This window comes from Enhydra lutris, unplaced genomic scaffold (assembly GCF_002288905.1).
Source record: "Enhydra lutris kenyoni isolate GAN:26980312 unplaced genomic scaffold, ASM228890v2 scaffoldscaffold45, whole genome shotgun sequence".
Classification (NCBI taxonomy): Eukaryota; Metazoa; Chordata; class Mammalia; order Carnivora; family Mustelidae; genus Enhydra; species Enhydra lutris.
In genome coordinates, this window is record NW_019154129.1 from 6,369,916 (window position 1) to 6,504,242 (window position 134,327).

Here is a 134,327-nt window from a genome sequence, read left to right on the forward strand (position 1 = left end):
CCTCCCCTCCTCCGGGGGCCGCGACCCGCCCCCACCTCCGCCGCCCCCGGCCCGGCCCGCGCCCCCGCCCCTCCCCCGCCCGGCTCGCGCCCGCCGCCGCCTCGTGCTCGCGCGCGGCCGTTAACGGACGCCGGGCGGGGGAGGGGCGGCGGCGCCCAGGGGCCGGGGCGGCGGAGGTGGGGGCGGGTCGCGGCCCCCGGAGGAGGGGAGGTCGGAGCGCGCGCCGCCGCCCGGGCCGGCAGCTCCCGGCGGACGCCGGCGGGCGGGGTCCCTGGGATTCCCCTCCTCGCCCCTTCTTCCCTTCCCCTCCTTTCCCCTCCCCTGCCCTCCGGCGGCGGGGCGCCCCCCGGGGCGAGTCTGCGGGAAGCCGGGCGCCCAGGGCCGCCGCTCTCCGCCATCCACGCCTGCACGCGCTCTCGCTGGCCCCGCACCTCCTCTCTGCTTACTTAACCCCCTTCCCCCCAACCCTCCACCAGTTTATTTTTTCCGTCGTTTGTGTCTGTTCGGTCACCGCGGGTCCCCTAATCCAGTGTCTTGGGTCTGGGGGCGGGAGGGACGCGCGCCGAGTGCGTGGCTCGTTTATTTCGGGGGAACCAGCCCTCCGCCCCCCCCCCCCACCGTTGCTTTTGCGCCGGGCGCCCAGCTAGGACGCGCGGCGGAGGGTTTCCTGTCTTTCATGGGGATATGGGGACTGCCGGGTTTTAAAGGTTTTCTTTCCCCACCGGTGAGGAATGGAGACCTGTCAGTTCTCATTAGCGCGAAGGCACGCCTGGGGACGGTCATCGCAGGGGTGTGGTCAAGCCGGGAAGCGCCGGCGGGGCCCGAGAGTTTGCGCCTGCGCCCGGGCTGGGGAATTCATCAGCGCTCGGGTATTTCTCCCGTCGTCCCCCCCGCCCCCCCGCCCCAAGTGCTTAGAGATTAAAGAAGGCACCTGTGCTAGGTACGGAGAGAGCGGGCATCTGCTTACATGAGACCCGAGCTGCCCGGGAAGGTGGCCGCCCGCCGGCCACACGGGCGTGCTGAGCGCTTAGTTACATGGCTGGACCCAGCTGAGATGTGCCCCGGCTGAAAAAGACATATTTGATTTTAAACACAAGGTATGGAAAGGGAAAAACCAACCAACCAACCAAACAGTAAAAGATCTCATAATTTTAAGTTAAGATGTTAGGATGATAATACTTTGAACCTAATCGGGTCAACCAGAATGAATCGTTGACATTATTTACACGGGTATCTTTTTACTTTTGTTGAACGTGGCAACTTGGAAGTTTGAAATTACATATGTGGTTCGCCTTATACTGCTATTGGCCAGTGCTCTAAACGAGCATCTGAGTGGGGGCAGGGCGGCTGGGAGCCTGTACCATCTGCTTATCTTTTCCTGCTTCCCTGATGGCATTTGGCCTCCTGTCCCCTAGGCTCTCGAGGAGCCCCCGCCTGGTCCTTCTCACTCTGAGCTGAACTGAAGTGTTGAGCTGATTGCAAATGAGGCTCTTGTCCTAATTTGCAGAATAATACAAGTTTCAAAATTTTCTTTGTTGAGAGAGTTTCTCTCTCTGCTATGTATTGGAGTCTGGAAACAGGTTGGGTTAGAATCAGAATGAGATCGTGCGTTATGGAGGATGAGTATTTCCAGTATTCATGGGTGGGTTCTGTAAAGAGCATGTTAATTTCCAGGTCCTCTGCCACCAGAATGAACTGGAGAGTCCAGGCCTTCCTCTGAGTTATTGTGACTTTTGCTTGGGGGCTCACGTCTGTCTCATAACAAAGTGTCCAGTAGAAGAGTCATTGTTTCAAGAAAGTGTTGGAACATCTGGGATGTTTCACTGCCTGGGTTTGTAGTCTCAGAGTTACAATGGAGCCCAACACTTCTGTAAGTGTTACAGAGTGAGCTAACTGTTGCAAGACAGGGTTGAGGGTTACTTTAACTACTTTTCGTTTTGTTTGTTTATGCTTTTCTGTGGAAAGGCTTGAGTCTGAGGATACAATTTAATCCGGACTGGTAACTATAATTTTTCACTTGAAATTTAGGAATATGTTTTTTTTTTTTTTTAAAGATTTTATTTATTTACTTATTTGACAGAGAGAGATCACAAGTAGGCAGAGAGGCAGGCAGAGAGAGAGGGGGAAGCAGGCTCCCCACCGAGCAGAGAGCCCGATGCGGGGCTCGATCCCAGGACCCTGAGATCATGACCTGAGCCAAAGGCAGAGGCTTAACCCACTGAGCCACCCAGGCGCCCCTAGGAATACCTTTTTAGGAGAAAGTACAAACACTGTGCGTATACCCTGCTCACTTTCTCTTTTGCTGTGTATGTCTTGTACGACTGTTTGGTATTCAGTTCTTGTGTTTAAACGCATTATGTTATGGGTGAAGCATATTTCCAGATGCATATTTTCCCTGGACTGTTATCCTACCTCCTTGAGTCTGCTGCATCCCCATGGAAACCCTCTGCTCTAAGTTTCTTAAATGGTGTTCCTTGAGCGTGTCACTGTGTGTGTGTGAGTACGCAGAGGTGTGTTTATTCTGTCCCCCTGGAGTGTCCTTAAAATGCCCACCTGTGGGGCGCCTGGGTGGCTCAGTGGCTTAAGCCTCTGCCTTCGGCCCAGGTCATGATCTCAGGGTCCTGGGATCGAGCCCCGCATCGGGCTCTCTGCTCAGCGGGGAGCCTGCTTCCCCCTCTCTCTCTGCCTGCCTCCCTGCCTACTTGTGATCTCTCTCTCTCTCTCTCAAATAAATAAATTAAAAAAAAAATGCCCACCTGTCTGCCAGAGCTGTATTTGTCTTTCAGAGCCCAGCCCGGCGCTGACTTAGACACTCGCCCTCCTCCTGGCATCACTGCCACTTACAGTGCAGAATAGCCTGGTGGATAAGAATTTGGGCTTGGAGCCAGCCTGTCTGGCTCTGAAACCCAGCTCTGCCACTTCCCTAGCTGTGATCCTGGACTGCTTGTGTCACTTCACTATGCAAAATTTCCTCATGGTACCTATCTCTTGAGACTATTATGAGGATTAAATGATTTAATACATGCACAGCACATAGAACAATGCTTGGCATCCAGTAAGGGCGCTAAGTGTTAGCTATTGTTCTGTCTCTACACTATGTTGCAATCACGTATTCAGTTACCGTGGTGTCTTTTCTTTTTTTTTTTTTAAAGATTTTATTTATTTATTTGTCAGAGAGAGAGAGAGGGAGAGAGAGCGAGCACAGGCAGACAGAATGGCAGGCAGAGGCAGAGGGAGAAGCAGGTTCCCTGACGAGCAAGGAGCTCGATGTGGGACTCGATCCCAGGACGCTGGGATCATGACCTGAGCCGAAGGCAGCTGCTTAACCAACTGAGCCACCCAGGCGTCCCCGCCATGTCTTTTCTTAATGGGAGCTAGTTTCTAAAGTTGTCTAGTGAAACCAAAATGCCACGTATGAGTACAGTGTCCAGCTTCTAGCGTTGTGTTTTGTACCAGACTTTAGTATGATCAGTTTCACTGTATAGGCACTGAGTAAATAAGGAATTGTAATGAAGACCGAGGGCACCTTTCTGCCTTACCTAAAACTTCGGAATGAGTGACAGGTTTAAAATCAGCTGATGGAAGAAAGATGAGATGATGAGGATATTCCAGCTTGTAAAATTTCAGATAATCCAATGAGATTTATATCTAGTTGAGTTTCTTGCTTTAAAGTGCACTATCCCATTCTGGTTCCCTTATATTTAGGGAGAAGTGTGTCTGCCGTGCTTCTCCGCTGTTGGCAGTGAAGGAAACACATCACTGTGCTCCTTCATGGGTCGCTTGTGGTCTTTCTCTCTATCGGTGTCTCTGGTTGATCCCCGTTGTGTTGATTTCCTCCCCACCTTGTTCCCCTAACAGGTAGGAGGCAGAGTCCATCACAGCCAGCTCTGTCTGCCTGGTCATTTCCTCCCTGGGACCCTCCATTGTCACGCCTGCCCTTTCATGTTGGGTGTTAACTCTCGGGCCTCTTGTAAGAAGCATTTTCCTTTTTTTTTTTTTTAAGATTTTATTATTTGACAGAGAGAAATCACAAGTAGGCAGAGAGGCAGGCAGAGAGAGAGAGGGGGAAGCAGGCTCCCTGCTGAGGAGAGAGCCTGATGTGGGGCTCAATCCCAGGACCCCCTGGGATCATGACCTGAGCCGAAGGCAGAGGCTTAACCCACTGAGCCACCCAAGAAGCATTCCCTTTATGCTTGGCCCCGTCCTTCGTTCTTCCATTCAAATATATATTGACCTGAATCCAGATGTTGGTAGATAATCAGTACTAAGAAAGACAAGGGACCTCTAGAAGCAAACAGCACAGTGAACATGGGATAAGGCAACAATTGAGGGGATAAGGGAAGGCCTTTAAAGGTGATATTTAAGCCAGGACTCCAGGGGAAAAGGAACCAGCTCTGTGAGGTTTTGGGAAGTGTGTTTTGGGTGGAGGGATGAGCAAGCACAATGCCCCAGAGACATGGAGCCCTTGACTCATCTGTGAACCCGCAGAAGCCCAGTGTGATGGGAGCTGAATGTGTGAGTGCATGAAGGTGGGTGAAAAGAGGTCATGAGGATCCTCCGGACTATGACAGGTCCCAGTAAGGACTCTGGATTTTTTTATCTAAGTGCCCAGGGAAGCCCCTGAAGGGAGTTAAAGCAGAGCGGTAACAACTGATTTGTGTGTTTAAAAGAACATTCCTTTTAGTTTAGTGTGGGAAGTGGAGGGGGGAGGGGACAGTTGAGAAGACTGGGAGCTCCTAGCCGAGGCAAGGAAAGGAAGATATTGCGACATCCACGTGAGTGAGTGGTACGACCTGTGAAATCTGTGATCCAGCTCGGGGTGGCGGAGGAAGCCTGCGCCGTGGCCAGATTTGGGGGGCCCTGCACATACTCCGCAGTGTCACCTGTGGGCTTTGTCAAGGGGCTGATGGAAGTGTGCTGGGAAAGAAAGAGGAGGGTGGTGCCAGGGGTCTGATTTGAGCAAGGGGCGAGAAGGTGGGTTTCATTACTGAAAAGTTAAGATTGAGCAAAGGGTTTGGATTGGCAGGAGAGCCTAGAATTGGGACCGTTCAAGTCAGAAGTGCTGAGTAAAAATCATAGACGGCTCAGAAATTCATATATGTCACAGCCTTACGCGTATCAGCATAGACGTAGATGGTGGTCTTATAAGTGCTGCTTGGAGACCAGGTAGCTCTTTGGAAGGGAATTAGACATATCCCTGCATCACTTCTTACAGTCCACTGGTGGGTTGCATTAAAAAAAATTTTTTTTTTTTTTGTGAAACAATAAGAGTATTCAGAGAAAACATGCAGAGTTATAATCTCAAACTGGCAAAGGTGTATGTGAGTGTGTCTGAATGCAGGTGCCATGAAAGAAAATATTGATAACATTCAGCCACTTAGAGATAAAAGCTTCTGTCAGAAAGCATAGGAAACCAGGAAGGAATGACATCGAATGGGGAAGAACAATAACAACACCACAAAAGTCTGCTTTCCTCCCTCTGTAAAGAGCTTTCCTGAATGAGCAAAGCGCAGTCTGGAAGGAAAATGGGCAAAAGATCCAAGCAGACAGTTCACGGAGAAGGAAGTACAAGTGACATGACTCTTAGAGCAGCCTCCCTAGTGACAGAAGGGCTGAGACAAAAAGCTCGTCACATCGTCACCCCACTGTCACACGTTTCTTACCGGGGGTTTGGCAGGAGTGAAACACTAGAGGAGTGGTCCGTGAAGTGGTAAAATCGGGGCCCCTGTGCGATGTGGGGCAGGGTCGTGTTCTACCTTGGCAGTGGCTGGTGAAACAAACAAACGCATGCCGCCTTTAGCCCATGGCATTTCTTTGAAGATACGCGTGTATGTGTATCTACACACACACGGACACACACACACACACACACACACACACACACACACACACACACACACACACACACACGGACACATACATGAAAAGTCCCGGGTGCCTGGTGAAATGTAGAGACTGGAAACGACCCAAATGCGCATCATCAGAAGTGATGGTACAACCGGATCCCGGCGGTTAAAGCAGCTTCTCGTGTGCCCTGGTAGGGAGTGACCTTTGAGGTTAGGTGCGGAGAGACAGAAGCAAGTGCAGAACACATTGGGAGCCCCAGATGGTATAGAAAATGACAGACGCACAGGGTGGGTTGAACTCTTTAGTTTGAAATAATTACAAGCTCACAGGAAATTGCGAAAGTGGTGTCTAGAGGCCCACGAACCCTTCATCCATTTCCCCCAGCGGTGCCATCTCATGTCACTGTAGTGGAGGATCAAAGCCAGGAAACTGAGATTAGAGAATACTGTTAACCAGAGGACAGGCTCTTGCTCTGGCCAGGTTGTCCGTGCACTTCGGGGTGTGTCTGTCTATGCAACTTTATCCCCTGTGTGGATTCACGGAGCCACCACTGCAGTCAAGATGCTCTCTTGCTTCACAAAATTTCTTTGTCAGGACGTGGAAGAGACCGTATCAGTGGGTGGTTGCTCTGAGGAAGGGCGCATGGGTGGCCTAGTGACAGGTGAGGAGACATTCCTTTTCACCGTCCTAGTATTAGGGGCAGGGTGGGGCTGGAGGAGGTCCAGGGGTGGGGGGGTGCTGCTGGGGAAGAGGAGGGGCTCCAGGAAAGCCCCAGGGCTCTCCTGTTTGGAGGCCCGCGGGAGATGAAGCCCCAGTCTCAAGGAGGGAGTGGATGCCTGTCCTGCTCTGCGGAGTTTGAGTAAGAAAAGTAGCTATTGGATTAACTTTATCAGATCCTTCCTCACTTTAAAATCGAGGCCAGGGGCGCCTGGGTGGCTCAGTGGGTTAAAGCCTCTGCCTTCGGCTCAGGTCATGATCCCAGGGTCCTGGGATCGAGCCCCTCATCGGGCTCTCTGCTCGGCAGGGAGCCTGCTTCCTCCTCTCTCTCTCTGCCTGCCTCTCTGCCTACTTGTGATCTCTGTCAAATAAATAAATAACATCTTTAAAATAAAATAAAATCGAGGCCAGATTTTAACTGGATCCCAAAATAAGATGATGTATAAAACATTTTTTTTTTTTTATTAAAATTTTTTTTCAAATTTATTTGTTAGAGAGAGTGCGTGCACAAGCAGGGGGAGCAGTAGGCTGGGGGAGATGTGGGATTCAGTCCCAGGACCCTGAGATCATGATCTGAGCCAAAGGCAGCCATGTAACCCACTGAGCCACCCAGGCACCCTCTTTTCTTTCTTTCAAAAACGGGAAAGGAGTGGGTGTATTTCTCAGGTGAAACTCAGCTGGAATGGAAGAAAATCAGGACAGAGATTGCCAGGGGTAGGGGTGTGGCAGGGATTGGCTGGGGAAGGGGCCTGAGGGAACTTCCTAGAGTGACTATAAGGGTGTTATATCAAGGTGGGGGGGGGGGCTGGGGCTGGATGACAGGAGTGTTCCCTTTGTTCAGAACTTGCCTTGAAATTTATGTTTTACAAGGAAAAAAAGTTTCTGCATTTTACCTTAAAAGCACTGTAAACAAGCATTGAAATCTAGGGTAATAATGTGCGCGCTGACATGCGCACCGATGAATGACAATTGACGTCTGCCGCTTTGCAGTTTATCAAAGTAGTAAGGTGGATGGATGGATGGACAGAGGGACGGGCGGGTGGACAAAGATGGGCAGATGGGATAAATGGCAAAATATTCACTGTGGAACATAGGTATGTGGTGTTCATTGAGAAAGATTTGTAACCCAGCTCTGTGTACAGCTTGTCGTAGTGCAGTTTCGGGGGAGAGAACTAGAAGAACATGAGATCCCCTATCCTCCTGTCTTTGACTGTCACCTGATAGCTATGTTCCCAAATGTTTAACCATGTAAAGGAAGCATGTGTTTCCCGCTATTAAAAGAGCCTGCCGTCTTACTTTTTCTTAATCGTCTGCTTGAGTTGTCAGCTCTTTGCCACCGGCCCTTTGTCCTTAAGAGGTCGAGGTTCAAGCTTTTCTGGCACTTTTCTGGGGAAATAGCTCTAAGACTATTAACTCCGAGGATTATCCTGATCCCAGAGTCCCGTCTAGGCCAACAGGGACCTCAGGCTAATTCCCCACCTTCCCTGTAGGTTGGGAGGAAGGGGTCCTGTTCATTGAAGATAGGGAACAGTTCTTGCTTTGGGTAGACTTTTCTTTTGTTAATGACTTTCAGGCCCGACTGCTGTGATCCGCCCCCCCCCTCCCGCCAAGTGTTATTCTGGGTGCCTTTGAGCGGTAAGCTCTTACCCTAAATTGGTCCCACTTTATTATTTTATTTTTATTTTTTGAAGATTTAATTTATTTATTTGATAGAGAAAGAGAGCACAGAGGCAGAGGGAGAGGGACAAGCAGACTCCTCGCTGAGCATGGAGCTCTTTATGGGGGTCCATTCTAGGACCCTGAGGTCGTCACCTGAGCAGAAGGCAGACACTTAACTGAATGAGCCACCAAGTCTTCCCAAAATTGGCCTCACTTTAAATAAAAGAGAAAAAAGGCTTGGTGGTCCCTTACGTCATCTTTTCAAAGAACGGTTCAGAGGCTACAAAGGCTTTTAAAAAATACCAAATTTTTTTTCTCAGCCGTAATTCACTTACAGGGTTCAGGAAGAAAGTTTTAAAGGTACGCAATGACAAGGGCCTGTCCCCAGTTTTCTACCGTTCCGTCTGGAGCTGTTTCGTGGATATACGAGCAAATGTGACTATATAGTCTCCCCCTACCCTTTTTTAAAAAATCACAACTGGTTTGTATTGTGGACACTTTGATCTTACCTGTCTTTTTTTTTTCTGGCACAATCCACTTATCAAGTACATTTTTTAACTTTTTCTTTTACATGTCGTGCCTCCTTAAATAACTTGGTACATGCAAGTAGAAATTTAAACTTTTTTTGTTCAGGAAATGGTCAGATACGTACAGGTGGAAGTGGAGAAGTCCCCCCACCGTATACTCCCATCGCCAGTTGGGACAGGTGTCCCTATTTTTGGCAGTCTTGTTTCATTTCCACCCACTCATGCCCCTTTAAGCTAGATTACCTGAAGAACAACTCCAGAAGTAATGCCATTTGCTTTCCATGTCATGGGTTTTGGAAACGTTTTATTTTGGAAATACTTCAAATATTGACGAAGTAGAAAGAATCCCTGTTTGTCACCCATAGGCCGCATTCTGCTATTTCGTCCCCACCCCTCTCCTTTTTTTTTTTTCCTGGTTGCTGGAATATTTGGTCTGATTTGATTTTTTTTAAAGATTTTATTTATTTATTTGACAGAGATCACAAGTAGGCAGAGAGGCAGGCAGAGAGAGAGGAGGGGGCGGGCTCCCCACTGAGCAGAGAGCCTGACCCGGGGGGCTCCATTCCAGGACTCTGGAATCATGACCTGAGCCGAAGGCAGAGGCTTTAACCCACTGATTTGATTTGTTTTTAAGGTAGGCTGCACACCCAGCATGGGGCTTTAACTTGATCAGGACCTGAGCTGAGGGGCGCCTGGGTGGCTCAGTCATGCAGCGTCTGCCTTCACCTCAGGTCATGATCCTAGGGTCCTGGGATCGAGCCCCACATCGGGCTTCCTGCTCAGCGGGAAAACTGCTTCTTCCTCTCCCACTCCCCCTGCTTGTGTTCCCTCTCTCGCTGTGTCTCTCGCTGTCAAATAAATAAATAAAATCTTTAAAAAAAAATGGACCTGAGCTGAGCTGGAGAGCCAGATGCTCACCTGATTAGGCTGTCCAGGTGCCCTGCTGGACTTTTTTTTTTTTAGGAAGTTAGGTTTTATTTATTTATTTCACAGAGAGAAAGCACAAGCAGGCAGAGCGGCAGGCTGAGGCAGACGGGGAAGCAGGCTTAGTGGGGAGCCTGCTGAGTAGGGAGCCCACTGAGTAGGGAGCCCGACTCCATCCCAGAACCCTGGGATCATGACCCGGGTGGAAGGCAGATGCTTAACTGACTGAGCCACCCAGGCGCCCCCTTGCTGAAATATTTTAAAGCCAACCCCAGATAGATCATTTCACATATAAAGACTTCAGTAAAGTAACAGCTTGGGCAGAAGACCAAAATATTTAGAACTGACAGTATTTAAAAGATGAAAAAAGTGATCACCAGTTACCTACCTTTGGGGCATTCCAGAGCTCATCCCTATCCCCTACATTTTGAAATAGGTAGATTTAAAAATAAAACTATGAATGTCAAGCAATAGCGAAACTAAAACATTTCTGCTACGAAGCCTGGGTACAAGTTCCTCATCCGCCACATGCGTTCTCGTGCACAGTTTGTGTGAGCAGATGTCCTCTGAGGCTTACGTCCCAGCACTCATGCAGGAAACCTGTGCGCCCTCCTCACCCCTGCCAGGGGGCATTTAACAAACCCTGGAGGTACTTCTGGTGGTCATGCTGGGGGAGTGGTGCTCCTGGCATCAGTGGGGGCTGGCTAGGGGTGCTGCTAACATCCTACTGTGCACAGGGCAGTCCCCAAAATAAAGGACTGTTTGGCCCGAACCGCTGAGCTGGAGAAACCCTGGTTTAGGATGCTGGGAGATGGTGTTTTATCACCGATCTCTTCCCTGTGGTTCTCCCTTAACTTGCCGGGAATTGCTTAATGAACAGTGATGGTCGGGGGGGTGGGGGGGCAGACACAAATAGCTTTGACTGGTGTTGACGTTTGCCAGTAAACCCTTACTTTCTAGAAAATTCCAAATGAATGACTTCATTCAGATTTTTTATTCTATCAGTTGTATCCACAAGGATTATTTCAGAAGTTTGTACAACAAAATATATATAGGTTTCCGCTCTGCTTACTAGGAAGTCAGACTCCCTCCCAGGCAAGCGGATGTGAAACCTTTCCACTTCTGGAGAGCTTCCAGAAGCCAAACAAGGCCAGGACTGTTTTAGCGGCAGCTTCTGCGTGCGTGCGTATAGAAAGGGAAGGAACAAAACTTGGAGCTGAAGGGGGGGAGGTGAAGGGGGTGGAGGAAAATCACTTTTTCATGGTGATTGTCCAGGAGGAGCATGTCGAATCAGTGTGGCTGTTGAACCTTGAAAGAGAGTGAGGACCCGATGCTTCTGTGCGCTGGGCGGCCCAGACCATCCGGATAAGCCAGGGTTCTCAGCGTCGGGGACCCCAGAGTCAAGGCATCAGAGAGGGACGTGGCCACAAGTAATTGCATGGCGGGACCGCCACTTATGGGTGTCATCATTGGGGTCCAGGAGCCTGATGTAACCCTGTGTCTTGTTTCTTTTCAGATCGATCATTTAGAACGTGGATGTGTGGGGTAACATGTCCAGTGTGTCCGAGGAGAGAAGAAAAAGGCAGCAGAACATTAAGGAAGGACTGCAGTTTATACAGTAAGGGCTTGACTCGTGCCTGCGTGTGTGGCACATGGTGCAGCTGACCCTCGAACAACGTGGGGCAAGGGGGTGCAGACCGCCCCCCCTGCCAATTTAAAGTCCACGTATAACCTTTGACTCCCAAAAATGTAACTACTGATAGCCTACTGGTGACAGGAAGCCTGACCGGTAACATAAAACAGTCAATGAACACATTGACTGTTAATGTACATTCGTACGTTATATGTATTATTTCTGTTTTAAGGTAAAGCAAACTGGAGAAAGAAAGTGGTAAGAAAGTCATAAGGAAGAGAAAATAACATTTACAGTACTGTATTGTATTTGTTGAAAAAGAGAAAGTTATAAGTGGACCCACGCAGTTGAAGCCTGTGTTGTTCAAGAGGTCAACTGTACTTTTTATATTGGATTAAGAAGTCTTTTTTTTTTAAAGATTTTATTTATTTATTTGACAGAGATCACAAGTAGGCAGAGAGGCAGGCAGAAGAGGGGGGAAGCAGGCTCCCCGCTGAGCAGGGAGCCCGATGTGGCACTCGATCCCAGGACACTGGGATCATGACCTGAGCTGAAGGCAGAGGCTTTAACCCACTGAGCCACCCAGGCGCCCTAGATTAAGAAATCTTAAATCTGGTTTATAAGTGCCCTTAATTCAGGTCTGAAATGAGGTATTTTTATGCAGCAATAGTTTTTGCTCTTGTACTTTTGATTTCTTGTTCTGAAGTGTATCTTTTTTTTTTTTTTTTTTATGACCTGAGCTGAAGGCAGAGGCTTAACCCACTGAGCCACCCAGGTGCCCCTGAAGTGTATCTTACTGTCCCTGATTTTTAGAACTAAACTCCTTCAGTGTCTCTGAAAATGTTAAACCGCGAGGAATTGGAACCTAATCCCATCAGAACACTTCCGAAGACTGGAAAGTGACTGAGAATGAACTTGTATGCAGGGCTTTTATAATCAAACATTTCTGTTAAGAAGCTTGGGCTTTAACTAGCCTTCTCGAGGGTGGCAGAGCGTGGCCGGGATGGTACAGCCCGGCGCCTGGGCGGACTTGTCCCGGCGGAGGGGCCTCCATGTTCTTCCCAGGAAGGAGACCACCTTCTCTGTATACAGCGACTCAGTCACAACTCTTAGTGGTTCGATGCTATTTCACACATTTTTTTGGTATTTGAGGAATTAAGCCTTCTTTTAGTAGAGGTAGGTTGGAGAAGAAAAGTGTTACACTTGCTAAAGAGAACATAAAGGAAGAGTTACAGATTCTTCTTTCCCCATACCTACCTTATATGTGAGTCGTGGTGTTAAAAGAGAGGTAGGTCTTTCAGATGTGCTTTGAACCTGCGGCAAGCTAATAGAACCTGTTTTACAATGACTTCTGGATCAAGAAATCCTGATAAGAGCCCGATAATTACAGTTACTTGGTTTCTTCTTCCTAGGTCGCCACTGTCATACCCAGGAACACAGGAACAGTATGCGGTAATGATGGGGAACGTCTGCCTAAAAGCTCTGCAAGTAGCCTGGGAACTATCACGTTTAGTGGGGGTTGGCCGACGACGGCTTTGTGGGCCGAATGTGGCCCGTTGTCTGTTGCTATGAATAAAGTTTTATTGGAGCCCAGCCACACCTATTTGTTAATATGTTATCTGTGGCTGTTTGCATGACATATGGTAGCCGAGACAGAGACCATCTGGCCCACAAAGCCTGAAACATTTACTCTCCAGGCGCTTAGAGAGTTTGCCAGTCTTATACACATACGAGCCAACGGTATTTGTTGGTACGGGTGGACATTTGTCCTGTATTGTCTTTCCTCCATGAGAGTAGTTTACACTAATTTTTCTTCTGAGACCTTTGAAAAATACCATGAGCCTACCTCTTAGCTCATTGAAAATAAGGGGGACAGATTATGTTGCAAAGGAAAGTACACACACGCTCTTAATTTAGGAGAAGAGAGGATCTAACAGGAGTAAAGGGTGCCTGGATCCTCAGAGGGGAGAGCTAGAGATGAACCTAGTTAGAAACACAGTGGAAGCCCGGTTCCCTGGGTCTTGGACTAAAGACCCTGGTATGGACTGTTTGTTCACGTGTGGCTTCTTGTCTCTGTGGGTTTTGATCCTTCTAAATGCTCCTTCTTTCTCTCTGCCTCTCTCCCCCTCTTCTCTGTTCCCTTCTCTGCCTTTTTCCTTCTCCCTTCCCTCCCTCTCTCCAAACAGATGTAGAATCAGTATTTTGGCTCGGAAATACCCAGAACAATCCGTTCATTTTACAGTTCGTTTTCTAGTCCTGACATTTGGGACTGGGTTCCCGAGAGATGAAGTGGCAGGTCACAAGTCACCTCCCTTGTTAAAGGTTGATCTGTCCAGTGTTCTTTACTACCTTTGTCAGCTTAGACAGGAATTTTGCAAAACGAGACTGAAGACTTGAATATTTGTCTGTTCTTGTATTATTTATCTGGTCTTGACTTTTTTTTTTTTAAAGATTTTATTTATTTATTTGACAGAGAGAAATCACAAGTAGGCAGAGAGGCAGGCAGAGAGAGAGGAGGAAACAGGCTCCTTGCCGAGCAGAAAGCCCGATGTGGGGCTTGAATCCAGGACCTGGGATCATGACCTGAGCCGAAGGCAGCGGCTTAACCCACTGAGCCACCCAGGCGCCCCTGGTCTTGACTTTTAAAAACATTAAAGCACTGATAGAAATCACGAAGGAACTTCTATATGTACTGAAACTTCAGAACTTTTATACATGCTGAAAGGATGTGCATACTACATTTCCTTGGTGAGGAAAAGGTTTACCACCCCACTCCCCAATCTGTAATTGACTTGAGTGAACATTGACAGAAGGGGAAATACAATGGTCCGTAAAAATGTGGGACATTATTTGCAACTGATGAATCATAAAATTCTACCTCTGAAACAAAAAAAGATACAGAAACAACAACAACAACAAAAAAATGTGGAAAATCGTTGGTAATCAGACATGCAAATAAGAAAGGGGACAGTTTTTCCACCTAGAAATCGGTAGGGGTTTTATGTGTACACATACACAGATGCACACATCCTACCCCGTTTTGGGAGGGGGGGTGCCATGAAGGAAACTGCTAGATGTGTTCAGTGTTCCTGCCCCTTTGGAAGGCAGTTCAGAAATACTGGTCAGAAGCTTACGATGCTCATTCTTTGTGACCTAGAGTTTCCCCTTGTAGGACTTTCTCATAGGCACAGAGTTGGGGATGTGAACAAATAGTTTGCTGCATTTCTCTCCATGAGAAATGGAATTTCCTCTTTAAAAAGTGAGCAAGATGAAGCCCTCGCTGAGATGGCGGCAGGTTCTGGGTTCCTAGTTTCTTACAGCTGTGTTTCTTGTTCTGTTTCATCAAAGGCTCAGGAAGTTTTTGGTACAAAAACGAAAATTTCCTTAAACCTGGACTTGTTCCGTAAAGGGCTTCAAGTGGTCCCTTTCTTTTTTTAAGGTATATTTACGTGCTCTTGTGAGAAATCTTTTTAATGAAGGCAATGACATTTATCGGGAACGTGATTGGAACAACTCAATAAGCCAGTACACAGAAGCTTTGAATATCGCTGGTTATGCAAAGTCTGAAGAAATTGTCATCCCTAAAGAAATAATTGAAAAGCTGCATATAAATCGTATTGCTTGCTATTCTAACATGGTGAGTTGTGATTTCTTTTAAAACAGCGTTTCTAGAGAGAAAAAAAGTTCTCAGTGACATAGTACATTAAAAGTCAATTTTCTAATTTCTGTTTTGAAGAAAGACATACTGACGCTTTTAGAGTGGCTTGAGGCTTTGAAAAATCAGCTTTGGCTAAATGTTTAGGGATTTTAGAAATACTCTGTTTCTTGGACTGGTCGTTGGAGTTACCATGTGAGTCTGGCTTCTGGGCTGTGTCTGCTGTAATAGAAATTGACGATGGAAGACACAGGTGTTCACAGATTTGTTTTCTGTAGTGGATTCTTCATCGGCTAGCTGTTTGGGAGTTACATTTCCAGGTGACATGTTTGGGTTTTTTTTTTAAGATTTATTTGTTGGGGGGGGGCATGTGCGTGCCCATGGCAGAGGGAGAACCTCCAGCAGACTCCCCGCTGAGCTTGGAGCCTGATGTGGGGCTCGATCTCATGACTCTGAGATCAGGACCCGAGCCCAGACCAAGAGCCAGATGCCTAACCAGGGTAGCCACCCAGGTGCCCCCTCCAGCTGACATTATTTTTTTTTTAAGATTTTTATTTATTTGACAAAGGTCATAAGTAGGCAGAGAGGCAGGCAGGGGTGGGGGGAGAAGGAGGCTCCCTGCTGAGCAGAGAGCCCGATGTGGGGCTCGATCCCAGGACCCTGAGATCATGACCTGAGCCGAAGGCAGAGGCTTTAACCCACTGAGCCACCCAGGTGCCCCCTCCAGCTGACATTTTCAAGAGCTCCGCCAAAGGGTAACTAGTGGAGAGAGTAGGACAGGAGACTGACACCTGGGGCATCAGCCGTGTCTGAGAAGTTTTATTTCCTGAAGATCTGGGGCTTTTCTGGCCAGATGTTCATGTTTATCTGATCCGGAGGTTGGGTACATGGGGAGTGATCTTCTTTGTACTTTTGCATATTTGAAATTTCGTAATGAAGATAATTTTCAGAAAGAAAAGTGATACAGCAGACTCCAGAGTTTAAAAGGGTTGGGGGTAGTAATCTGGGTCTCCATGGGTTTGCATTTGCAGGAAGCCACCAGTGTAAGAAATGAGCTGTGGCTAACTTTTCTCTGGTCTCACACCCCAGGGTTTCCACGATAGAGTTTTAGAGGAGTGTGACGCCGTCCTCAGTTTAAATGCCGGTAACTGCAAAGCTCTCTATCGGAAATCAAAGGCTCTCAGCGACTTGGGAAGGTACAGAGAGGCTTACGACTCTGTAGCGAAGTGCTCCTTGGCGGTACCTCAGGTACGGATCTTGTGCTTCAGTTCGTTGTTACATCGTAACCGTCTCCTTGCTTCTGTGCGGACAAGTGGCATTGAAAGAGTTAACGTTTCCAGCCCGCTGTCCGCATGCTCAGTTGGAGCACTCAGAAAGTGCTCAGAAAGCAAGTGTCTGGACAAAATAGGTTTATTGCTTTCCTGCCTGTCCGTCTTCATAGTCAGTACATAGAAGCCTCCGTTAATCTTATTTTCGTTGTTCTCCCCACCCCCCCAGGATGAACATGTAATAAAACTAACTCAAGAACTAGCTCAGAAATTGGGATTTAAGATAAGAAAAGCGTACGTCAGGGCTGAGGTAAGCCAGAGTTCTCTCCAGGAGGGATTTTCATTTCGTTTTGTAACTTAGAGCCAGTTCTATTTTTAACTTGATTTTCTTTTCTTTCTTTCTTTCTTTCTTTTTTTTTTTTTTTAATTCATGTCTTTATTTTCTTTCAGCTTTCATTAAAATCAGTTCCTGGGAATGGGGCTGCCAAGGTAAAGTGATTCCTTCTGTAAGACTCATAGCTTTTTATTAAAAACAAAACAAAACAAAACAAACAGAAGCATTGGCAGTTTTGCTTTTAATATTTTTGGTTTGCGTCTATTTTTGAGGGCTTTTTGTTTCTCAGACACATAATTGGCCAGAGCTTCCTGTCCTATAAAAAGAAACAAACAGCTCAAGTAGTATCTTTTAACCAGCATTTCCTGAAGGCCAGTGGAGTGTTTTCCAGGATGTTCATAGATGTTAGGTTTTCTTAGAAAAAGTGGCTCAGGGCCACTTAACTAATTTGGGGAGTCACTGGGTTTAACACAATGAACAAGTTGTTTTTTTAAAGGTAAGTCGTCTTGGAGCAGTTAGGATGCCATCGTGAGTTGGGGAGTGAGCGGTGGCGGGACTAGTCCCTCTGGAACGGGCGTGGTCCTGAGGATCCGTTGAGAAATAGTGTCCACAAGCAGCAGGCAGTGGTGCCCCTAGACCAGCCCTGCTTAGCCCCGTGGCCCCGAACGTCCCATTTGTTTCTTGGATCTCAACTGGAAGGAAGTGCACTTTCTGCGGGAACTTGCGCTACTTTCTTAGAGGGACGTGGACAAGACGGCTTGTAGCCTAGAACCCTGCCGATACTATGATCCGCTCTTTGGTTTAATTTCTAGGCTTTGAACTGTTCTGTGGAAGATATCGAGCCAGGTACGTTTTCACCTATCCTCTTTATCTAGAAAGTGCCAGCTTTAGACACTGTGTACCTCGTAGTGTCGTCAGATAAGATTCCCATGTAGTTGTTAGTATTAAAGCAAGAATCATTTCCAAAACGAACTTTGGCTGCTGGCTGTGCGGGTAAGGGATGGATTTTATTGGAAGTCGGTAGGCGGCCCCTGAGCACCTCTTGCGGCCCCCCCAGCATCTCACAGCCCTGGCCAGAAGGGGCCCGGGCACCGTGAGAAACATGCATACGTTTTCACAACGGGATATGTCTATTCCTGGGTAAAGCAAATAACTTTTAGAATTCTTTTTACCCTTTGATTTGAATTGCTTTTCCTCTGTCTCTCCATTTATTTTTATAATCGCTTTCCTAGTGTCACCTACCTCTGCACTTTGTCTCTTACTGCCTCTTGACGCTCGTCTTCTGTGGGTCCACTGAGGGCGAGCGCGTGCGTTTCTGTCCGTGTTACAGATTTATTAACTCCGAGGCAGGAAGCCGTTCCCGTTGTCTCTGTGCCTGCATCCAGCTTCTCTCACCAAGTTGGAAGTGAGCTGGCCTCCGTTCCCATTATGCCCTTAACTTCTGTTTTGCCACTGCAAGTGGAAGAGAGCTCTCTGCCATCGACAGTGTTGGCAAACGGAGGGAAGACCCCCTTCGCTATGCCGGAAGCATTCTTGGATGATGGAGATATGGTCCTTGGAGATGAAATAGATGACCTTCTTGATTCAGCCCCTGAAGCCAATGAAACTGTTCTGGTAAATGTCAACGTTACTCTTCTCTTTTGAAGCCAGGCCTCATTTTTATTTGTTACTTTTATTCTTTTCTTTTTTTAATATTTTTTATTTTATTTATTTGACAGAGAGAGAGAGAGATCACAAGTAGGCAGAGAGGCAGGTGGGGTGGGGGAGGGGGCAGGAAGCAGGCTCCCCGCTGAGCAGAGAGCCCGATGAGGGGCTCGATCCCGGGACCCTGAGATTATGACCTGAGCCGAAGGCAGAGGCTTAACCCATTGAGCCACCCAGGCGCCCCATGTTACTATTATTTTTTAGAGAGAGCGTGAGCGGGTTGGGTGGGGGAAGGGAGAGGGAACAGGAGAGACAGTCTTAGGCGGCTCCATGTTCAGCTCCTCTGCAGGGCTCGATCCCGCGACCCTGAGATCATCATGAGCTGAGCCGAAATCAGGAATTGGATGCTTAACCAACTGAGCCACCCAGTCGCCCCAGGCTTAATTAAAAAAAAAAAAAAAAATTGCCGTATAACTGTATTTTCAGTATTATCTGTAGGCTAAACTTTGGGTCTCTTACCTTAAAAATGACTTTTGTCCTTCTCTGGTGGTACCAGGCTCATGTGGTTATTTTTTCAGTAAAATAGGAACGCTAATCTAGTGATGACCCAGTTTTCCTCAACACCTGTTGGAATCACATAGCATGGAAAGGGTGTGTTTAAAATTCTGAAAAAGAGTGGTGACTGGGTGGCTTAGTTGGTTAAGCCTCTCTCTTCAGCTTGGGTCATGATCCCAGGGTCCTGGGATGGAGCCCTAGTCGCTTGTGCACATGCACTCTCTCTCTCTCTCTCTCTTTTTTTTTAAAGATTTATTTATTGGGGCGCCTGGGAGGCTCAGTGGGTTAAGCCGCTGCCTTCGGCTCAGGTCATGGTCTCAGGGTCCTGGGATCGAGTCCCGCATCTGGCTCTCTGCTCAGCAGGGAGCCTGCTTCCCTCTCTCTCTCTCTCTGCCTGCCTCTCCATCTACTTGTGATCTCTCTCTGTCAAATAAATAAATAAAATCTTAAAAAAAAAAAAGATTTATTTATTTATTTGACAGAGATCACAAGTAGGCAGAGAGGCAGGCAGAGAGGTGGGGGGAGGCAGGCTTCCCACAGAGCAGAGAGCCCGATGCGGGGCTCGATCCCAGGACCCTGGGATCACGACCCAAGCTGAAGACAGAGGCTTTAACCCACTGAGCTGCTACCCAGGAGCCCCTCTCTCTCTTTTAAATAAATAAATAAATCCTTTAAAAAAGAAGTAAAATCCTGAAAAAGAATAGGCATTTGATATTTAAAGAAAAATATGTCTTTTGGATTAAGGGCTTAAGGGATAATGCCTCAGGACAATTGTAGAGCCAAGGCCAGATCTGGACCCAGGCTGCTGCTTGTCTGGCCTACAACCTAAGAATGGGGGGCTGGGTGTGTGCTTCCAATTTTAAATGTTTGGAAGGAAAAAAAAGGAGAACAGTATCTGGTGACACATGAAAATGATATGAACTTCGTATTTCAGGGACATCAGTAAAGTTTTATTGGAACCCAGCCACGACCGTCCACTGAAGTAGTGTCTGTGGCTGCCTTTGCATTGCAGCCACACAGTGGAATAGTTGAAACAGACACCGTGGTGGGCACAGGCTCAGATACTTAACATTGAGCCCTTGGCAGAAAAAGTTGACTGATCTCTGCCATAAAGTTTATTGAAATAGCGGCAGCGGCAGCAACAGTCAGAGGAGGGGGAAGAGGCGGAGAAATTCAGGGCCGGTTTCCGGGTGGCCGAAGTAGAGGAAAAACAGGGTAGAGGGCAGGCACCCCGGGCTTTGCATCTTCCCACTCTGGTCTTCAGCAACTTTCTTCACCTCTGGTTTCCTGGTCTCTACCATGGCCATCAGGTAGGGTGTATCTAGGAAACTCTAACGGTTAACATAGATAGTATGTAACTTTCCTCTCAGTAACCTGTCGCAGTGAGCGGGGAGGAGAGGCAGCCTTCCATTTGTCCTGGTGAGATGGTACCTTCACATCCCCAGGAAGGACCGTCCAGGGTTTCTGGCTTCTGCAGCTCCCTTCGCTTGAGAGCCTTCCTTCTCCCCAGCCCCCACACTACTCCTCCGGAATAAGGCCTCTTCTTAGGAGTCTCACAGTGGGGTGAAGGAAGGAAATCAGAGTGAAAGGAAATGGGAATGAAACATCTGGCTTGAAACCGCACCGGACATCACATCTTGATCTTTTTTGAAAAGTGGTCTTGGGGTGGCTCAGTGGGTTAAGCCTCTGCCTTCAGCTCAGGTCATGATCTCAGGGTCCTGGGATTGAGCCCCGCATCCGGCTCTCTGCTCAGCAGGGAGTCTGCTTCCCCCTCTCTCTCTGCCTGACTCTCTGCCTACTTGTGATTCTTTCTGCCAAATAAATAAATAAATAAATAAAATCTTAAAAAAATTATATATATATATATAAAGAAAAGAAAAGTGGTCTTGCAAAGAACTAAGCTCTATATCCTAGATTCTTCTACGGAATCTTGATTTTGATTTCAACTTTGTTACGTAATTGCCCAGTGTAAGACTTTGTGTCTGTGTGCTGACGTTCAGAGCAGTTCAGCCTACTTGTAACTGAGTTTCCTGGATTTTAACAGACTCTTTTTTTCTTCTCTAGCCATCAGCATTAGTCAGAGGAGCCCTCCCAGCAGCCAGCGTCCCCCCCAGCATACCCTTCTCGGCATCTCTCTTGGGCACCTTGCCCATCGGTGCGAGGTATGCTCCTCCGCCCTCCTTCTCAGAGCTGTACCCGCCTTTGACTTCATCCTTGGAAGATTTCTGCTCTTCTTTAAATTCATTTTCAATGAGTGATGCCAAGCGAGGTAAGAATCGAGCCATTCATGTAAATAATCACAGTTAATTTTTTAAAAAAAGACAACGTGTGTTTGGCCGTGATTTGACTCTAGGTAGTTGGTACTTGGATTATTTTCAGGGTGGCTGAAAACTCAGTCTTCAGTTTTAACTGGCCTGGCCTGGCCTGAACCGTGTGCCATTCAGGAGCTCGAGAAGCATAGGAATACATAGGGTTGTACGTGGCACTCGTTTTTGTTTGCTTTCTTAAACAAGACAGCGTGTTAAGTGGGGTGACTATTGTTTGGGGGAACAGGACGCAGAATGACTTTTACTGTTTCCCGCAAGGAAGGAGGACCCCATCTGAGAGAGCCTTAAAGACAGGCTATCCCTTTTAAATTCTGAACGAGGCACATAGTTAACAGTAATTTCCAGTGAAGACTTTTCAGAATTAGACTTCTAGAATTCGAGTTTCCTGTTTCAGACTCCATTCTTAGAGGTCAGTGGACGGCCTGGTATCTTAGTTTTTACAAGGGGTTGCTGAGTGTTTGGTCTGACTCCTGTTTCTGTAATTCCGGGTTTGATATATACTTTAAACAGTGATGATAACAATCTTCATATTTTTTCCAAGGCGCTGTTACGTGGTTAAAGGGAGAAAAATCATAATGATTAATTTCAAGAGATTGATATCTGAAAAACTTAAATTTGTGTGAAACAGAAGGGCAGAGAGCGAATAATTGAGTGGTAGACTGAGACAAAGAAAGTCATCGCGTCCTTACTAATTTCCTTAATGTGAAGAGTTCTGGCTTTGTACTTTGAAAAGGAGAGGCTCTTTTCCCTTTTGGAGTATGAATAGTCTTTTTAACTGGTCCTGCTCTGTAGGCCCTGCTTTAGCTCATGGCTCTGAAAACAGCTCTTTATTTAAGTTTGTCTAAGGGTTGTGTGTGCCCTTGGTTTCCAGAGGGAGGTCCCCTGCCCAGTCTGGGTGTCGAGAGTGAGCAGGAAAGTTTGGAACGGGGATGGGGAAGTAACGCGGGGAAGTCGGGGAAGTCGTAGTCAGCCCCTGAGCCCTGATGTTCTTATCACATGATTAGAATGAGAAGGTCTGTTGAAGTGTTTTTATTATTTTAGATCTGTCCACCTCAACTTCTAGAGAGGGAACAGCGCTTAGCGGCAGTAATTCCTCCCTTTTACTTGTAAGTGTCACTTCCTCTTTTGTAAATACGTCGTTGCTTAAACTTGAACGTAGGCCTTTTGCTTAAGTAACTGACTTATTTGAATGGACGTGCTGGGGGAAATAATGCTAAAATAAGACTCTCCTGGGACACCCGGTCGTAAATGCTCTGTGTTTAAGCTGGGTCTGTTGCAGACCCTGTAAGAGGCTGTAGCGCAGCAGAATCAAAAACAGGGGAGCTGAGATCAGGGCGGATAAAAATTGCACGCTGTGGTGCTGTCGAAGCAGAACTGTTACCTGTTACTTTTAAAAACTCGCAAGGAGGATCAAAGGCAATGGGGGAGGGGCCTAGAGACCCAAGGAGAGGAAACCGAAAGAAACCGTTTTCTTATGTAGAAGCGCAGCAAGGACAGACTAGCACTGATTTCAGCGGAGGAAGAATTTTTTTTTAATTTTTTCACAAATTTGTTTCCTTCTTTAGTGATAGTGCAATATTTGTTGGCTGTTTTTTTTTTTTCCCCTGTTTTTTGTTTTTTTTTCTTGTTCTTCTTGCAGATGAATGGACCAGGCAACTTGTTTGCTTCTGAGAGTTTCCTGGGAATTTCAAGTCACCCCAGAAATGACTTTGGAAACTTTTTTGGAAGTGCAGTTACTAAACCACCTTCATCAGTGACCCCCCGACATCCCCTTGAAGGAACCCATGAACTGAGACAAGCGTGTCAGATCTGTTTTGTTAAATCAGGTCAGGACCAAACAAAGGCGATGATGGTATTAATAAGCTAGTCCATAGTCTGTGAGTTCTTAGGAATTAGTAAATATGCGTGGAAAACACCAGCTACTGTGATTCTTTCATCTCTATTTGAGGTTTTTGTGTTTGTTTGTTTTTTTTAAAGATTTTATTTATTTGACAGAAAGAGACAGGGAGAGAGGGAACACAAGCAGTGGGAGTGGGAGAGGGAGAGGGAGAGGCAGGCTTCCCGCAGAGCAGGGAGCCTGATGCGGGGCTCCATCCAGGGACCCCAGGGTCATGACCTGAGCCAAAGGCAGACACTTAAAGACTGAGCCACCCAGGCGCCCCTGTCCCTGTTTGAGTTTTTTCTTAGCAAACAGCAATTACTGATTTGGGCCCATTGGAGTTGAATAGGATAAGTCTGCTGTTATTTGATATGATTTCTTTTTTTTTTTTTTTTTTTTTTTTTTTAATTTTATTTTTCATAAACATATAATATCTTTTTATCCCCAGGGGTACAGGTCTGTGAATCGCCAGGTTTACACACTTCACAGCACTCATCATAGCACATACCCTCCCCAATGTCCATAATCCCACCCCCCCCAACCCCCCTCCCCCCATTAACCCTCAGTTTGTTTTGTGAGATTAAGAGTCACTTATGGTTTGTCTTGATATGATTTCTTTTATAGAATTATATGGAATGCAATGTCTATCTGATTTTGAAAATCTCGAAATTTTTATGAGATTCTTTATGTTCCCCGTATATGTTTAAGAGTGTGATCATTGGGGTGCCTGGGTGGCTCAGTGGGTTAAAGCCTCTGCCTTCAGCTCGGGTCGTGGTCTCAGGGTCCTGGGATTGAGCCCCGCATCGGGCTCTCTGCTCAGCAGGGAGCCTGCCTCCCTCTCTCTCTGCCTGCCTCTCTGCCTACTTGTGATCTCTCTCTCTCTCTGTTAAATAAATAAATAAAATCTTTAAAAAAAAAAAAGAGTGTGATCATTTTCTTTTTTCTTTTTTTAAAGATTGATTTGAGAGACAGCAGGAATGGGGGTGGGGAGAGGCAGAGGGAGAAACATGTTCCCTGCTGAGCAGGGAGCACAATGATGTGGGGCTCCATCCTAGGACCCTGAGATCACAACCTGAGCTGAAGGCAGATGGTTAACCTAACTGAGCCACCCAGGCGCCCCAAGAATGTGATCCTTTTCAAATAAAGCAAGAACTAGAGGAAAAGCATTTGAACACCAGTATTTGATGTAATGTTTATAAAATTAAAGTCTTCGTTGATTTGTTTCATATCTTTACCCGTAAGTCAGGTGCTAGAAACACAGAGTATCCTAAACTGGACCCAAATTCATTTCCTTTCTTAGTTGTGTATTTAACGGTGTTCTTTAGCATAAGAAGCCATCAGAATTCCTGCCCTCATAGTTAAATAACGGTCTGCTTTGGGGCCACTGGTGTCGAATAAAACTTTGTATTCTCTGATAGCAGTTAAGAGGCACAAATTACTTCAGTAGCTTATTTACATTTGGGAGTTATAAAAATGGGATTTTTGTGGGAATGTAATAATCAATATCCATCTGTTCACATCTGCTTGTAAATGTGCCTGTGAAATGAAACGTTACTTTTTGTGCCTTTGCGCAATCCTTCTTCACGTCTTTTCCAGGCCCGAAGTTAATGGATTTCACTTACCATGCTAATGTGGATCATAAATGTAAGAAGGATATTTTAATTGGTAGAATAAAGAATGTTGAAGATAAATCATGGAAAAAAATACGTCCAAGACCAACAAAAACAAATTATGAAGGCCCATATTATATATGTAAAGGTAATGTACTATAATTACTTAATTGGCATGCATGACATAAGTGATAAATTATTTGCTACATTTATTCTAATGGTTCCCATATTCCTGTTACCAGAAGTGTGTAGGTCGAGTGAACAGCAAGTTCCTTGGGTTGAGACATTTGTATTCTTTTCTATTCTTTTTACCTTTGTTTTTAACTTCTTTTTTAAATATTTATTTATTGTAGAGAGAGAGTAAGCAGGTGTGAGTGGGGAGTGGGGCAGGTGGGGGGGGAGAGAGAGAGACAGAGAGGGAATCTTAAGTAGACTCTCGCTGAGTATAAAACCCAGTACAGGGCTCGATCCCATGACCCTGAGATCATGACCCAAGCCAAAATCAGTAGTCAGCTGCTTAACCTGCTAAGCCATCAGGCGCCGAGTTTTCTCGATGTTGATGGACACAGGCTTTGACCATATTCCCCACAGAAAGCCATCTCACACTTGAAGTTCCCTGACTTAATGTAAACAGAATCAGAACGCTGAACTAAGGCTTTGAGAAGGTTACTCTTCTAGGTTGCTTTTGAGAGAAGTTTGTGGATTCATTTTTGTTAGATCACTTCCTCTGAATGGGCTTCGGATGTCCTTAAGTGATTTTTTAAACTTTGGTGGAGCACATGCGGGAATCAGAGCCTTTTCCCCCATCAGAGATTAAACAGTAATTCAGGCTCATGGGCTGTTGTTGTAGGGTTAAAACCTGCCCCCCACCCAACAGTGAGATGCATGTCCTTGCTTAAAGCTGTCCGTGAGTTGTTCCAAGAAACTCACAGGGTACCCTAAACGTGTCTGATGGTCACTGGTTTTGAAAAACCAGTGGCCACGTTTTCTCCGTCTTTCATTTGTCTGTCTTTCTAGATGTGGCCGCTGAGGAGGAATGTAGGTACTCTGGCCACTGCACGTTTGCCTACTGCCAAGAAGAGATCGACATCTGGACGCTGGAGCGGAAAGGGGCGTTCAGCAGGGAGGCTTTCTTTGGTGGCAATGGGACGATCAACCTCACCGTATTCAAACTTCTCCAAGAGCATCTTGGGGAATTTATATTCCTTTGTGAGGTACTGTCTCCAAACCTTATTTTCTACTGTAGAATCGGTGAGAGTTTCTGACTCACAAGCCCAGAAGTAGAAAATGCTGAGCGCTGGTCTGGCCATATGGGGACCATTCACTCAGCCACCGGCCGTTACGACTAGGATCCAAAAGGATACCAAAAAAACCTCATTTTTAATATCTATCAGTAGAAGTGTGTAATATATAACTATGTGCAAAAGTATGGTACAAAAGTTCTGTTTTGCATTACGCTGTTGTGGTAACTCTTCTTCTCTGTCTGTTCCAGAAATGTTTTGATCATAAGCCTAGAATGATAAGTAAAAGAAATAAAGATAATTCTACTTCTTGTTCTCACCCGGTTACAAAGCATGAGTTTGAAGACAATAAGTATGTTGGTAGTTTCTAATTTTTTATAGTGACGCAATAGATTCTGTTTTTAGATCCAAATAAAACCAGAGTAGTATCTCCATAGGCATTTTAGGCCTGTGCTTTTGTTGTTGCTGTTTTGAAAGACGATGACTGTTTAAAGATGTCTCTTAGTATATTTGCTGGGAATTTTTAAAGGGATTATTAAATTGATGTTTAATACAGAAAAGCATTATTGATTTGTAGCCCCTTATGACAAGGATTTAAGTATCTTATGGCTTAATGTGTAGTTATCGTCCCCTCTCCATTAATCCAACAGTTGTGTAAAGTGATTTATTTTTTTCGAGAAAGATTTAAGATGTATTTTCAGTCTAGAACTTGACCTGATGTACATATATATATTTTTGTTTGTTTTCTTTTGGAGAAACCGTGGCAGAACAATAAAATATCACTCCATTTGTACCTCAGGTGCCTTGTCCACATTTTACGAGAGACAACGGTAAAATACTCCAAAATACGCGCTTTTCACGGCCAGTGTCAGCTTGATTTATGTCGACATGAGGTTCGATATGGCTGTTTAAGGGAAGATGAGTGCTTTTATGCACATAGTCTTGTAGAACTGAAAGTCTGGATATTACAGAATGAAACAGGTAGGTTTGTGCGTGGAGAGACGTCGCCTCGCAAGCCAAGAAACAGACTGCTCACTCCAGAGACCACACTGGTGGTCCCCAGGGGGCGGGTGGGGGGACGGATGGAAAAGGGGAGGGGGATGAAGGAGCGTGCTTTTGGTGAGCGCAGGGGGATGGAATGAGGTGCTGAATCACTGGATGCTGTGCCAGGAAATAACAGAACCCTGTAAACAAATCTGGAATTGGGAAAAAAAAACAAAAAACAAAAAAAAACTTAAACCCAAAGGTCTCTTCAAAAGCAGGCAGGCTTTGGCAGAGCCCTGTCGCAGATTTTCCTCTGTCTTCGTGATGTGGCGACATCACTGCCGATTTTATCCTTCGCTGTAAACTGCCACCGTTCATTTCTGGAGTGGCTTATTTTGAGTACAGCCCTGTGTGGTGACTTGCTGGGACCAGTTCACTCACGTAGCCTGCTTTTGTGAGGAACAGCGATTCCTCTGACGGCATCAGGAACTGCGTTTGAAATTACTCCGTGGTGGAAAAGAGCGACGTGACATGCATCCGTCGCTGGTGGGGGCTTGTTCTACGTGGGGGACAAGGAGGGAATCGAGTCTGTGGTCGGACTGGTGGACTGTCCATGCACAGAGGGGGAGCCTAAAGGAAGGCTTGTACATTTCCAGGTATCTCACATGATGCTATCGCCCAAGAATCTAAACGGTATTGGCAGAATTTGGAAGTGAATGTACCTGGAGCTCAGGTATTTTCTTTTTCTTTTTTTTTTTCTTAAAGATTTTATGTATTTATTTGACAGAGAGAGATCACAAGCAGGCAGAGAGGCAGGCAAAGAGAGGAGGGAAGCAGGCTCCCCAACAAGCAGAGAGCCCGATGGGGGCTCGATCCCAGGACCCTGAGATCATGACCTGAGCCGAAGGCAGAGGCTTTAACCCACTGAGCCACCCAGGCGCCCTCACTGACTTATTCTTAACGTGAAAAAAATCCCAAATTTTAGTTGATCATCATTAAAAAAAGCAGGTATCCTGTAATACCTGCCAAGCCTATAGGAGTCAATTCTCTTATTCAGTTTAATTGGCATAACAGTTGGTTCTTGGGCTGTGGGGAACCTGGGAGTGAGGGACATGGACCGTGTCTGTGGCTGTTTCCCATCTGGCAACACTGCTCTGTCCACTGCCTCCCCAGGTCCACCCCCCCCCAACAAAATCCGAATTATCACCCTCCAGAGCTGGCTTTCCTACAGTGAGCTTTGGCATCTGTAATCTCTTACCATTCTCTTGCATTGGGGGGAGAGTTGGAGATTTAGTTATGTACTCAGTGTCTCTGGTTGTGTACGTAACGGCCAACTCATCACACCAGAGAGTATCAGAAATCGCGTGCTGTCACGAGAAAAGAGATGCAGGGCAATTCAGTATTTTGTTCTCCGAAAACTGGCACTCTCTTAAAAGTAAAATTTGGGTTTTAATTGTTCCAGGTGCTTGGCAATCAGATAATGCCAGGATCTCTTAACATGAAGATAAAATTTGTGTGTGCTCAGTGTCTGAGAAATGGCCAAGTCATCGAACCAGACAAAAACAGGAAATATTGTAGTGCAAAAGCAAGGCACTCGTAAGTAGTGTGTGAGTGTATCTGTGTGTGTGTGAGAGTGTGTGTAAACAATGCCAGTTTCATAATTCTCTGTTACATGGGTATAAAACCAAACGTAGAAGAAAAAACGATTGACTTTGAAGAGAACAGAGCAAAAGTGGATAACGTAGGAATAATTGCAAAGTGAAAGGGATTTTTACCATTTCGTAGAGAAGAATTCAACAAAATTTGGTAGTGTCTTTTCTGAATTGGATCAGTTCTTTGTTCAGGATTCCTAGGGAATGTCTGGTAACAAATATGAACAGGAAATGAAATGACAGAATCGGAAGGCATTTCTTTTAGAAGGGTCGAGAAAAAAAAAAATCTCTGGTCCTTCAGGTACGAACGTTGTACCTGTCCCTTTATATTATGCCTTGTGCCAGTGTGTCTTTGTTTTTTCTGAACTCCATGTTTCTTAGGTGGACCAGAGATCGGCGTGCGATGAGAGTGATGTCCATCGAACGTAAGAAGTGGATGAACATCCGTCCTCTCCCCACAAAGAAACAAATGCCTTTACAGTTTGATGTACATACGTAATTTTTAAGCCACTTTTTTTTTATTAGGCATTTCAAATCATTAGAAAGTAGTAATGATTCAGATTGAAACTTGGAGCCCTTTCAATGCTCGTCGTAATACCAAAATTTTTAAATGGTCCTCTTGTTTTCCTTCCCCTTTTGTATGTGTGGTTCTGTGACAGTTTTCAGATTGACTGGGATTGTATGAGTTACTCGGAAAAAAGGAACTAGTCAGCGAGCTCCAGAAGTAGTCACGGCCATTACCAACCTTATTTTTCAGATGAATTACTTTGGGAGTGAGTGGGAAAGGATTTCATTTAAACTTCATTCCTAGACTTTGCCATCCAACTCAAGGCCTTCTGTTACTACAAATGCTATTGAGAAGTTTCTTTGACTCAAGCAGTGGATACTAGCTGAAAGATACTCCACTTGTTAAGATTTTCTAAAAGTCACACAAAGGAAAAATGGGCACTGTTCGAGGCACATTGTTCTTCAGAAACCTTTGGAAAGGAAGTACCAGACCTGCTGAAAGTTAGGGTACTTTTTCGTTCACGAGGTGGCATGTTTCTGCTCCATACCCTCTGCTGCCTTCCATGGTCTTGAAGGTCTGAGCAGACCCTCTGAGCCGGCCTTGGACTTGACTCTCCACGAGAGAGGGTCTGGAGGGAAGTCATTGTGTGAGCTAACAGAGACACTTGGAGCATGGACAGGCAGTAAACTTTTTTGCCCCGATGGCGGACAGGAGGAGAGAACCGTTTGCCTAGAGAAGCTGTGCAGGTGGCTTGCAGAGTCCCCTTGGAAACGATGCCCCCTCTGACTTGCCCGAGAGAGCTGAGGAAGAAGCAGGTTAATACCCCGTCAGCCAGGGTACCTTGCATTTTGTGAACGTACCCAGGTTACAAGGTCAGTCTCTGAAGGAGGCAGTGTGCGTGTTTCATCCACGGTGGTTTTACACTGGGGATCGGAGTGGTTTAATTGGTGGGCCTCGTAGGCGGGGAAGAAGGTTTGTTGGAGCCACGGACATCTTAGGCTTTAAAAGAGGAGAGGATGGGTATACTCCTCATTCTTTTTTTAAAGATTTTATTTATTTATTTCAAAGAGATCACAAGCAGGCAGAGAGGCAGGCAGAGAGAGAGAGAGAGAGGAGGAAGCAGGCTCCCTGCTGAGCAGAGAACCTGATGTGGGGCTCGATCCCAGGACCCTGAGACCATGATCTGAGCTGAAGGAAGAGGCTTTAACCCACTGAGCCACCCAGGCGCCCCATCCTCATTCTTTGTTCAAACAAAGGCAGCTGAGAGCGATTCTAGTTCAGCTGCTGGGACGACTGATTATTCTTTAATCTCAGGCGTGCTGCATTGCCATGCACTGTGCTCTAGCTTATATCCTCTTTTTTTCTACCATACTAGGTATTGCTAAGGGATACTTTTTCTAAAAGAAGAAATAATACTGTGTGTGTGTGTGTGTGTGTGTGTGTGTGTGTGTGTGTGTGTAGACAGTATGGTGAGGTGGATGGAAGGAGACCGGGCTTCAGAATCTGCCAGAAGGGCCCTGGTCACATTACTCAGCCTCAGTTTGCTCACCTGTAAATGGGAATAATTATGTCCTAGGGAAGATTACGTGAGATGGTGTTACGTAAAAACCCAGCACAGTGGCCGGCCTTTTCCTTTATCTTCTCTTCTCCCTGCTCCTTATCATTGAACTTTGAGAGACTGTGGTAAATGTTTCCCTAGTAATACCTGCCTAAGAACTTAATGGGGTTTCACTTTTTTCAGAGGATTGGAAGTGGTGGGGAGGGTGGCATTGACATTGGGCCAAGGGAGGAAACCTGTAGTATTCAGGGTGGCCGCACCGCTTTTAGATTTATAGCAGAAACTGACGCTAAGCCTCTGACATTCCATAAACTGATATACAGGGCCAGCCTCTGTTGAAACACAAGGTGAGCTAACAGTGAATAGTACTAGAATGCTCTATAAAGACAAGCATATTGCTATTTGAGAATGAGCTTGGTAATGGAGGTTTCCTTCATTCCTGCTCGTTGTGGTTCTCAGGGCCGTGTACATTCGGCTGATGGCGATCACCTTATTTTCCTCCCCGTTTCACCGCATTTGCTTAGTAAAAACACAAGGCAAATAAGCAGAAGAGATGTTATTTGAACGCTGTGTAACGAGATGGCCTGGCTCGTGTCATCCTTGTCTCCAGACAATGCATATCAAGTGCACGACGGCTGCGATTAGCGGCCGGTATGGGTTATGTGAGGAAGCTGAATTCTGAGATTTTTCCTGACACCGTTTAGGACCCTTGGAGCAGTCTGCAGTTTCCTCACTACCTCCCAGGAGCTGACAGGGAGGTCTCGTGGGCATTAGTCAGGGAGAGCAGGAGCTGTCAGACTGAGAGGGGGCCAGAGATCTGCCCTGTGGAGATCCACTGCCCTGCTGGGTAAAAGCAGATACTCCAAATAAGGGCATTTGTAGACATTTTCTTGTCAGAAAATATTCCACATCCTAGTTCCATCCTTTTTTTCTTTCCTTTTTTTTTTTTTTTTTCCCCCTTTTGGAGATTTTACTTTGAAGGATTTTGAGAGAGAAAGCTTAATATCATCTCATGTCTATGGGGCTTAGAGCCAGTTTGAATTCATTCAAAGTCATCCTGTGTAATAATTGTGTCACTCAGTGTTAGCACAGATAATGACGCTCATTTTGCTTAAGTGTAAAAAGTAGGCAGTTTTACTAACTGTACCCTTGTCTTAAAGCCTATTCATGTATTTTTTTTTACACAGCTGTGCAATCATATTGCTTCCGGGAAGAAATGTCAGTATGTCGGGAACTGTTCCTTTGCTCATAGTCCTGAGGAGCGGGAAGTGTGGACTTACATGAAGGAGAATGGGAGTAAGTTGCCGTCTTAACTGTGGCTTGAGGTCTGTGCCGTCGAGCTTGCTGCGAAGTTGCCTTTCTCTCTGTATGTAAATGTGCCAGCTCACCTCGAACCCAGAAAGCAGTTTGCTTGGAAACAGGTGTGCCATTGTCTGTAGGGGGGCCCGACATCTGATCCGTATTTGCGTAGGTCAGAGCTGGATACAAATCCATGGGTGTATGTGTATGACACAGACACGTTCCCGAAAGGTGGCCCGGGAAGTGAAATCTTTCTCCTGTTGTGAGTAGACACCTCCGAAAAATCAGGTCGGACTTGAAGTTCCTCAAGGAGGTTTTACTGGTAGGACAGCCGCAGATGTAGAGGCCCGAGGAGAGAACGTCTGTCTTGCTCAAACGGCAAGTTTACCGTGGGAGTCTTGGAGAGGAGCCTGAGACAGTCTTTCACTTTTGACCAGAGAGGTTTTCCTGCAAGGACGGGGATTGTTGTTGTTGAATCTCTAGTACAGTGATGGGAATTTACCAGCTGTTGAAGATCTGCGGTCTCTGAATTACAAGAACCAGTCCGACTGAAGCATGTCACCTGCCGGGTCTGACCAGTGTCCACGGTCGGTGACGTGTGTAGACGGGACTCTTTGCTGTCTTGCTTGGAGGAGGGGCATACTGGTGGGCCTTCCCGAAGATGTCCTTGCAGAGCAGGGCTGTAGCAATGGTTCCTGCTCCCACTGGTCTGAATGGAGAAGGATTTCTAGGTGATCTCTCTTCTTAGTCTGATGACATGTTGTTAGAAACACTTGGGTAGGCAACAAAGCTGGTTTTTGACCTTAACCTCACTACCAGATTTTTTTAGCACAGTGGTTCTCAAACGGGGATGAATTTTGCCAACACACACCTGCCTCCCTTGGGGACACTGGGCAGTGTTCGGAGACGTTTTTGTTGTCGTGACTTGGGCAGGGTGTCCTACTGGCATCCAGTGTGGAGAGTCCAGGAATGCTGTTAAACATCCCCAATGCATGGGGTAGCCCCCCAGAGCAGAGAATTAGCTGGCCCAGATTGTCAGCAGGGGTGGGGTTCAGAAACCTGGTTTCTTCGCACTTGATGGTCATGCTGAACATGGTCTTACTGTAGGAAGCAGCTTGTAGCCACTGCCCCGGACCTGTTCCCAGCTGTGCTGTTACAAATTGCACCCCAGCATGTGGGTCCTCGGGGACAGGGGCTCGACTGATGGGTTCCCGTCAGGGTCAGAATCTCGGTCGCAGGGGTAGTGAGTTTCTCGACTTTTTCCGTAGACAGGAGCGTATCTGCCGCAGGACCCTGAGCTGTGTTAAGTAGCCAATGTGGTTGTGGGGGTGATAGTGAGGGTCTTCCTGGGGGCAGCATGAAGCAGTGGGAGGTGCTTTTTTTTTCTTTTTAGAGCAATACCCTTTTAATGGTTTCTGACTTTTTAATACCCCTAAAGGGTCTTGCCAATGCGGGGAGTTAATAGGTTCAGGGCCATGAGAGTTCACCTCCTGCTGGGACACGGCCCCTCTCCTCACCTAATGCAGTCCGTCTCCGTTCTGCCCTCTCGCTTTCCTCTCAAAAAATATATGCCGGCTGATAGAAAAGTTGTGCATGATCTTGTGTGTGTCAGTAGTGTAGTTAAATCTCCGCCGCTGAAAGTGATTCGTTTTTCTTTAGTACAAGATATGGAGCAGTTTTATGAACTCTGGCTAAAGAGTCAAAAAAATGAAAAAAGTGATGACGTAACCAGTCAATCAAACAAGGAAAATGGAAAACAAATTCACATGCCGACAGATTACGCTGAAGTTACCGTGAGTCCTGGTGGTCACCCCACCCCCCCTTCCTCCCCTTTCTTCCTCCACTGATGGAGCCCTTCTTTCCTTTCTGTCTCTTTCCTCCCAGCGTGGCTCCCTGGCTGCCTGCCTCCCCTCCTCCTGTCTCTCCACCTCTGTCTGGTGGCCCTGGGCTGTTAGCTTAAGTCCCCCGATGCTAGCAAATCCTTCCCTCGATCCTTTTGCTGACTTTGAAGCCAGAGAATTTGGAACCTAAATGATGGGGCCTCTCCTTACCAGCCCGTGGCCCTGGGCAGGTCATTGAGCGTCCCCGAGAGGGGTTGTGATGGGTAAGTGAAGGAGGGTGGGTCCCGGACACTTAGGCCAATGCTGGGTCTCAGAAGCTCCGGAAATGTGGGTGCTAACCACCCCGCATTCCCTCCTTACATGCCGGTGTCTGACCTCTGCCTCAGGGTCCGGTGAAGATACTAAGTCACCTGTGGTTTTTTACTGTTTGGGTTTTCTTTTAAAAATTTTTACAAGAGTAAAGAGGATAATATAATGAGTATCTTGAGCCCACCATGTTAACAGTTCATTGTGTTCTTTTGAAATAAATAGAATGTTTACAGATAGGGCTGAAACCCCGTTTGTCCCCCATCCCTGAGGGACAAGATCTGTCGGGAGTTTTCCAGGCTACGTTTACCTATCTTTGACACATTTCTTCCTGAGCTATGGTTCTGGCTGGCTTGTGTGTTTAAAGAGGACCTAGGCGCGTGCGTTACCCTGCTCCTTGTTTCTTTTGTTTTTTGGTACTTCCCCGTAATTGATTCCGCTGGATCTGGGTCACGTCTCTGGCCTGGCCTTGCCCCCATGTGTGTCCCAGGAATGTGCCCTTTGAACTCCATCTCCTCTGCCAAGGCACAGCGCTGGTTCCCTTGCCACCTCTCAAGTGTTCCTGTGTTCCCAAAGCAGGGTCCCGCTGGATTGTGAGATTTACCTGGGCTGTTTAATCAGGTAGATTTTCTTCTGTCCCCTAGATGTAGCGAGTCACAGTCTCATGGCAAGTCTCCAGGAATCTGTTCTTACTCACTTGCAAATGATTGTTACCCAGGGCATTTGGGGAACCCTGCCCAGACACCTGTAGCTTGCGTCTGTGGTGGTCCTTCCACTGACCAGAACGCAGTTCCTTCTGTGTAGGTCTGTGCCCTGGGGACAGTGTCTTTGCAACATCTGGACTTCTCTGGTCCCTGGTGTGAGTCCTGGACCCATAGCAGGAGCTCATCTCATGTGCCCTGAAAGGCACGGCTGCTTGTCCTCTGCAGCTGGAGAGCTCTGGGCTTTCCTGTCCGTTCTGCGCGTCCTCACAGCGTTCATCCTTCCCAGGGTCCTCGTGTGAACCAGGCCCCTTCTCCTCCCCACAGACATGCTTATTTGTGCACCAGCCCCCGTCACCTCCCTGCCAGAGACTTGCTGGACCCTGGCCAAATCCATCACCACTGCCCTCTGCTGCTTGTGCTCTGGCTCCCCTCCCGGGGCTGGGATCCTTTTCTTGGTCCTGTTTCTGACTTTGACTTTGAGCTTTACCTTTACCTCCCCCCACCAGACGGGCTCCCCGAGAATAGAGTCTGGGTCTGAGGTCAAGTGGTTTCTAGCTCTGCTGCCCTCCCTGAACTGGGTTTGGCCCGTCAAGGGACGCAGATGACCCCCACTGATGGGACGCGCGTCTTTGGTGCGTTTTAGGCGGACTTCCACTGCTGGATGTGTGGCAAGAACTGTAACAGTGAGAAGCAGTGGCAAGGCCACATCTCTTCAGAGAAGCACAAGGAGAAGGTTTTTCACACCGAGGACGACCAGTACTGCTGGCAGCACCGCTTTCCAACAGGGCATTTTAGTATTTGTGATAGGTACGTAGCTGTCGAGACCTCCCGCTCGAGAACGGCCACGGTCACGTGACTCACAGTCATTCTGTCGTGGGCAGCGGTTATGGGGGTGATGAGGTCTGGGAGTGGATGCCGGGATTTGCGCTCCAAGCGTTAGTTGTTCCTTGGATGTTTCTTCATGAAAACATGTGGTTACATGAAAAGATTGACTAGTCCGTCCGTATGGGTGTGAGACGTCTCAAGATCACCGAGGAGATAGGAATGTTTGTTCCAATTGGCCCAGACTGTCTTTGAGCTGTCAAGGGTGAGTGGCTAACCACAGCGCACCCTGCCGTTCTGAAATTGCCTTCTGAATATGGGCTGTTCCAGTGCATATATGGAACCGGCTCAGGCCGAAGGAGAATGTTACTATCGCTCCTTTTTTTAAGTTGCCTTAGAAAGTGTTTTAGCAAAAAACCAGAGTTTTGAATTGCTCCTCATTTTGTCAAGATCACGGTCTATATGTAATTTCCCGATTTAGATCCAGGTGATACCCAATACTACCCAAGACATCTTTTACAGAGCGCAACTTCTGATTTTTTTCCCCTCCATCAGGAAGGACTGTGGTCTTCCCCTCCCGCCACCTCCCCCAGTCAACCAGTATTTTTCATGACATATATTTAAAAGTGCTGATTGATTTCCCATTGCAGATGTCAAGGCTATGCAGTATTCATTTTCCTAGGCTTAAGATTTTGAACTAAAAGTTTTATGCCAATCACCAAGCCAGTGAAGCGTGCACTTTTTGGATTTGTATAAATAACTCGCGGACGCTCACCAAGCTGACTTGCCCCACAGGTATATGAACGGCACCTGCACGGAAGGGAACGGCTGTAAGTTCGCACACGGGAACGCCGAACTGCATGAGTGGGAAGAGAGAAGGGATGCCCTAAAGATGAAACTCAACAAAGCAAGAAAAGATCACTTAATCGCCCCAAATGATAATGACTTTGGAAAATATAGTTTTTTGTTTAAAGATTTAAACTAATATGCTGGCTTTTATGTATGTTACCTAATCAAAGCATTGACCAGAAAAATTGAAAGTGTTCCAAGGCACATAGCAGAGGAGCCGCAGACTTTCTGCTTGTATCGGCGTCTATCGTACCTCCTGAGCAGCAGCCCGCAGTAGGTAGGAAAACGGGCTGTTGAACAGGTCTGGCCATATGCTCTCGTGGCACCAATGGCATCAGATGGCGAAGTGACCGCTACCCAATTGCCATCTGTTGAACAGACTTTTGGATGAAGTGTGTTGGGGAAGAGGCTAAGGTTATGTCTAAGACGACTCCTTGAGTTGGTCCTTCAGATAAGAACCATCATGGGGAGAGAGTATAGACACTTGCGCTAGGGGTCAGAAGACATGATGGATGAAATTCTTCACGTTTTAAATGGAACAAAATTGTTTAATATAATAAAGTTTGCTACTTATCTGTATGTAGGTTGCTAAAAAGGATTTTCTTAACTCAGATTTTAAGCCAAATAACCATTTAACACTAGTACATGTTAAATGGGGTATTTTTCTGTATTTGTATGTTTCACTATAATAAGGGAACTAAGGATAATGTGCATTGAGACTATTTTGAAAAATAATCAGTTGACTCAAATTTTATTTCTTGGTCTTTTGCTGTTTAAATGATGATTTTGAGAGATCACACTTGTACTGTTGGTGTTGTGTAGTGTATGGTATGGACCAATATCGCCTGTAATAAACACTTTCTATATAGATGTCTTTCATTTTTTGGTGTGGTCCTTTCCCCCCAGAGAATTGTTGAAACTGGGCCCTAAACATCACAAGGTTTTTTTTTGTTTGTTTTTAAACACCTTTACTTAAGCAATTAGCGACAGTATGCAAATTAGACACGAAAGTGACTTTTCACTCTGTCCCGCTCTCTCCCAGATTTGGGTTGATCAGCAGCTTCTCTTGTTCAGTGACATGGTAACTCTCCTGGGGCTCTTCTGTGTTTCATTCAGATGTATGACTAGCAGGGAGATAGACAGCCAACTAGGACGTGGGCCATGGGACGTGGGTTTCTACAGAGGACTGGCACGACACTCTTCAGTAGGGCCGTTTTGGTTGTTCAGAGACCACAGATGGCATGGTCAGGATGGCTGGCAGAAACAGAGACAGAGCTAAGATGTCCCCTGGGACCCTGACCTGCTTCAGAGGCTGGGATGCAGTGAGCTAGGGGGAAGAGTTGTCAGCAGGGTGCGGGGTGGGGGTGGGGGTCTGTTACATCCAGAGGATGTTACCAGGGCCGTGCCCTTGTTGGGGATGGGGGTCGGGGGGAGTGCTGGATGGATTTGGAAGGCAGGGATCTGCTGGGCTGTGATGTGCCAAGCCTCCACACCCTCACGCAAAGTCACTTCCTCGTGACAACCTTGAATGGGTGGGTTTGGGGGGTAACAAAAAAGGGTCTTTGTTCCCGTATATGAGTCCAACAACCGTGGAGAGGAGGCCGTAGCTGTCGGTAGTGAGATGAGACAAGGAGAACATTTAGAAGAACCAGAGGCTGCCTGTGACTCCTTGAAGATGAGAGACTGGTTTCTCTCCACGTGTGGGAAGGCAGTCGGGACCAGTCATACTTGGTGGATGCATTAGGAGTGCGTCTTGTTTGCCAAATAGATAATCTGTTATGGGTGACATTTTCTGTAGAATAGACTGGTAATGTTATTTTTCTACTAGGTCTGTCTAGTCTAGAAAGATGGCCTTCATTACATTTTTTCTTCTTTGGACTTTCTTCCAAACTCCTTTCTCCAGGGAGAAAAGCAGATGTTAAAAAGTGGTCTTGGGGCGCCTGGGTGGCTCAGTCGCTAAGCGTCTGCCTTTGGCTCAGGTCCTGATCCCAGGGTCCTGGGATTGAGCCCTGCATCGGGCTCTCTGCTCCGTGGGAAGCCTGCTTTTCTCTCTCCCTCTCCCCCTGCTTGTGTTCCCTTTCTCGCTGTGTCTCTATCAAATAAATAAATGATATCTTAAAAAAAAAAAAAAAAGCGGTCTCTGGTGCTCTGTCTCAGTTAACAGATGAAAAAGTCGGGCGCCTGGGTGGCTCAGTGGGTTGAGCCTCTGCCTTCAGCTCAGGTCATGATCTCAGGGTCCTGGGATCGAGTCCCGCGTCGGGCTCTCTGCTCGGCAGGGAACCTGCCTCCCCCTCTCTCTCTGCCTACTTGTGATCTGTCTGTCAAATAAATAAATAAATCTTAAAAAAAAAAAGAAAAAAAAGTCGCTTGTCTTAACTTTTGGAATACCTGCTAGAAACTTAGTTTGAGATTCTGTGAGTGGTCGAGGATCACTTTAGTTGGCCTGGAGAGATCAGAATATAGATTTCTCATTATTTGTTGCAGGGGAAGAATACCAATTTCTAGAAGGCCAATTCTGGGTTCCTGATACAAGGTTTCCAAGAAGCAGAGCCACCATTGTCCAGACAGCCCAGGCTCAGGGCGTAGGCTTCCCTCCTGCAGAACCTGCCAACCTGTACCTTCTCGGGCACATCCTGTTTGCTAAGTAAATGCTTAGAAGCTTTAAAAGTTAATGAGCATTATTTCTCTGTGGTTCTAAGAAAGGATTTACAGGAGTAACATATGCTCTCCCCGCCCCCTTCTCAAACTCCAGCAACTTGATCATGGCATAAAAAGTGACCATGAAAGCTCAGATATGGGTCAATGTGGACAAGTTATGGCTGACTTGGCCTTGAAGGGCAGTACAGCCTGACCCTGACTGCCTGGTGTATTCAGAAATGAACTTATCAGTTTCAGAAGCACGTTCTGGTGTCAGAGCAACAGCCAGATGTCTAGATAGAGAAGAGGAAATGAATTGCCTTTTTAAAATCCAGGGCGATTTCCTGGCCTATGAGGTGTCACCTTGCATTGCCACAAGGTATTCTGGGTCTGAAGAGAGAACCCCCAGGCAGCACAAGTTCTTTGGACCTTATCAAGGCCTGTGCCAGTAACAGGCGTCTTATAGAAGTGTAGGGTGAATTCTGTCCTAGCAACCCACAGTGAACGGACACTGGTGACTTTTGGCTGTATTTGTTTTCCTTAGTAATACACCGGTGAACTCAGATGTACAAGGACGAATCCAGAAGGACTAGAAATGGTAAATAGGGTGAATATTAAAAAACCTAGAAATACAATTTTTCTCAGTGTCTATAAAAACAAGATTATGTAAAACAGTACGAAAACACTGTATCACCGAGTTTGTAATATAATAGATGAAAAAGTGAAAGAGCACAGGGACGGGAAGAGGAAACAGAGCTACATTGGAGAAGCTTCTGTCTCTTACTGCACTTAAGGTAGTACAGTCTGGGGCGCCTGGGTGGCTCAGTGGGTTGGGCCTCTGCCTTCGGCTTGGGTCGTGATCTCGGGGTCCTCGGATCGAGCCCCGCGTCAGGCTCTCTCCTCGGCGGGGAGCCTGCTTCCCCCTCTCTCTGTGCCTGCCTCTCTGCTTGCTTGTGATCTGTCTCTCTCTCTCTGTCAAATAAATAAAATAAAATCTTAAAAAAAAGTAGTATAATTTGAAGTAGAAAGTCTGGGAAGAAATTTATATAGTGATCCCCAGAGCAACTGCTAAGGATATAACCAAAGAAAGGTTTAAAACCATTAATTAATGGGATACTAGCAAATACCAACTTAATACAAATGAACAAAGTAAAGAAGGAACAAAAAGGACATGACAGCTATAAAACAATGAGCAAAACTGGTAGGTGTCAATAAACTGCCAGCGTACTGGGCCTCAGCCGTTGACACATGGAATGTCCTAGCTCCCTAACAAGGTAGGCAAGGATAGCCACACCTTCCATTCCTGGAAGCCAGGCACCAGGCTCAGGCAGCTGCCCTGGGGCACAGGTGAGGTCTTATCTGAGCTTCTGTTTTTTTTTTTTTTTTTTTAATTTTATTTATTTATTTGACAAGAGAGAGAGATCACAAGTAGGCAGAGAGGCAGGCAGAGGAGGGGAGAGCAGGCTCCCTGCTGAACAGAGAGCCCGATGCGGGGCTTGATCCCAGGACCCTGAGATCATGACCTGAGCCGAAGGCAGAGGCTTAACCCACTGAGCCACCCAGGTGCCCCCCCCCCCCCGTGCTTTTTGTTTTTTGCCGGCACTCACCCTGCCCTGGTCCTCTCCGAGTTTCATTTGCCTCCTTTCACAGTCATCTGTGGCCCCAGCAGCTGTGTAATCATGGACCTCACTTCGCCCCAGATACACATGGCCCTCTCTCTTATGGAAGCAATTCCTTTCTGTCACTCTCAAACCGCATTTCATCCCTTACTGGCTTGTCCTTTATAATCACAAAACTTCAGGAAGGACCTCACATTTAGAACCAGAGACGTCGGAGAGTCAGCAGTGAGTCACCGGCGCCCGGGGCAGCCTGCCTTTGAGCCTGAATTCCCCACCTGCTGGCTTTGCAGCCTCAGTCAGGTGACTTTTCCAAGCGTCGGTTTTCTTGCCATCTGTGGGGTGAGTACAGGCAGCACAGACAGTCCCCCAAGGGCCGTGGTGGTGGGAGATGAGGCTCTGGGGCACACGCCGCTTAAATGAAGCAGATCGTGGACGCTGGGAGACTACAGTAACAGACTTAGCGAGACCTCACTGTGGGCCCCGTACTTTGCATAAATCACCTCGTTCATCCTCAAAACAACTGTGTGTGAGAGGTACTGGTATAACCTCCCATTTCACGGACGTGCAAACCGAGGCCGAGGGACCGCTCCCGCCCGCCTCACTCCTGGGACCCCGATCACCTCTCGTCCCTGCACGTATTCTCCTTAGGTTAAGCGGGGATAATACACGGCACCTATGTCCCCCCGGGCCTGTGCGGACTCGAGGGCACTATTGCCATCATCATCATCACAGCATTTAAAACTCAGCAGGGAAAGAGACGTCTGCCAGGTGCCCGAGCTTCCCTACAGCCGCGCTGGGAGGATGCCGCTGTGGCCCGGCCGGATGCTCAACCTGCGCCTGCGCAGATTCCGCGGACGGAGGGCGGGGCCTGTGGGACAGCGGCTGGCGGCCGCAGGTGGCGCATGCGGGGAGGCAGTGCGCGCCGGATCCGTGAGCGAGGGTCGTGGCCCTCTGGGGGCGGGGCTGTCAGGCGGTTCGGCTTCCACGCAGACTCCGTGAACGAGAGGCGGGATCGCCGGGGAGGTGGGGCCGCCGGGAGGGGCCAGCGTCCGCGCAGAATCCGTGGATGGGGGCGGAGTCGCCTGCGTGGGGGCGGGCACCGCGGCGGCCGTGGGGCTGACGTGGAGGGTCCGGGTTAGCGGGCGCGCGGGGCTGCGGGATTGGGGAGCGGCGGGCCGGGCCGGGCCCTCGGGCCCGAAGCGGCGGCGGCGGCGGTATAAAGCCGGCGACAGGGAGCATGTAATGTCGGAATGCGGAGGCCGCGGCGGCGGCAACAGCAGCAGCAGCAGCGACGACGCCGAGGACGAGGGTGGCGGCGGCGGCGGCCCCGCGGGCTCCGGCTCCCTCAGCCCGGCCCCGGCCGGAGGGTCCTCGGCGGGCCGGCTCCGCCGCGGGCTGCGCGGCGCTTCCCTCATGGCGCGCCGGCGGCCCGAGCTGCTCTGCGGGGCCGTGGCCCTCGGCTGCGCGCTGCTCGTCGCCCTCAAGTTTACCTGCAGGTGAGGCGGCCCGCAGCCCCGGGGCCCCGACCGGCGGCACAGGACCGGCTCGGGGCCCACAGGGTCCGGGGCTGGAGAGGCCTTCGCGGGGGAAGTGGGGCCTGGCTTCTCCTGGAGCCACCGACCGGACCCTGCTCTGCCTGCGGCCGTGCCCGCCACTTTCTCCCGGGCAGCCAGCCAGCCAGCGGCCAGGCGAGGTTTTCGGGTGCCGCTCGGGACCCTTCCTTCGTCCCATTTTAGCATCGAAGTTAGTGGGCCAGGTTCTGAGCACCTGTTGGGGCTTAATGGGGGGCGCACCTGTCAATTGTGCCCAGGCTGCGGGACCCTCATTTTAACACCCATCTTGTTTCCCTTACGCCTCGAGTGTGATGATTCACGACTGTTAAAGTCCCAGACCCCTTCGAGAATCCGAGAATCGATCTAACGATTATTTATCCACACGTGCTATGGTGGGTAACACTCCTCCGGGTGAGCGTTGAAGATAAAAATCCCACCCCCCTTTCCAGTGGGTGAGACAGGCTTAAGTAAACAATTTACTATAATTTTAAAGGACTTCTGTAAATGTTGCCGGGATAGAAGGGATGAGGGTGGGGCAGAAAGGCCTTGGTGACCAAGAGACAGAGGAAGCTTATGCCAGAAGGAGGAAGGGCCCAGCGCCGGGAAGATTGGGGGTAGAGTGTCCAAGGTAGAGGGAGCCAGAAGTGCAAAGGCTGGACGAGGTGGGTGTTTTCCTGCAGCTGCAAAGAAGACCTGGGTAGGCTGGACCTTAGTGAACAGGAAAAAAATTAAAGTTACTGTACCTCTTTGGGGTAAGGTACCCATATACAACATGTTCTTTAAACTTCAGGAGTACTTTTGGTCCCTCAAGTCCTCCGTGTATCTTCTGGGACTCCCCAATTTATAAGTCTCTGTTGCAGCGGACTGGCGTATTAGCCAAGAGGAAGATTGCAACTTGGAATGTCTTAACCGGGCGTAGTGTGTGGCTTCTGTTGTCAGAGAGGTGTCAGAGGTTTGGGAATTTTAGTGGAAAGAGAAAAGAATTATGATAACTGGCATTGATCACTTGCCAGGAACCAGGAAGTTGCTCATCCTTGGCACTCCGGCAGAGGGGCCGTCCTGCCCGTGGTGGAGTGTTGAGCTATACCACGTACCTACTAAATCCCATAGCACACAGCCCTAGATACGACAACCAAAAATGTCTGCGGACATTGCCAGGTGCTGCCTGGGGAACGAAGCTGCTTCCTTGAGCACTGTAGCTTCCATCAGTGCATTTATTCCTTTAATACATAAACTGAGAGCCTGGCATGGACTTTTTAAATCTCAATCCCCAGTAGTGTCTGGGTGTACTCTAGTCCTTCCAGGTTATAGATGAAGGAGTTGAGCTTTGGTCATGTTACAAAACTTGGCCCAAATCACACCCACCTGTTAAGTGGCTGAGCTGGAGTTTGAATCCTTTATTGTCAGGTACAACAAGGCTCTTAACCTTTCTGTTTATCGTTTGCTGTGCAAAGGAAATATATAGAGAGGATTTTACAGCATACAATTGCCAGCTGTCTTTGGGTTCAAATTAGGAAGAGAGGTTCCCCCCACCCCACTCCAGGGCTTACTGACATCTCTTTGTTCACCTATAGAAATAATGCTTCGTGTTTGTTCTGAAAGAATATGGCTTTAAAAAGCTAAGAAATTCCCTTAAAATTTAGGAAGGAGGAGGAGTGTAAATCCAATTGTTGAAACAGGCAGAGCAGGATCCCTGCCTGCTTCGGAATAGGAGTGACCCAGTGAACGGCTGCCTGCCTGTCCCTCTTCTCTCTGTGCCCCGGGCAAATCTGGACAGTCTTTCAATAGACTGAGATTGATTTTTTACTCTTACTTGATTGAATGATGTCATGATACTGTTACAGACTTGAACCTTTCTGGCCCCCATTTTCTGTTTTACCTTTTTTTTTTTTAAAGATTTTATTTATTTATATGACAGAGATCACAGCAGGCAGAGAGGCAGGCAGAGAGAGAGAGGAGGAAGCAGGCTCCCTGCTGAGCAGAGAGCCCAATGCTGGGCTCGATCCCGGGACCCTGGGATCATGACCTGAGCCGAAGGCAGAGGCTTAACCCACTGAGCCAACCAGGCGCCCCTCTGTTTTACTTTTTAAGATTGTTGCGTTAATGAGGACAATAGGATTTTTTCCAAAATGTTATTTTTATTAATAGCTCCGGGCCTAAAGTAAGGGACAGCTGTCTTCTATGTTGGTTGCTTAGCTGAGTTCAAACCAGATAATATAAAAGAGGTTGATTTGGAGTAGAGACGCAGTAATTGTGCCGTTTGGGACCTTTAATCTTTATTTTACCTGCCTTTCTAGGCATTGAATCTCCTTGATGGCATCCTACTCCCTTTGCTTTCACCCTGATTTTGGAGGGAAAAAGTTGTGTGTATCTATATATGTATGGTGCATATATTCATTTTGCTTTATTGCGTTTTGTGAAATCAGAGCTGCTTCAGATCCGTTTCAGAAGGAGGTGTAGGGTATGCATTTCACAGAAAAATTGGGAGTTGCAACCAGCTCTTGAGTTTCTCAAACCTCAGACTGAGCGTTCAAAGCTGCATGAAATCTTTGGTCTAGGTAGAGTTTCTCAAAAACTTGTGGCAAGTTTAAGAGTTAAACGGGAACTTGTGAATGTTTCTGGTGGGGCAGAGGCAGGTGTTTCTTTTCCTTGGTTAATATTTGCTTTTCCATGGGCCACGTATTTTATCTGGCCAGTGTACTTGAGGAACAGCTCTGAACACGCGGGGCAGTAATACTAAGTGGATTGTTACCCTTCGGCTGTCACAGATCTCCATTTTCCCTCAGATTGTGTTATTTCACACTCAACACGCAGTTTGACTGGGAGAAGAATCATCTCGAAAGGGGGAGTTTTGGAGCTTTTAATAACGTGTCACGCACGACCTTCCTCATCTCTCTGCATGGCTGCCTGTCATTCAGGTTTCTGCTTTAAAAGATCCCCTGTCACATCACCCTGTTAAATTCTCCACTTAGGGGTGCCTGGGTGGCTCAGTGGGTTAAAGCCTCTGCCTTCGGTTCGGGTTATGATCTCGGGGTCCTGGGATCGAGCCCCGCATCGGGCTCTCTGCTCAGCGGGGAGCCTGCTTCCTCCTCTCTCTGCCTGCCTCTCTGCCTACTTGTGATCTCTCTCTGTCAAATAAATAAATAAAATCTTTAAAAAAAAAAAAAATTCTCCACTTAGCGGTGATCCTTTTGTGGGCTTTGGTTTGTTGTGTGTGTGTTCGGTTGTTTGCCTGTTGTCTTCCTTGAGAAAGTAACCCCCTGAGAACATTATGGTGCTGCTGCTGTCACCTGGGTGCCCGCAGGGCGGTTGCTGAAGCATACTCCCATTTGCTCAGTGAACGTTTTTCGAATTACTGCATAAGTGACTCAGTTTTTCAGGTTCTGGAGATCTTTTGCATAGACAGAGCTCTCTGATTGCAGTGTTAAAATGGTAGTTTGAGCGGATAAGTAGGAGATTGGCTCTTTCGCTACTGCTACTTTATGATATTAATAGTTTTGGGTTAAAATAGGGAAGCAACGTATTTAAGTCTGTCTTAATTCAGGACGCTAACACCTTCTAGATGCAGAGGAGGGCATGGGATTCTTTCCTTTATGTTAAATGACCCACGCCTCTTAGAGGAGGTTGGGTCTTGGGGTGTTTACATTTTCCTTTTGGGTTCTAAGTACCTGTCTGTCTACTGGGTGTCTCAGAGCTGGCAGCGCTTTCCTTCTTGTTCTTCCTTCCTGCTACCTTGCTGTATTCTGAGAAGCCAGAATGTCAGGTTTGTTTGAACACATATGTGAGCATAGAACATAATGATGTGGCCTTTAGGGTCATCCCTAGTAAAGCAAATGGGCCTCTGACACGTTGATTCTGAGTGTTCTTAATTATGTCTCTCTGTGTGGGTTTATATTAAATCTGCCTTTGCATATGTTCAGGTGAGATAGGAGGGTCGGTTTGTTGGTTTCACAAATTATTGAACTTCAGAGGACCAGGAACCATAAACAATGAGGATCTAACAGTGAAAAAGAGAGGGTTCTTGCCCTCGGAGTTAATGCTGTGGTAAAGTAAATAGATCATAGGTAAAATAAGTAAGTTGCTAATTGTGGGGGGGGGTATAAAAGCAACCAACAGGATGCTGAGAGAAAAAAATGAGGTCTCATCCTTTGGGTAGAGTTGTCAGAGGAGGAGACACACCAGCCAAGATGTTTTCTCATCAGCTTCATGGTGGTATATTTTACATTCAGTTAAATTACACATTTTATGTGTACAGGTTGATGATTTTTGATAAATTTAACCACCCACATCTTTTCAGTGAAGATAGAGAATGTTTTCTTCTCCCCAGAAAGTTTCCTCAGTACCCCTCTGCAGCCAGTCTCCTTGCCCCAGTCCGCACTCTAGACAGCCACTGATGTGATTATTTTGTTATAGATTAGTTTTGTCTGTTTTGGAATTTTACATAGATACATTCATGTTATATGTATTCTTTATTGTCTGGCTTCTTCAGTGTAGTTATTTTGAAACTCATCCAGTTATAGTATGTATCAGTTCTTTATTGTTGAGTAACATTTAATTATAAGAATATATAGCAGTTTATTCTTTCACTTAATGAGTCACACCAGCTTCCTTATGCATACTATTTAGATAATTTACCTTTTCCCATCCTTATGCTTTCATCCTTCTATGTCTTTATGTGTAAATTGGGTCTCTTTTAGACAGCATTTGGTAAGTCTTGCTTCACTATCCAGTCTGGTATTCTCTTTCTCTTAACTGGGTGGTTTAGTCCTTTTATATTTAATGTAATGATTGATATTGTTGGGTGTAATCCTGCCTTCTGGCTGTTTGTTTTATTTTTACCTTCTGGTTTTTGTTCCTTCCTTGGTTCTTTTCTGCCTTTTGGATTAATTGAATATGTTCTAGGGTCTCTGTTTTTATTCTATTGGTTTCTTGGCTAAACTACTGTAGCAGTTTTATGCCATGTTAGCGCAGATGTGTGAACAGCTCAAGATGTTCATTAAGCTCATTTCACCTGGTGGGATGCAGCCTCAGCGAAGATGTTTTTGTCTTGATGGGAGAAATAGTGGCCACTTTGTGACTTCAGACCACTTATTCATTCTTTTCTGTCTTCTCTTGATCTCTCCCTTTTGGGAACTTCAGGTACTCAGGAAGACTGTTTTCCAGGTAAAATGGGCTGTTACTTTGTTAGTCATCTTAATAACCTCTGGATCATGACATTGTTAATCTTAAAAATTAAACAGTTAATTATTTTACCAGAAAAATGGGTTTATTCAGGAACAGCAGAGAATTGCAATCCAGGACATGCAGGCTGTGGCAAACCATAGGCAAGTCCCACAGAAAAATGAGAACAACATTCTTTTACAGAGGAGGAAGATGGGAGGGGGTGGTTGTGAGTGAAAGTCCATTGGAGAGATGCAGGAGTTTGGGGGGATGACAGTTTTTCAGTGGCTGATTGTTGAAGTCATCAGTATTTTTGTAGGAGTTGTTACATCTTTTTCCAGTTGGGGCTTATAGTCCTTCTCCTGTTGAAGATTCTCCCTTAGAGTCTGTAATTGATCATTTTTTCATGTAATTGACATGGAGAAGTGTTGGCTCCCCCTTCTGGCCTCCCAACTCCATTTTAGTGGCTTCCCAATATATATCTGGAGAAATCTACCTTATTATTCATTACTTTTGCCTGAATGCCCTGTGTAAGTACAGGCCAACTCCAGCTCATAAGCATAATGTTTTTGCAAAGTTGAGTAGATGGTAAGAATTTCCCATAGAAATGTTAGTGGTAGCCGTGAGGGTTCCCTCCCCTTAGTTCTGAGCAAGCTCACTGGTTGTTTCAAAGCCCTGGAGACCAGCAGCTCCTGTGGAGAGCCGGGCTGCTGAGAGATGAGGGTGGGGTGTTTTGGGTGTAGGAGGCAAGAACATGGATTCTTCAAAGAATCCTTCTCCTCTGCTGTCTGCTGCCTTCCCGCCCCAACCTGGGGAGACAGTATTAGAGAGTCGTTTTCAGCACAGTATGCACGTATTGCATTTTCTCAGCTAAATACTGCCTTAACACAGCCTAGTTTTTACTCCAGGGTGATATTTTGGGAACTCCATTTTCTTATTCAAGAGTTGTTTCTTTTAAGCTGCATCCCCCCTCCATGTAGAGCTGTCGTTAGAAGAAGATAAACTTAGCAGACTTGTTTGTGTTTGCTCTTTTTTAGTCGAGCAAAAGACGTGATAATACCAGCAAAGCCACCTGTCAGCTTTTTCTCCTCGAGGTCGCCGGTTCTTGACCTCTTCCAGGGGCAGCTGGACTATGCAGAGTATGTTCGCCGGGACTCGGAGGTGGCGCTGCTGTTCTTCTACGCCCCGTGGTGTGGTCAGTCCATCGCTGCCAGGCCAGAGATTGAGCAGACAGCGAGCCAGCTTTCCGACCAGGTAATGCTGACCCTCCGCCTGCCCCGGGTGACTGTCAGCCCTGTGTGCGGGGCTGGTTGCCCCCACAGAGACCCCTCACCCGGCTGGCTGATTGAGCCAGGCTGAAGGCCAGGAGCCTCACTTTTTAAATGGTAAAGCCTTTTGTAAAGAAAAAAGATTTCTGATGGTGAGGGTCATAGCTGGTTAAAGACCGGAGAGGGAGCAGATTCTGTGTTTCCTTCGGATGCAGACCAATTCATCTCAGGGTGCCATGCTCTTTGGCTTCAGTGCTGAAAAGCGTAGTTGAATTTCTGTTTGATATTTGTTGATGATTTCTTTTCTTTTTCTTTTTTTCTAATGTTCATATCATTTATTTGAGAGAGAGTGCGCGTCTGCGTGCATGAACATGGGGTTGGGGTAGGGGTAGGGAGGGGCAGAGAGAGAATCCTAAGCAGGCTCCATGCCCAGCATGGAGCCTGATGCGAGGCTGGCTCTCACTACCCTGAGATCATAGCCTGAGCCGAAACCAAGAGTCAGACTAAGCCAGCCAGGTACTCTGCTGTAAGACACATTTATGTGTCATGAATACAGTGGAACATGTTGCCCTATTAAAAATACATGGAGCAGAGTTATATGCATTGAGTACTTAATGAAGCTATACCTTTGTGCTAGGCCAGAGGGATGGGCGATGGGTCATCTGTATGGCAGTGGTTTTCAACCCAGTGGATCCTAGTTGCCTTTTTACATTATGAGGTGCCTTTTGCTGTCCTGAAAAGTAATTCATAGATATAAAACTTCCGTACACATATAATTGCTAAAGAGTCAGTCCACTAATTATAAAAGTGGGGGGAAACAAAAATAACATATAATCAGGTCATGTGTGTTTCAGGATGTAAATGCTTAGGCAGAATAGGTCCTGATCACTTTATGGAGAACTGCTGGGGGCAGACTGGTAAAGGTGTGTTGTGGTAGAGACTCAGGTACTGTGGGGACACTGCTTTCACTGATTTGAGTTTCCTGAATGGTGGACAGCTCTTGGTGAAGACTGGAACCAAATAAAGTATTTTCTGACTTAGGTTTACATAAGAGTTGCCTTCCCACGAAATTTGGTGAATACCAAAAACAAGCTTTTGATTCACATTTAAAATGGAATTAGGTCCTGGGTTAGCTTAATAACAGACAAGTTTTCCCCAGCCTCATTGTTGGGCAGGACATTTCAGACCCCTCTGCCGGTGCTGTGCATAACTCTTCCCTGTGCAGAGCAGTTTCGAGCATTGCGGGCTGTCTCCCACAGTGCCTGCCCACCCCGTGCCCGTAGCTTCCCAGTCACTGCAGCAACCAGAAGAGCATCCCCCAGATTTCTGAAATGCTGCTGCTGCAAACCCCTCATCTGAGGTAACTGATGCAGGCAGCTGAGTTCCAGAAGTTTCTTTGGAACTCTGGGTAGGTTTTTCTTAGAAACAATGTTATAAATGCTGGTGAGGCTTTCTGCCCAACCTAGCAAAGCCTTTTGAACCATTATAGATCCCTGAATGCGGTGCAAAGTACTGTTTAAATCTGGCTCTTCATTAGAACTCTTCATTGCCTAGGACATTGGTTCTGAGGGGGTTGATATTTTGTGTTCTAACTTTGGACCCATGGGATCGATCAGTTCCCTGTGCTCCCTTTACTCCCCCTTTAAAAATGGCTCGCAATAGGGGCGCCAGGCTGGTTCAGTTTGGGAAAGCCTGTGACCCTCGACCTTGGGGTTGTGGGTTCAAGCCTCACATTGGGCAGTAGAGCTAACTTGAAAAGAAAAAAAAGGGCTAATAATAACCAAACTGGCAGACACTTCGAGGGAGGAAGCAGGAACTCCAGTGGAGCACTGGGAGGCAAGCAATAGGTTAGCATAAAAGATGTCACCACTTCATTCCTCAGGCATTCCCTAGGTCTTCTGAATTAAGAGAACATGGGGGAGCAAGGAGGGAATCTACTGTGTTTAGGGCGGGAGTCAGTCACTTGTTGCCTTGTTGTCAGCTGAAGCGGCTGTATCCTCCCAAGTGATTACAAGAGTGGCGCTCTGGTGTGCCGGGGCGTGTGCTGTTTCTCATGGCAGCTCTGCACGCTGGTTCTGGCATCCCTGTTCTTGGAAGCAGGACCTCAGACCTAGATGGTGGAGCGGTTGGCCAAGGATGACAGGATAAGTGGTGAAGGTTATAGTGCCATCCACAGCTAACGGGCACTGCTTTTTTCAAATTTTTTTTTTCCAGCTCCTTCCAAATTGAGTGCTTATTATTCTGTGTTCTCACTAGGGAAAAGGAGAGGGTTTATTTTTGGAAACAGGCAAAAATCTTTTGAGCCACATGGCTTTCGTAAAATTAGCAAACATGGTTGATTGTGCCCTATTTTTGAGTAAAAAAATGAGATGTCACCTTAAGTAAAGATATTGTTGTTTTCTTTTCTCATAAATGGACTCTAAAAGGAGCTCTGAAGAGCTTCCACTAAGTTTTAAGCAATATTGCTGTTTCCAGCGTGGAAGGAAGGCCTCTGAAGGTGACTTTTCATTTGTAGTCTTCATATTTTTTCAGTAGTATTCTGAAAATGTTTTCACATAGCAAAGGTAAAGGAATTTTGTATATACCTGCAAATCAAATGTTACTGACTTTTTTTTTAAAGATTTTATTTATTTATTAGAGATCACAAGTAGGCAGAGAGGCAGGCAGAGAGAGAGGGGGAAGCAGGCTCCCTGCTGAGCAGAGAGCCCGATGCAGGGGAGATGCAGGGGATCGATGCAGGGGCTCGATCCCGGGACCCTGGGAACATGACCTGAGCCGAAGGCAGAGGCTTAACCCACTGAGCCACCCAGGTGCCCCTGTTACTGACATTTTATTGTCATTTATTCCTTTTACTATTCCTCTAGTCAGTGGTTCTCACCTAGAGGAAGTTTTCTCCCCCCAGGGGACCTTTGGCAGTGTTTGGAGCTGTTCTCAGGGATCACTACTTGAGGCGGGGGAGCTGCTAGCCTGCAGGGGGTACAGTCCGGGAATACTGCTAAAGCCTCCATCCAGTGTGTAGGACGGCCCCTCACAACCAAAACAAACCTACGGAAAGCCCTGTAACAGTGGAAGGCTGAGGTGGCAGTAGTGCCGAAGTGGAAGAGCGCTCCTCTAAGCTATGACCCATCTGGTTTCGGGTACATTTCAGAGTCGATTGGAGACCTAGGGACACTTCTCCTTAAATACTTTAGCATCTACCTGTAAATAGGTGTTTAGTTTGTATTTTTGCTGCTTAATACTACATTTTAGAGCATAGCTTTAATTATCTTATTCTTACTGGTTTTTAGTGTGGTCATTAAAAATGGTCCTTTGATAATTGTGATGTTTTATTTGCAGCTGACATTTTTTCCCTTCTCCTGTGCTCAGTTGGTGACTATCAAAAGATAGCTTTCCGTTGAGTCTTAGTGTAATCATGCTTAGAAAAAGCTCACTCGTGCTCATTCACTTTAGAGTTCAAAGCAAATCATTTCCCTCTTGGACTAGACTGTAAAATACTGGAATCCTAGCTAGACACCATAGATGAGAGTCTGTCTTGTTTATTGTGGTGGTAGATGATGACCTTCTTTGAATACTGGCGATAATTTTTTTTTCTCGCTTTCTGTTTCGGAGAAGAACAGTTCCATTCCTGTGATTTTATCTTTAAAATCTTGGTGGTTTTTCAGTTGTTATTCATAGTCACTTGAAACCTTTTTTGGCTTTGCAGGTGTTGTTTGTGGCAATTAACTGTTGGTGGAACCAGGGGAAATGCAGAAAACAGAAGCACTTCTTTTATTTCCCTGTGATATATCTGTATCATCGGAGGTAAGAACTTTGAATTAGTTTTCTAATTCCAGTAAATTTCCAAAGTGAATTTTTTTTCTGTTTTAAAGTATTAAATATTCACTGTAGGAAATGGAGAAAATACAGATAAGCAAAAATAAAAGGATCTGGGTATTTTATCAGCAGTACACAATCATTATGTGTTTTGCGATATATCCTCTTCTGACTATACAGATCCACCCTCTTTTTTAAATAAAAAAAATGGGATTGTGTAGTAATGGTATTTCCTAAACTGCTTTTTCTTGCTTGTGTGAACATCTCTTCATACCATTACAATGTATGGCATTGTTTTTGATAGTGCCCCCTGCCCCTTTGTGTGGCTACACATTTCAGACGTTCTGAAGTATTTTACTGTATGAAAATGCACAAAGGTCCTTATCCTGTTACCTGGCAACATACCTAAGTCAGGAGGGAATTTTAGCACCTTTTCAGCTGGGAAGAAAATTTAACTACGAGTCCACGGTCCTATGCCCATAATCCTGAAATCCAAAGAGGTTTGAAAACCTAAAAGGTTTTCATAAATGTTGTTCCCATGTGCACTCACCTAGTCTGAAGTGACAAGAGGCTGCCTTTAGTCTTTATCCCACTTAAGGAGCCAGTTTATTACGCTGCAGAAATACTGGTGTTTGATTTTGGAATCCGGCCCAGACCTTGCTGTGAGTGTTAAGTAATGTCTGAAATCGGACTTGGAGAATTTTGAAGACAGATGAGACTTTGGACTTTGTTCAATGTAATTGGCTTGCAGTTTGTTAATGAAGGTAAATGGGTAAAGAATGTTTCATTAGTAAGAGCTTTACTCTTTATGCTTAATTTTTTCCCTCCCTCTGAACTTCCTAGGCCTTAATCAATGAGGGTTTATAAGAAACATCAACCTCTCATTTGTGGGTTATCTGTCACGTTCCATCACGCCTCATGTTTCTAACATAAAATGTTGTGTGGCATATGTAGTATTGTTTCTCAAGAGCTGTTAAATAATATTTGAGCAGAAATGCACTTTGTCACTCCATCTCCACTTTCAACGTCCTTTCGGGATACAAGAGTACTTCTCAGAGTGTGAACTGTTGCATTTGCAGATGCTGAATCTCTGTGCTCTGTAATGGCATAAATAAGCTTGCCCTACGAAGGTCCCTGCAGTTTTCTTCTTGGAAATAGACAGTATTTGGAGATAGGAAATAGGGCATGAGTGCCTAGTATAGGCCTTGCCACTGTAGATAACCGAGCCACTGCCCAGAGGTGGGCCTGATTCGATGTGATATTAAAATCAGGAAAGTTCCCTTGAATCAAGTACAAAATACCTTTTTGGGTTATATGGCTCTGCAGTATATTGTCTTATACTGTTTGTTTTTTTAGATTTATGGAAAGATTGAAAGGATGTGCAAGGAACCTTAGAAACATCTAGTCCATCCTTCTCATTTCACAGATGAGAAGTTTGAGGTTGATAGTCTCCTCGAAGTGCTCGCCCCTCATCTTTGCCCATTAGGTTTTACTTTTTCAGTTCGTTCAGACTCAGTATCCCCCATTCTCAGTGTACCAAAAACAAGCAAGTGTTAAGGCACAGAGATACCTGAGAGGTAGCTTTTTCATATCCTATTTAAGAATCTCTGTTTTATCCATAACACATATGAATGAATGCGTTTCTTTAACTAAACTCTTTTGTGACCATTCAGTGGTGTTGAGGTTCTCTTGATTGATCGTGCTTACCGATGTGGCCCCTCAGCCTCATCACGGGGCAGACAGACCAATCCTGTCTTTGTGGTTTTGTTTTTTTTTTTTTTAAAGCTTTTTTTTTTAAAGATTTTATTTATTTATTCGACAGACAGCAACAAGTAGGCAGAGAGGCAGGCAGAGAGAGAGGGGGAAGCAGGCTCCCTGTTGAGCAGAGAGCCTGATGCGGGGCTTGATCCCGGGACCCTGGGATCATGACCTGAGCTGAAGGCAGATGCTTAACCCACTGAGCCACCCAGAACCCCCATCTGTGTGTTTTTGTTGTTGTTGCTGTGTTTGTAATGGCGTACTTACTACTCGCTGCTTAGAGAAATTAATAGACTTTCTGTATTGCTTTTAAGTAGATACCATTTTTTTTTTTTTTTGCTCGTATTGATAACCACTCACTCAGAAAGTTTATAAAAGGTTCTGAGGCAGGGAGTGGTTTCTTCTAACACTCTGTTACAAGGCTCAGCAGCCCTGGATCAGCTTGTCCTGTGGTCGTGACTGTGGTGTGTTGGTGAAATGTGTTCTAGACCTACATTCTACATATCTTCTCAACTTCTACCAGTCGCTGGGATCCTTCTAATGACACTCCAGGAGTCTGCTTGCCTGAGTAGATGACATTTCCAGATTTGTTGCCTCCTTTTTGCTGAACAAAATATGTTATCAGATGATTTTTTGATTTCTTCCTTTAATTTTTTTTAAGATTTTATTTATTTATTTGACACACAGAGAGAGATCACAAGTAGGCAGAGACGCAGGCTCCCCACCGAGCAGGGAGCCCGATGTGGGGCTCGATCCCAGAACCCAGGGATCATGACCTGACCAAAGGTAGACCTTTGGCTTAAGACCAAAGGCTTAACCCATTGAGCCACCCAGGTGCTCCTTGATTTCTTCCTTTAAATTAAAAATTGTTGGTGGCTGATGGGGTTGGTGGTGGTGGTAATTTTTAAACTTACGTAAGTCTTGAATTGATAGAGTTGTTAACTCTGTCTTCCAGCTGTGCATGTAGAGCGCTATTTTTACTTTTTTCATGCTAACATTCTTTTGTTTGGCATCATATTTTCAGTGCACCCAGAAGAATTGTGTATATCTCATCCCATTATATGTGTGTGTGTGTGTGTGTGTGTGTGTGCATTTATGTTAGCATATAGTATTGGGATAACAGCATTTATGTAATTTTTTACTGTGCTCTGTTTATTGTTGCTATTAACAGGAAGCTTAATGTCAGTTTCTGTTTAGACAAAAGGATGGTTATGGAGTTACTAAATTTTACCTTACTCCCCCACCCTGCCACATTCCATTCAGTTGTATTTGAGTAGTGTCTACATTGTGCAGGACTGAAGAAAGCCATGTGAGGATTCTGATTTAGCTTACTAGGAGGGTCACTGAAAGTCGGTCTTATTTCTTAGCAATGTAAATCATATTCCTGTGTATCCTTAAGCACACCTGGAAGGGAAATAAGATCATTTTTTCAGGTCCCTAACTTTGTCCCTTCCCATAATCTTTTTTTGTTAAAGTCAAGTTTTGAATAGGTTTCAGGTTATTTAGTGATCCTTTGTGTAAGTGCCTGTGGGAATATTAATAGGTACATGTTAGTTGACCAGGGGCCAATTGCTCAGCTTGTTTTTTCTTTCAGAATGATGTGCAAAAGAAAGTCTGCCACCCCCTCCCCCCCACCATCCATTATGTAGTTAAGATCCTGGAATCCGTTAGCGTTTGGTCAGTTGCCAGGATCGCCTTTCTGTTTGGTTTTTTTGTTTTTTTTTTTTTTTTTAAAAATTTTATTTATTTATTTGACAGACAGAGATCACGAGTAGGCAGAGAGGCAGGCAGAGAGAGAGGTGGAGGCAGGCTCCCCGCGGAGCAGAGAGCCCGATGCGGGGCTCGATCCCAGGACCCTGGGATCATGACCTGAGCTGAAGGCAGAGGCCCAACCCACTGAGCCACCCAGGCGCCCCTGTTTGGTTTTGTTTTTTAAAGAAATATTATTATGAGAATTTTTCTTTTCCCCCCAGAGGCTAGGATGAATGTTCTTTGAAGTTCAGTTTGCAGTTGAATTAAGCTCACAGGAGAGTCGAGGCTGCTTGTGCCACCTGGCACACGAGATGCCTATTCTCAGGCCCTCCGTTCACCTCCCGGGACACAGAAGGCTACTCACCTGTGAAGCAGTCAGGATCGTCTTGTGGTTGATGATTTCAGTTATACGTTACAGGTTTAATGCATGGTGTATTATTTTTATTTTTTTATTTTTATTTTTTTGGTACTAGTTTTGGACCAATCGAATACAAAGGCCCCATGAGTGCTGTTTACATTGAGAAGTTTGTCCGCCGGGTGATGAAACCACTTCTCTACATCCCATCTCAATCAGAGTTACTAGATTTTCTCTCAAACTACGAGGTACTTGTCTTTCATATCTCCTCCCATCCCCAAGGTTTCACTGGGTTGTGTTGGATTGTGTATATTGGAAGGGTTTTTTATACCTCCTGATTTACAGCGATGAAAAGATCACATTAGAGATAAGCCCCAATTAAATGCTTTTTGAGATACTTGATCATAGGGTTGGTTTGGCCAAGTGAGTTTGAAGAGAATAGAACACTTGTAAAACCTTGTGAATTTTTTGTTTGGGAATTTCCAAGACTTTCAGTCTTTCTTATGATGAGCTTAGAGCATGTAAGAGTTAACTTACAGGTTATATGCATCTGCAGATTCCTAAAAATTTTATTTGATGCTTTATGGCATGTTACTATGGAATAGTTGGTTTTACTTGTCCATTGTAGTTTAGCTTTTAAAAAAAAACTGGGAATATGTTCCCTTCTGTTTTATAAAGTGCATAACCCTTTCCAGGTCTTATTAATGGAAAGATTCCTAACATGGCTTCTCTGCTGCTTTCCCATCACCAGCTTCATCTCCTGATAAGTTATTTTTATAGGAGCTTCAGTGTGTGTTCAGGACCACTTATTAATGAGAGGCCAGTGTAAAGCTTAAAATAATCTAAATAAATTATAAGTACAGTTCCACAGAAAAACTCAATGGAGCAAGTGTAAGTCATACTTGGGTACAGCATGTAAAAATGATACTTAGACACAGGATTGTAGGTACCTGAGACATAAATCCTATGATCTCGGACCTCACTGATTTTACCTTTTGCACTAGGGAGAGTTTATGCAGATCGGACATGAATTTCTTTCACTGGGATGTCATTTACAGCTTTTCAGCCATGTTAGAAACACTGTGTGTTAACTGTACGTGGGTTCTCTAAGCAGCAGCGTCACTGTCTAGTTATCCTGCTTGTAAGTTCTCAAGTGTACATTAGAGTGAATGTGTCCTTCCTCTTACGTGGATACAGGATGGATTTCTGTGCCCTTCACAGGCTTGTCTCTTGTTCTGCCGGGACAAGCTGGCAGCTGGGAACCACCCTGGGGGCCTGGGCCCGGTCCCTTTGGCAACACTAACTCCTTCTGTGGCATGGGCCAGATCACTCACTTGCATGGCGTCAGGGGACTGGAACAGGGTATTTAACTCTTAGCTGCAGTAGTTGTGTGGTAAGTGGGTGTTCATGTAGGTTTGCGTAGACGACGGGGTCACAGAGGCGGTGCGGCAGAATGGTGAAGAATCAGGACTTGGACACTGAACTCTGTCACTTGTTAGCTGTGTGGCCTATGGGCTGCTTAATCCTTTAAGACTCCGTGCCTTTATCTATAGACAGGGATTGAATAAGACATGAAAATGCCTACAGGATGTAGTCCCAATACAGGAAAACTTATCCACAGAAATGGCATGACAGGAAAATCCTGGATTTTTAGCACTATTGAGAGAACTCGACATGGACACAGTGCTTGCTGGAACTCCCTACTTCTATAAGAAATCTTTTGTTTTATAACTAAGATGATAAAAAATGACCTGCAGGGACGAAGAGGTCTTCCTTCAGGTGTGCTCTGTAGGGAGTTCTGTGGGACACTGTGCTTAGTTTTCCTTGAAACCCTCTATTTTTTTTCATTACATTTTCACTCAGTTTTTCCTAAAAAATAAAGGGAGAAATGGCAGGGGAGCAATGGCACATCAATAAACACTGTATATTATGTGTTTACCCTTTCAAAGAAACGTATGGCAAAAAATTGAGATCATTTAGCCTTATAATAAGAGCACTGAAAGGCAACTTCAGTATTCTTTTCAGCCCTGTTGGAGATTTGTATCCAGAGTTCTGAGCCAGGTCTTAGCAGGGGACACGCGATAAGGGGTAAGACTCGACTAGGACTTCGGGGGCCTGGATATTAGCCCTGACGTGGGCAAGTCTCTGACTTCTGAATTTTGCACAGATTCCTCATCTCTGAATGTAGGGAATTGGCTTATGTAATCCCTCCTGACTGTTTTGGCTTCCATGAGGTTTAGAGGGGGAAAGAGGCAGGAAGAAGAAGGTTTGTCAGTTATTGGTTGGGGAAGTTTTGTTTGTTTTTTTTTTTTTGAGACAATGCACGATAACATCCGTATCAGAGCTCTTTCTGATCTTATTTTGTTTATGGCCTCCGTAGTGTCTCTGTGGTTGGGCCTGCAGGGGAGAGGCAAGTTCCCTTTCATGACTGAGCAGCAAGGCTGGTTTTCTACCTTTAGCCTCTGCATTTTCTGAATCTGCTTGTCAGCGGTGCTTTCAGAAATGATGCTCCGAGTTTGACACTGAGTTCCCATCAGACTCACTGACGTGCTGGTCACATTACTGAAGGGTGTGTTTCGGTGGCCCGCTGAGTTAGAGTGATGCGCAGCAAGGTTTAGACTGCCTTGAAAATAGGACCAAGAGGGTACGGCCAAGATGGGACCCTGTATGGCCTGTCAGCCTTTAGAAGGCTTCCTCCTGAAGTGGTAGATAGCTTTTATCATGTTAGTATTATCTTTCACGGGGCTGCTTCTCACTGAGATGAAATTGTCTGGTTGATAAGAGACAATATTTGATTAATGGTGAAAGAACTCGGGAGGCAAGGCCAGTGTGGCACTTGTGAAACCCTTCATCTTGTGAAACATACTGACACTGCCTAGATGGTCTCGGTTTCGTGCACACTCTCTGTAAGATAACATAATGGCGAAATTCTGGATCCAGAAATGAAACCACCACCACGGCTTAGAGAGTCGAATAAAGAGGAGAGGTAAAGGAATTTTTGGAGGCCCCACTCTAGAGCACAGTATGCTTCTGGACATTCCTCTGAATTAAGGTTTCCCAACCTCGGCATTACGGACGTTGGGAGTCAGGTAGTTTTTTGGAGGTGGGGGCTCTCCCACACTTTGCAGAATGTTCAGTAGCATTCTTGGCCACCACCTACTAGATAGCAGTAGCACCCACCCCCCCTTAGCTGTGACAACCAAAAATAGCCAGGCATTGCCAGATATCCCCTTGGAGGACAAAATAGCCTCATTTGAGAACTTCTGTTGTAAATTACTGTTTTCCCAAATGAGGCCTTAGGAAGATGCTTCACAGGCGTTAGTACAAACACATCTTTTTTGCAGCACACAGAATGCTACAACCTCATTGTTGCAAGCTTTTCTGCTCATCACAGTGGCAGAGACAATATGAAAATCAGGCAGTGCCTTGACTGGAAAATCCTGGAGTGTTATCTCTGGGGGACTAGAGACAGGAATGAGTTGGTTGGTCATCAGTAGAGCTGTCCGTGATGTTCAGCCTTATAATCAAATTGTTACTGCCCCTCCCTGCAAAACATGCTTCCTAAATATGTTGAGGATGTGCTAATTTAAAGAAATCTTACTATAGAAGGTACATCTTTTGATCAAGAGCCTTATCTCCTAATTTATATGTTTTTTAAATAGGGATTTCAGTATCAAGTGTATTTAAATTTAAGTTTACCAGAATTGGGCTAAAGTAACGATTTCATGTTTTTGTGGCACTTCTGAGGTTTGTTAGAGTGGCACTGCTTTTTGCTTATGTCTCTAGGTGTGTTTGTGACACCTTGAGGAAATGCATTTGGTAATTGTCCCCTCATTAAAAAAACTATACTGATCAATTGTAAATTAATTTGTCTCTAATCCACTTATTCGTGAGCAGTTTGGACCATCATAAAATTGTGCCATTAGTGTTAATTACTTGGGAAGTGATGATATCTGAAAGTAATAACTTTTAACATAAATTTTTATTTTACTATGTGTATCCTGACCATATATATACATATGCTTATGTTGCTGTTTTAAAGAAAAATGCTCTAATTTTATCTTGGTTTGAATTTTTTTTAAGTCCTACAGATGAATCCTTCCAAAAACTTCTTTCAGATGATTTGTTATTGAATTACCTAAAGCAGTAAAATGTGTAAACCAGTGTAAAACATTGTATTTGACTTGCTCTCTCAAACCTGCCCAAACTCATTTGCTCATCATTAACTCTAGTTTTCTATATGTAGAAGATGACACTGAGCCTGGATGCAATTTTTAGGAAAATGATTTTGCCTTTGATTTATGGAATATCACAGAAATACATTGCAGGGCGAATATTATAAATATTTGTTTCTGTAAATTCCAGCATAAATTACTCGTTATTAGCCAACAAAGAATGTGTAAACCGCATTGCAAAAGTGCCCTCCAGTGTTGACGTGCTTTTGCTTCTGATCTTCCTACTAGCCGTGCAAGATAGAAATGATGGGTCCTTCTGAACAGAGTAAGCAGGTGGGGGACACAAGGGGTGTAATTTAACCCTCAGTGCAGACTGGCCAGTAGCCCAGGGCTTCTGGCTCCCCAAATTCTCACTTGTATCTGAAGAAATGTTTAAGGTCTTGGAGTTGAAACGTCACTGTAGATCTAGAAGTTAAAACTTTGGGCATTTAGCTATTTTATGTCATTTTTCAGTCTTTTCTCTTTCAGGATGGAAAAATTTTGAAGGTGTTTGCTTCTTAATTGGACTGTAACTTTCCCCCCTTCATTTTTAGGAACGGTTTTTAAGAATAAATAGTAATTGAGGATAGGGCCATGGCTGTTGACCTGCTGTTAAAGCAGCAGGGTTTCACCATTTCCTGTTATTGATTGGGTGTTCTATGTGTGATAATCACAGTATCAAGGCAGGGTAAGGTCTAGATTTTTCTTCTCAGAGATGCACTGAAATCATATCTGCTTTGGGGCACCTGGCTGGCTCAGTCAGTAGAGCATACGCCTCTTGATCTCAGGGGTTGTAAATTTGAGCACCATGGTGGGTGTAGAGATTCTTTAAAAATAAGTTAGTAAGTAAAATCCTACCTGCCTCATAGTGAATGCAGCTAAAAACTAAAGTAAACTTGCCAGTGGACACTGCAGAGGGAGAAGAAGAGCTTGAAGTCCTCTTGTTGGAAACCATGTTAGGAAATTCTTCTTTCTTCATTCATGCCAATCATAGAATCCCTCTTCCTCGAGGATTCTTCCTGCCTATTTAAGATACGGACAGGAAAGTGTCGTTTATTTCTTGTGGACCGCACAGACAGTCATGCCAGGGTCATTGTCATTTTGGTGACTGTTGAGTCGAGTGGGCAGGAAATGGCATTCAGTGATGAGAAGGTCACTCGCAAAGTCACGAGTTCTATGACTGTTCTCATTTTAGTATTTTTTTAGTTATTTGACTTAGATATCAGTAGCTCCTATATCAATAATGTTTTCTTTTTTATTTTTTAAAGCACTTGACAGAATCATCTGATTTGTGCCTTGTAACCTACCCACCAAATGCCAACAGTATTATTTAGAACATTTATCTTGTATTTGTAGCTAAAATAGTTTCTAATTCTTATCACAAATTTTCTGTAATTTATCCACGTAAGATCAGTGATTCTGCATACATCCATTAATCCTTATTCTTATTCTTAGTGGTTTTGGAAAACCACATTGTTTTAAATTAAAGTGGGATGGGGAAGAATCTTGGGAATCTTTTGGAGGGGAAAGCAGGGGCTTAGGAAAATTGCCAAGAGATAGAAAACCTGAGCCTTTTGGAGAAAAACCTAGTAAAATGCCTGGCACCTGTTGTTATCCTTTTGTTTGTTAGTGAAAGTCTGCTCTGCCTCTCCCAACTCATAGTTTTAGAGCACTGTGAATTAGATAGTTTTGAATTTTCTAGGTGTTTATTAACATCAGTACAGAAACACTTCAAGTGCCGTTGAGTAGAAACACCCCGAGCTCACTGTTCTTCTGGCCACTAGAGGGTGTATATACCATCTGCTAAAATTCAAGCTGCGCTGCGAATGGTGTTCACTTAGCAGAGAAATATTTTATGCTGACGAGGATTTGCTGGCCTCCTATAAATAGCCCGTTTCCAGCCCCCTCATTAGAGCAGGTGCTGAATATACTGTCCCCCACAGAATGGAATTAAAAGCACGCAAACTGGGTCACGTTGTAAGTAGGTACTCCTCATGTTTTATTCTTGTTAAATTGTAGGAGGAGCTTTGTGTCATTTATTTTTTTGTCTCCATTCTGTCACTCGTTAACAAATGTTTGTTTTGTGCCTGCTCAGTGCCAGGTACTGTCTGAAGCGGCTATGTAGTGAGAAACTAGAGAGACCCTCTGCTTCCTGGAGGTAAACACCGAGATGAACACCAGACCGGAGCACAGACAAGGTGCAGGGAGTTGAGTCGTGTCCTCCCAAAATTCCTAGCTGCCAGGAACCTCAGAATTGGCCTTATTGGGAAATAGGGTCCTTACAGGTGTCGTTAGTTAAGGATCTCGAGATGAAAGCATCCTGGACTTAGAGTGGGTCCTAAACCCAATAACTAGTTCTGTAGACGAAGAGGAGAGGACACAGAGACACAGGCCGGAAGGCCGTGTGACACCGCGGGCAGGCATGGGAGGGATGCAGCCACAAGCTCGGGACTGTCTGGAGCCACCAAAAACTGGGGAGGAGGCAAGGAAGGGTTCTTCCTCAGAGCCTCCTCAGAGAGCACGGCCCTGCTGCCCTCCTGATTTCGGACTGCTAGCCTCTAGAACTGTGAGAACAGATTTGTTGATCGAGGCCAAGTTCGAGGTAATTTGTTAGGGCAGTTCTAGGAAACTAATGTACAAGGTCATTTCAGATCAATGCCCAAAGGGAAATCAAGGAGGGTGATGTGGTAGGCACAAGGGCAGGGAGGGATGGTATAACTGTTTTAGAAGAGAGGGAAGCCCTCTCTGAGGAAAGGACGTTGCAGCAGAAACTTCGAGTGAGGCCTGTGTGTGACCCAGCCCTGAGGAAATTTCCAGGAGGCAGGAACAGTAAGTTAGAGGTCCTAGGGAAGGACTCAGACTGGTGGAGCCGGAGCAGACGGCAGAGTGGTAGGAGAGGAGGTCACACAGGCGTCCTCCTGTCGTGGGTCCCGAGTACGCGCAGGCAGTGGAACTCCTGTGAGCTTTCCCCCTGGGGGCCAGTTAAGCATCCAGGAGTGGACCAGTAGGCCACTAGGGGAAGAAGACCGTCACATGTTGGTGAGCATCAGAGTGAGGAGGCACAGCCCGTGTACGGGCTTCGTACCTGGCAGGCAGGGCTTCGGCCTGCGTGCCCTGCCGGCTCACTTGAGAGGGCCTCGCAGGTGTTCGAGGCCAGGACAGTGTCGTCTGCCTGGCAGTGGGCCCTGGGTTTATTTGCTGCTGAGCAAACTGTGGGCCCGGACCTAGAAAGGTCCTTGTGCATGAATATGCACTTTCTTGTCTGAAATATTTTAAGTTTCGTTCTCAAACCTGCCAGTTTTCAAAATTAAATACAGACCGTTAATGGTATTATCAATATTTGAAAAATAACTCTTGAAATAGACTTTGCGTGCTCCTTGTGTTGTGAATGGCTCGTTTTTTACAGTTTCTGTTGCTTTGTACCATCCGCTGAAGTTGTTGATTCTTACGGTCTTCATTTCTGTGGCAGAGAGAAGTGAACATAACCTTGCAAATGAGATTGTTTGCTTTGTATTTTTTATGGGATTGCTTTGGCCACAGTGCTCGAAAATTGCAATGCCTGTTCTCTTGAAGATGTGGCTCCTTCATCCCAGTCACGAAGGCACTTGAAAAACCGCAGCTGTGAAGCTGTCAACAAGAGTAAACCCTTACTCTGGGGAGGTGTGCACAGAGGACCCCTGCAGTCGGTCCGCCCGATACTCGTTTTGAAACGTTGAATTTGGGTTTTCCTTGAAGACTCAGAATTCCCATTTCCCTTCCTTCCATTACTGTGTGTACACGTGTGCATATGTATACATGAGACGTGCAGCTGTACCACGCGTGTAGACAGGTGCACGCTCCTGGGCCCTGTGCCCCTTCCTGTTAACGTAAGTGGGAAGAGGGCTGACATTGACCTCCTTTAATTTTTAGCCACGGAACATTTCTTAATATGTAGGGTGAATTTATTCTACTTGATTTTGGTTTGGAAGATTGGTCAGAATTTAAAGAAACCGGAATGAGTCTGTTATCTTTCTGTTGTGTTCATTTCTGTTATCTTTTATGCCCAATATTAACTGATTGACTAGAATGTCTAAAGATTTCATTTTTTAGATGTTAGGATTAACCATTCTGATTCTGTCAGTTTCTAAAAACCAGTTGATTTATTTAGAATTGAATCTTAAAATAAGCAAGTGCTTTAGATTTGAAAGAGTGTGTGTTCCACTACAGATCAGAACTTTCCTTTTTTTTTTTTTTTTTTTTTTTTTTTAGCAATATACTGATGTAAAATTTTACCCAGAGATTAAACTTCTGCTTTACCTTTGGGATCTGATTTTGTCCCAGCGATCAAATCAGTTCAGTTACTTACTAAGAGCGTGTTTTAGGGCCAAAAAGGAGTCTTTACATTTGCCTAGTGCCTTATCAAGCTCATTCTTCTCAATAACCCTGTGATGAAATGTCCCCATTTGCCAGAGAAGGAGACTGAGGCTTCCCACTGAAGGGTCCACCCAAGCCCATTCAGCATCAGACTCCAGGCCCAGCACTTTCCCCAGGGATCTCACGGTTTGGCTTTTCGGACAGATGCTATTATCACAGACAGAATTTGTGCCACAGGGCCTTCAGAGAAGGAAGCAATTATCCTGACCTGGGAGCCAGAATATGTCTGGTAGGGGACAATTAATTGGTTTGGCAGATCGCAGGAGTGTTCTGTGCTAAAGCTTAGAGAAATGGTATGGGCAGGTGGAAAGAAGCTTGTGGGACTAGAGGAGCAAGAGGGTAAGAGATGGACCCTCTGCAGACTGACCTGACCAGACAGGACGGTTGCCATTGTACAGGCTGGGGGCGGGGGTCTGGATGTGGGGGGAAAATGCCCCTGGAAGGATGACCATGAACACCAGTGGAGCCAATCTCATTTAACCTGATTTCCGTAAGTGTGAAGGCATGTTTGGTGTGAATGGGAGGAAGCGATTGAGGAAGAAATCTGAGAAAGGTTACGAAGAAACCTTTCGTAAAACCGGAATCACTGATTTCGTTTACCTGGAGACACTTGGATAAAAGGCGTGAGTACTTGAACTTGACGGTGAGGTTTCTAGTCAGGGACCTAGGAGAACTGTGCTCTGAGGGTGGAGAGACCCACTTAGGGAGAAGGAAGGAAGTTTCAGCTCTCAGTGCCTCTCTAAATGCTCTGTGTCTCCCTGCCTTACCCTGCAGGTTGTCTAGATGGAGGGAAAGCTCAGTCCTGTCCCGCAATTTTGTTCATGTGGTTAGGCTTCTTAAAAAATGAAACACAACGAATTGCAGTTGCCAAATAATAATAATGGCATGTCCCGATTTAAAATATTCCTGTGACACAGTGGCCGCCGGTCCCTCAGTCACCTCATTCTGCTCTTGTTCCCGCAGCCCGGAGTCCTCGGCTACTTTGAGTTCAGTGGCTCGCCCCAGCCTCCTGGTTACCTGACCTTCTTCACGTCAGCGCTGCACTCGCTAAAGAAAGGTAAGAGTGGTTCCTATCCAGACATCAGTACTTGCGGCAGATGTGTATATATCGTTACCTTCTTTTATGTGTGTTACCCTTATGATTACATATTTTAATTGTCCCGATTCTTTTTCTCTGTATGTATATAAAATACACTGTTTTGTGTTGTATTGGCAAACAAAACACTATGCCATCTCAAATACAGTTTTCTAAGATGTTTAGCTTTTTAAACTGTAGCTTGATCGTTCTGTGTCTGCAAATATATATTTTATACTGAAAATTTAATATGCCATGATCTCTTTTTTGAGTCTATAGATACAAGTTGTGGTCAGAGCTTTTAGTGGTTATGTTACCAGTTGGGTATACCATAATTTAGGAATACATTTCCTTTGGGAAGTAGTTTTACAAGTATAAGAGTCATGTTACATTACAGCATATATATGTGTATATATATATATAAAATTTTGTTTTATTTATTTATACTTAACTGAATCATGTATTATTTGAGGTCCCTACTTTTTAAATGAAACATTGTGTCCTGCCCATCTTTTCATGTTGTTTCTTGTTCTTCTCTGTGCCAGTCATGACCTCCTGTCAGTTTTCTGTTGGATACACTTTCATCTGCTCACTTGTCTGTGTCTTCTGTTACTGTGCTGCTCCAGGTCCCTTCCCTCGCCCCTGGACTAGACCAGTGGACCCTCAGCTGGTGTCACCTCTTGCCCCTTCTTCCTCACATTAGGGTCTGTTCTCCCCATCCTCTAGCGTCCAGCTCTCCACCTGTCAGACCCTGATTCATCCTACAGGGTCCGGTCAGATACCACTTCTACAGTTTGCCCTGATCTCAGTTGGGTATCTTATCAGTTCTCATTCATAGCACTTAACGTACTTTGTATTTATGTATGAAGTTATGAGATTTGTTTTAATATCTGTCTTCTTCCTTAGACTGAGATTTCTGAGCGCAGGGCCTGTGTGTCTTCCGTAAATGCTCTTCCCCCAGCATCTGGCGCATAGCAGGGTTCAGTCACTCTTTGCCAAGTGAGCGATCAGATTGATGGCTGTGTCATCTTTTCCCCAGTAGATCAACCAAAAATACATAACTGTCCTTCTATTACTGGGTATTAGATTGCTTCCATTATTTTGCGGGGAGGAGGATTAGATAGTATACTAGTACAATCAAACAATCATATGACTGGCCGTTTTGAGATAAACCCTGGCTTAGGGTTGTACGGATAGAGGATCTACTGCATTTGTGTTTTTCACCTTGGGGACATCGTGAGAGGAAATCAAGCTGTCACATAAGTATGTGTCTGTCCACTGGAAAGACTCTGAGCTGCCCAGATTCAGGTGACTAAGAAGACTTAAAGTTTGAATTTTGAAAGCAGCATACTGCCAGCATAAAAGAGCTTAAGAAGCCGATACTCAGAAATGTTCTTAGAAATGAAAGCCCCCCCAGAGATCTCAAGTGAAAACTGTGCGTGAAAGGCCAGTCTGCAGTCACTCACTCATTGACCTGATGGTAGCGTTCAAGTTCTTGAGTTGCAGAGGACACTTCGGAATGGTGGAAGGATGTTTTATTATCTGGTTAGCTTGTATTGTGTGCTAGTGATTCTTCACAAATTACTTTTTCATTCAGAAGCTTCCAAAATAGGGGCGCCTGGGTGGCTCAGTGGGTTAAGCCGCTGCCTTCGGCTCGGGTCATGATCTCAGGGTCCTGGGATCGAGCCCCATATCGGACTCTCTGCTCAGCAGGGAGCCTGCTTCCTCCTCTCTCTCTGCCTGCCTTTCTGCCTGCTTGTGATCTCTCTCTGTCAAATAAATAAATAAAATCTTAAAAAAAAAAAAAAAAAGAAGAAGAAGAAGCTTCCAAAATATTACTTCTTTTTTGGAAGAACTTTTCCAAGTATAAGATAGTAATCTTTTCTCCCCTGTTTTTTCTTTTCTTTTTTTAAGCAAGGAAAGGTGATAAATGGGTAAAAACTATTTGAAAGAACAAAGTGAACCTCTTTGGTCAAATCCCTAATACTGACAAATGATCCCAGGCAGTTTCTTGTCAGAATAAATCTAGTCTCTGATTACCTTAGCTACACTTCTTCCCTAGCTTGTGACTCTAGTGGGGTCTGGTAAAATCCTTCTGGATATGAACTTTGCAAGAGCTGAGATTCATTCTGATTCATCATTTTTCACTTCATTTTTGTGGGTAAATTCTCACTTAAGTTTAATGAAGCACTTTTAGAGGAAAAAGACAAGTGTAGAATGATGACTTTCCATACATAATATGTGCACTAAAATCTTGCTTTGAGCATCTGGTTTCCCCCCACCCCAACTTTCCTTTCTCATACCCAGAAGTCAGACAGTATTTTACTTGTGAATAGTAGATGTTTAGTAAGAGAAATGTGTGCACACTTTTTTTTTAATGTTATAGTTTGGAATGCAAATTATAGGTCAGGGTTGTGTTTAGATTGTGTGCAACAAATTGAGGCCTAAGACACATTTGCCTCACTTAACAATTGCTTATGGAGAGCTTACCTGGAGAAGTACTTGGTCTGTTGTAGAAAGCAGATGGCCTGGTTCAGCACCACACAGGTGTTTCCAAAATGCACCTCTTTCCTTTGCTTTAATTTTTTTTAATTGTCTTAGAAATATCCAGGACAGTCTCTGACATTTTTCTTGAAGCTAGCTGGCCTCAGTGGACAAGTCTTCTGAGAATGTACTGACGTGAAGCCTCATGTCTGGGTGTGGGGAGTGTGCTAAGAGAGTCCATGCCTGCCTCAGAAATGCGTGAGTTCAGTTCTAAGATCTGGTTCCGTGGTACTTTGTCCCTCTCAAGACCATCTCTATAACATTTGATAACTTTTACACATTATCGTATGGAAAATTGGCTTTCTGCCTGAGGACTTAATACTGACTGCTTTCTCTTTTTGTGGTTTTAATTCTTGCCTTTCATCTCAGTTATCTGGGTCCTTTGCCCCCTGATCGCAGTCTTGGTGCTGATCTGTCCGTTGACGGGGGCCTGCCTGTTAGGTGATATGGGCGGTGCTGCTTTGTCGTGTTTCTGTCCACTGTTTTCCTAGCTGTGTTACTGTCACTGTTTGTTATATAGCACTTCTGTATTTTCATGTAGTTTAATCTGTGGTTCTTTTTCTTGATTTCTTTTTTTCCCCCCTAAAAATCTGGTCACTAATTAGTTCATTTTCTTTTTTAATTTTTAAAAATTGTTTAACACTTCATGCTACCTGGATTTCTCTGGCTTTTTTCAGAGGACAGAGCACAGTAGTTTTTTCCTCCCCTTCTTATTGGCTAATCAGCACCATTTACAAAATAATGCTTCCATGTTCCCTCATCTTGATGATGCCTGGCTTTATCTCAAAATAGTTTACATGTAAGCGGGTTTGTTTCTATGTTTTCTTTTGGTCTAGATACCTCTTTTTGTATGAGTAAATATAATTTCATTTCTTGCTTTGTAAGTTATTACCTGGTAAAGTCTGAACTTTGCCTCCCCTAAGTCTTGTGTCCTGTGGAATCCTCTTTTATATCATTTGGCTGGTTTTGGTAGCAATTGTGTTAAAGGTATATATTGACTTAGAGGTGATGGATGTCTTCCTAACATTTTGCCTCCCTTTCTAGGGTTGCAGCATGATTATTCATTTATTCAGACCTTTTAATTTTTTATAATAGGTCTTACACATTCCTCATTAATGTTTGATCATTTCAAAGTGCTGAATGATTAATTGTGGGCCAGCAGTCTGTGTGTGTTTCAGGATTGGGAGGGAAACCAGTCTCTCGGAGTTCTCCCCTCTCCCCAGACTGCAGAGCATCTTTGAACTTTTCCACTTTTGATCTTGGCAGGCAGGCTTTCTTTTTTTCCTAAAGAAAATTTGGTAGAGGGGTCAGTGTTTTTAAGTTGCTTACTGGATTTTTTTCCATCTTATACTTATTTCATTATTTGCTATAAACGTGTTCTGGTAAAATGTTGTTATATTCCGCTGTGATTCAGTGACTTTTTTAAAAAAGATTTTTTGTTTATTAGAGAGAAAGAGTGCCCTCCAGCAGGGGAAGGAGGGAGAGGGAGAAGCAGACTCCCTGCTGAGGAGGGAGCCTGATGCGGGGCTCCATCCCAGGACCCCAGGATCATGACCTGAGCTGAAGGCAGGTACTTAACCTTCTGAGCCTCCCAGGGACCCCTGATGTAGTGACTTTTTGAAAAGAGAAAATTTGCAACCAATTTCAGTCCTTTTTTTCCTTTGGCCTACAGGAGGGACAGTGCTGGCTAGTGAGGGAAGCTGTGGTCTGGGAGATGGCACTGCCTAGTGTGTACCCTTTGTGTGCCAAGGACAGGAGCTATAAACTTGAAGAAAATATTGAACTCTTCTTTGTGTGAGTTTGTGTATCTGTAAGATTGAAGGTGGTGGAGAGAAGAGTCAGTGATTATTTTATATAGCTACATCCTCTGTACGATACTTTGTGAATAAAGTCATAGTCTTCATGTCCATAGCAGCTCAATTAGAAAGCCGCTTGGCTAAAAGCACTTTAAGTATCATGTATGTTTCCTTAAAGAATTCTACACAAGGTATTGTATAACCTGACCAACCAGTGGACACAGGCCTTCCTTTGCTTGTACTTTCTGTTCCTGTGGCATGGTGTTCTCACTATGGAAATGACTTTCCCACCAGGATATGAGCTGCTTTGTTCAGATAATATTTTGATTGAGTGCCTTGAGGCCCAGGTTTTATCCTCCTGCTCCTCCAGCTTCAACACCCTGCTTGACCACTGTTGTAGCTAAAAGGTTGAATGAATGACTATAATAAAGGCACTTGACCTTGAAATTGCTCAAGTGAGAGCGATTGGAGCAGTGAGATGTTAAGTCGCCTTGGATTCCTTCCCACCACCACTTCTGTTGCCTGGCCTTGCTGGTTCCTCAGACCAGAGTGTAGGCATCGCTCATGACAAGACTGCGTGGGCCCCTGCCTAATGCACTCTTCTTTCTCTGCCTTTCTGCTGGAGTTTCACTCTCCCCTGACACTGGAATCCTAATGAGCTGAACTGAAATTTACATGGTACTTAAATGTTAACCTTGAAAATACACTAAACCATTAACTAAGGATGCCATTTCTACTTTCTTCTGCCACTGTTAGGAGTTCCTAAACTTAGTTGACTATGCATCCTTGTGGCATTAGTTTTCTAAGGAACACCCTTTGGGAACTGCAGTTGTAATGAATTTTTTATTTTATTTTATTTAAAAAAATTTTTTTTAAAGATTTTATTTATTTATTTGACACACACACACACACACACACAGACCACAAGGAGGCAGAGAGGCAGGGAGAGAGAAAGAGAGGGGGAAGCAGGCTCCCTGCTGAGCAGAGAGCCCGATGTGGGGCTGAATCCCAGGACCCTGAGCCCAAGGCAGAAGCTTAACCCACTGAGCCACCCATGCACCCAATAGTGAATTTTTTAAAAGAGGAATTTATTAGTGGAGGAACTGCTAATTCCAGTGTAGGGTCACCCACTCTGTCAGGTGGCATCTGACAGAGCTGTGCTTTGCTGGTAGAATTGAGTCCGGGCGCATACAGAGCGCTTTCCTCCATATCCTTATTCATGAATAAAGCTTTTTCTGGAGCGCTTTTCCGTTAGCTTGTGAACTTTTATATAATATCAAGAAGTCCAGAGGGGAGGATTTTCTTATTCTATAAGTGACAGACATTTTTAAAGGTACTGAGAAAACAGGGGACTGATTTCTTAGATAAGGAAGGTTCATTCTGAGATTGTTTTTTTTCCTGAGTTCCTGGGTCTAACTCTTGAGAGTTTGGATGAGGCATTGGGTTTAACAGTTCTCCGTGAATGAAGCAGGTTTCAGGATTACTTGTTTTTCTTGGAAAATCACATTCATTGTCACTGTGCTTGTAGAGGGAAATCTTTTCCTAGCTGTCTCCTTGAGTTCTGAGGCCCTCTGGGGACTGATTAGTACATAGAATGAGTATGTTAGAAATTCCATGCTTTTTGTTCCTGTGCCCAAAACTGACTTCTTTGTGATGTTGCTGTAGTTACAGCAAGGATGTCCCCATGTTTCATAGGAGATATTTTTATTCCCCTTACGACTTATCTCTTAAGCCTTGTAAATGCTGCTAGAGAAGAATTAAGGCCAAAGGCAACCCCCCCAACCCCCGCCCCGCACTTCAGGTTAGAGTCAGAAGCACGACTTACTTACTGATCGAACAGACATTTGAAGATCTACTGTGTGCTCCAACTTTGAGTAAAACTAGTTCCCCAACATGTAATACCACCAGATAGGATGGCAGACAGGTAAGCTTGCCTACAGGCAAGTCTGGGGACCGGTTTCCGCCAGGTGGTTGGAGTGTGGAGGCGGGTCATTCACATTAGATCACTGACCCCTCAGAGGAGATGGTGCTGGCGCAGGGAGGGTTTCCCAGGAGAATGAGGTGTTAGCCTTCAGGTAAGTGCAGGGAGCTAGAGAGAACATAGAGAGGGGCTGGGGTAAGCAAAAGGTATGCAGGAAGCTCAGAATCAAATTTAGTCATTTATAGATATTTTGATTCCTTGAACCTGTGTATTTTAAAAATAATGCTATCTTCACTTTCTGTTTTGTGATATTTTCTACCTTTGGAGGATTGTCCTTTTTAGGGTCTGTGTGTGTGTGTGTGTGTGTGTGTGTGTGTGTGTGTCCTATTTCTTAAGGGATTTTGGCTTGCCCTTTTGATGTTTTTGAAGCTAAGACTCTAGGCAAAGGACCAAAAACATTAAGATCTTTAAAAACTCTCAGGGATCACCTTCTATAATAAAGTCACAAGCTTATAGTGAAACAACTCTGCACCAAACCCAGTTCTGGTCTCTACTTGGCTACTTTTTATGTAAAGCTGAGTATGGTAAGCTGATATTAGGCTGAGCCTTTCCGGGAGTCAAGCCCTTTATCTGCATGATCCAGTCTTCCCTCTTTGAAGTAGGAACTGTGAATATGGCCCTGTGACTGTCTCTGGTGAGGAAACAGGCTGTGAGGAGGCTGTTAACTGGCTCGAGGTCACTGGGATGGCTCCCCAGAGATGCCCGTGTTCTAATCACCAGAACCTATGAATATAGTACGTCGCATGGCAAGGGACAGTTGAGGTTTCTTGAGGAATTGTGTTGCTAATCAGCTGACTTTGAGAATGGGAGATCATCCCGGATTATCTGAGGGGGCCCAGTGTCATCAGGAGGATCCTTAAAATTGGAATCGAGGGGCAAAGAACAGTGTCAGAGTGACACAATTTGAGAAGGACTTGTCCAGCCCTTGCTGTCTTTGATGGTCGAAGGAGCCCCAAGCCAGAGAGCGCTGACTGCCTATGGAGACGGATTCTCCCCGGAGGCCTCCAGAGGGAACATGCCCTATGGACACCTTGATTTTAGTCCACTGAGGCCTGTTTTGGATTTATGACCTCCAGAACTGAGAGATAAACATAGCTTTTTTTAATTTACTAAATTTGTGGTAATTTGTGACAGCAGAGGTAGCAGACGAATGCAGTCACATACCAGCAAATGAGGAACTGGGATAGGAACCCAGGACCACGTTACTCCCGTTTACTGCTATGTTCTCCACAGATGTGGGGCAGGGGACGGCGGGGTCATTCCTGCCTCCTGGCCTTTGCCCATGATACTGCTTTAACTAGATTGCCTTTACCTAGTTAATATCCACCTCCCTAATTTTCCAGTTTATAAATATTGTGCCGCTAATATAATGTCTGGCACATTACGGACGTCAGATGGAGATTTCCACGTCACCGGTCCTTTGATGGAGCTCCTGCGGCACGAGGTGGCCGTGGCCCCACTTAGCAACTAGCATTGTTTTCTCATTTCCCCCTGAACTTCATTAGTATCTTCCTCACAGGAAGTTCCCATAGGCCCGGACTGAGTCCCTTAATAAGTCATTTTAGTAGCTGGTGTCCTGTGTGACGGTGGTCTACCCATGACCCCTTCCAACTGGTCTTCAGATTCTGTGTCTGGAAAATAAGGGAGCTGTGCTCTAGTCGCCTCTAAAAGACACTTCAGTTTGAAAATGCACTGGCCCTTGGCTTTTTTTGTAGGTCTGGGAGCTGAGAATTGCTTTTATATTTGTTAAGGGTTGTTTGCGAGAAAAAAAAAAAAGTGTGTTACCTTTGTGTTAGACCTTAAGAACAGCCTTAAATGGGGATGGAGGAGGGATTTGTAAACGGATGGGTTTCTTTGCTGAAGTCTTTCCTTCCGTGAAGGTGTAAAAACAAAAAAAATTTTTGATCGAAATACACACAAGAGAAGTACTTGATCATTTTCATACTGTGCTTTGGTGAAATGGCGGGCGGCGTGAGGGATTTACTGTTGCGTTGGTGTAGTGACCGTGCATGGTTAACTCTGTGGTTTGTGTTCCCCTAAAATGATGTATTTGGAACTACATTTCTCTCCTCCCTGATTCACAAGAAATTAAAAGTCCTAGTGAAGGAATTCTGTGTTTCCTTAGCATTTAGCAGTGTTGTGGCCAGGACCAGAATGTGCATGTTTTTCTCTGTGATGCCCAAATGCCGGAAAAGTTTCTGGATAATTGCTTTGTGCTTTATATTAAGAATGTTGAAAATACACAAACCTCAGAGTCACAGTTCTGGTAACAAAATGCAAGTAATTGCTATAGTTCATGTATTGGAAACAAACTTTTCTGTGGTCTATTACATTTCTTTGAAGGTTTTTTTCATCTGGGTGAATGTATTTCGTATTGGAAATGTGGGAAGTCATCCACTGAAGAATTACGAATCACTGCATGATGCTAAGTAACGTGGGAGAGGGGTGGTTACCCTTTTTGTGTAATCGTGTTGTTTCCCTTTTTCTGCCTCGTCTAAAACTTAGGAAAGAAGAGTGGGAAAGCAGAAGTTCGTAAGAATGGCAGAGTGTAGAGTAAAATGAGGATTGTTTCCAGGAGGGTGCCACGATGCAGGTTTGCTTTTTGGAAATGTCACTACTTCCCAGGGTAAAGAAGTGAAAGATGTTTTCCCCGGGCATCCGGGACTTCTTAGTCATGCTGATTAGAAGCCACATGACTTAACCCAGTGGTATTTAGTTTTGAAGTATCATGCTTTTTATTAGCAGTTCTCTTCATGAGAATTTGTCTTGACCTGATACTCCATTTTGTTCCCTGGTCCTTGAGAGATTAGCTCACGGATGTCTCCTGGCTAGCACATGGCTAGTTCTGTTACAGAAATTTCCGCACTGCTCAGCTGCACCATTTCTTGTCCTTATTCCAGTGTATCCTCGACCATCTTACTTTGCAGTACACCGAGTGCTGTTAGCTTCAGGCCTCTGAGAGAGAATTAATTTCAGAAGCTCAGCAGTTTATACTTACAGGCACAAGGTCTAGGGACCCACCTTTTCCTTTCTGAAGGACAGGAGGGGACACACTTTTTTGTTTTTTATAGGTTTTATTTATTTATTTGACAGAGACAACAGTGAGAGATGGAATAAGCATGGGGAGTGGGAGAGGGAGAAGCAGGCTCCCCACAGAGCAGAGCACCTGATGTGGGACTCGATCCCAGCACCCTGGGATCAGGACCTGAGCCAAAGGCAGATGCTTAAGGACTGAGCCACCCAGGCGCACCGCCCCCCCCCCCCAATCACAGTAACAGTGCTCATTAGCTGTATGTTGTTGGTGGCTACCATATAGGACCGTGCAGCTACCGACATAGGCTTCATTATCCAAGTGTTCCAGGATAAAGCAATTTTTTCTTGAGCTACTGAGTCTCCTGCAAACACATCCCTGAGTTAAATGGTTTCAGATTTGTGTTCCTGGTTATATGTTAGGTGGTGAGTGTGAGTTGTGTAATTTTGCTTCAGGCAAATTTATTATTTTTATTATTATCATTATTATTATTATTATTATTTATTTTTGTTGTTGTTGTTGTTTTTGGTTTTGAGAGAGGGAGAGCAGGGGAGAGTGTGTGCGCACATGTGCGAGCCAGGTCAGGGGAAGGGGCAGAGGGAGAGACAGATTCTTTTTTTTTTTTTTTTTTTTTTTAATATTTTATTTATTTATTTGACACACAGAGAGAGAAATCACAAGTAGGCAGAGAAACAGGCAGAGAGAGAGGGGGAAGCAGGCTCTCTGCTGAGCAGAGAGCCCGATGCAGGACTCAATCCCAGGATGCTAAGATCATGACCTGAGCCGAAGGCAGAGGCTTAACCCACTGAGCCACCCAGGCACCCGGAGAGACAGATTTTTAAGCAGACTCCATGCTGAGTGTGGAACCCAACTCGGGGCTCCATCTCTTCACCTCATCCTAAATCGAGAGTTAGACGCTCAACCGACTCAGCCGCCCAGGCGCCCTACAGTTGAAAATCTGTTCTCCTTCCTAACCAAAGAAACTATTGTTACTCTTTCTGGAATGTTTGAGAATGTTAACATTTTGCCTCCCAGAGGTAGTTGATATATTGCCTCAGTATGTGTGTGTTTTACCTCAACAGTAAACTGAAGTCTTGATGTTAAAAATTAGATTTAAGCAAAATAAAATAGTCTGATATTAAAATGTTAAGCAAAAGCCCCAAAAGAAAAATCTTGATGTGAAACCAGAGAGAGCCAGATGCATCTGCGTAGAAACCAGATGGAATTTCAGATTCTTCCATTCTGGATGCGCCTTTGGTGGTTGCAACGAGGTGAACAGTGACGGCGCTGTACGGAAGGTCAACAGAAGCTATGTTACCTAGGGGGAGTGTGGGAAGCAGGGGTGGAGCTTTTGGTTAGTGGTGGAGAAGAACCCCACCCTCAAAGACAGCCAGGGGTGAAATATGCAGAAGTACAGAAAGTAGATAAGATTAAGATTGGAGCGAGCTTCTTTATTATTCAGAGCACGCAAGTAGTGACATTCTGCTGTGATGCCGTGATGCCCTGTGGGCATAGATGGTGGCTACGTGTGTGGTGGGCTGCCTTGTCACGGAGGGACCCAGATCCCAAGGTTCAGCACCTTTTGCAGCAAATGGCCCATACGCCAGTGTTCATGCTGTGCTCACCTCGCCCTTGTTAGTTTCCCGTCTGACCAGCTACAGAAACTGGTTATAACTACTGCCTTTCCCCTGATGTTCTCTCCTGGTCTTGGTACATTAGGCAGCGGTCTTTGTAACTCTTTTCACTGGATGGTTAATAGACACTTGTAACTGGCCAGTTACCTGGCTAACAAGAGTTTATTGAGATTTCAAAAAAAAAATTAATTGAACAGGATCACGTATGTCGTTGTTGGACCTTATTTTGGTGGGGAAGGAGAAAGCATTATTCTAAATTAATTTTAATTTTTATTTAGTTTTATTGTTTTAAGATTTTTATTTATCTATCAGAGAGGAGAGAGAGCGAGAGCACAGAAATAGGGGCCGCGGCAGGCAGAGGGAGAAGCAGGCTCCCTGCTGAGCAAGGGGCCCGATGTGGGACCCGATCCCAGGACTCGGGGATCACGACCGAGCTGAAGGCAGATGCTTAGCTGACTGAGCCACCCAGTCGTCCCCCAAATTCATTTTTAATTCAACAAATTCAAAGTCCTTAATTAAAATGTTGAAGCTTTATTACTTTTAGGATTAAATTATTCATTTTAGAAATGGCAGAGACCCCTACTGTAGATAGCCTTGGAGCCCTGCTTAACAGAGAATGTTCTGGATGTGGAGGTGAGAGGTGTTATTTTTTGTGTCTTTCTTACAGTATAAACTTCCTCTGCTAATTCAAGTACCCCTTGTACACATGACAGTGCAAATTTAAGTGGCTTCTTCTAGCAAGATTTCCGCTACATGCAGGAACTTAAAATAGATGTGTGAATTTCGTAGATATCTCTGTATGTGAAAAGTGAAGTTTTAAAATTGTGATGTGTTTGGGCATGTTCGAATCCACTGTGTGCAGCAGGCTGTCCATTCTTAATGTAGTTAAGCAGGTTTTTGAACAGGGCCCTTTCAACTTTAGGATCAGCCTGTCACTTTTTATTTTCTGCTCTGATAAGTCATGTTGGTGACATTGGCCAACTGTCAAATGCATTTCCTCACTGGCTGCTTTTCCTTCTCCTCCTCTCTTTTTAGCGGTGGCGGTCCACCAAGATTCAGCCTTCTTCTGGAGAGAGTGGTGCCTTCGAACCCTGTCTTATGTCCTGCTTTTTCTTCTGAAGGCTTTGGGATCTGAACTTACATGTTATACCATTTTTTAAATTCAAATTTTGAGCTAATTTTATACTTGTAGAAAAGTTGCAGAAATAGGACAGGGATTTCCTCCGTTTTCTTCTTTCACCTTGCTTCCCCCAGTGTTAAGATGTTATGTAACCAACCATTTGTGACGGTACTTTGGTCAAAACTAAGACATTACCATCGGTACAGTATCATTAACTGAACCACAGGCCTTGTTTGAATTTTGCCAGTGTCTTCACTAATGTCTTTCTTTTCTGTTCCGGGATCCAATCTGGGATCCCACATCACATTTAGTTCTTTTTTTTCCCCCTCCTTAGTCTCCTCCAACTGGTGACAACTCCGTAGTCTTCCCATGTTTTGCGTGACCTTGACATTTTGTAGGAAGGCTGGTCATTGTTCACTTTTTTTTTTTAAGTTTTATTTATTTATTTATTTATTTGAGAGAGAGAGAGAGAGAGAGAGACAGTGAGAGAGAGCATGAGCGAGGAGAAGGTCAGAGGGAGAAGCAGACTCCCCGTGGAGCTGGGAGCCCGATGCGAGACTCGATCCCAGGACTCCAGGATCATGGCCTGAGCTGAAGGCAGTCGCTTAACCAACTGAGCCACCCAGGCACCCTGTTCACTTTGTTTCTCAAAGAGCTCCAGCTTTTGCCATTAGAGCATCTTGGGTCGGTTCCTATACCCTTTGAAGATGCTCCGTCCTTTATTGTGACACTAAGGTGTGCCCGCCTCCTTTTGTACTTCCCTTGCCCCACCTCTGGAATCAGCCTCTTCTCCAGGGAGCCCTGGTTTCTTTTATGGAGGAAAGGCATGTAGAAACCAAGATCAGGGTGCTGGGTGTGCTGGTTGGTGTCAGGTGTTACGACTTGTAGGCCCTTTGAGCAGGTAGAGCCAGGACATGTATGTATTTACCCCACATGTAGACATAGATGAGAGGCTGTCTTTCTGTTATCTGTGTGTGTGTGTGTGCGTGAAAAGCCCTAAGTTTATATTAATTTCCTCTGATTCCAATCTAACACCAGCATATAGCTCTCCTCTCGTAATGTGTAACTTTTTCTACCCAGCCCTGAGAATCTGGCTCTCGTTGTCCTTAGTTTTATGATACTCAGTCAAGATACTGTTCCAATTACTCAGCTCTTTCTCCCCACCCTCCAGCCCTCCAGCCCTCCAACCCTCCACCCCTCCTCTGTGGTGTGACAGTGAAGCTTGTTTGTTAATGCTTGTGTTCCACATTAGGCTCCCCCACATCTTGGTTGGTTTAATGATTTTGGTTTGTGAGTTTGTGACGGATGTGAAACATCGCTGAAGCTCTGAGAGCCTCCATAGGAAGAGGTGTCCCCGGAGGAGAGTCAGGCTGCCTCACCCCTGTTCTCCCGACCCCATTTCCTTTCCTTTCCCATCTTTGCCCCTGCCCCCCATGTGTAACCAGTCTCTGTTGTTTCTAGGTTATCCTTCCTGTGTTTCTTTGGTTTTGTGTCATATTAAACTAGTCAGATTTGAATGAAAGGTGGTGTCAGGGATTGCCACATGGTGCCCTCCCCGCCGGCAGCTCCTCCGAGAGCAAGGTCACACCCCTGCTGCAGAGTGGGGCTCGGAGGATGAAGCTGGGAGCTTGGTGTGTTCTGTAACCGGTATCTTATTTAACATCTAATAAAACAGAATGGAGCTAGGAAAGAAGGTACCGTTTCCTATACCATCTTATCCACTCGCCTCTAATACTAGATATTTTAGTCAATTTTTAGCTACACATACTACATTTGCTCCTTGAGGGAAAGACTTAAGGATACACTTAAGGATAAGGTCGCTTTTGATCTCTCTCCCCCACACAAAACTATTTTTATTATCCTTTCAGGGTCCTTATACTTTTTTTTTTCTTATACTTTTTTTTTAAACATACATGCCTGTAGGAAAAAAAAGTATGTTGTTTTATAAGGTGTGAGTTTTCTTTTTTTTTTAACATAAAAAGATACACTTTACCTTTCTTTAGTTTGCTTTTTCCCCTCACATGTGTCAGGAAAAATGTTCATGTCAAATAGTAGCCCCACTCCACCGTTTTGAACACCTGCAGAGTTTTCTTGGTGACTGTCCATACGGGTGACCTTGGGCGCACAGGCACGGACTCACGGTGGGGTTTGGGCCGCAGCCTCTGCCCACGTCTCACTGTGAGCGTGCAACCCCTTGCTCCCCTGAGTGGCTGCCACTTTACGTGTCCCACCAGCGTCACTTCAGAGTGCCCTTTCTCTGCTGGTCACCTATAGTTGGTATTTCCTGTGTCTCAAATTTGGGGCAGTTTGAGGTAAAGAGAGGTACTTTGTTTTAATTTGCTTTCTTCTGAAATAGGGTGGTTGAGTGTATTTTCATGTAATTATTAGCCTTTTACTTTTCTTCTGTGGTTTGCGCATTGTTTAACTGCTTTTTTTTTCTTATTAATTTGTGTGAGTTCTTTGTACATTTTAGGTTCATTCACTTAACCAATATTTATTGATCTCTTAGATGCCTGGCCACTGTGATAGGTGCTGGGGTAATAGCAATAAATAAGGTTTCTAACTTCACAGAAGTTAAAAGGAAGTTGGACCAAAGAAAATTAAAGTAAATCAACAAGATTATGTAGATGTTAATAAGTGCTGTTAAAAAATAGAGTAAAGGTAGAGAGAGTGCTTGAGCGGAGAGGAAGCCCTAGTTTCCCCTTATGGACTCTGTCGTCGGAGTATTTGCCTTAAGGTGGGGTGGTCAGGGAAGGCTTCTTGGAGAAGGTGGGGCTGGAGCTGAGGTCTGAATGGTGAGGAGCCAGCAGTGCAAGTGTCCAGATGGAGCAACCTACCCCTAGGCTCCACAGTGGGGCAAATGAGAGAGGGGCACGGGGTCACAGGAGATGAGGTCAGATCATCGCAGGCAGACACAGTGCGCAGGACTGTCAGGGTTGTTACTCAGGAGGATATGTGAGGTCTGTTTCGGGAGGAGGGTTCTCCAGCTCCTTTTCTGCCTAGGCTAGGTGACCAAAAAGAGCGTTGCTCTGGGGATTTGTGCATCAAGACTTGATCATTGCATTTTGTGGTTGTTTTAAGGCATAGGCTTTTTCTTTAATAAAGGCAAATTTTCTGTTTCAGATTACCTAGGAACAATACGATTTGGGGTTATCACAAATAAACATCTTGCGAAACTGGTATCCTTAGTACAATCTGGAAGTGTGTATTTACATAGACATTTCAACACATCTCTTGTAAGTATTTTGAAATCACATTTATATTAGTGCAGTGGTTCTTAACCTTGTTTAGGTCATGGACTTCTTTGAGAATTGGATAAGATCTATGGGCACTCTCCCTAGGAAAGTGTATGTGATTTTTATATGCAAATTGAGAGTTCCTGCAACCCCACGCCAGAGCCCGCGTCCCCGTGTGCAAACCCATGCGTTAGAGGGCTCTCAGCTGTAACATCTAGCGATTCTTTGTTTTTATTCTTCGACTTTGGTGCAGCCTTGTTTGTTTTCCTCCTCGGATGAAATCGCAGGATGATTCTGTTGGAGAATTGTTACTGTGGGCGCAATGTTCTCAGAGGTGAAGCTTCCATTAGGCGATGTTCTTCGTTCATCTGTTCCATTCATCAGGAGTAATCACGTGGCATGCTCTTCTCCTTAGCTGATGAAACGGATTTTGAGGTTCTTGTTAAGTCACAGCGAGAAGCTGATGGCTTCTCACCCCACAGAGCCTTGGTTTTCCATTGTCTTTGCTCCCTGATTTCGTTTGCTTTCAGTGAAGCAGCCCCAGCTCAGCTCTTTCTGAGCTGCTGACCTGTGCCCCGCATAGCCCTTTGCCTCTGCTATATTGCTGCTGCTTCAGTCCTATCACTGAGTTTATTTTTTTAAGTATATTCTGTCTCTAATGTCACTGACAGTGTGTGTGACTTACAGGTTTAGTGAAGACCAGTATCTGTGTAACCCGTGTACCTAGCCCACTGAACCTGGGCTCCCCTTGACTCGACGTGCAAGTTTCATGCCTGCGGGAGGACTGTTAGGCCCTCTCCGGGGCGCCTCTTTGGTTGTCAGTCCCCCTGGCTTCTGCAAATCCCTAGGAGCCCAGATGCCATGCTGTATATCATGTAATTTGTATTCCAGCAGTCAGATGTATTTTTGTTGTTTTCCAAATAGAAATGTGTTTATGATGTCTGAGTTTGTTTTTTCAAACTCCTGCCGTGCCCACTTGGAGAGTCACTGCTTCGCTGGTTTCTCCACCACCTGCCCACCCTCCTCGTGCCTCTGAGCTGCTTCTTACTTCCTCTGCTTTCACTGTTGGTCTTTTTCCTCCATCCTCCTCCTGTAGCATGCTGTACAACCAACATACATCGTATGGGTTGAGAGGGGAGGGCACTGAGGAAGGAGCATAAAACAGAGAGAAGCTGGGGCTGTGGGAATGGCCCTGGTAGACGCACTGGGCTTACTGCTTCAGGTCTGTAGTTCTGAAGGTTGGTGGTTGGTTGAGCAGAATTCCTTTTAATAGTTTTTTTTTTTATTTTTTTAAAGATTTTATTTATTTGACACAGAGAGAGAGAGATCACAAGTGGACAGAGAGGCAGGCAGAGAGAGAGGGAAAGCAGGTTCCCTGTCGAGCAGAGAGCCCGAGGAGGGACTTGATCCCAGGACCCTGAGATCATGATCTGAGCCCAAGGCAGAGGCTCAACCCACTGAGCCACCTAGGTGCCCCAGAATTCCTTTTATCAAATGAAATACTATTGGGATTCCAGTATTTTAACAAATAAAACCGGTGGACATCCTTGTCACGAGGCAATTTAATTCTCAGTTTTGGAAAGTATAAAAGATCTCATTTTGTGGAACCCTCCGAAGCACTTTTTTTGGGGAGTTTCATTTGAAACCCAGTGATCCATATTGGAATTTCAAACATAATTTTATGTTGACCTACTTTAAGCAAAGCACAAAATCTACGTGTCTCTTTGCTTCATTCCATACACGTAAGGGTGATCTGTGGCTTTGTACAAGTTCTAGGTCATGCGTGGATTCGTTCAAGTATTTGCTGAGTTCTGCTGTGTGCTAGGTGTTCCTCTAGTCACTGGGGTACGGGTGACCGGAAGATGCAGATTCAGAGCTCTGCCCTAAGGAATATCTTCTCCCACCACGATGAGCCAGGTTTTGAGGAACCAGCGTAAAAATCTAAGTGATCCTCACCTTTATAACTTCCATTCCCTTGGGTATTCATCGATCCTGTTACAATAATTCTTTTGTAAGAACCCACTAAAATGTAATAGCTCCCCTTGGCCAGGGTGGAAGAGGCCATTGTTGCCAGCAGCAGATTGGGAGAGTTCTCCCTTGGTTGAGGCGTCTGCTGAAGGGAGCAGGAGGGCTCTGTGACCTGAGAGTCACCCCTCTGAGCTGCCCGTGCTCTTCACAGCCGCTTGGGAGGAAACGCTGACTGGAGGAGCCGGGGCAGAGGAGACGGCCCGGAGTCGTCTTACGTGCACCTGGGCGGCGGTGGGGTGGTCGGGGCCTCTTGAGCCTGCCCTGCCTTCAGCCCTCCTTGTGTTGTCCTTCGCAGGTCTTTCCCAGGGAGGCGGTCAACTACACCGCAGAGAACATCCATAAGTGGGCCTTAGAAAATCGAGAGGCGCTCCTCCGATGGCTGCGGCCGCACGGCGGCAAGAGCCTCCTGCTGAACAATGAACTGAAGAAGGGGCCCGCGCTTCTTGTGTTTGTACCTTTCAATCCTTTAGCCGAAAGCCACCCTTTAATAGATGAGGTAAGAGTCCTGATGTTAAAAGGTATCTCCTAGGGAGCAGGAAAACCTCATGAACTCGGGTGTCTCACTCCACGTTCAGAGTGATTTCCACCAGGATCCAAGAGCCTGCAAGGAGGGGCAGCTGCATTTCTGTGGCGTTACTCCCTCCCATAAATGGGCAGGAGAAGAGTGTGTGCCACAGATGGGATCCACTGTGGCCTCGCTGGCCACATTGACTGACAGCTGCTCAGGTCTGGGGGAGTCGGCGCGAACAGGCATGACCAAGCTGCGCCTCCCCAGGGTAGGACCAGATGTCTCTCGTCCTGCCATGACCCACTGGGGGAGTGGGATAGAGGGGATGGAGAGCAGCACAGGCAGGGTTCAGTGTGGCCTTGGAGACGCCGTTGTCGGGTGAGGGGGCCTGACAGCAAGCCCTGGCCACGCTCAACCCGGCAGCCAGGGAACGACAGTGGGGATACTGGGCTCCCTTGTTTCTCTAAGCCTTTCCTGTTGTGAAGATAAGCAGAGCGGTTTCCAGAGACAGAGCTGTCAGGAGTCTGCCCCTCCTGCTTTTCCTGTTTCAGCTGGTGCGCTTACTCTCTCCGGGTGTGAGTTTGTTTTATATGCGGATCATTTGGAGGCACTTAGAGAGAGTAATAACAATTACCAGAGTGTGCCTGGGATTGCTAAATTGGATTTACTGGGGGGTTTTATTTTTTTGTTCCCTCAAGGATCCCTTAATGGGCCCAAACCAATTTCGGACAGCCGGTGTAGCACTGGCCTGGCTAACCAGACACGGTCTCTCCCCGGGCCTCTCTGTGTCAGCCTGGTGGTCTGCCTGGAGGCGACAGGGGCTCGGGGATCTTCCCCAGCCAGGCCCCTGACTTTGATACTCTGGAGCCTCATTGTGAAAGTTGTTATCCCTGCTGCTACCCTGGCTTCGAGGAAGAAAGGAGAGAAATGAAATAGCTTTTGTTTCTTTTCCTCTGATTAGGGATGACTTGAAGTAATAAGACTTACTTCCTGAAGAAAATCTTCACTACGCAAATATTTTATGAACTAAGACACTCTCCAAATTTCCTAGGCTTTTACTGTATCTACTCTTAAGGGCCTTAAGGCTCTTTGTAGGAAAGGTGGGGTTTTCATCCAAGGCACAGCTACAGTTTGGGGTTTTTACTTTGACTTTTAAAAAATTTCTTTGTGGAGAATTCTGTCTTGTCTAATTTGGGCAAGTCAGGGACCTGGGTGGGGTAGTGTTTTGTGACTGGAGCCCAGTTCCCCTGTTTAGGGGGTTGTTGGATTTGGGCCTCTGGCAGGAGGACGCTAGCTTTCCTGCCTTTTTCCCTTGCTTAGCGTCTCTCTTCTCTGTCCTAACTCCTCCATCTCTGGCCAGGCCTCCTCCTCCTCCTCCTCCTCCTCCTTCTTCTTCTTTTTTTTTTTTGTTAAACCACTTTGTTCCTGTGTCTCCTTTCCTCTGAGCTCAGAGTGTCTCTGCAAGATGAGTGGATTCCCCGAACCTCGCTGTATGGTTGAGATTGTTGAAAACCAGATGGCATCTCAGCAGTATTATGAATTACTTAGCCAAGTAAAGTGTTCTGTGCAGTACATTTCCCTCTTCCTTTGAGGTCATTTTAGCAAATGTTTATGGAGCACTGTGTCAGGGAGCCGTGGGTGAGAAAGATGGAGAAGAGGCAGCCTTACTCTCACGATCTCAGAGGCTTGTTCAGGAGGGCGGCTGCAGCTTGCTTTTAATTAATGCAAGGTGGAGGAAGGTCAGCCCCAGGCCCCGCTCAGGAGGAATTGGAGGAGAGAGGGCTGTGTCCCAGAAAGCTAAGGGCAGCCAGGGGCGAGATTAGGAGAGGCCGTGGGCGGGGCAGGTATGGGGGACAGACTTTCGGGGTGGCCAGGATGTGGATGGGTTGAGGGAAACATAAGAGAAGGCACAGCCTGAGCAGAGGCACGGTGGTGGGGAGGTTCCTGCAGGTTTGGTGTTAGGAAGTAGTGTGGGTTGCGTGGCCCCCAGAGAGGCCGCCTGGAGAAGACCCAGATTGGAAGCCTGAACAGGAGAGGCGGTTGGGTGTGACTTTGAGGACTTTAGGGTTAATCGTGGCTAGCACAGTCTCCCTGACAGAGGAGAGATGTCAGCTGAGCTGTGTGTTCCCATGATTCCCGTTTTCCAGGCAGCACTGCTCCAGGACTGTGGGAAGTAGTAAAGTCCAGAACTTGGGCGCTGGTGGGGATGGGAAGTGGGGTGTGTGAGCAGAGAGGTAAGGAAGCCCTCAGGCTTGGGTCGCCTGAACACCGCACCTGGACATTCCCAGGCTGGGTTCTGAACTCATCAGCTCCTCAACCACAGGAGAGTTTACGCTTTAAGCCTTTTTCCCATGCCCACCTGGAGGCCCAGTTGGGGCAGGCGGTTGAGGAAGCTGACGTGGTGGAGAGAGGTCAGCGTCACATGAGGTTAGTAGCACTGGAGCTTGCCAGGCAATGGATTTTGAGGCAGCCATAGTGGGGAGTGTGGTGGGGACCAACCAGAGGACAGCCGTGTGCTGGCTCCGCTGTGAGCCCCGGTCTGGGCCCGGCAGCTGCTGACACACACTCACGCCCCCCACCCGCGGGAGACCACAGCGTCAGGCCACTGACCGCTGCGTCTCTGCAGAGCTGCTCCCTGCGGCCAGTGAGGAGTCCGTGTGCCTCTCGTAGCGCTGCTCTGAGGGGCTCACGGTGTGCGAGCCTCATGGGCAAAGTCATGGTTGTCTTGTTCTGACTTAAACATTTGTCTGATGAAAGAAGATGGAAGAAAGCATTTACAGTACATTTAAAATTATGTGCCAGATTTTCCTTATTAGTTCATGGGAGATGAAGTATGGCCTCCGGCGATTCACATGTGAAGACGAAACTGGACTCGCCTTTCCACAACTGCCCAGTGTGTGAAAGAGGCATAAAAGTAAAACCCAGTTCAGTTTATAAAAGAAAAATAAGAATTCCTTACGTTTTAAGAGCATTACTCTATACAAAATAGTTTCTTCAATTAAAGATCCTTTATATGGCTTCTTTGCTTATGAGCAATGTTGTGAAAAGAGCTGAGAAGACCTTTTAAGGACTCCTGCTGTCGTAAATATACTCCTACTTGGACTTTTTGTAAAAAAAAAATGCGTAAATACTTGAATTTTTGTGGGATTTTTTGGGGGGGAGCAGGGGGCACGGTGGGAATGGTAATCCATGGTGTCTTTGGGTGTCAGGCAGTGCCCAGATGGGGCCAGAGGGCCGCTGGGCTCCTGTGAATCATACGGGCTTGACCTTGTGAGTGTGGTGTGCTGTCAGAGCCTTAGCCACAAAGGCCTGAGATGTTTTTGTGGTGGGGGTGGGGGGAGGAAAGAAAATGAAACACTGGTTTATCTTCTTAAGTAGTCTTTTTTTATGCCTGAGAACTATTCCGTTCATTTTTCTGTACAAAGGCATATGTTTTGAATTAACAATCTCTATGAATACCATATATAGAATTGGGATTTTTTTTTTTAAATTGGAAAAGTACTCATTAAATGGCTTTGCGCACACACACGCGTACACACGTACACACACACACACACACACACACACACTTTCATGAAACAAAATCCCGAGTGACTTAACACCTTTTAACTAAGTGGCAAGATTTGATCCAAGTTAGCACGTGATTCTGTTTCAGAGAGTGGATGGAGTAAATGCCTTTGGATTATAATGACTTGCTTGTTTTTCTTATGAAACTGGCGAGGGTAGTGAAAGGTGTTCAGTTTGGAAACAGAATGAAATGTCAATCTAATCAGGCTGATACTGACCTGAGGGGAAAGCGGTTACTCTCCCCAGGACGTGGGGATGTGTGTTACCCCGAGATGCCATTCATTCCCCAGATCTTGGGCATTTGTTCTGTCCCTGGCTCTGGGGAGAACGGGAGAAATCCAGCAGGGTCCCAACCCATGAGGGTCTGTAAGCTTGTGGGGAGGAGGGCTGTCTCAGCAGGCACTTGTGAGTCTGTGGGAAGGGCTTTGGGGCCCTGAAGATACAGAGCAGAGCTCCCAGGTGAGGTAGGGTGCAGGGGCGTTAGCTCTCCTGAAGCAGCCACCCTGCTGCTCGGCCTGGGGGGCATTACTGAGGTGTGTCGGATGGAGGAGGTCCTGGCCCGGCCTTCTCTAAAGAGGGTGGGGCGACATGGGAAAGGCAGATGCAGGCCAGACTATGTTAAGTTGTATCCTCTGGGTAGTAGGGATCCATCGAATGTCATTCGGCAGAAGAGTGCTGTGCTTAGGGTGGTAATTTTAAAATCAATAGTGACAGTGTGGAGGCCAAGCAAGCAGGGGGAGAGCATGCTGTGGTGTTCTGTGACAACTGAGGGCCTGAACTGAGGCCATGGGGACTCGCAGGAAGGGGCCGGCTTTGTTGCTGAAGTCCAAGGTGGTGGGCTTGAGGGATAGCCGTTCCCACTCTGTGATGCTGATTTCTACAGGGGGAGGGGGAAGTTATGGGGGAAGGCAGGATGGATGAGTGTGGTTTGGAGCAGGTTGAATTTGAAGCCTCCTGTGAGGTGGGTGTTTATTTGGAAACAGGTTTGCTTGAAATACTGTGACCCACTCATTAGGTGTTTGGGACGTGTTCAGACCGTTAGTGAGGGTGAAGAAAGAAGACGTCATCCCTGTGGGAGAGTTACCAAGCTCTGAAGGCAAATGCACTCACCTGGGAGCTGAGATTTAAAATGTGTCCCCGGCCCCTCAGCCTCGAGGTATGTCGCAGGGGGAGCTTGGCTCTTGTCTCGTGGTGGACGGAGACGTCTGCCTCTGAGGCCCCCTCCTGCTCTACACAGTTGGCTCACTGTTAAGAGAGTGACATGATTCTGAAAGATGATCCAAGCCTCTTCCTGAATAGCTCTTGGTGTAATGGTTTCCTCTTGGATGCATGGAGAGGAAGAGCCGGCTGGGGCTTCTTGTGAATCAGGCCAGGGTGCTCTCCGGACCCAACGGCCGCGGGTCTCTCCTTCCGCCATGGTCGCGCCTCTCATGGCTCTGCCCTGTGTTTCAGATCACCGAAGTGGCCTTGGAGTACAACAACTGTCATGGGGACCAGGTGGTGGAGCGGCTCCTGCAGCACCTGCGGCGAGTGGACGGCCCGGTGTTCAGGCCTCTGGCGCCTGAACCCCCCGCGCAGCTGCCGGAGCCACCGCTGATCACGGCGTCCCCCTGCTGTAACACCGTGGTGCTGCCCCACTGGCACTCCGTCTCCAGGACCCACAACGTCTGTGAGCTGTGTGTCAATCAGACCACGGGGGGCGTCCGGCCCAGCTCGGTGGGCATGCCGCAGTGCAGCTTTTTCGAGATGGCGGCAGCTCTGGATTCTTTCTACCTCAAGGAGCAGACCTTTTATCACGTGGCGTCGGGCAGCATCGAGTGCAGCAATTTTCTGAGTTCCTACAGCCCCTTCAGCTACTACACTGCATGTTGCAGGACTATAAACAGGGCCGTGACGGGCTTCATTGATGCTGGACACAGTGTCTTTGAAACCCCAACCATCGCGCTTTCTTCCCTTGAGAAGAAATGTGAGGCCGACCCCCCAGGCTCCGTTCCTCACATTGAGGAGAACAGGTATCTCTTTCCTGAAGTGGACGTGAGTAGCACAGACTTCACAGGCCTGAGCTGCAGGACCAACAAGACCCTGAACATCTACCTTTTGGATTCAAATTTATTTTGGTTATATGCAGAGAGGCTGGGGGCTCCGAGCGCCACTCGGGTGAAGGAGTTTGCCGCAATTGTTGATGTGAAAGAAGAGTCTCACTATATCTTGGATCCAAAACAAGCCCTTAGGAAGCTCACCCTAGGTACTGTGGGCAGTTTCCTTCCCCAAACATAATGAGTATTGCTTAACTTAATACCGGTAACTTTTATCCAGGGATCTCAGTACCTTTGGTCCTGGGGGGATGTCAGTTCTGTAGCTCACTTGAAATCTTTAGACTGTGTTTGGTCACCATTTTAAAAGAAGCTAATTTTGTCTATTAGAGGGAACAGAAACTTCCTAACTCCCCATTTGGGATAAGTTTGTCATGTAACCCCTGGGGGAGATAGGAGCCCAACGTTCCAGATGGGCAGTGCCTGTCCCGTTTCTGAGTGGGAGGGAGCTGTGTGGGGTGGGCCCCTGGCTGCAGGAAGGGCAGTGGGGTGGAGAGCTGTTGTGCTGGGAGCGTCCCGGGGAGCTGATGAACGGGACCCCGACGGCAGCGCCATTCTAAAAGAGCTTAAACAGGAAGCGGTGAGGCGTAGAACCACCTGCCCTCCCTTTGGTCTCAGGTCTGGATGTACAGGTATCAAGGCCGACAGACCCAGTTTGCTCGGTTGCTGTTTTGGCCTCCTTGAAAAATGCGGCTCTGACCTTGGTGCCTAGATTGTAACAGACAAGTGTCAAGTGCGGTAAACAAGTGTCTGTTGCAAACCAGCAGGAACCACTTTGGGGGTGGGGAGGTCCGTTCCGGGAAAGCGTCGCGAACTTGCCCTTGGCGCTTGGTGCCAGCAGTGAACTAACCGCCGCTGTCCCGTTCCCAGGGCTTTGCTGACATCCTTGATGTCCGTGCAAGGCAGTGAGAATTCAAAAGCCGTGTTAGTTCAGCCTCAGTGGAGACACAGGGAAAGTCAGTGTTTGCCAGGTGGAGACAGGAGGAGTTCCGTAGGGAGGGAAACCTTTTATTTCCAAGTTTTAGAGGGTGTGAAGGCAAGAGGAAACTCAAAGACCCCTAAATAATAGTCCTGTTAGCGTCTTCGTTTAAGCCCAGGTGACGCTTGTTTCTGTTATTGGACACTTTTGGAGAAGCTTATGTAAATGTTGATTTACTTAATGTCAAATTATATATTATAAATGTGATGCTCTTAAGTGTTCAGAGGAGCCCTGTGACCACTCCCTCTCTGAACTGCATTCTGTATCGATACTACAAATTGTTCCTGATTTGTGTTTTCTCTTTTTTTTTTTTTTAAGATTTTATTTATTTATTTGACAGACCGAGATCACAAGTAGGCAGAGAGGCAAGTAGAGAGAGAGAGGGGAAAGCATGCTTCCAGCTAAGCAGAGAGCCTGATGTGGGGTTCGATCCCAGGACCCTGGGATCATGACCTGAGCCGAAGGCAGAGATTTTAACCCACTGAGCCACCCAGGCGCCCCTTGATTTGTGTTTTCTAAAGTTACATTTTGGTAGACCAAGTTTTCTTTCTGTTCCTTTTTTTTTTTTTTTTAAGGTTTTTTTATTTGCTTACTAGCGATAGCAAGAGAGAGCACAAGCTGGGGGGTGGGGGTGAGGAGAGGGAGAAGCAGGCTCCCCACTGAGCAGGGATCCCGATGCTGGGCTCCATCCCAGGACCCTGAGATCAGGACCCTGAGATCATGACCTGGGCGGAAGGCAGTCCTCAGACTGAGGACTGAGCCACCCAGGCACCACCCCCTCCCCGAGTTTTCTTAAAGTGAAACAAGCCTGTTTTTAGAGGGATGTTCATTGGACTTTATAATTCCATTCAGTAATATACTTAGCATTCAGTGAGCCCATAATGATGTTCAGTTTGAATTTAGGGTCTTCCCAAAGAGGGCTTCTTCAGATTTCTTGTGATCTTCTGTATCTACTCTGCCACATACATCTAGCGCAGGTTTTTTTTGTCCTATAGTTGGTGACATTTGAAGGGTCCTCATTAAAAAATGCCTGTGTGTCGTTGGTTTGCAGAGTTGACTCTTCAGTCAGCTTCTCTGGGCCAGTTTAGGGATTTAGGGTTTGTTCGCATGAGGAGAGAATTTTTGGTTTTAAGTTTCAGAAACTTAGCCAAGTAAGTCACTCCGATGCCGACGGTGACCTGTCTTTAGTATGTGTGTGCCACCCTTCACACTTCCTCCTCCCTGTGTGGAACACATCGGTGTTGATCAGGACCTCAAGATGGAGAGAGTTAGAAGAAGGAGAAAGAAGGGAGAACGCAGCCGATCGTCCTGCTTCGGACAGACAACCAAGCAGTCTGAGGACAGTGGAGTTTATGGGGAAGGGAAAGCTGTCGGGTCAAGTTAGGTGTTTGGATTGCATGTGGGTTTCATTTATAGGTTTTCCCACTAAATATAATTGAGCTCTTTTCCCTAAACTTTCAAGAAGGAAACTTGAAGAACTCGAATAAACAAAGACCACAGCTCCATAGCTCCCTGTCCTTGAATTAATGAGCACGAGAGACACCTGTCCACTAGCGGCCGCTTGCGTAGTAGCTGTCTTTGTAGTGGTGTTCAGAGGTCTTGGGATTGTAGGCTGAAATCTCTTAAAGATTGTGGCATGATGATCTTTGCAGTCTCGGGTGTCTTATCTGTGGACCGATCCCGTGAGCAAAAAAAAGAGAATTCCTAGACTGTAAATACCAGAGCACCTGACACTGCATAGCATTTTGTTACCTAAGTAATCGCTGTCTGGGGGGTCCTCTCGGAGCTACACACGGTGCCGCGCCGGGCAGCTGTGATCAGGGTTTTACCTGCAGGTGAAGTGTTAAAAATGTAAGCCTGTGAAGCCAGCCCGGTTTTTTAAATGTAGCCTAAAAGTAGGCCAGCTACTCTCTCCATACTTGGCGAAGAGCTGATCTCATTTTCTCTTTATTTTTAGAGTCTTTTATTCAAAACTTCAGCGTTCTCTACAGTCCCTTGAAAAGGCATCTCATTGGAAGTGACTCTGCCCAGTTCCCTTCTCAGCATCTAATCACTGAAGTGACAACTGATACCTTTTGGGAAGTGGTCCTCCAAAAACAGGTATGGAATCAGGGGAGAGGCAGAAATCACACCATCGCTCCCTATTGAAATGTCCCCAGAGCCGCGGTTGTGGGGTGAGCCTTCAGGTTTGATATGCAGGTTAATCACATGGCAGTCTTCTCCCACAACACGCATGAGTTACATGCTGGTTTTCTAACTGCAAAAAGTCCTTAAAGCACATAATTGGAAAGATCTAAAAATGAAAATTTTCATAATTGGTGCATAAGCAGCATTTCTTGAATGCCTGCTGGGTTCTGAGCACAGTGAGGATGTGAGCCCACTTCCTAGGGCCACTAACAGCCATCTTTCCCTCCCCCAGGACGTTTTGCTGCTTTATTACGCTCCGTGGTGCGGCTTCTGTCTATCCCTCAATCATGTCTTTATCCAGTTCGCTCGCCTCCTGCCGACGGATACATTCACTGTGGCGAGGTAAGGGAGCCTGCGGTGCTTCGGGCCTGTGCCCGTCTTCCCTCCTTACGGCCTAGCCATATGGTTTGCAAGGGTCTGCCCGCTGTTCGTTAACCTTGGGTAAGGCTTGCTGCGATTGAACTGTCAGTTTGAAGCCATGAGCAAAACCTCATTGAGACCGAAGCTTTCCTGATGCGTTCTGAGTGTTCTTTCCGTGGTGTCGAGTGTGTTTAGCCCTGATTGAATTCAGGGAGGGTGAGTGTGGGAGCAGCGCTGACCTGGTTGCTAAGACAACCCCCGCATTGGCCGACTCTCCAGAACAGCATGGGAATGGTGCCCACCGACTTCCACCGACTTCCATGCGCTGTGGCCTTGGCACAGGGGAAGGGGGCCCAGTGCCCGATGTGCTGCCAACCGGCCCTGGGACCTGGAGCAAATCTCTCCGCCAGGTCTGGTTTCCCTCCTCACTCTTGAAATTAGGAGGAAGGATTGGTTGATATCTATGTGTTCTAGTTTTTTGATTTTGTGGGCAACTGGATGTGGCCTCTGTACTAAGCAAAACAATTTTTAAATCCTTGTTTTGTAAAAAACAAGCATCAAATGAAGAATTTTTGGAAAAGGTACTAAACTGTTTGGGGCAGGGCTTGTTTAGACTTCAGCCTTCCAGACAGAATTAAACATAAAAGATTAAATCATAGGACAGAATAGAATAACAAAGAATGCTGGGTTTGCTTGTTCCTTTGAGAGATGGAAACTTTGCAAAGTGAAGCAGTTACAAAAAATAATTAAAGACGAACAGATTCCACTAGGAAAGGGCTCAGTGAGAGAAATGAGGAAAGTAGGCTTTAAAAAAGAACAGTAGCTATATTTTACAGCATCTGTGTTTCACCCACTGGATCTGCTGTAAGTGGTGGTTAGAACCAGATTTGAGGAGCTGCTGTGTGCCGTGAGATTTCTCTGTATACATGTTAACCCGGCCTGCTTGCTGGAGCACTCCGTGAAGCAGGTCTTAGGATCTCTTTTTACTGAGGAGGCAACTGAGTCACAGAGAGGGTAGGTAATTTGCCCAGAGTCACACAGCCTGTAAGTGAGGGACCAGGACTCAGAATCAGGTGCTCATACTCCAGACCCTGAGAAGGAACAAAGGTTTAAGGAAGTGCGGAGAGGAGAATGTGGTCTGTCTGCACAGGGGAATGTTTTTTAGTCTTGAAAAGAGGAACATTCTGACACCTGCTACAGCGTGGTTGAACCTTGAGGACTCAGTCCTAAATGAAGTACAGAGATACAAAAGGGCATGGGCGCTGGGAGGGGGTGGAGGGCTCAGTCGGTTCAGCATCTGCCTTTAGCTCAGGTCATGATCTCAGGATCCTGGAATCAAGCCTGGTTCAGTGCTCCCTGCTCAGGGGGGAGTCTGCTTCGCCCCCGCCCCTGCCTGCCCCTGCTTGTGTTCACACATTCTCTCTCTCTCAAATAAAATCTTCCAAAAAAAAAAAAAAAAAAAGACACCTGCTGTGTGATTGCCAGGTTGTGAAGTCAGAGTCAGAAAGTAGATGGTCGGTGTGGTGGCGAGTGGGGGGCTCTTGAATGGATAGAGTCTCTGTTTTGCAGGATGAAGAAATGGTTGTGGAGCTGGGTGATGGGGATGGCTGCACCCCATTATGAGTGCACTTACCACTGCCAGCTTTGGGCTCGGACGTAGTCAGGCTGGGACATTTTGTGTGTATTTTACCACAGTGAAAAACCATCTGGGGGGCAGGGGGAGTCACAGCTGGGAGGGACTCCTGGGGGAAGAAAAGACTTGGGTAGGTTTCTTCTGGAGGAGGAGAGTATAAATAAACTTAAGTGTGGAGATGACAGTCTAATAAATGTAAATTAGAACAATAACAGAGTATCATTTACACTTACTAACAGTTGCTTTTAAGTGACAGCATCTTGTGTTGATGAAGTGAAGTTGGCAATGGCAGACCTAGCTCTTGAAATGGGTGTAACCTTTTTGGAAAGCATGTTAGCAACATTTGTAGGAAAGTACAAGAATGGTTACACAGTTTTGCCTCAGTTAATTTCACTTTGGGGAATTAAGGAACTAGGACTTGGAGAGGAGCTGAGCCAGTCATTGTAGCAGGAAAGCAACAGCTAAGTACATTGGGGCTTCCAGTGTGATGGGATATTGACCCATTTATTAGAACAATGCTTTTCACATCATTAATTGAAAGGAGTCGCATATGAAATGTCTGAGCGCTGCTCTTCACATCGTGGAGGTTTGCACACCAAGCCTGAATGCGAATCCCAGAAAGAAGGTCCCGACCAGCCCAGTGGATGTTAATGATAATGTTTTTCTTTCAATTGTACTTGCTTTTTTGAAGTAAAACTCAGGAGAAGAAAAGTATTTGATGATAACGAAAGCGTTCAGTGTTACTTGTTTAAAAAATGGGACTCTGACATTTTATGTGGGCTGTCCCAGGCAGAGGCAGGAGTGCCATTTTGTTCAGTTGTTTAAAACCATTATAATTCGGCCATCCTTCTGGACAAATGCATGGCACTGATTCATTCCTAACCCCCATTATACTTTCTAGAAACTTCTGTCAAGTTAATGATTCAAAAAATTGCCATCTTTTATATGCATTGTTTGTGATGATGGACATCGGAGCCACCTGGCCAAGTGGACCTACACGGTCTGCTCCCTCCTTCTAGGATTTTTTTGTGTTTTTTTTTTTTGGTTTTTTTTTTTGCTTCTGCACCGCCTGAGCGATCCCTGCGGGCTGGGGTGGGGGGCTGCTGCACTTAGCCGAGTGCGGGCTGCAGGAGGGACCGCTGTGTCTTTCAATATTAATAAAGCACAGGGTGGGTAATTGAGCAAAGGTATCATTTTCTGTGTTAGAAAATTAAAATCTGTTAAAAAAATAAAGGTTTTGTGGCCCCGTCCAGATTCACAAAATATAAATATAAAATAGAGTGTAGTCTTTATTTTCCAGCTTTCTTATGTCTTCAGAGGCTTGATGTATTTTGCACAGTGATTTCCTTTTTCCAGAGCTGATTCAGGGATTAAAGTACTTGACCAGGCCCCATCAGGTGGGTGGACTGCTCCTGAGGTGTCAGTGAGGCATTTTGTTTTGTACTGGTTTTTTTGGGAAGCTCATTTTTACTCTCATGACGTGTCACTTCCACTCCACAAGTGAAGTGGAAAGTGGCATGTTCTGGAAGCATTGGTTCTTCTTGCCTGAATTGCAACCAGTTTGCGTTGGTCTTGTACCCACTAAGAGGGGCTGGTCAGTGTGGCCACAAAATGTTCCGGGCTCTTCTATTCTCAGAGAAGGTTATTTCAGGTTGGAGTGTCTTGGGCTGATCCTTTACTTTTTCTCATCTTTCCCTTTGCCAGGATTGATGTGTCTCAGAACGACCTTCCTTGGGAAGTTATGGCTGACCGTCTTCCCACTATCTTATTTTTTCCCTGCAACAGGTAAAGCTGATTTTTTTCTATATTTGGGCAGATGGGATTCTTTCGCCGAAAATGACATGTGTTTAAGGTACTTCACAGAAGTGAAATGCAAATTGTTACCTATTACTAAACTGTTTTGAATAAAATATATTGTTCAAATAATGCGCCCTTGGGGACCAAGGATAAAAGGGCTTTGGGGTCACAAGCTCAGATGTGGTTTTGGTAAGAACTTTGCCCCTCACAGAGTGTGTGTTCTCACGCATATGAATGTGGCCATCAGAACTTGTTTGCCTTCTTGACCATAAGAACCTACAGTGGGTGGAAAGCAAAGACCCACATTCACGGTGGGGGGCAGGACAGGCGCTCATTGTTGAGCCCCCGGATCTCAGGCCCTGCCTGCCCCAGGCTTTCACATGTGTCATTTTCTGCTGGGTCCTGCTGAAGACTACCTTGTCCCTCTTGTGCAAGTTGGAAATGGAGACTCTCCTCCCCACCGTACCCCATTCCTGGGATTCAAGGAGCCTTCTCCCCAAGTGTGCAGACTTCTGTGAATATCTGCCCTGGGGCTGTCACTTTGACGTCTTCACATTTGTCTAAGCAGACTCCAACTTCCGGTGATGACAGCAGCTACCTTGAAAGCCCAGCAGACAGGGATGGGACATAAGCAAAGGGGACGGCTTGACTTGGCAATTAGTATATGTTGGATGTGGATATTTCGCTAAAAGGGAAATTAACTCTTGGCCTTTGAAAGCTTGATAAACCAGATGTACTTTCCCTGTTTAAAAAAAGATTCCCTTTTGTTGATAAAAGAATGGGTCCTCGGGGACCAGTCATGCGGCTCTGACGGTATCTTTCCAGGGGGAAGCATTTGCAGGATTATTTCAGTGAGGTTCCTAAGTCCCGCATGTGATGTCTCCTGTTCTCATCTCCTGCGCTCACTTCTTCCGTTCATTGTAGCCACTGCCATACTTTCTGTGTCTCCAGGAGAGTGCTTCCTTCCTAGAGATTGAATCATTTCCTTGTTTTTTCCTCTTAATGTCAAGGAATTTTTGCTGGAATACTTCCTGGGGTGGTAGGGTCCTGTCACATCACACACTAAAAACGGAGTGTGACTCATCCTGTTCTGTTAACTGTCGTGATGAACCTCTTTCCTTCTAAGAAGCATTTAAAGTGCCACACGTTCAAGGGATCCCGGGCGGTAATCCTAACAATTTCATCTGTGTGGGGTGGAGGTCAGGCACGAAGTTCAATGAAGCATGGTTTTGGAATTTCAAACATAGTTTGGGAAGGTGGTAAAGTCCTAACACCCAGCACGAGCCTTTGCATGGAGACGTTCTCAGCAGCTAGAACTCGGGAGTGCGCATTGAAAGAGACAGACAATTGTGTGTTTGGGAGGCTGAGTCGGGCCGTGTGGGGGACGAAGCTTTTGTCTGAAAGCCGGCGGAGGCGGTCACTGTGGGATGAGCGTGGGTGCTCCCTGCAGCTCCGCATCCCTGAAAAGTCTAGAAGGTACATACCGGATGTGAGGAGAGTGTCCCGCTCTTTGTGAACACGCAGAGCTTGGGAAACGAAAGCCTTACTGCTCAGGAATGGAATTTTTCTTATTTCCTAAAAATAAAGAGTTGTCAGAAGTGCAGTAAGCTCCTTGTCAGCTGGTCCAAGTTGAGTGTTGGCGTGCTCAGAGGGCGTAAATGGGCCAAGGGCAGGCTTTGACCGCTCACAAGAGAGGAAATGGAAAAGGCCTTTTTCACGATGTGTGTGCTTAGGTTATTTTTAGTGAAGAGACTGTATGGGTTCCGATGAAATAGAAGTCTGCTCATGCCACTAGGTTAAAATGTGTGCAGTAAGTAGGGGATGTGTCAAGATCCTGACAGTTACTTAGGAGGAGAATTACCGGTGATGGGAGGGATGCTGCTTGTTTGCTTCGCAGCTGGTCTCCGGTGAGCAGATATTTTATAGTCGTGAACGAGAGAAACCACACGGAACGGCTTGTCCTCCCCGTGGTGTGCCCCCTGGCAGGCCCGGCTCTCCTGTGCGGGAGTGTCTTAGAGCCGCTCTGCTCGCTCCGCTCTGCGTCACGTTGTGGAAGTCGGGTGCTCTGGCCAGGCCTGGCTGAGGACATCCTGGGGTGCAGTGGCTTACTGTAGTGTGGGCCTGGGAGGGGAGCAGCCCACCCGCCCCCACTCTCCTACCCCCTTCTTTAGATAGAGTAGAGGCCTTACACCCTGTTCTTCATGTTCATATCTAGCAGTTTAGGTGCTAGAGGCATGAACGCGCTCCTAGTGAATTTAGAGCGGACTCCTACCGCAGGGCCTTTTACAGCTCCACTTCCCACATGATTCCTTTCTGGAAAGTTTGTTCATACCTTGCGTTCTTGCTACTTCTAGAAAGTCGGAAAGCTGGTCAGCACACCCTGTAGGTAGCTTCACAGAGATGGCTCTGGGACAGGACTCCAGGATAGCGTGCTGACAGGGGTCGTTCTCGGCCCTGGAAACGTCTGCACACATGCTAAGGCACCTGGGCTGCTCTCTCCCGGGGAGTTAAGTTCCTCTGTCCTAAGAGACCAGGTTTGCGCTGCATGGCTCAGCGGCAGAGCCGGCCTCTGCTCGTCCGTCCCGCCCGCGCCTCATATGGGCCAGGTTTTCAGTTGTCTGTTGAAAGGCTGGGAGGCCCCAACTCGAAGCAAGCTTCTCCAGATGAAAAAACCTGCTTTAAAGGAGGGTGTGGCTATATACTTACTCCAGATGTTTGACTGTTCCACGTATCCGAAAGTCTCCGTAAGTGTATAAAATGGTGCATGTGTGATTTTAATTTCCCTGTGATTTTTATTTCCTTGGGAAAGAGCTATCCATCAGTAGAACACTTTTTGTCTTTTCTTAGATATTTGACCACTGGCTTTGTGTGTGGAGAGGGTGTGTAAGCTTTTAACGAATGGTTTCTTGGTTGGGTTTTTTTTTTTTCTTTTTTAAGATTTTATTTGATAGAGACACAGTGAGAGAGGGAACACAAGCAGGGAGAGTGGCAAGGGAGAAGCAGGCTTCCTGCTGAGCAGAGAGCCCGATGTGGGGCTTGATCCCAGGACCCTGGGATCATGACCTGAGCTGAAGTTAGATGCTTAACAACCGAGCCACTCAGGCGCTCCTCTTGGTTGGTTTTTTAAGGCATCAGATGATTGTTTTTCGGCTAACACTCAGCGTTCAGATTAATTGGTGTCAGCCATACAGCAGTCCCGTGAGAGCAACAATGCTCTTACCACCCCTTTTACAGACGAGGCAGTGCAAGGGCACAGAGGGGCCACCTGTGTGGACGCTCAGAACCGTGAGCTGCAGCCTCGTGAGTCTGCCCAACAGATGGCTCTGGGGCCTGTATGTGGTAGAAATGTTGGTCATCAGACAGTTAAATGACAACTTCTAGAAAGGAATTTTCTACATCAGGACTTGTGACAGAGCTTTGGGGGAGCCCCATTCATACGTCACTTTCCTTCCTTATTCTGTGTTCTCAGGGTGGGGCAGCCTTAATTTCTCGGAGTCCCTTGGTTGGTCTTTTTGTCAGGGGTCAGGCTTTAGTGATACCTCCTCCACTGTGGTAATAAAAATGACTCCAGATGTTGCCAGATGCCCCTAGGGGCTTATAGTTACCCCAGTTAAGAACTCCTGCCTTGAATAATGTGTGATACATGTTGGCTGAAGAAATCTGGCTGAGTGTGCGGTCTTTCCGATTGCATCACGTGCTGTTGACAGCCGCAGAGTGACGCAGGTGATGTCCTGCCCCAGGACATCCTTCCTTACACGCCACTGGGCCTCTCAGAGCTTGCGAAGGCCACTTCGCCTACATGTTGCCGGTGCCCTCCATCCCTGGCTCAAGGCTTGGGCCCGGGAGCTTCTAGTCTTTCTCCCAAGGTGGTTATCAGAAACTGGGTTCTTTGTCCTTAGGAAGACACATACTTGAGATAAGCCACCTTAATTACAGAACGAGCATATGGGACATCCTCAGCTTTGTAGAGAAGTTTTTGCCCAGAGAACATTTTCCTTGCTGACTTTCATTAAGTAAAATCCTCGGCATGTCTCCTGGTGGAAAGCCCGGCCTTCGGTAGCAGTGTGCTTTGGACTAAGAATGTTGACGGGACTCTCACCTTTGACCCCTTTCCCTTTGTCTCCAGAAAGGACCGCAGTGTGAAATACCCCGAAGACCTTCCCATCACCCTTCCTAATCTGCTGAGGTTCATTCTGCATCACTCAGACCCCGCTTCCGCCCCCCAGAACTTAGCTAACCCTCCTACCAAAGAGTGTCTTCAGAGCGAGGCAGTCTTCCAGCAGGGGCACATCTCCCACTTGGAGAGAGAGATCCAGAAGCTGAGGGCGGAAATCAGCACCCTCCAGCAGGCGCAGGTGCAGGTGGAGGCCCAGCTGTCCAGCGCTCGCAGGGACGAGCACCGGCTGCTTCGGCAGAAGCAGACCCTGGAGAAGCAGCACAGCCTGCTCCAGCGGCACAGCGAGCAGCTGCAGGCCCTGTACGAGCAGAAAACCCACGAGCTCCAGGAGGTGGCCCGGAAGCTCCAGGAGCTGGCCGACGCCTCGGAGAACCTCCTCACCGAGAACACGTGGCTCAAGATCCTGGTGGCAACCATGGAGCGGAAGCTGGAGGGCAAGGACGGAGCCGCAGCCCTCCCGCCCCCCCGAGAGGCCGCCTCTGACCACCCCGAGCCTCCGGGTCCCCCCCGGCTACCAGGCAGCAGCCTCCCGCCTTCCAACAGCAGCTCCACGCTGGCGTCCGAAAGGAGCAATGAGAACAGGACAGACTAACTTTTAAAAGGACATGAAGAAATCAGAGGTGAAAACTGTACATTGGGAATATATTTATGCAAATTTTATTGAAATTTATTGTAAATAAAGATTTTCTCAGTGGTCTAGAAAATCAGCTTGAATGTCATTCAGCGTTTATTGAACAGGGATGACATCCCTTCCACTTATTGCACAAACTTGGTAGCTTTGAGACCGAAACAGTAGCATAGCCCATTTGAACATCTGAAAAGTTAGTCCGGATTTTCGTGGCTCAGTGTCAAAGAGTTCCCTCCCCACTCCCCGACTGTTGCTTCTGTGATGACATGCGGGATGAAAGGCTGATTCCTGACTGACCCGTCAGAAGACCAGAACACAACAGCTGGGCCATTCAGAAAGAATTCCGTGAGAGGTCATAACTTCACTAAGCCATGTGAGCGTGTGGCCCTGGCGTCATCGCTAAAAAAAGCAGCCATCGATCAACAGGAACAGTGAGCGCTCTTGCATGGCTGTTCGCTGCCTCTCCAGGCACTCCCACTTGCCTCGCAGAGACCCCCACCGATGGTGTCCCCCCCCCCCACGGCGCTGTGCGCTGGGACCCTGACCCGGCAAAGACGTTGCCCCTGGCAACCAGGGTGTAGGCGGGATGAGGGAACCTCCAGGAGCAAGACCTGGGAGAAAGTGAAGGTTCGTCATGTCAAAAACAGAACTTCACCGGCGGCGCCGGTTAAAACCTCAGGGCAAGTCTGACAGTTAAGTGATCACGTTCGGGGTCAGCCTGGGGTCCTGGGTTCCCCAGGTGAAGGCAGCCTGGGTGCGTGCTGCTGGCTGCGGAAAGTCGAGGTAGAAAGCCTGGAAGTTCTGAGATGTGAGTGGAATGGATCAGACATCCCTGCTCCTTCCATGTTGGTCTCAAGGGTCCTTTATCAGAAAACCAGCCTTCTCCCTGATCATCCCTGGGGCACCTTTGAAGGTGCCGGCCCCCTCTGGTCCACGGGCCCTCTCAGGGTCTCTGGCCTGATTCTTAGGTTCAGCCACCCCCGTTTTAGGGGCCAGGGACATCTCTCCTGTGCCAAAGCCCAGCTGCCTTACCGGGGCTCCTCAGACTACCAGCTACTCTAATCCCAACTCCCAAGCTAATTCTTCATGTTTGACCCCCAATTTAAGGGTATGCTGCTAAGATGAAGTGTTCCCTCAGCTCCCTCCTTGGGGTTCCAGGAAGAAGATGATTAGTTCAACATGCTCGTTAGAGACTTGGGTGAACCCAGAGGAGCTGCCTGCCGTCAGCCTGACCGGTGCTCCGTGAAAAGCCCACGCTGGCCACTGGTTTATGACCAAGGGTGCCGACACAGGCCGTATTTTCATCACAACAGTGGAGAGTGTGCTTATGGTGGTGGGATTAATGAACTCTGCGAGTTCACTGACATGTACACAAGAGACGCCTTGAAGATGCAGGCCGTGGGGGTGCTGGCCTGACTGAGAGCCACCATGAAGACCCTGTGCTTAACGTGAAACTCACTGCCCCTGCCGTGCGCCCTCCCGGGGATCCACTAAGGGTGGGCTGTCACGCCGCCGTTCGGGGGCCTCTCCTGGGTGCTCATTCCCTTGGAGCTCTTCAAGCAGGGTCAGGAGACTCTCCTAGGTGACCCACGGGGAAAAGTGAAGTCCAATACCCAGCAGGTGGGTGCTGCTCAGAGAAAAAGGAAACTAATGTGTGAAAAGGAGGAGGGGGGACCCTCAAAGCCCCCTCCCCTGCCCCTCCAGTGCAGAACGTATTAAATACAACAACAAACAAAAAACATGATTTCCTCTTTCCTGGGCCAGCTGGGTTTCCGATAAAGGTAGCAGCCACAGGCGCTGGTGTTTCTAGCAAAGCCTATGCCAAGTGATGCTGGCTGGGGGTGGAGGGTGGACAGCAGTGGGGGGAGTGCTCAGCATGCTCTAGAAACTGCTCTGCTACCAGGCCACCTGGCAGCCCTCGGGACGTGGGCCCTGGCCCGTCCTTCACCGGCTTTCAAGCAGTGGCGGTAGCTTCCTTGCAATAACTCCACTCTCAACAGGAACTGGCTATTTAGGACCAAAAGAGAGGGGGGCGTGGTTCTTGCATCCATTGCTAACCAAGCAGAAATCATCCAAGCACCCCAGCTGGTCAGCCACGAGACTTAACACGGACATGTCACGTCCTCTGCCCCCCCCCCCCCCCCCCCCCACGTATATATTAGAGGCCCCTGCCAAGTGCAGTGTGGGCCTTCCATGTCTAAGACCCCCCACCCCCGACCCCACAGTCTTGAGTCAGCTTATCATGACTACAGTCAGTCCCCTGTGCTCTACACCGTCTTTTTAAAAATCAGCAAAAAAGGCTTAAGCACATGCTTCCAGGGCCTATTTACAGCTCTGTTTGTGAGTTCGGCGTTACAGTAGTAGCTCCATCAAGAACAGGCTCAGCTAAACATTCAAGTAACAAAAGCGCTACGGGGTCATGAGCCCCGGCAAGGTCAGGCCTGCCCACTGCCTGCAATGGGCAGTCCCACCGGGAGGCCAGAGGGGCACCCAGGGCCGCCGCCTCCTGGCTACTGACGACAGCCAAGACCTCGGGAGTCAGTGCATGCGGTGATGAAGCCCAGCGAGGCCATGCCAGCAGGTGTCGCGCCGTCCTCAGCAGCTCATCTGTGGTGTCGCCCCTCCCATGCCTCTCCGCCGGAGGCAGACAGGCCTCAGGGCCTCCGCATCCCAGCTCAGCCGTGGACTTCTGGGCCGCTCGGGGTCAGCTTGGCCTTTCTCTCCACGCACGGTCCCTTGGCGGAGTACTGCACCAGCAGGAAGGGCTCCTTGGTCTCGCCATCGCCCACGATGCTCTCCTCGTCCTCCGACTGGCTAATGCGCTGCAGCCGCAGGTAGCACCAGCAGCCCAGGATCAAGGCCCCCAGGGCAGCGATGGCAATGAGGATGACGATGACGGTGACCACGCCCGTGGTGGGGCTGTGGTCCATAATAGACATGGTCAGCGCCTGGGGAGGCTTCCGCAGGAGGAAGCGCGTGCGGCTGTCTGCTCAGTGAGGCTGGAACCCAGGCGGGACACGAGAGCCCTGAAAGACAAAGCAGGGTGAGGTTCCACTGGGGGTTCCACGGGGCCCTGACAGCTGCCAAGCTCGGGGGTCCGGGACTGGGGGACCTTTTTAATCAGGTCTTAAGTAAGTCTGACCATCCTGCCCTCGTCCTAGCGAAAAACATGCCGGTCGGCTTTCACCGTTCCTAGCTCAGGACGTCACGAGCGTTCTCTTGGCTCCCAACAGCCCACTTCCACCTCTACCCCCGACACTGTCGGTGCTCCTGCCACCAAAAAGGAGTCACCCTCGCCCAGCCAGGGAGCCAGAGATGCAGGAAAGGGGGCCCATGACCTCCAAGCCCACCGCAGCCCCGCTGGAAGCTGGAAGAGGGTCTGTTCGAGGGGATTGTCCTGAAAGCCCAGCCCGCCGAGGTGTTCGGAAGCCCAGGGACCAAGAGGAGCCCGTGCTCCGTGATGGCCAGACCCGCGAGACTCGAAAGCAGGGACATGACCTCAGCCCCTCGCTCTGACATGCGACACAGGTAACTCAGCTAAGTCTTCTGGAACACCTGGGAGAGAGTGCAGCCGGTGACAGCCTTTGTCCACAAGGGAACTGTGACCAGCCAGGGAAGAGCCCTCAGCAGCCCAGTCCTGGAAAGAGGATGCACTCAGGACAGCGTGGGGGAGGGCAGGCGAGAGTGGGGCAGACCGACCCCTTCCCGCACCGAGCTCAGCGTCAGGGGCAGGACCCAGACTGCAAACAGATCGATACACCAACGCCTGTCACTACGAATGCATCCGTGCCGTGTCAGAAACACAGGGGACTGGGTGCCAAGACGCTACGTTGGGCGGGGCAGGCGATACCTGGGGAGGTAAGGCCGAGGTTGAGCCGGCAGGAAGAACCAGCAGCAAGAGCCAAGCAAGCCCCTGGGGAGGTGCGTTCCTGGCAGGGGAATGGCATCTGCGAAGGCTCAGAGGCAGGAAAGGGCCTGCTGGCCAATGCAGGAGCTGGAGCACCAGAAGCGTGCGCCAGACCACCACCTTCTCACGACCGCCCATCTTAGACAAGCCTCTGCACCTCACTGGGTCTCAGATTCCTCCTCTGTGGACGGGGCCGGTGAGCGGCCACGCAGAGCCAGCAGGGGGCAGCACAGCAGACTGAAAAAAACCCAGACTCTGAGGTGACTGAGGCAACCATGCTCCCCGGGTCCCAAGACCCTGCACTTCCTAACTTGTCCTCCTCCCCACCCAGGTAGCAGATGACAGTAACGAGCACCCAGGTGTTCGAGGGCGGGGAAAACCCTGTGCCACCCTCAGCACTCCGTAAGAGCTGGCTGTTGAATTCATTTCTCTGCAAAGACGGACGTCGACCCAGGGAGGGAGTGGTGGAAGGGAAGGCTTTCCGCCCATACAGGAAGGAACCTGGCGTCCTTGAGCAATGACCATCTTAATTAGAAATGATTCATAACCCAAACCAAGGAGACTCTCCGCCTACCCAAGGCCAGGCTTGCCTGAAGGTCAAAGACAGCTAAGTCGACGTCCCTGGACTCTGTCCAGGGACTAGCCACCACCGCCCCCAGCCCTGAGTACAGCCCTGCTACCCGTGCCCACATCTGCAGAGACGTCCTGGGCAGAGGGGGCGGGATATCCCTGAAGTCTACCCCCTTCTTACCACCTGCAGGGTCAGGCTGCTGTTGTCTCTCTCCAGAGGCTCTCTGGTCCACCCATGTGGGTCCACTGGAGCCAGTGCCCCTGTCGCCCAGAGGAAAAGCCTCAAGTCCTACGGGGCCCGAGAGGCCGCATCCCCATCCCCTGCTTCTCCCCGGCCACAATGACCTCCAGGCCTTTAGCCAGACAGGTCTCTCTGTCACAGCTGGCAGTTGGGGGAGGGGGGTTCTAGTGGCATGGAGTGGACAGAGACCAAGGGTGTACTAAACACCCTGTAGTGCAGGGGACAGCCCCCACTAACAGGAATCCAGCCCCAAGTACCAACAGTGCGGGGGGCGGCAAACCTGGGCCCAGGAGGGGATCCTTGTCCTGTGCCCACACCTGCTCCCCACCACCGACCAAGAAACTTGCTTCAGTGTGTAACCCTGGCTTCCCTGGCAGCCATCTGGTTGGCCCCCGCCTCCCCCATCGGGCTGTGCACTCCTGGAGGGGCCCTGCACTCTGCTAGGCTGCCAAGTGCACAGGCTATCCTGGCCTCTTCTGTCCCACCACCCCGCTCTGCCTCACCCCTCAGGCCTCCAGAAAGGACAGGTACGCCCCCACACCCCCGACAACCTGCCAGTTGTGCCCAGTGAACCTCTCTTCCTGCTACGGAGGACACCTGCCTTGTCCTTCCCCTTGGCCCTCTTGTGTCCAGTGCCTGCTAGGGTGCTTACCCATCTACCAGGCCCCCAGACAGGAAGGCAACGCAGTATCAATTCAGAAGGGGAAGTATGTGTGTGTTTGGGGGCAGGAAGTAGGAAATCAAATACCAGTGGCAAGACCTGAGGTAGGGGGGAACCCTAGGGGCCAAACCTGCCACAGAACCTAGGAGGCACCTACCAGTCCAGGGGGAAGCCACATGGTCCTAGGACTGATGGGGAAACTGAGGCAGAGGCTGCCCCAGCTCAAAGGGACACTTTGAGGGGACTGGTGACTTCAAAACCCTGTCTGCTGCCCTCCCCCTAGGCCAGAAGGACACTCATCCCCAAGTGCACGGAGCCATGGGCACACCTGGCCTGTGCTCGTTGGCACCACCCTCCCCTGCCCCCAAGTGCGCTGTTTGTCCCCGAATTTGCTCAGCAAGTATTTCCCAAGATGATGGTTTAAAAAAATCAGCTCACATCATCCACTGCTCAGAACCCGCCCTGGCCTCAGCAGAGGAGCAGAACTCCCTGCCTCCCCGGGCTTCTTCACACCCTTCCTGCCCTCCCACCTCAAACCCTCTGAATTTTCTGTTCCTTCTGCCTGGAATGTTATCCCCTGACTGTCCCATGACTGGCTCCTTCCTATCATTCGGGACTTTCTCCATGGGTGCCTGTGGGGGATGGGGGTGGGGTTCCTTCCCAGACCACCCTGGCTCCAGACGCCCCACCACCCCACACCTGCCATCGCCTTGCAGCACACCACTGTGACCACGGTGATCCCCAACCCTGTGATAATGCTCGATAAATGACAGCTGAGTGTTTCAAGCCCAGAGACCTAGTGATGAGTTAGAGGAGCCCCAGCCTTCATGGGGATCGTGGCCAGCAGCTCTCACCCCTGAGCCCGCTCTCCAACCCAAAGCCAGTCCCAGGACCCCTCTGCAAGGGTCCACACACCTGTCCCAAGAGACTCCAGAAAGCTGGCAGCCCGAGTGTGAGGGCAGGTGGATTCCCAACAGGCCCGAGCCCATGAAGGGGCAGCTGTCTCCATGTGCTAGGAGGCAGGGAGAGGAGGGCGCCTCTGGGAACCAGACCCCAGGGGATGTCTGAAGTATGAGGGTGGCTGGCTGGTTCCCCCTGACCCCCTGTGGCCCAGGCTGGAACCTACCCACTTGGTTTGCCTCTCCTGATGTCCCTCATGCCCGTCTGAGCCACGTTTCTCCTGTAAGTCAGCTAACCCCCTCACCCTGATCCAGGCAAACGCCCAGGGTGGGACAGGGACGGCCACAGCTCCGGGCTGGGTCGACACCCAGGATGGCTTGCGAGAAACCAGCACCCGCTGAGAACAATCATCACAGTCGCTTAACACTCATTCCATACACTCGCTTCATCCTCCCAAGAACCCTGTGGCGAACACTGCTCATTGGTATCGGTCCCACTTTACAGATAAGCAAACTGAGGCACAGAGAGTTTGTGTGCATTGCCCGAGAGTGAAAAGGCAGAATGCAGCATGTGACCCCAGAAGTGCAGCCCAAAAGAGCAAAGGAAGGGGCCTGCAGCTCCGGGTGCTCTGGGGTGGGCAACAGAACATATGCCCTCACCCCAACCTCTGCAGCAGCTCCTGGCCGGCCCCTCAGTTAGGGTGAAGGCTAGCATTGGAGGCCCGAGGCCATCTGGATCCCCAAAACATACAGGACCGATCCTCCGCCCCCCCATTATGTGGACCCTCAGTCCTGCCTCCCTGGGCCAAGGGTGGCCTGACCTCGGATCTCACCCGCAGGTCCTGGAGAAGCAAGCTCTACAGCCCAGCCTTGCCAGTCTGCTGAGGCTGCCCCACCGGGCTCCTCACTCCCCGCCCCCTCTGCCCACCAGTGGGTTCAAAAGGACAGTCCCCACCTCAGCCACCAGCCAGCTGAGGGTAGACAGATGCCTTCCACTGGCCTGCTGACCCTCAGAGTTCCCAGCTTAGGTCTTCCCCGGTGTAACACTGGGTTCCAGTTACCTCTTCTTTATGAGACCCCGAAACTGAGCCTTAACCCCAGTCCACAAGTGACATGACCCACTCAGGCCCCGTGGGGACCGCAGCTAGCAAGAGAGCAGATTCAAAGCCCCCCACTTCCCCCCCACTTCCCCAGCCCACCTCCCGCCCCTACAGTGAACAGTGAGTTGTTCCGGGCTGTCCCAGTAAACTGCTCCTCATGGCCTTGGTGTCTCGGTGTGCAAAGTACGTGCTCAGGCCCTCACCTCTCCAGCCAGGCTACGGGGAGGATACGCAGTGATAAGAAATGTGGAAATGGAACTGGGGGGGGTGGGGAGGCACTGGGTTTGCATGTCACCGGGCGCCACACCTTCCTGGTGCCACAGGGAGGACAGTGAGCCCTTAGCATCACCTCCGCCTCCCACCACCAAGGACCTGCCTCCCAGGAGGGTAGAGAGCCCAGTCCAGGCCCATCACCAGAAACAGCCTCTTCCTCAAGGCCACCTGCCACCTTCCTGCTTAACTGGGCATATCACTAGTGTCACCGTGCCCAGCAGGACACCAGCTCACCACTCCCACCCTCTACCTGGAACTACCCTATTTACAGGATAGCCAACCCCTCCCCGGGGATCGGAGGAGCGGGGCTTTGCAGCAGTGCCCCCAGGGGTTAAGCCATGCCCTTGGGCAACAAAGACATCTGCCAGGTGTGCCAACAAGCCAGGCTCTGCCCCTTCAGGGGACCCCAGCTCACACACCAGAAACATCTCCTGCCTGGTTTCTGATTAGGAACATAGTATGGTAGAGGGTGGACAAGATACTGCTGGGCACAGTCAAGATGCAGATGGGACGTCTTCTCTGGGCCAGGTCCAAGCAGGAGCTGGGACCCAAGGACGCATGGCACAAGGATCCTGCCCTAGAACAGCACGGATGCAGATGGGAAAAAGCATCACAGGGCTGAGGCTGTGGACAGCCATATATATATAGCCAGGGTCCTCTCCGCCTCCCATCACCCACCCAATCACACCCCATCCTCCAAAAGAGGAAGCTCGCACCAGAAACCCCCGAGGGTCCCTGAAGGCAGAAGAGGAAGCTGGTGCAGACTGAGCCCAGGGACTGCCCCAAGGTCAGTCTGGGTCTCCTGGGGCCCAGGCCTGCGGCTCATGCCCCCACCCTGTGAATCAGCCACTCGCCATTCTCACAGGGTCAACCCACTTGGCCAAACAACTTTGGTAATAACAGAAGATGCCCAACGAAAGTTGCCAGTGATAGTCTATGTGCCAAACACAGAGAAGCTGAGCACTTCACACGGATCCTTTCTCCTTCCACCCTCAAACAACCATAGGGTTATCATTAAGCCCACTTTGCAGATAAAGAATCTGTGGCTCAGAGAAGTTAAGTCAATTGCCCAAGGTCACACAGCTCAAAAGTAGCCGCCCAGGGAATCAAACCCAGGCAGCCTGGATTCCAAATGCCAGATTTCAACCCTGACATAAAAATGTCATATTCTTGATCCCCACCTCCCTACTCCCCTGCTTCAGGCCCAGGAGCCTGGTAAACCCCGTTGCAGCCCCCGCCGGGGCAGGCTGAGTGACAAGGGCTCGATGCTGGGTACACAGGGATGACAGGCGCCCGGGCAGCTACCGCGTGCTGAGCGCGGGCGACGTGCAGGCGCGGTGCCAGGCGAGCTCCACGCACCCTCTCATTTAACCCTGCCAGGAGACGCCGTCTCCCCCACTCTACCAAGGAGCTGAGCGAGGCTAGAGGAAGGAAGGGGCTCAGCCCCCCCGGGCGATGGCTGGAGGGGGAGCGACAGCTGGAGAAGCAACTCCGGCCGGCCCGACTGGGGCGGGGAGGGGGGCGGGAGGACGGGGTACCACGATACCCAATCATGCCCACGCCGCGCAGTCACCGCCGACGAAACTCGGCACCAAACGTCGCGGCCCGTCCTCAGTTCCCCACCTGCGAAATGGGCTCCAGACGTCGCCACGACCCGCGCTCCTACCCCTCACCCCCAGAGTCCGCCGGACCACCCTGGGGGATGCTAGGACGCCCGCCTCCTACGTTAATTTTAAATACCCCGAGGCGTCCCGAGGACCCGTTCCAGCGGCCGGCCTGGGGAGCGGAACTGCGGGCCGCGGTGGCGGGCTGGCACTGGGGGGGGGGGGCGGGGAGACACCCGCTCCCCGCAAAGCGGCCGCCGCCCCCCGCCGCCTCCTTTGTCCAGATCTCGCCGCAGCGCAGCGGACAAAGAACCCCCGCCCGCGGGCGCGGCCCCCCGGAACAGACCCTCCTCCCGAAGCCGCGCCCCCGCCCGGGCTGCCCCTCCCCCGCCGCAAAGACACCCCCCACCCCCCACCACGGCCCACGGGCGAGCCTCCCCGCGCGCGCCCCCAGCCCACCGGGGGCCGCTCTTTCCCCTCCCCTGAGCCCCCGCCCGGCCCGAGCGCCCGGCCCGCCGGGCTCTGCTCACCATTGCGCCGCCCGCAGCCCGGCCCGACCGCCCCGCAGCAGCCCCGCGGGCCCGGCTCCGCCTGCCAGCCAGCCCGGTCCGTCCGCCGTGCACGGTCGGGACGCAGGAGCCCCGCTCTGCGGCGGGCGGGGCATCTCCGGTTCCGCCCCGGCCGGAGGCGTGGCCCGCTCGGAGCGGCCAATGGAAGCCCGCGCTGGGGCGGCGGGGCGGGGCGGGGTCACGTGCGCGCGGGGCCGAAGCGGCCCCGGCGGGGCGGGGGCTGCGTGCAGCTGGCGGCCCTGGGGGCGGGGGGCGGACGCGGCCTGGCAGCGCGCGGATTGGGCGCCGGTGGGTGCGGGGCGCCGGCGGCAGCCCGCCCTCCAACTCCCCGAGGTTGCCGTGATTCCCGCTCACTCATAGAGAGGGAAACTGAGGCGCGCCGCAGGTAGGAGTGTTGTCTGGAAACGGGGAGCTGCGGAACCCTGGGCGGGGGCAGGGAGAGCCGGGACCTTGGAGTTGAACGTCCTAGTTTGGGGACGGAGCAGGTCATTCATTCGTTCGTTCATGCATTCGTTCCACACTCGTGCGTCAGTTCACTCCACTCTGAGGAACACCCACCAGGTGCCGGGTTCGCCGGTGGCCGAGGAGCAGCTATGAACAGGACCAACAAGGACCCTCCCGGCACCGAGCTCTCCTTCAGGTGCCGGCTGGGGCTGCGGGCAATTTGCAGCCCCTTGGCCGCTTATGATCATGGCTCTTTAACGTAGTAAGTCCGTGATTATGTCCCCCACCCACCACGCGCTGCACTATGGCTCAACACATTTTATCCACTCGACCCATTTTACAGATGAGGAACCCGAGGCTCCAGAATGCTGAAGTACCACGGTAGCCTCCTCGTAATGGAGGCAGAATTCCAGGCCAGGCTTTGTAGCCTGGACACACCAAGGTGCCTGTTAGTGCACCAATCCCCACCTGTCCTCCCAGGAAGGCAGTCCAGAGAGATGACAGCCCCTTTGTGGCCAGCTGGGGCCTTCAGGAGGGGTGAGAATGGGTCCTTTGAAGGCCTCTGTGCCCAAGTCCTCCACAGCTAGGAAGGCAGGGGGAATACAGGTAGAGCCATCATCCTGGGAGCTGAGTGTTCATCTGCCGTCAGTGCCTTTCCCAGCCTCAAGCAAAGCCTCTGGGAGAAGTTGGAGGGCCCAGCTCATAAGGCCTGGTGGCCAGGTCCTGCTTACTCTCCCCGCTCCAGCACGGCTGGCCTCTTCCCCTTCTCGTTTGCACCAAGCTGCTCCCTTCCCCCACCCCTGCCCTGCAGCCCGAACTTGGCCAGCCCCGCTTAGTCCCACTGCAACATTCTTGCCCTTCATCTCCCAGATATCCACCCAAGAGCAGTCCCCTCCATTATTCTCCCTCTCCATGCACTGTGAGGGCGTGTGACTAACTTCTGGTGTGTCTCTCCCGCCGGGCTTGGGTCTGTTCTGTGCATTGCCGCGTCTGCAAAACAGTATCTGACACACAGTAGATCCTGACTCCAGGGATGGTGAGTGAGTGAGCGATCACACTGTAGACCTCCGGGCCTGGCCCAGCTTCACCCTAGCCAAGGTGGGGCCAGGTGCCGACAGTGAGCTGGAGGTTAAGCAGGAGTGGGAGACAGAGAAGCAGAGGGAAGCCCAGCTCCAGGCCAGCTATCCTTGAGGCCAGATCCAGCATCTCAGTACAGTGCCCGCTCCTGGCTCTGCCCAGCCCTGCCTTCAAAGGCTCCCCTCCGGCCATCCACACCTGGGAGCCCAGAGCAGGGGGAAGCAGGTTCTTCCCACGGAGCCAGTTCCAGAGCTCTCCGAGTTCCCAGCGTTAGGTTGGCAAAGACCTCATTAGTGGTGAGGACGTGGGAGGGGCAGGCTCAGAACCCCAGAGCCAGGATTGGCAGATGACTGGAGAGGCAGGGATACTGTGTGTGTGTGTGTGTGTGTGTGTGTGTGTGTGTGTGTGTGTGTGTTGGGGTAGGGTGGGGGGGGGGGTGGGGAATGCCACTTGACATAGAGGGGGCTCAGATCCAGCCTTTCCTGCCCAGTAGCTTTGGAAAAGCAGCCAGCCCTCTCTGTCCCTCATTATCATCTGAAGTTGGGGGCGGGAGTAAGGTCACCATCATGGGGTGGTTGGGAGTTCCACCAAGTGCCTGGTGTAGAGGATGCAATCCTCCCTACTCACTGTTAACATTAGTAACAGGGTCAGACAGGTGTGGAGTGAACTTGGGCTTCCCCATGTAGAATTTGGGCAAGTCACTGCATCTGTCTGAGCCCCAGGCTTCTTGTCCCATGAAACCCACCTGTGGGATGCTGAGGTGTTGGGGGCTGGGAGTAGGCAACCTGCGACCAGCCTCCATCTTGCCCAGAGTGAGTTATTTCAATAACAAGAATGCTAAGTGATGATAATAGCAGACAGCAAGCACCACATAGGCACAAACACATTTTAATCCTATTTTATAGATGGGGAAACTGAGGCACAGAAACCCCCTGGAGGTCTTGTTGAAATGCAGGTTCTGTCTCAGTAGGTCTAGGCCTGAGGTTCTACATTCCTCACAAGCTCCCGGTGCTTTGTGAACCACACTTGGAGCCCCGAGGGGCTATGGCACTCACTAGAGGTCACCCAAAGTGCTGAGCTCTGAGCCTGGTTTTATCCCCATATGGTAAGCTGCAGAGTCCTGCCCTTAACCTCGACTCTCAACTGCCTGCCTGGCCCCAGCTTTCTCCCCTACAGAGAAGAAGCAGGAAGCAGAGCTCCCCTCCCCAAGCCCATTTCCTCTCTCAGGGCCCCTGCCACCTCCCTCTGAGGTGACATCTGGCCCTTAGAACCTCCCAGCCCTGAGCATCCCAGGGGTCCTCCCTGTTGATGGCATGGAGCATCTCACAAGTTCAGTAGCCAGGAAGATAATTAAGGGCGAGGGATGAGTTCACCCTGGCTCCCTGGGGCTTGCTGGGACCCAGCTGGGCCTGCCCCATGCCAGCCGGGCCCTATACCTGCTTCTCCCGGGGGGGGGGGGGGGGGGGGGGGGGGGGGGGGGGCTGGAGCAAAGGAGGGGCTTGCTGGGGAGGGTCTCCCTGCCTAGCCACCGCTCTCAGCCCGGGCCGGCCTCTGCTCCCGAGGCTCCCCCACTTTATCTCAATAAGGATTCCAGGCCTCAAACCAAAATGAAAACTGCTTGGCCAGAGGGGAGTCTCCCAGAGGCTGAGAGTCGACCCACTGGTGAGTCCTGGAGGGTGAGGTTAGGGTGGGTGCCAGAGAAGGTGGCACCTAGCTCTGAATCACACAGCAATTCTCCTTGAAGGGGAGAAAGCTTCCTTTACTGTTCTGCAGCGTTGACATCCCTCCGGGCGCTGGCTCAGCCCCTGCCAGCCAGGGGAGAGCAGGCCTTGGGCTCCGAATCTTGCTCTGTCTACACTCTGGATCTAGAATTTCACAACCTGTTGTTTTTCTGCCTGTTTATGTTTACAGTCACCTTCTACTTGTGGCACAGGTATCGCTTTTCCATTTATGGTGGTGACATAGCCATTCCTTTTTTAAAATCAATCTATTTAGGGGGAAAAAAAGTGAGTTACCTCGAAGCAGTGTATGATGGGAGTAGAGGGGGTATGGGGACACGGAAGCATTGGGGCCAGTGGCAGATGGTTGGATGAGGTGGGGCGCCTCTTGGAGCTGTACTGCTCACAGCTCAGGCACCCCACCATCCCCAGACTGCAGGGCCCTGGCAGAGCCCTGGCTGGGAGACCGAGATAGCCCCCGGGCTCCTGTTTCCACAAGTAAACTCTCTCTGGGTGGTCATGGGTTGCGTAGGGCCTGGGTCAGCTCTGGTCTTCATTCCTGGGGTCCGTGGTGTCACTGTGATGAGGACCAGACCAAGGGAAGGGGATCAGCTCACACCTATACCCCTCCCTGGGCTGCCTGATGTTTCCATCTGTGGCATTCACCCTGTCCCCCACACACTTGACTGCTGGAGCCCGTTAATCCCTCATTCACTAAATCATTCGTCCACCCAGTCATTGTTGGGCACCTACTATGTGCTGAGCCCTGTGCTGGCAGCTGGGGAGACAGCATGAGCTGGACAGGTACAAGTCAGGTCATGAACTTAAGGTACATAGAATTACGGGTACACTATAATACAAACCACAGTGTATTCTCTTTGGTCTATGCATGACCTGCTCTTTTAAAAAAATGTCCATAATTAAAAGAACTATAATCACGTAATAGATACCCCATAGCCCATCAATCAAAAACTACGGCCCTCACAATGGCCAACACCAACATCTAATCCCGAGGTACCCCCATCCCACCTCTGCCTCGAATCCTGTCTTCATCACTCCCTGCTTTCCTGTGGGGGCAGTTTTCTCATACGTACCTCCTAAAAGTATTCAGGCACACCTTGGAGATAGGGTCCGTTTTGTTCCAGACCGATGCAGTAAAGCAAATAACGCAATAAAGCGAGTCGGATAAATTTTTTTTTTTTATTCCCAGTGCATGTCAGAGTTATGTCCACACGATACTGAAGTCTATGAAGTGTGCAGTAACATTGTGTCTATAAAACAATGTGTGTGCCTTAATTAAAAGGAAATATTGCTAAAAAAACGCTAGCAATCATCTGAGCCTTCAGTGAATTGTAATCCTTTTGCTGGTGGAGGGTCTTGCCTCGATGTTGACTGTGGCCGGCTGATCTGGGCGGTGGCTGCCCAAGGCAGGTTCTTAAAACAGCAAGGAGGTCTGCCACATGGAGGGATTTTTCTTTTCATGAACAACTTCTCTGTTGCCTGTGATGTTCCCTGATCTCATTTCCCTCAGCGTAGAGCTTCCTTCCAAACGGGGGTCAATCCTCCAAACCCCGCTGCTGCTTCATCCCCTACGTTTATGTCCTATTCTCAGTCCTTTGTTGTCCTTTCAACAGTCCGCACGGCACTTCCACCGGAAGTAGTTTCCATCTCCGGGAACCACTTCCTTTGCTCGTCCTCGTGCAACTCTTCATCCCTCCAAGTCAGATCATTAGGTTATCAGGAGGTTATTCAAATAGAATAATAATGAAAAATAATGAGAAATTAAAAAAAATAATAATGAAAAAGTTTGAAAGATTGCGAGAAAGACCACCATGGGACGCAGAGACTCCGCGCCAGCAGATGCTGTTGGGAAAATGGCGCCCGTAGACTTGCTTGGCCGCGTGATTCCCTCAGACCTCCTTCCGTTCGCGAGAAACGCAGTGTCGGTGAAGCAGGGGAAGCAAAGCGCAATCAAACACGTTACCTCTGTGTTTTTAATTTTCATTTCTCCCCACTAACTTCATCAGAAGGGGATCTTCATTTGCCGGGGCTGCTGGGAGAAATGGCCACCAACTGGACGGCTCTGACTGAAGAGAAGTGTCTTCTCTTCCAGCCCTGGAGGCCAGAGGTCCGCTTTCAAGGGGTCGGCAGAGCCGTGTTCCCTCCAAAGACTCCGGGGAAGGATCTGTTCCCCGCCTCTCCCGGCTGCTGGTGGCTGGCCGCCATCTTTGGCAATCCTTGGCTTGTGGATGCATCACTCCGGTCTCTGCCACTGCTGTCACGTGAGTTCTTCCTCGCGCCCTGCCCCCCCCCCCCAGCATTATTGAGGAATAGTTGACAAATATAACTATATATATTTATAGTGTACAATGTAATGAGGTGATACGCATTGTGCAATGATTACCCAGATCAAGATAATGAATCCATCCCCTCACGTGCTTCCCTGTGTGTGTGTGTGTGTGTGTGTGTGTGTGTGTGTGTGTGTCCTTGTGTGTGGTAAGAATGCCTAAGGTCTCCCCTCGGCGATTTGCATGTATACGGTACTGAGTTAGAAACTGTCCTCATCATGGTATGCATGAGATCCTCAGGATTTCTTGACCTTCTAACTGAAAGATGGTACCCTTTGACCTATGTCTCCCCATCTGCCCCTCCCCACAGCTTCCGCCAACCACCGTTCTATTCTCTGTTTCTATGCAACTCGCTCTTTTGTCTTAATTCCTCCTATCAGTGATACCGCACAGTGTTTGTCTTTTTCTGTCTGGTCTCTTCCACTTAGCGTAATGCCCTCTGACTTCATCCATGTTGCAGACGGCTGGATTTCCTTCTTTTGTACGGCTGAATAATATTCCAGCGTGTGTGCATGTGTGTGTATGTTTGTACCACATTGTCTTTATCCATGCATCCACTGAAGGACCTTTAGGTTGTCTCCATGTCTTTGCTATTATAAATAATCCTGCAATGACATAGGGATGCAGATATCACTCCAAGATAGTCATTTCATTTTCTTCAGATCTATACCCAGAAATGGGATTGCTGGATCCTATGGTAGTTCTTTTTCTTATATTGTGAGGAACCTCCACACTGTTTTCCATACTGGCTGCACCAATCTACATTCCCACCAACAGTGCACCCTTTTCTCTACATCCTTACTGACCCTTGTTATGTCTTGTCTTTGATGACAGCTGTCCTGACAGATGGGTGGTGGTATCACATTGTGGTTTTGATTTCCATTTCCCTGGTGATGAGTGATGTTGGACTCCTTTTCATCTATCCATTGGCCACTCGTGTATCTTCTTTGGAGAAATGTCTGTTAAGATCCTTAGCCCGTTTCTTTTTTTTTTTTTAAGATTTTTTTTTTTTAATTTATTTATTTGACAGAGAGATCACAAGCAGGCAGAGAGGCAGGCAGAGAGAGAGGAGGAAGCAGGCTCCCTGCTGAGCAGAGAGCCCGATGCGGGGCTCGATCCCAGGACTCTGAGATCATGACCTGAGCCGAAGGCAGCAGCTTAACCCACTGAGCCACCCAGGCGCCCCCTTAGCCCGTTTCTTAATTGGATTTTTTTTTCTCTTGGGTTGTATGAGTCCTTTAAATATTTAGGATCCCCTACTGTAGATTCTCTTTTCACTTTACTGATTGTTTCCTTTGCTCTGTGTAAGCTCTTGAGTTTGATGTAGCCTCCGCCCTTGTTTATTTTAGCTCATGTTGCCTGTGCTTTTGGTATCTCATACAAGAAATCAAGCCAAGACTCATGTCAAGGAGATTTTCTGCTTTGTTTTCCTTTACAAGTTCTATGGTTTTAGATCTTATATTTAAGTCTTTTATCCATTTTGAGTTGGGTTTTTTTTTTTTTTTGAGTGGTGTAAGACAGGGGTCTGTTGTCATTCTTTTGCATGCAGATATCCAGGTTTCCGAATACCGTTTATTTATTTAAGATGTATTTATTTATTTATTTAAGAGAGAGAGAGAGATCGCATGAGTGAGCCAGTGGAGGGGCAAGGGGAGAGAAGCAGGCTCCCAGCTGAGCCCGGAGCCCACCAATGGAGGGCTCGTGATATGGGGCTCGATCCTAGGACACTGAGATCATGACCTGAGCTGAAATCAAATCGGACGCTCAACCATCTGACATGCCCAGTTGCCCCCCAAAAACATTTATTGAAGAGACTTTTTTTTTTTTACCATTGGGTATTCTTGTCAACATTATCAAAAAAACTCGTCAACCGTGTATGGGTTAGTTCCATTCTTACCCAATAAGACTTCATCTAAACTTAATTAATCACATCTGCAAAGACTCTACTTCCAAATAACATCAGATTTATAGGTTCCAAGAATTAAGACTTTAGTATATTTGGAGGGGAGGGACACGAGTCCATCCATGACAAGAGCATCCAGACAACAACAACAACAACAAAAAAAGATGTATCGAGTTGTAGGAACCTTCTGGGGCTTAATTTCTTCATGTAATAGTATGTAACTAAGATCGACCCATACCAGTTCACTTGTTTTAATTGGCCAGTCGTATTCCCCCAGATCAGTGTACTGCTGCTCTCCTGTGGACGGCCTTTTGGGTGGCGTCCAGGCGCCTGCTACTTGGAAGTGCTGTTTGGATGTTCCTGTGAATGGCTCTGGCTACGTGCATGTGGGAGTTCCTCTGGGGTGTTTACTAGAAGCGGAATCACCAGGACTGAGAATATGTGAACGCTCAACTTTAGGAAACAATAGCAAATAGCTTGTTAAAGTCGTCGTACTGTTTACACTCCCACCAGCAAGGCATAGGATCCACGTTCTCTCCGGCACTTGGTATTATTAGTTTTGAAAATGTTTGCCAGTTGAGTATAAAACTGTTTCCAGTTGAGACCTTGATCTGCATTTCTGTGATCACTCATGATGTTGAACGTCTTTCTCAACCCAAGGTCTAAAATAGATTCACCTGTACTTTCTCCTAAGGTTCTGAAGCGTCATTCTAGACATAGGAGTTCATAATCTATCATCTTTCCCAACGTCAAGTTCTAAAGGATATTTACTTGTAATTTCTAAAAAAGATCTTTAAGTGATTTTTGTTTTTGGCCTTTAAGTCTTCAATCCAGAGTTGATTTTTGTATATATGATGTGAGGCAGGGATTGGTTGTATAACCTTAGGAGCTTTTGTAGGGTGACAGGTGTATTTGGGTGGGGGGGGTGGGCCAGGACGCTCGACTGGGACTCTTGACTATACTAGACATTGCTCACCTGGTTTTGAGTTCAAATTCTGCTTCTCTCATGGATTGCCCATGAGATTTTACCCGTCATGTCCGTGAGCCTCAGTTTCCTCATCTGTAAAATAGGAGTCCTAGTGGCTAATGCCCTTGGCTGGTTTGGAGATTGCATGAGTTAAAGTATACAGAATGTTCCCTGCATTGCTTGGTATGTAGCATAAGAACACCGATTAGCATTTATTGAGCACCTGCTATGTGCCAGGTAAGTTGGCAAGGACTTTATTTGTGTTATTAACTCATTGAAGCCCCTGGCAACTCCATGAAATAGATGTCTTCCCCACCCTTTACAGATGAGGAAACTGAGTCTCAGTAGGAGCGAGTAAATCCTCCAAGGGCACACAGCTAGCATGGGGCAGAGGACTTGAATGCTCCCATCACCATCACACATCAAAGCCATCTCTTTACCTTGCCTCCAGCCTCCAGAATCCAGTCCCTGGGGAAGGGGAATGGCTCTCTCTCCAGGAGGAAGTTCCTAAAGGTTGAAATGGAGGAGGGGCAGGCAGTGCATTTAACCCTCCCACTCCCCCAATTCCCCTGTGGCCCCTGCCTTTGATCCTGAAGCTGGCAAGAGGCTGGTAGCAACGTCTATCCATCCTCTCCCTCAAGGGCAGTTGGAGGCCACAGAGATGAGTCACTGGCCCTAATGTTCCCCACCCCCCCCACCTCGGTGTCATCCATTATTCACGGCTGCCATCCTGGGCCCGGGCAGGGTTGCTTTGGGGTCAGGCGGGAATTACTCCCAAGGCCCGGCTCTCAGGGGCTTTTATCTACAGCTGAGCCCAAGCGCACGCAGCCCTCTTCTCTAGATCTGACGGCTGGGGTCTTCCCAGCACACTCCAGCATGCGCTCCAAGCCTGTAATCTGCCAGTGGATGAAGGGCTTTGAGCTGCCTTGAGCCCAGCATTGTCACCTCCCAGTCACCTTTACAGAGCCATAAGTTCATTATTTATAAGGTAGGAGTACTAGCTCTTGCTTGCTGAAAGGTGTGCGGATAATCCACATGGGAGGCCTGAGTAGCCCACAACCAAGCTTGCTCACTACAGTTACTATTATTACATTCCTGCCTCTGGGAGTTTGTGTCGCAGCCCTGCTGAGGGTGTCAAGATGGTGTGTCTCCTATGGGAGACAGACCCCCAGTGTGCTGTCTGCAAAAAGGGCTTCTAATCAGCCAACACGTCCCCCCATAGAAGCTGGCTGAGGGTGATGAGTCATGGGGTAGCTGTTTACTGAACACCTACTATGTGCCCGCAAGCTTCATGGTGACCAACAATCATGTCCTCGTGTCCACAGCACTTACAGTTCTGCACCCCAGGAAACACACGGTCCTGCCAGGAGAAGACCTTCCAGGGGTTCGGGGTGTGGTCAGTCTACAGCCAGGCTGGGACACGGACTGGGGCCAGAGGGCTTCCAGGTCTTCCCCTGGCTGGGGTGAGGACTCATGCACACCCATGCCTGAAACTGCACAGAGCTCCCATCCCCCACACCTGCCCCTTGGAAGGCCCTCCCTTACCTCCAGGGGTAAGCCTGGAGCCTCTGGGGTCATGCAGACCCATTTTTGTCTTATGGCATGTTTAAGTTTATTGCTGCATCACAAACTACCCCAACCTTCAGCAGATAACATTTTTCCTCACAGCTTCTGTGGGTCCGGAGTTCAGGAGCGGCTCCACTGGTTGGTTCTGGCTCAGAGTCTCTTATGAGGTTGCAGACAAGAGGCTGGCCGGGGATTTGGTCCCAGGAAGGGCTGACAGGCTGAACGACCCGTTTCCACGTGTCTCAGTCACCTGGCTTTGGGCAGGAAGCCTCCGTTCTTGAGCATCCTTACAACATGGCTGAGTGATTCCAGATGGGGACCCAGAAGGACACCTCATATGAGCTCGTCACACAAGTCACCCTCCCTCATTCCCACCATATTCTGTTCACTGGAGATGGGTCACTGAGGCCAAAGCCCACACTCAGAGGAAGGCTCTACTTTTTGAAGGAAGGGATATCAGGGAATTTGTGGGTCTATTTTAAAATCCCCAGATGGGGTGACCTTGGGCAAGTCCCTTCTATGTTAGCCTCAGTCTCCTTATCTGTGGGATGGGGGTATTGAGTCCTAGCGCCTACCTCACAGGGCCTTTGGGAAGTTGAGAGAAGAAGATACAAGTGCAGAGCCTGTCATGGGAGTAACACCCCCGTCAGAGGGTGTTACGGCTGTGGGTATTAAAGGGATTTTTCCAGGGCCATTGCCTTGTTCTCCTAGCTCAGTGGTCTCAACCACAGCTTCACCGGAGGGATCTCATGCAGAACTTTAAAAATATACCTCCAGGGAAGCTTGGATGGCTCAGTTGGTTAAGTGGCTGCCTTTGGCTCAGGTCATGATCCCAGGGTCCTGGGATTGAACCCCAAGTCGGACTCCCAGCTCAGCAGAGAGCCTGCTTCTCCCTATCCCTCTGCTCCTGCCCCCCAACTCGTGCTTTCTCTTTCTCTCTCTCTCTTGCTCTTTCACATGCATCCCTCTGTCTCTCAAATAAATAAAATCATTAAAAAAAACCCTCTAGAACCCCCTACCCTATTTTCTGATTCAGTAGGTCTTGAATGGGACCTTTAAGTGTATTTTTTAAGCTTTCCAAATAATTCTTATTCACAGCCAGGTTTGAAATCAGGGTCCTCACCTGGGAAATGTTAAATGTCCCATCAACAGATAAAATGTCATGAGGAAATTAAAAATCAAGGGGAAGAGGTCCCTATAATTCAGTAGTTCTCAGAGTGTGGTCTTCAGGTCACTTGGGAACTTGTTAGAAATGTGCATTCTTGGGACCCACCCAGACCTACTGAATCAGGAGCTCCGGGGCTGGAGCCCATCAAGCCACATTTCAACAGTTCCTCCAGCTGAATCTGGGGCACACGTGCCTGAGACCCACAGCTCCCTGGCTCCTTCTCTCCCCTTTGCTCGCTCTGATGAGACAAGTTGCCATGTTGTGAGCTACCATTTTGGAGGGACCCACACCGCAAGGAACTGAGTGCCACCAGCATCTACTGAGTGAGTTCCCAAGCAGACTCTTCCCCAGCCAAGCCTACGGGTGAGACCACAGCCCCCCCCCCAGACACCCAGGGGGGGCAGCCCATGTGACCCTGAGCTGGAGGAAGCCACACCCAGATTCCTATCACGCAATAACTGTGGGATGGCCTTTGTTGTTTTAAACCGCTAAGCTCTGGGGCCATTTGTTATGCAGAAGATACATAGCCAATGGGATGGGTATGGGCAGGAAGGGAAGAGTGGAAGGAGGGAAGGAACTGCTGGAGTAGTCCAGAATCTTTGTTATAAAGAGATTTGAGAAGCATGGAAACCCAGGTCGATGTGCAGAGCTTATTTGGATCCTGATTTGAACATATTAACTTGAACAGCATACTAATTGGTCTTTATTTATTTTTGTGTGTGTGGATATTCTGGGAAATGTGAACGTCACAGGGATCCTGGATTTATTTACGCTATGATTTATTTGGTGTGATGATACCATAATGGTATTGTGGTTCTATTTTGAAAAAGAGGCTGTGTCTTTTAGAGAAACATATTGAACTATTGACAGTTGAAGTGATATGCCGTTGGGGATACACTTTAAAATAATCAGGTGGGGGTGTGTGGGTGCTTCAGTCAGTTAAGCATCCGACTCTCGATTTCTCCTCGGGGTTGTGAGATCGAGCCCTGCCTCCAGTTCCTCATGGAGTGGGGAGTCTGCTTGACCTTCTCTCTCCCTCTGCCCCCCACCCCCAATTCATGCTCTCTCTCTGTCTCCAAAATAAATAAATAAACTCTTTAAAAATAAATAAATAAAATAATCAGGTGGGGGGGGGGTTTATGTTAAAATGATTGGCCGTGAGTTGATGGTTGTGTGGAGGGGAAGGATGGTGTGTGGAGGCTCCCTTTATTATCATCTGTGGCTTTGTATGTGTTTGAAGTTTACCATAATAAGTTTTTTTTTTTTAATGCTGTGAGCCCAATGTGCCCATTTTACAGGTGGACAAACCCCAGAAGCAGGCAGAAGGGTTGGAGTATGAGTAGAGGTGTTTAGGGCTGGACTGGGGCCCTACCTGTGTTTTGTTCATCCTGGGGGAGGGGATTGTGCATGATCTCTGGGACCTACTTCCATGCCTGAGCCTGGATGTGGGCAGGGATCTCCCCTGCCATCTGAGTCACGGATCTCCAGCAATCCATCCATCTGAGAGCACCTGGTGGCTATTATGTCCATACCTGTGAGAGGCATATATTTTTTTTAAGATTTTATTTTATTTTATTTTGAGAACGATCGAGTGCAGGGGGAGGGGCAGAGGAAAAGAAAGAGAGAGAATCCTTAAGCAGACTCACAGTGAGTGCAGAACCTCATGTGGTGCTCGATCTCACAATCCTGAGATCATGACTTGAGCTGAAATCAACGCCAGACACTTGGCCACCTGAGCCACCCAGGCACCCCTAGAGGCATCTTTGAAGTGTATAAATGTTAGTGTTGTTTTTTCTTAATATATGAAGACAAGAGGTATATTTTTTTATATTTTATTTTAGATCTTTTTTTTTAATATTTTATTTATTTATTTGATAGAGAGAGAGATCACAAGCAGGCAGAGCAGTAGGCAGAGAGAGGGGGAAGCAGGCTTCCTGCTGAGCAGAGAGCCCGATGCAGGGCTCCATCCCAGGATCCTGGGATCATGACCTGAGCTGAAAGCAGAGGCTTAACGCACTTAGCCACCCAGGCGCCCCCCCCCCCATTTTTTTTAAAAAAGATACTTGTTCATGGTAAAATCAAAGGGACAAGCCAGGCTCCCTCCCTCTGTTTTCCAATCACTCCCCAAACACAACTATTTAACTCATTTATTCAACAGGTGTTTGTTGAACACGTCCTATGTGCCAGATGCCATGCTGGGCTGTGATGCCCACGAGAAATAGGGTACAAGCCTCGAATGAGAGCCGCACAGGAAATTTGAGATTTTCAAGGAGCCACATTGGAAAAAACGTAGAAAGAAACCGGTGAAATTCATTTTAATAATGTATTTTCTGTAGCTTCATATATCCAAACCCGGGATATAGAACCAATCTAAAAATTATTAATGAGATCCCTTACATGGTTTTTTCATACTGAAGTAGTCTGTTCGGGCCATCGTAGCAAAATCCCGCAGGCTGGGTGCTCAGACAACAGAAATGTCCATTCTCACGGCTCTGGAGATGGGAAGTCTGAGCTCGAGGTGCTGTTGAAAACCGGGGTGGGTTTCTCTCCCTGTTTCCTAATCTCTCTTTAAAAGGACACCCGGCAGCTTAGCGCCCATCTTAACTGTCTCAGTTTACCTTAACCATCTCTTTAAAGACCCTGTCTCCGATTACAGGCACATTCTGAGGAACTGAGCGTGAGGTCTGAGGGCTTCAACCTGGGAACTAAGTCTTCAAAACCCAGTGTGTATTTGACTCCAATCACGTCTCCATTCCAACCAGCCCTGTTTCAAGTGCTGGTCACCCCATTTTTCTCAGTCTTTTTTTTTTTTTTTTTTTTTTTTTTTTTTAGGATTTACTTACTGGGCCGCCTGGGTGGCTTAGTTGGTTAAGCTTCTGCCTTTGACTTAGGTCATGATCCCAGGGTCCTGGGATTGAGTCCCACACAGGGCTCCCTGCTCTGTGGGAAGCCTGCTTCTCCCTCTCCCTCTGCCTGCCACTCCCCTGCTTGTGCTCTCTCTCTTTCTCTTTCTGACCCCCCCCCCAAAAAAAGGATTCACTTACTTATTTGAGAAAGGGAGAGAGAGAGAGAGCACAAGCCTGGGGGAGGAGCAGAGGATGGGAGAGAATCTCCAGCAGACTTCCCACAGAGACAGACCCTGATGTGGGGCTCAGTCCCATGACCCCAAGATCCTGACTCAAAGCCAAACCAGGAGTCAGAAGTGCAACTGACTAAGCCACCTATCTGCCCCTTGGTCTTTTTTCTTTCTTTTTTTTGAGACATAATTGACATAGAACATTTCTTTTAAGATTTTATTTTTACATTGTCTCCACACCCAGCATGGGCTTGAACCCACAACCCCGAGATCAAGAGTTGCGGCCTCTCCTGACTGAGCCAGCCAGGTGCCCCAACATATAAGATACTAATTTCAGGTATACAGCATAATAATTTGATATTTGCATGTGTTGCAAAATGATCATCGCCGTAAGATTCCTTAACATCAGTCACCACACACATTTACGGATTTGCTTTTCTTGTGATGAGAGCTTTTAAGATCTCTTCTCTTAGTAACTTTCAAATAGACGATACAGTATTATCAACTGTAGTCACCGTGCCGTGCGTGACATCCCCAGGACTTCCTGATCTTATAAGTGGAAATTTGTACCTGCGGACCACCTTCACCCATCTCACCCCCTCCCCCACCCAGCTTCTGGCGACCCCCAATCTGTTCTTTTTTTTCTATGATTCAGCATGTTTAGATTCCACATGTAAGTGAGATCATACAGAATTTATCTTTCTCAGTCTGACTTATTTCACTTAGCATAGTGCCCTCAAAGTTCCATCCCTGTGGTTGCAAATGGCCGATTTCTCTCTTTGCTTTATGTCTGAATGGCATTCCTGGGCATAAGTATACACTGTATCTTCTTCATCCATTCATCCATTGATAGATACCTCGGTTGTTTCCATGTCTTGGCTGTTGGAAACAATGCTGCAGTGAATCCATATCTTTCCAAGATCCTGATTTCATTTCCTTTGGATCTACACCCAGAAGTGGGATTGCTGGATCATATGGTAGTTCTATTTTAACTTTTTTGAGAAACCTCCATACTGTTTCCCACAGTGTCTGAACCAATTTACATTCCCACCAACAGTGCAAGGGGGCTCCTTTTTCTCCACATCCTTGCCAGCGCCCGTATCCTGTCTCTTTTTTGTCATAGCCATTCTGCAGGTGTGAGGTCATCCCTCATTGTGGTTTTCATTTCCATGCCCTTGGTGATCCGTGACATTGAGTGCCTTTTCATGTCCCTTGTACTTGTATGCATACTTGGCACATACTTTCACGTACTTGGCCATCTGTACGTCTTCTTTGGAAAGATGTCTTTTCAGATCCTCTGCCCATTTTTAAATCACTTTTTTTTTTTTTTTTGCTCTTGAGTTGTATGAATGAGATATCCCCATTTTTAAGAGTACAGATGGTAATATTCCATACATGCCGTTCTTTGCTTTTCTTACTTGAAAATAGATCTCCAAACTTGCTTCCCATCATCTTGCACAGATATGCCTTACTCTTTTTGATTTCTTGATTTTTTAAAAAGATTTTATTTATTTATTTGACAAAGATCACAAGTAGGCAGAAAGGCAGGCAGAGAGGCAGACAGAATTGGGTGTAAGCAGGCTCCCCACTGAGCAGAGAGCCCGACGTGGGGCTCGATTCCAGGACCCTGAGATCATGACCTGAGCTGAAGACAGAGGATTAACCCACTAAGCCACCCAGGTGCCTCTGATTTCTTGATTTTAAAGATTAATTTGAAACATGTCAAAGCATGATGTGTCTGAGTTAGAGCACAGAACCCGGCGTTTGTGGGGTGCTGACTGCCCCGAGGGTGGGTCACATCCTCCCATTGACCCCACAACCCCACAAGGTGGGTGCTGTTCCCAAAAAACAATGCAGGTTCGTGGGCCGCTCTTATAAACAGGTGGAAAATAAAAACCACTAACTTTCAGGGAAATGTCAAGTCCTAAATCTTAGAACTCCCAGATGGTAGGTAGGTCTGTAAGACCTCCCCTGTCGAGGTTAACAGAACAATAAAATACTAATGTACAGTATTATTATATTTCATTAATACAGAGTAATGTTATAATATAGTAATAAATGAGCAATAATATCCTATCATTAGGAGAAACTGAGAAGTTACCCCACAGGGACTGAGACCAGGACCAGCAGAGCCAGGGCTGGTTCTGGAGCTGAACTGTGGACACGGTACCCGAGCCCAAGGGTCCAGGCAGAACTCTGCCCCTCTCAGATCTCACTCCAGGAAGGAAGAAGCTTCCAGAAGGGAAAGTGGTGCCAGGAATCAACCTAGAACTGGCCTACCGCCCCCCACGTGTGAGATGAGAGAGGGGTAGAGGGCACATTCCTACAGCACAGCCCACCTTCCAAGCCCCAGAACCTTCTGGGCCCTGGCAGCTACTCCTCCCTGTTCGGGGGGATCCTGAGCCAGCAGGGTCTGTCAGGACATCCTCAGGGCCTCTGCCAGTGCTGGGGCCCCAGGCAGTGTGCCTGCCTTGTCAGAGGAAGGGGCTGAGAGGATGACCACAGTGCCTGCCTCCTAGGTATGGTGAGGGTGCAGCTTAGCTGGGTAGCTGATGGCTTGTGAGCATCGTGAGCCCGGACGGGCCCTATGTGACTCAGCGAGAGCCTTTGCCCAGAACCACACTGCCCCCGTGGAACGGGCTCTTCGGGGAATGCTGCTCTGGGTTCAGGCCTGATGGTGACTTGTCCCAACTCTGACGCTACCACCTTTCTGCGCCCTAGTTTCTCCATCTGTAGGTAGCATGGGCTTGGTCCAGGGGCCGCCTGAGCACTTGGGAAGAACTCTGGCCCATGGGGGTGCGCAAGAAACTGAGAATCATTTCGGAGCAGAGCTGGTGGCCGCGCAGGGCTCCCTGATTCCTGACGCGCTGAAGAAAACCCGTTTTGCCCACCCTGCCCTGGGCCCCTTCCAGGCCCTGTCCCTGCTGCTGTGGCTCCTGAGGGAAGATGTGGGAGCTGGCAAGCCTGTCTCCAGCAGGTCCTGAGCTGCTGGGCTGGGAGGCCAGAGGGAAGTCAGTGGCTGAGGCAGAAAGGCGGCTCTAGGCTCTGAGTTTCTGCTCAGAGTCTCCTGGGGCTTCTGCCTTTCCACCTGTCCTTGTTCCCTCTGTCCCTTTCTTCCCTCCTGCATTGCAGTACACATAGCCACAGCCGCTCCTGTCCTCTCCCATCTGCAGGTCTTTGCACGCGGGCCGCTCCTACAGCCTCCGGGTCTCTCCCTGGCCTTTCAGATTCCCCCCCCCCAACCGCCACTGTCTAAGACTCTGCCCAGGAAGTCCGCCCTGAGCTTCTACTCTGCAGGCCCCAGAGGTCTGGGATCAAATCTGTGCCAGCTGTGCAGCCCAGAGAAAGTGGGTTCTTCCCGATCCCCAAACTTAGAGATACCAGGTGCGGTCCTGGGAGAAGCAGGGAAGAGAGGCTGCCCACGCCCGGGGCACTCGAGGTCTGAGAGGAGGCAGATGTTAAACGAATAGTTATATAACTACCCCATACAGTCCCCAAAGGCAAATACTGTGCCACGAGAGTGTGTAACAGGGTATGTGACCCGGCCAGGGCTCTGAGAAGATATCTGGAAGAAGTGACATTAAAGCCTAATCTGAAAGCTGAGGAAGAACAACCAACCAGGCCAAAGGAAGCACAGGTGCAAAGGCCCAGTGGTCATGGAAGATGCAGAGGGGAATATGGGAGAGACGCCACAGGCACACAGAGATCTGGGTGAGAGGCTGTGGGCAGAGGTGAGAGGGCAGCGGACCTGTATCCTCAGAGAAATTTGAGGCCATGAAAGGATTTGGCATCCCTGGGGAGATGGGACCCCAGTCAAATGTTAAAAGCTAACTATGTTGGTTGGTCCTCATGGAAAACAGATCAGAGGGGCTGGGCCAACAGGGAGGAGGCTCCCACAGCCCCTGAGTCCCTTGGACTGAGGCAGGGATGAAGAGACGAGGAGTTTGGAAGAGTTTTAGCCTGGTGCAAAGAGAGGGATGGGAGGACTCAGGGTGAGGCCTGGAACAAGGGCTGACAAGCCTGCTGTGCCCAACCCCCCACCAGTCACCAGCCAGACAACAGTCTTGGGACCAGAGCCATGGGCCTGGGGGACACAACGGGTGCTGACCCTGTCCCCCAGGGAAAACACATTCCAGGAGCCAACACCCATCTCCCTCCCAGAAACAGGCCCTCTTGGGAGGAGACTTTTGAGCCCCACCCTTCCCGGAATGCTGCTGGGTGACCCTGGGGAGGGGGGTAATCTTGCCTGCCTTCTGGGCTGGGAGCCGACCCACGGCTGTCCCCAGGCTTCCGTGGGGACCTGGGACTCCTCAGGAAGCCTCTGCCCTGCTCGGCCCCGCCCCGCCCTCGAATGTCCCTCCAGCCATTCAGGAGGCCCATGCCAAGTCCTGGGGACAGGTCGCCAACAGGAAGAGCTGACATTCCGAGGAGGAGGCAGGGAACATGGAAGTGAACTAAGTAATTGCATGATACATTTCAGAGAAGCGTCAGTGTCGTAAGGAGTGATGGAGAATAAGGGGGAATGTGGGCTGGGGGCTATGTCGGAGAAGGGTCGGGGTGTGCCCCCCGCCCCCAGGACATAGAGCTGAAGCCTGAAGGCTGATGAGGAGAGCACTCCAGGCAGGGGATACACCATGGCCAAGTCTGGAGGTGGGAACAAAGAAGCCAGAGGATGGAGGCCTCTCCATCCAAGGGTGGAGGCTGTGGTGACTGTGACCCTGGAGCAGGAGGGAGAGGTTCACTCCCTTAAGCCACCTGAATCTCCCTTCCCCTCCACCGTGGAAACCCCCTTACCCGTAGGGCCCCGTTGCAGCACTCCGCAGGGTCTTTCCAGAGACTGCTCCCCTTCCCCCAGTTATAGGTCCTCCCTAGGGTGGGATTTCCCCGAGACCTGACCCAGAGAGGGGAACTCTTGTTCACGGTGAAGTCCACATGGGCGGACCTCCCACAGCACACCAGGCCTGAGGCCCACAGACCCTCCCAGCTGGGGCATTTTACAGATCAGGAGACCCAGGAAGACAGTAGGATTCACTCAAGGCCCCGTGGCGCGGAAGGCAGGAGGCAAGAGGCAGGATTTGAACCCAGCTCAGAGCCGTCCTGAAGGCTTGCCCAGTCCCATCAGAGCCTGGGGACAGTTTTGTAACGGGAGGAGCTATAGATTCCCATGTCCCTTTCCTCCTTTCATGTCCCCTGTTAGGATAACAGGGATGTCTCCACCAGCTCCCCAGCATCTGCTCCAGACACCCCAGAGCCATTCTGAATCCTCTGTCACTGTTCCCTCTCTTCCCAGGGCTGGTCATTCAATGCCCCTTGATGGGCCTTGTGGCAGCTTTAACACCCACCCCATAGGTAGTGGTTCTTTCTCCCTCTATCTTGAGGAAAAGAGAGGAAATTAAATTGTGCCAAGTTATCATTGATCTAGAGAAAGCCACACTGAGGTCTGTGGGCACTTTCTCTGAAGATGGACCTCACGTGATTGCTGTATGTGCCATGCGTCGACAAGCCTGGTGTCCCCAGGGAACCCCACAGGTCCTGCCAGTCAGCAGGTGTCCTGTGTCCTCCCCCACCCTGGGGGGGGGTTCCGAATCCAGATCTGCTCAGACAAATGAGAAGTAAAGAATGCCACAGGCACTAGTTCCTAATAGCAGTAATCAGAGCTAACGTTTCTTTTTGACTGGTGACATGCTGGGCTCTGTTCTGAGTGTCAGGTCGTGTGGCTCACAACAACCCTCCCCCCACCCCCCCGCCATCAGACCGACATTATCATCCTCTGTTTGACAGATGGGGAAACTGAGGCACATGGTGGAGGCGTGAGTGGCCAAGGTCCAAGAAATGTTAGAGGCGGGGTTTGAACCACTCCCTATAGTCCAAACCCTCATCCCCACCCCTCCCCCGAGACACACAAAAGGAAAGAAGACAATAATAGTATAATAATCAGCAGGTGTCACCACTGTTCAGTGGGCCAACGGGCAGGTCCTGCCACGTTCCCCTGGGCACCGGTCAACCGCCAGCATGGCTCAGTTCCAGACATGGCGCGTTTTCTGCCATTCTGTGAAACGTGTCTTTTGGGCAAGATACAACTTCCCCTATGTTTCTTTTCTTTTTCTTTTTTTCTTTTCTTTTCTTTTTAGGGGCGGCTTCCTGTAGATGACCTTGATTCACTGCCATCCCGTGCCCCCTCCCGCCCGTCCACTTGCCCCCCCGCTGGATTATCCTGCTGTAAATCACGTCCTTAGGTCATTTCATCCATAAATTCTTCCAAATGTATCTCTGAGTGATAAGAACTCACCCTTAAATATCCCCATTTTCATTTAATTGCCATTCTCGCACCTACACGAAGTTAATGATTGTATAATATCCTCTAATATGGCATCTTCCCGCCATTGTCTCCTAAATATGTTTTTTTATGGGTGGCTGGTTCACACCGGTGGGCCGAGTCCATACACTGCATCTGGCTGATGGATCTCTTAAATCCCTTTTAAGCTATAATGATTCTCCCCTCTTTATTTCCTCGTGTTTTGATCATTACAGACCTGGTGGAGCTCTTGCTTGTGATCATTGATTTCCTGCCTCTTTAACGGCCTCGAGCAGAAGTTGTGGGGGTCGAGGGTAGAGGGTGGGGATTGGGGGAGGGCTGGTCCAGCCTCCTGGCCTTGTGGAGAGCCTGGGATTTCCATCTTAACTGGTTGTCTGAAAAGAAAGAAAATTAGGTCTGGGTAGAAAACAGAGGCACATTGAAGCTAGCTGTAGCTAAATATATCCATTTCTGTATTTCGTCACAGTGCTGTCAGTCCCACCTTCAAAGCATATCTGCTCACCTCTTTGAGCTGATGGTGGCCTGCCAGGGTGGTGGCTTTGGGGAAGAGGGAACAGCACCCACATAGACTTGATTGGGTGTGGATGTGGAGGAGGACAGGAGTCATCCAGGGGGCTCCTTTCTTGCTGGGAAAAGCGACCTTCTTGCCTCCAGCTCATGTGCCCAGACCCCTCTCCTCAGCTCAAAGCTGCAGCTGGGGAGGTGACATATACACAAACACAAAATGAGGGTGACTCACTCCTCAGCATGGGCCACTGGCACCCACGCTCAGCCTTCCAACAACAATTAGCCAACAAGAGGAAAGAGGGGTAAGCAAGGGGGACGATACCAGAAACAACTGCTTCCCAGCTTCCTGACCTTAGTCAGTGCAGTACCTCTCTGAGCCTCAGTTTCCCCATCTGGGTGGTGAGAATGCCCCTTGGCTGGGCATCACGAAGAATTACGTGGTGATCCCTGCTCTTCAGTGGTGGTCTTGGAAAGAGCCAGGGTGGCCCCAAGCAGGCCAGGGGGATGTGAGGCGTGGCCAGTAGGGAGGCTGGGCGTGATGGCAGCTTGGGCAGCAGCTAACCAAGATATGGGTCCAAGCACTCCCCAGCTGGTCCTTGATCCAAGCCTGAGCACACTGGGTTTAGGCATATCTGAACTGATGAGGTTGTGAACGGGATTGGGGGTGCTGTCCGTGGTACTGAGCCCCTAGGCCCTCCCCACGACTGGGCTCTTTCAAGCTTCTGGCTGGTTTTGTTTTGTTTTAATTTTCCTATTTTTTAAAAAATATTTATTTATAGGGACGCCTGGGTGGTTCAGTGGGTTAAGCCTCTGCCTTCGGCTCAGGTCATGATCTCAGGGTTTTGGGATCGAGCCCCGCGTCAGGCTCTCTGCTCAGTGGGGAGCCTGCTTCCCCCTCTCTCTTCCTGCTGCTCTGCCTACTTATGATCTCTCTGTCAAATAAATAAATAAAAAAAATATTTTAAATATATTTATTTATTTAAGAGAGAGAAAGAGTGAGCAGGGGGAAGGACAGAGGGAGAGGAAGAGAAGCAGGCTCCCCACTGAGCACAAAGCCTGATGTGGGACTCAATGCCAGGACCCTGAGATCATGACCTGAGCCAAAACCAAGGGTGGGATGTTTGACCAATGGAGCCACCCAGGCACCCTTTTATTTTCCTTTTCTGCTTTGATGCTGAACATCTAACATTAATGAAGAGGCAGCTGAGAGGATGGCTAAAGGCATGGACTGCAGAGCCAGATGGCCTGGGTTCGGATCCTTAATCAGCCACCTACCCACTGCATGACCTTGGGTAGGTCACTTAATCTCCCTGGGACTCAGTTTCCTCATCTGTAAAATGAGCATAGTTGTACAGTCCTCTTATAAGGCATGTTGTAAGGACTAAAAATGAGGTGAAGTAATTTTCCTAGAACCATGCCGAGCACAACTAAATGGGAGCCCCTTAGCTCCCTGTCCTGCATCCTTTTGACCTCACCTCCATAGCCTTTGACGGTTTCTTTGATTTTTGCGTGACATCATGGCCCAGGATCATCTTACATGCTTTCTACCTGGAATCAGCTGTTTCTCACAGGAGTCCTGTTCCTTCTGGTGATCAGTGGAAATTAGGAACCACAATCTAGACATTCACGGTTCTCACTGCTGTTGGGTTATCGTTGAATCTAGGCTTCAAGCTGGAGAAACTGAGAACTCCTTCACATTTAAGATTACAAGGTCTTCATTGAACTTCTTTGATTTTGTTTGGCATCTCTTTTTTTCTTACACAGAAAATCTTGGTTTCTAACACATTAATGTGATTTCTTATCTTCTTTATCTTATAAAGCTAATAGTTTCCAAGAAACGATACTAATATAATTAGTACCTATTACAGAATGATGGAGGGCAGTTGAAGATTGCCTTGTGGTTCTGTTTCTTTGTGGCTCTGCGGTCCTTAGGATAAAGCCCATTAGGGATGTACGAAGGGCTGTTTGAAAGATACTTCCAATGATCTTTCTTTTTTTTTTTTTTTTTTAAAGATTTTATTTATTTATTTGACAGACAGAGATCACAAGTAGGCAGAGAGGCAGGCAGAGAGAGAGAGAGGGAAAAGCAGGCTTCCCGCCGAGCAGAGAGCCCGATGCGGGGCTCGATCCCAGGACCCCGGGATCATGACCTGG

General features: G+C 48.0%; 3 protein-coding genes across 7 annotated transcripts; 2 read left to right on the forward strand and 1 right to left on the reverse strand.

The window, feature by feature from the left end:
- The first annotated feature begins 11,193 nt into the window (after positions 1–11,193).
- Positions 11,194–37,222, forward strand: LOC111156000 (zinc finger CCCH-type containing 7A). The gene is made up of 22 exons (XM_022516524.1): positions 11,194–11,292; positions 12,720–12,759; positions 14,747–14,944; positions 16,052–16,210; positions 16,460–16,540; positions 16,681–16,719; positions 17,377–17,410; positions 17,895–18,178; positions 20,828–21,032; positions 22,132–22,196; positions 22,730–22,916; positions 24,566–24,727; positions 25,597–25,793; positions 26,072–26,172; positions 26,620–26,801; positions 27,461–27,537; positions 28,267–28,400; positions 28,838–28,943; positions 31,710–31,818; positions 33,481–33,614; positions 35,316–35,479; positions 36,290–37,222. The coding sequence occupies exons 1-22, from the start codon at positions 11,225–11,227 to the stop codon at positions 36,477–36,479; spliced, it is 2,916 nt and encodes a 971-aa protein (XP_022372232.1). The 5' UTR covers positions 11,194–11,224; the 3' UTR covers positions 36,480–37,222.
- Positions 37,223–41,759: 4,537 nt separating this feature from the next.
- On the forward strand, positions 41,760–101,338 carry LOC111156063 (thioredoxin domain containing 11). Of its 3 annotated transcripts, XM_022516646.1 has the most exons (14): positions 41,760–42,095; positions 48,350–48,566; positions 52,284–52,381; positions 56,377–56,506; positions 65,849–65,948; positions 66,687–66,703; positions 78,862–78,919; positions 81,190–81,302; positions 83,626–83,826; positions 88,858–89,650; positions 92,435–92,577; positions 92,897–93,006; positions 96,362–96,442; positions 100,581–101,338. In XM_022516646.1, exons 1-14 carry the CDS (start codon positions 41,842–41,844, stop codon positions 101,221–101,223), a joined length of 2,958 nt encoding a protein of 985 aa, XP_022372354.1. In that variant the 5' UTR covers positions 41,760–41,841; the 3' UTR covers positions 101,224–101,338. The 3 variants fall into 3 exon arrangements, with proteins under 3 accessions (XP_022372354.1, XP_022372355.1, XP_022372356.1); XM_022516647.1 differs by lacking the exons at positions 66,687–66,703; positions 78,862–78,919 and having other exon boundaries at positions 65,849–65,942; XM_022516648.1 differs by lacking the exons at positions 41,760–42,095; positions 56,377–56,506; positions 66,687–66,703; positions 78,862–78,919 and having other exon boundaries at positions 48,505–48,566; positions 65,849–65,942.
- A 2,184-nt stretch (positions 101,339–103,522) lies between these two features.
- On the reverse strand, positions 103,523–111,117 carry LOC111156064 (stannin). 3 transcript variants are annotated; one of them, XM_022516651.1, is made up of 2 exons: positions 111,045–111,117; positions 103,523–104,285 (listed from the first exon to the last, which is right to left on the reverse strand). In XM_022516651.1, exon 2 carries the CDS (start codon positions 104,196–104,198, stop codon positions 103,935–103,937), a length of 264 nt encoding a protein of 87 aa, XP_022372359.1. In that variant the 5' UTR covers positions 104,199–104,285; positions 111,045–111,117; the 3' UTR covers positions 103,523–103,934. The 3 variants fall into 3 exon arrangements, with proteins under 3 accessions (XP_022372359.1, XP_022372358.1, XP_022372357.1); XM_022516650.1 differs by lacking the exon at positions 111,045–111,117 and adding an exon at positions 110,651–110,671; XM_022516649.1 differs by lacking the exon at positions 111,045–111,117 and adding an exon at positions 110,534–110,637.
- Between the last annotated feature and the right edge of the window lie 23,210 nt (positions 111,118–134,327).

Coding starts and splice junctions, on each gene's coding strand:
- LOC111156000 (XM_022516524.1), top strand. CDS start 11,225: ATGTCCAGTGTGTCCGAGGAGAGAAGAAAAAGGCAGCAGAACATTAAG. Junction 17,411..17,894: donor TGTGGAAGATATCGAGCCAG/GTACGTTTTCAC, acceptor TCCGTGTTACAG/ATTTATTAACTCCGAGGCAG. Junction 22,197..22,729: donor GTAATTCCTCCCTTTTACTT/GTAAGTGTCACT, acceptor TTCTTCTTGCAG/ATGAATGGACCAGGCAACTT.
- LOC111156063 (XM_022516646.1), top strand. CDS start 41,842: ATGTCGGAATGCGGAGGCCGCGGCGGCGGCAACAGCAGCAGCAGCAGC. Junction 48,567..52,283: donor CGAGCCAGCTTTCCGACCAG/GTAATGCTGACC, acceptor TTGGCTTTGCAG/GTGTTGTTTGTGGCAATTAA. Junction 81,303..83,625: donor GACATTTCAACACATCTCTT/GTAAGTATTTTG, acceptor TGTCCTTCGCAG/GTCTTTCCCAGGGAGGCGGT.
- LOC111156064 (XM_022516651.1), bottom strand. CDS start 104,198: ATGTCTATTATGGACCACAGCCCCACCACGGGCGTGGTCACCGTCATC.